This window comes from Terrapene carolina, unplaced genomic scaffold (genome assembly GCF_002925995.2).
Source record: "Terrapene carolina triunguis isolate 2854851 unplaced genomic scaffold, T_m_triunguis-2.0 Scaffold35098, whole genome shotgun sequence".
NCBI lineage: Eukaryota > Metazoa > Chordata > Testudines > Emydidae > Terrapene > Terrapene triunguis.
In genome coordinates, this window is record NW_020699449.1 from 9037503 (window position 1) to 9181681 (window position 144179).

The window sequence follows — 144179 nt, forward strand, 5'->3', positions numbered from 1 at the left end:
GATAATGGTGAGAACTGTCAAGCAGAAAGTTCCATCTCATTCAGCTGCTGAGCCTGTCAAGATGCTTTTGGACAAATACCGTTAATCTTCAAAGGACACTGGTTTAGCTATAAAACTGCCAGTTGGATCTGAGGGCATGTGACTCAGACTAGATGCTGCCAGCTGCTCTCTGGAGTCCACCATTTGAAATGATCTTGCTGGAAAAAAATATGAGCAGGACTGCGGGGAGCCATCACTATGAATGTGAGGAACTGCATGCTAATTGTGCATTTCCTTGACTTTTATTCCAGTCCTCTGCTCATGTTATTGCTGTGCTAGGAGTTTTCCTTATCCAGTTGTTATATTTTCCTCTTCTGCCGCTGTGCCATGAAGAAATGGACGTGCTCAAATCGAAATGTAAATGTCTTCCCATTTATCAGATGACACCTATGTACGACCTGATCCTCTAATCCTTACTCAGGCAAGTAGTCCGAGCCGTTGTCTCAGCTCCAGGTACCCCGCTTGGATAGTTCCCCTAAGGAGTCTCGATATGACTTCCAGGCAGCATACTGAGTGGCAAGAACAAGCGTCAGACATAGCCAGTAGGGCTATCTCTGGACAGATCTCCCTGGTTTTGACCATCTGTGCTATCACTCTCAGCACATCTGATCACTCTGCTTCTAAAGCTCAATCGCTTTATAAATAAGTGGGGCCTTTGTGACTTCCCTCTTTGCCTCTGTGGCCAGTTGCAAGATGTTGGCCACATACCTGTAGGCTGCACCATTCAGCAAGGCCTACCTGGTTCACTCATTGACTTGTCCTTCCCTCAGCTATTGAATGGATAAGACACTGAGACAAACATACTTGATTTGACTGTATATGCAGGCAGGAGCGGCGCCAGGGTTTTTGGCGCACTAGGCAGGGGTCCTTCCGCGCTCCCGGTCATCGTCGGCAATTCTGCAGCGGGGGGGTCCTTCCACGCTCCCGGTCTTCGGGGCACTTCGGCGGCGGGTCCCTGAGCGAGTGAAGGACCCGCCGCAGAATTGCCGCCGAAGACCCGGAGCGCGGAAGGACCCCCCGCCGCCGAATTGCCGCCACCCCAAATCCTGGTGCCCTAGGCGACCGGCTAGGTCGCCTAAATGGAAGCGCCGGCCCTGTATGCAGGTGTAATCTCTCTCTAATGGGACTATTTGACTAAGAGTTCCAGGATCAGGCTCATTTGTATGCAAGGAATCATGGATATAAAGCCATGGAGGAAGAGAGTGAGACACCTGGAGTACAGGGAGGGCAAAGGGGGGTGGCATATGAAAAGGTGTGAGGTCACTTTGTGCTAGGTGTCATTTGAGAGAACTCATATGTCATTTAGGTCAAGAACGCATATGTCATGTAGGTGCTAGCTGCAGTAAGCTTAATGATTAATGAAGAAATCTTGGAGCTGACACTTGGTTTCCAGGAAACTGGTCTGGGAGGAATTTTTGGGCAGTCACAAAGGCATTGGAGTTAGATGTACATTTGCTGAGGGGAAACATGAGACAAGTGAAGAAGTGGTGTAGTGCTTTTGGTGGGGGAGTGCTTTTGTGGGACAAATGTAGGGAAAGGCCATAGTGCAACCAAAGGGAGGGAGAAGAATATTTTTCTGCCTGAAATATCTTTATATTTAAAGAAAAAAATGACCCTATAGAGAGTCACCCTTTGCAGTCCCATCCTCTATCAGTTCAACCAGCAGAAAATCAAAATCAAATTGCTTTAGGGCCAGATTCTGCCATCTTTATTCACCCTGAGCAGTGCTTTGTGCCACAACTCATTGTTGTCAATGGGGCTATTCACAGGGTAAGACATTACTCACCATGAGTAAGGCAGGCAAAATCTAGACCATTATCTAGGGAAAATTGGCTGTGTATTAATTTAAAAATAGCATGATATGAGATACCTAGCCAGTAACAATGTGGAGCTGTTCACTGAGAAGGCCTTAAATATGTGACTGCCAAGCAGCAAGGCATGTGGAGATAAGTAGGACTCTAGATTACAAAACCGCCTGTGAGGCCACTGGAAAATGTATATGCTTTATGACTAGCCCATAAAACACATGCTGCTTTGTCCCTATTCCTCTGTCAGAAACAGACCTGTCCATCTTCCCGAAGAGAAAGTATAAAAGAAGGCACCGGGGGTTTGTTTGATTGGTTTGCTTTAGAAGGATGTGAAAAAGCCAACATAAAATTGGAAAACTCTGGTTTTTGCCTTTCATTTCAATTTTTTGAAAATGGACCAATTTTGCTGGGGAACTAGATTTCCATCCTTTTAACAAAGCAAGTCCCACCTAACAACCATTTCAACAACAAGCCTGCTTCAGTAAATGCAGCAGGGTGAGCAGCGATCTACATTTGAGCAAGGCCTGTGACTGGGAACAGAAGCCCTCTCTGGCCCTGGTAAATGAGGAGTTAATAGGAAGAGAGAGACGGTGGGTGAGGCAATCTACTACACTGCATGCAACCATGGAATTAATAGCAATTCAGGCTCACGCAGGTGCTGCAGGGAGGGGCACAAAGAAGAACCTGCCCTAGGTACAGGAAGAGGGAGCCCTCTAGCCTGTTCTCTGAACCTGGGGCTGGGTAAGGTACATAAGGTTGCCAACTTTCTAACTGCACAAAACCGAACACTGCCCCACCCCCTGCCCTATTCTTCTCCGAGGCCACGATCCCCCCTCCCTCCATCGCTTGCTCTCCCCCACCCTCACTCACTTTCACCAGGCTAGGGTAGGGAGTTGGGATGTGGGAGGGAGGGGTGAGGGCTCCAGCTGGGGGTGTGGGCTTTGGGGTGGGGCTGGGGATGAGGGATTTGGGGTGAAGGATGTGGCTGGGGAGGGGTATTGGGGGGGGGTGCGGGCTCCAGGAGGGAGTTTGGGGTGCGGGAGGGAGTTCAGACATACAAGAATGGGTGTGTTTGTGTGCACCCCCAATCTTTTCACATACCCTCATTGAGAATGTATCCTAATATTGTTGCACGTGTATCAACATTACCACCATGGGTTTGATTCTGCTCCCATTGAAGTTGATAGGTGTCATGTCATTGTTAATCCCAATCTTGTTCCCACTGAAAACACACTTAAAATAGGGCTGAGCCAACCACATTAGATAAAATCAGAACTGATACTTCACCCAAGTCTTCATCCGTCCTAACCCCAATGTCTCTATGTGTTGAAAATATTTGGTTTCCCTTTTTTCAGTCATTTTCTAGTGCCTATGCTTTTGGCTGGGACAAGAAACACAGGAACCAAAATATTGGAGAGAGTCTCTTGTGATATTTCTAGCTCATCTGAAAGCAGAAATCTCATGCAAGAGCCTGATCCAGGCGTGATGATTTAACTAAGCTTCAGGAAAGCATCTGGTCCAACTCGTCAAACTTTTTGGGGTTCCCCTATCATCAATATTTTTTAGATCCACTGATTTTTTATACACATTCAGCACAAGCCCAAGTCTTTCAAATTGGCTCCAAACATTTGGCTTTGTATCTGCTACATCCTGTAAAGTCATTTAAAATGGTTTAAAAGCGCACCTCAGAGTTTTTATTGTTATATCTTGTGCACAAAATCCTGCGGTAAGGATAACAAGGCCTGTCTCTAGACTTCTGCTAGTTAACTGCAGGGTACTTCTGTTCTTTGTTTGCATCGTACAACCTCCTTCTTGGAGTGTCTGGTTATTTGAAATTGGTGATCATGTTAGCCTACTAGACAAACTCATAACCCACAAAGGAGTAAGTAACCCCTCCTATTTGGATTAATTAAATCAAAGTAGAAAGGCCTTTAAGATGCATAATTTCTTAATCAATTTATACAAAAGCAGGGCAATGAACAGAAGACAAACTGGTAGGATATTGGTTCAGTCTTAGTAACATAGGAACACATGGTATTAGGATGGACTCTTCTGCCCTTTTGTGGGATGTACTTTCCTCTCGGCAGGTCATGATGATCAGAATTGAAGAGTGGTTATGATTAGGAAAATGACCATGGGAAAAAATATCCCTTATTTTACTCTGCTCATCTATTCCCTGAATGTCTTGGAGTCATATCTGCTTCTTTACTGACTCCTGTTAGCACAGAAGGCCTACTGCAGCGATGAGAGAATGAGCAGGAGGCTCTGCTGCCTCTTGCATCACCCACCAAATGTCCAGCTATGATCTGACTGCAGAATCTGTATTACCGGTGACGAGGTAAAACACAGAAAGAGTGGCTTGATTACTAGAGTCCAGCTGATATTGAGGGCATAGCAGCGAGAAAATAATCATCCCTTGACTTCTAAACTGAAGATGTTTGATATCAGAGTTATGAACCGCACATAGATATGGAACCTCCTCCCCGCAGCAGTGTAGCACTGACAGAGTAATTTAAGTGATCTATTCAACTCCCCTTTTTGCAACAGGAGTTACATACATTCGAGGAACAGTGGTTAGACAAAATAATTCAAAAATGAGGAGATCAAAGGGAAATGACAAAAAATTAGTCAGCTGCAAGTGTGGATTGGAATGTCTCTCCTTAAAAGTCATGCCTCATTGTTGAATGGACACTAGGACAATCAGTATAAAATCAGAGAATGATGAATATTTGTGGTGTATTTGAACTTTTAGTTGTAGATGGCCTGTTAAAATATAGGATAAAAGTTTAACCATTAGGTGGCAGTACTTCTTATTACCAATTCCTACTCTCTACATGCCTTGGCTGTATTGTACTTGAAGAGAACCTTTTATTGCAAATGAAGGCTAAGATTCTCACCTAATCACATGACTCCTGGAGCTGGGGCTTTAAGAAAAACACTAAATATCACAGGACTTGCGATAAAATTATGAGAGTTGGCAACACTGTCAGATTGAAACAGGATAGGGAGTCTTCAGTCTATCAGGAGAGGGAGCTGTGGAAGAGTGCTACTTACCCAAGCCAAGAAAAGAAGGGGGGAGTTTTCTCTCTACTTTTAGCATAGGAGGGAGAGCTGTGTTACTTTACCTCCCGCTTCCTCAAATCTCACTGAATTCCAGTGGGAGTCAGGTGCTTAAGTGCTGCTTTGAAAATCCCAACCCACTCCTTTAAGAATGGTTCAGCACCCACTTTTCTGTCGCTGGTTTTCAGATGGGTGCCTGGAGAGCTGGCTACAACTAGTTTTGCACCTAACTCCTGTTTGGGCGCACAAATGGAGGAAGAAGCTTCTCTGAGCCAGCTACACAGCCAGAGAAGGATAGTCACAATTTGGTTCTAAGTGTAGCAATATGTTGGTGAAAGCAGAGAGAAGTCCCTCATAAAACACCAGTTTATGGAGGTTCTACCTTGCTGCCTTTCGACATTATGGTATATTTTTATTTTTGGAAGTCCGTTCTAAGAACAAAGATTTTTTAAATTTGCATTTAACATTGTTATTGAAGTTGATCTTCCACTCTTTATTGCACAACATGCAATAAAGAAAATTGTGGGTGGTCCAAAAGGCCGTGCAGAGGCCAAGAGATGTCTATTGCTTTTGAAGGATCGCTTTTGACCTCTGGTTTCCTATAAAATGTAGGACTTAATTTAGAATCTGGACACCAAAGCAATAAAACAATGTAAGTTGATAAACGGTGTGGAATGTTTGTTTAATATGGAGGCTGTGGAATTATTGCTCTTTTTTGAGATTTGTTTTGGCTCAGCAAGGGCTCAATTCTCTTGCTGAGCATCTCTTGCCAAGGATCGGGCTCGATTTTGTTTTCAACTGACGATAACATTAATAGTGCTCCTTTTTTCCATGATGCCACTATTGCTTAAGAGGATCTGATTATTAGAACAAGTCAGAGAGGGACAGTCATTATATGGAGCCTGGACTAGATGTTGTCTTGAAACTCTTAGAACATTTTAAATTCCAATCTCCTGATTTTTGTGCATATCTTTTAACAAACAAAAAGAACGGCAAATCATGTCCTTTCCCTTCTCCAGCAAAAACAGAGGGCTCAACTGTATGTGTACAAATGTAAAAAATGTGCATGCAATTGTTGATCTATTTTGCACACATAGTCATCTAACTGGAGATTTGCATGCATGATGGCAGTAGCTGGTTACAGTCATGATAGTTGCTGGCAAAAATTAGGTATGAAATTGCATGTGCAATTTTGAATGAGGCATAGTCTTAATTAATAATAATAATATGAAGTGAATGTAGAGCACAAATACTATGACAGGGCTTTTGAAAGGATTATTGACTGATCTTCATTAACCCCGTCCCTGAAAAGAGCAAAGAAAGTAGTAAAGAGGCCTTTTGCATTTAAATCTATTGATTGGTTTTGATCTATCTTTCAAATGGGCTAGAGTTATGGAAGTAATTGTGTGTGTCTTTTGTTTTCTGCACAACAAGTGTAATATACAGGAACCACCTGGGTACAGAGGGGATCAAACACGTTAACTACATACTCACAACATGCAAGGCCTAGCTACATATACACATGCCTGCTCTGGCTGTTGTCTGAAACACTGAAAACCGGGAGCACCACAAGAGGGCTCACAAACTATTTAAAGGAATACTATCCTATTCCTAGAATCAGAGGGGTAGCCGTGTTAGTCTGGATCTGTGAAAAGCGACAAAGAGTCCTGTGGCACCTTATAGATTAACAGAAGCATTGGAGCATAAGCTTTCGTGGTATTCACGCACGAAAGCTTATGCTCCAATACTTCTGTTAGTCTATAAGGTGCCACAGGACTCTTTGTCGCTTTATCCTATTCCTATACACTCTTGATTTACCGTGGGGAGAAAATGTGATTGGAAACTCTATTTTGTTCTGGTTTGGGACTTTGGGACAACTTGCTGGGTGTAGGAAGTAAAAGTGTAGCCTGTGAAAATATGAAGGGTGAAATCCTGGTCCTATTGACTCTAATGGGTCCTGGATTTCACCTGAAGTGTTGTCTTTGTTTTCTTCCAAATGCCTGTAATAGCACTCACCTGGACTGAGGCAACATTAAAATAGAGTGCACGTCCTTCGCTATTGGCCATTTTTAGAATTGCATTGTTTCTTAAAGGCGTGTGTATGGAGGCATCCAGCATCCAGCTCTGTCACCCTTACACAGGTGCGCAGTCTAACTGGAGTCAGTAGAAGTACTCACCTGAGTACTCACAACAAGTCTCTGTCTAGAGGCCCATGAACCTGAAATACCCAGGAGATCACAACTCTACTTCCATGTTCTAGTCTATCTGTCCACATGCTGAGTGATGCTGCGATCTCATGCACTAGGCCACGACCCCCCACACTCAGATTTGGAAGGGGTGAGTGTAGGGACTCTTGGGCCATGGGGGTCAGGCTGTTGTGGGGAGGGGGCTGAGAGGGGAAGAGGAGGGTCAAGCAGGGGTATGCAAATCTATGCTCCATACATACCCACTTTAAATGGCGTTTGCAGGGGCCCAAACTGCAGGTGACATGGTTGGTAAACCTGGCATGCTTTAGCTTGGTCAGTACAGTCTAAAAATGGTGTGAATTGCAAGATTCCACCTTGAGAGAAGTACAGGTGTAGGCCTGTCACATGGAAAGGGTGCAGAGAGAGAGAGAGTGCACATGCACACACAAAGGTACAGCTTCATCTCTGAACCGTAACAAACTCATTTTTGAAAAGTATGTGTGATGGGGCAGCTGCCCCTCACTGGCTGGCAAAGGGTTAATAGCAGCCCTTGGAGTGGCTGTGCAGAACCCGGCCAATCAGAGAAGGGCAGAAAGGCAGCCAATCAGGGCCACACTGGGCCCTATATAAAGGCTGCAAAGCAGCGGAGACAGCAGTCTCTTCCTGACAAGCAAAGGAGAAGGACAGGCTCCCTGTAGACAGAGCACCAAGGCTAGAGCAGTGCTGGGCAGGCTCAGGGGAGCAGAGAGCGAGCTCCGGCCTGTTACCTGCCAGGCAGTGGCCCCTGACGAAAAGGGCCAAGAAGGTGCATGGGCCAACGGGAAGTGGCCCAGGGTACACAGGGAGAAGAGGGGATTGAAGGAGGGCAGTAGGAGGCTGCCACTAGAGGGTCCCTGGGTCAGGACCCAGAGTAGTGGGCAGGCCTGGGTCCTCCCCTCCCCCCTTACACCGCACCTTACCACGGAGGAGCGTGGCTGATGGACTGTGCCTTGTCCCTGAGGCAAGGGACTAGACTTTGGGGTGGCAGGTGGCCACGAAGGCAGGTGCAGACTGACTGCTGATACCCCCGGAAGGGGGGAGAATAGAGCAGGGGCACAGCCGGAGGGCTGTGTCCAGAAGAGGACGCTGCAAACCAGGGAGCAACGCGGGTCCCAGACAGCACAGCAGAGCAGGCAATGGGCAGGACACCACCCGCAGAGGGCGCTCCATGGCTAAAATTGAGCTAATTCCCAGAGCGACCGGCAGGAGGCGCTGCGGTGGTGAGTCTGTGCTGCATTACACGGGGTGGAAAATGCAGGCATACGCAGTCCCCCCGCCCCCCACCCCCGATACAAGGGGAATAGAGTAAGGACTGGGCAAACTGTATCGTGTTAGAGACTTGAGAGACCAAGGGTGGAAAAGATGGACTATTACTGGAGGGCCTGTGTGGCCCAGCTTGCTGAGCTGCAATGGGGACTGTTCCGGCTGCTGCAGGGGTGGGCACATGGACCTCATGGGAGGCCAGGCACCAAGGGCGGGAGGCCGGTGCCAAGGCAGAAGAGCTGTTTTGCCTGTGGACGACTGGGACACTGTAAAAGGGAGTGCCCCTACCGGGTTGGGGCACAGAGGCCACACCCAGACAAGGAAAGAATTGGGAGAGCGCCCCTTGTGAGGGAAATGGGGGGCCCCAGGCTTGTTGGGCCTGTAGGGAGGGCCATGGCAAAGGGAAGGCACAGGAGGTGCTTCCACTGCCACAACAAGGGCCATTTAAAAAGGCACTGCCCCCAGAGACGGAGGGGGAGGCCGGAGTAGCGGGCCCAGTCTGAGCCTGCCCAGGCTGGAGGGACAGGAAAGGCTGAGGCCCAAAAAGAGAGAGGGACTGGGGCAAAGAGGCTCCAGCTAAACTAGGGAACCCATATGGCAACTGGGGGAGCTACAGTAGGGACCGAAATGGAGAGGGAAACCCACGCGGGAGCTGAGCAGGCTTCAGTGGGGACCCAAACACTGGAAGAGGGAAGCAAGCTGCTCCAGAGAATGGATATCACAGCAGGGATGGTTCCTGCGTGACCAGCTGCAAGGGAAGCTGGGGAGGTAGACCACCCCATCCTGCTCTGGTGTGTGGTCTTAAGGGGGAAGGTGTGTGATGGGGCAGCTGCCCCTCACTGGCTGGCAAAGGGTTAATAGCAGCCCTTGGAGTGGCTGTGCAGAACCCGGCCAATCAGAGAAGGGCAGAAAGGCAGCCAATCAGGGCCACGCTGGGCCCTATATAAAGGCTGCAAAGCAGCGGAGACAGCAGTCTCTTCCTGACAAGTAAGGGGGAAGGACTGGCTCCCTGTAGACAGAGCACCTAGGCTAGAGCAGTGCTGGGCAGGCTCAGGGGAGCAGAGAGCGAGCTCCGGTCTGTTACCTGCCAGGCGGTGGCCCCTGACGAAAAGGGCCAAGAAGGTGCATGGGCCAAGGGGAAGTGGCCCAGGGTACACTGGGAGAAGAGGGGATTGAAGGAGGGCAGTGGGAGGCTGCCACTAGAGTCCCTGGGTCAGGACCCAGAGTAGTGGGCAGGCCTGGGTCCTCCCAATACACCACACCTTACCATGGAGGAGCATGGCCAATGGACTGTGCCTTGTCCCTGAGGCAGGTGCAGACTGAGGAATGCTAATACCCCCAGAAGGGGGGAGAATAGAGCAGGGGCACAGCCGGAGGACTGTGTCCAGAAGAGGACGCTGCAAGCCAGGGAGCAATGCGGGTCCCAGACCGCACAGCAGAGCAGGCAACATGAGACACCCCCTGCAGAAGGCACTCCACGGCTAGAACGGAGCTAATTCCCAGAGCAACCGGCAGGAGGTGCTGTGGTGGTGAGTCTGTGCTGCGTTACAGTATGAGTGTGAAGTTACTCTAAATTATTGTTCTTTCTTCACTTTAGATTCAGAGTGCTTATAATGATGCTACAATCCTGCTTTAGTATCCTAGTATAGTCTAAGATAGCAGACCTAAGGCAAACTTTTACATGCATGAGACGAATATGGCATCTGCTGCAACCCACATTAATTTCAGATGCCTCTGATATGTTCTGTTGGCCCATTTCATTCTTTTGTAATGTCAAATGTAGGTCCCAGTTCGCTAAAGTCTCTTCAGTAGACTATATATCTTGCTTATACGTTGTTTAGTTACTGCAGAATATCTTTAAAAATTGTTCTGTATCTTTTTGGAATTATTGGCTTACGTCTATTCTTATCTTTCAAAATCCTCTATCGCTGCAAAGAATGTTGTGTGCGCAAAAGAAAGTACAGTAGAACCCTGCTAATCTTCATGTTGTTAATTTGCATATACAATTCACATCAGAAATGATGGTTTCTCCCCATATCCCAACAAAGATTGAATAAAACAGCATTCCAGTTGGGCCTTGTATTAACAAAATGTCATTGTTTTTGTAAAATAGTCTGTGGTTTGTTTCCTACACGTTTATAGTTCATTTATATACTTTTGACTAATTTTTCAATAGTATCATAAAAATAGTTGTCAAAATAATTTAACTAAGTCTGCTCTTATGCAGCGTCCTTGATTTTCTTTATTGTGTTTATTCACTCACTAAATCACAAAATTCAGTAATTCACAGTACCGTAAATACAAATGAAGGTGGTTCTTCTATATGCTGTATGTGAAGGCTGTATCACTTGACATCTTTTCATAAGGACTTATTAGAACATGTGTAGTGTTGGAGGGAAAGATTTGTTGGTGGAGGGAGTGGTTATTTGATGTTAGAATCCACTTCTGGGGTTAAAGGCACTTCTTGTATGAACATGGTGGAAGATAGGCGACTTCATGCTCTTTGTCAGGGCCGTCCCTAGCTATTCTGGGGCCCTACGCAGCCCCCCCTGTGGGAGGAGCGGGTGGGCTGGCCCCAGGCCTCCATGCGGGGGGGAGGTGAGAAGGCCCCAGGCCTCTGTGGGGGAGTGGGGGTCTGGCTTGGGGGACAGAGGGGAACCACCCCCCAGCACTCACCAGCGGCACGCTCAGTAGAGTGGGAGTGGGGCTGGGGCGGGGAAGAGGCGGGGCAGAGGCCCTGGGGAAGAGCTGGAGCAGGGGCTGGAGCAGCATGCAGCTGTGCAGGGCACCAGGAAATTTTGCCTGGTGCCCTACGCAGCTGCGTACTTTGCGTATGGGTAAGGACGGCTCTGCTCTTCGTACTAGCTGTATTGACTCAATCCTGCAAACACTCACCAGGCATAGTGCTTACTGCCATGAGCAGTCCTGTTCTCAATAGAAGCAATCGTGATTATGAGCACTATGCCCGGTAGTAAGTGTTTGCAGGATCAGTATTCCTGGGGAGCTCCTGTGTTAAACCCTGCTGTGTTTCTGCTTAAAATTCCATCTATCTAAGATACTCGTGACCCTGGTGACTGCTGTATCTGAGCACCTTTAACCTCACAACACCCCAGTGCAATAGAGACGTGCTGTTATCCCCATTTGACAGATAGTAAACTGAGGCACAAAGAGATGGCGTGACAGACCCATGGTCACAGAGGAAGCATGTGGTAGAGCAGGGACTTGAACTCTAGTTTTCCGAGTCCCAGGCTACTGCCCTAACCATTGGACCATCCTTCCCCACAAACAGCTAAGGCCAAAGTCATCGGTGATATAACTCATTCAATTGGAATTACACCAAAGATGCATTTGACCTATTAACTTATTTTCCTAAAAGGCATCTCTCTAATGTAGTTTTAACCTAACCTATTCCACAGGGACTAACTATGCTCTGTTGTAGAGGAATTGCTTAAGCGAAGTCCTGACCTGAGCATCATGAAACAGTTGAAATGGCACATTTTTTGCAGAGTTGGCTTTCCTGTCATGTATACAACAGTTGAGAAGAGTACAGTATATTAAATTAAGCAGAACTTGGTTTTCCCCGTTCACTGGCAAGGACCCCTTAATTCCTAGACCATCTTATGAGTCCTCCAGCATCTAAAATTTCAGTCACTTACCATAATCTCCAGAAACCATTAAGAAAGCTTTTCCTCTTCCCACTTTCAAACATAACCACCAGCTGAGAGTCAAAACAGCTGGAAAAAGGAATGGGATTTCAGCATATTTCTAGATTGGCCAAAAAACATTGGGGGGAAATGCTTAAATTGAGGTATTTCTTGAATGCCAACTATTACTTTAAGATCATGTAGTTACTGTTCAAAGTGGATGGATAAAATACCAGGAGACCTCTAATCTATTATTATTGGTATTTGTATTATTCTAACGCTCCGGGGCCTCAAACAGGACCAGAGCCCCATTGTGCTTGTCCTTATCTTCCTAGGGCTCTGGAATCCCTCAGCTCAGTCACTGCAAACTGTCTCTTGCCTCTGTTCATTCCTTCAACTGCCACAGTGAGCATCCCATGGTTAAAACTTCGTCTCGGTTCTTCATGTTTTTACCATGCATTGTTTAAAATATATTTTTTAAAAAGCTTCTCCGCCTGAAGTGGTTTATAAAAACGTTCTGTGAAAAAGGACCTTCTGGCTTTGTTTTTAGAGAATGAACCTATTTTAAAGTTGGAGGCTCTTGCCAAGGATTTATTGTGCAGGCTCAAAAGTCAGCTCCTTCAGACGAGGCCTGCGTCCAACTTCCAGGAACAAATCTCTGATTCTGCGAAAGCCAGAGGAGCCTTTTGAGATTTAATGTAATGCATACAGACATGTCCCAGCCGGACTGTTCCAAAAGGAGATTAAAAGCAATCCCTCATTCTCAGGCACAAGCGCCACCATGGTATTACAGCCCCCAGTCCTGGATCGTCCCACTCACCAGGAATTTGAGCCTGACTGAGCAGGGCTGTAATCTCTGCAAGAGTCACTATCTGACACCTTTTATGTATTTAGGGTGTAATCATGAGGGAGGCAGGATGGACCTGTAGTTGAGGCACAGGGCTGAGAGTCAGGTGATCAGGGTTCCATGCTGGGCTCTTTTGGTTAGGTACGTAGGCCACCATTTTCTAATGTAGGTGTCTAAAACTAGCTGTGGACGATCAGCCTCTCTGAAAACTAGGCTATTTATTTAGATGCCTAAATATGGATTTAGGAGCCTAATTTTAGGGACCACAGTTTGAAAAATGTGGCCAAACTGGGGTGTATTAATCCCCCTCCAAACCACACAATCTGTGTGCTTTCTTTAGCCTGGGGGCTGCCTTCTCCGGAAACGCTAATCACTTCAGTAGGCAAGGTGCCTAAGTCAATGAGCTGACGATTTGACGAGGAACATTGAATGCCTTGTTCCTGTGGCTCTTTCCTTCCACTTCCCCACCAAAATGGTGTTGCCAGTAATTCTGCATCCTGGTAACTTGCAATATCACACATTTTGATGAGCTACTATGCTCTCTCCAATGTGTAATGTAATCCTATGTGATGTATACGAGCCCACAGATGCTTAGAGGTGCCTAAGTCTTCCCAACCTGGCAAATATTGTCGTTGGCCAAAATCGCTCTGATCCAAGAACAAAGCAGGAAATGAAAGCCCTCCATCTCAACAGCTCCTTGGGTTAAAGCAGTGGGAGCTAGTTGATTGCTGGGTGGCAATTCCCCTCTCTTTCACAAAATGTTCTGACAGAATGGTACTGAAGGACCCGGTAAACAATGGTCATTGAGATCCCACCTCATGACTGCTGCTTTCCTGCTGTCCTTGTTTCATTCTCCTCCCCAAAAATATGCTGTGCTGTCTTTGTGACAGTACAGTATACTGCTGTGGTTGGAGTATGCATCGTATTTTGGCACCAATGCATTTCCAATCCAAAGCTCCACGGCGTTGAACACAAGAGAATAAATGCACACTCGTGCCAAGACATCCGGCTTCCATAAACATGTTAGCACTTAATCAGCCCTTTGCTCGGTGCACCTGCATCTTTTTTCCACTGGACCTCAGCGCTTTCCATTTAACTGGTTTTGGTTTCAGCAGCTACAAATTGTGTTTTGTTTTTTTTTTTTTTTTTAGGAGAACATTACCCCCCCCCCTCTTTTCTTTTTTTTTTTTTTTTGGAGGGAAAGAGAGTACTTCTGTCCCCCCTGCCCCCCCCAACATACAATATTTTGCCTCTCTTGTCCCTTACATTTGCCACTTGGAGATGTGACTGATGGTGCTATAGACAACTGGGAGCTAATGAATGGTGGGACAGTGATGACGCAAAAAGGATTTTCTGCAGTGGATCTTGCCACTACTGAATGTGATAGTTTTTCTTCACCTCCCACATCCTCAAAGTCCAAAGGTGTCAACTCATTCTCCTCAGAATCCAAACAGGGAGTTCCTTATAATATGACTGGGAGGGGGTATGCACATATGGCCTGATCCTATATCCACTAGAGTAAATGGGTGTTTTTAGTACCCCTCAGGATCAGGCCCATCAAGAGGAGGAAAGATCCCAAATCTGCCAGTATTGTGAAAATTGCAGGTAATCAGCATGAAAGCCAATGAATCATTTCATATTTCTCCAGTTTTCTTTGTGGAAACAGAGCCACATCAGACAGAACATGAAGGTCAGACAGAGGGCCAGATTCATGAAAGGAACAGTATCTAGCAAGTGGCCCTCCAAACTGTATGGTCCAGAGCATTTCCAGGTGATCCATGGAGCTGCTGTAGTCAAAATTTTGTTAGTCTTCGAGCAGTGATGCCTTCCACTAAGTGTACCCCAGCCCTCAGACTCTTTTAGGGTTTTCAGAAGGTTTCTCTAGTGACCATTTATGCTACACTCCGCACTAGAGTGTCTGAGAGAAATGGAGAAGATTCACTACTGATAGAAGTGAAGTTGTGAACCCAGAGACAAAAGTAACCAGCACAGATAATCAGGGGTGGGAAGAGGATGGCAGCAGACGTTACCAAGCAGCCACACCCATCACATTTAAGAGAGTTATTTTAATCTTGTTTCCTTAATACTATTTGGTTATGTTAAAAAGCATATTAAATCTAGTATAATACCTGTGTGGAAGCAGGATTGGAATGGGAGATAGAACACAGACCTTGTCATGGACTAAGAAGTGACCCACAATAGCAAATGGTTTTCAGTACCACTGATCTCGTCTATATATTGTCTCACATCCCAAGGATTCCCAAAGACCTTACAAATTTAGGAATCGTTGTGCTTCCCACTGAAACATAGCCAGTGCAACCTTTGGGTGGATAGTTGCAACTATTTAACGGCACACAGCAATGTTTCAAAGCATTTTAGGAATAAAGAATAACAAATGTTAGTTGAGGCAGCAGTGGGAATTTAAATAAAATGTAATTACCTAAATTCAGATTTGGCCAGGACACTAAGACCAACATCTTTAATCTTATGAAATTGCCATAGGACTTTTAAAAAAACAAGGACTTCAGGTCTACATCTCATCTGAAAGACAGTGCCTCTAGTAACACTGTGCCACCCCCAACACACCAGGCTGGAGTGTTACTTCAGTACCGATTCAGGGGAAAGTGTCACTTACCGAATCACCAAAACTATTTCCTACAACAGGCTAATTTCTTGAAGGTCTTGCATCCAAATAGTGGCCAGACCTGGACTCTGCTTAGCTCATGAAAACAGAGGAGATCATATCCTATGGCGGCATCACTGACGTGCACTAGGTACTTATTTTGTGTTTACATAACTTTAGTGACCATAAGATGTTTCTGTTCACTGTGGACTGTATCCATCTCCCATTGAGGCCAATGGGAATCTTTTCACTGACATGAAAGGGAGTTGAATCAGGCACTAATTCTCTGACTGTACAGATAATTCTGATGATTACCACATTTCTGTTTTCATTTTAGTCCAGGTTAAGCCACAGTGTGGGGAGGGAATGAAGAACATGGCTGAACATTTCTAAGATACATCCCATTTGTTTGAACATTTATTTTGTAGGTGTGTCGTTTCCAGGCATCTGGGGATGTGCAGGTTCGAATGGTTCCCCGGTCAAATACTAACCTTTTGTGCTTGAGATGGGTTAAGCTCCAGATGCTTTCATTTCAGTGCTCAGTTAAGTACTGACATCTGTTGAGCGCATAGGACTGATAGTCAACATCTCATATAAACTACTCAAATGGGATTAATTACTAGTCAGAACTCGATCCATCAATAATGAGGGTACAACAACATTTCTCATAGCTATCCAGCATATCATTTACAGGGGTATGCCTTATTCCATGAAGAATGCCAAACAATCAATTGACTGTGGTAGGTCTAGTGAAATTTCCATTATGCTACTGTGTGTTTTTATGCCTCATTTGGACAGACAGTTGGGTAAATGGCTTTTAAATAAAGCTGTGCTGGCAAAATGCTGCTGGATAATTTAGCTGAACCCCAACTCCATCAATATGCCAGAGTAGTCGTATGGGTAAATTTACAACTGCAGACTGAGAGTCCATCACTCTTGATTCTTCCAAGAACCATCCCAGTCACATGTCAACACTTTGCTAACCTACTGTAGATAGGTATCAGAGACCCTGCACCACTGTGCCCATTTGGCTCCTGTTGACTGGTTCAATCCAGGAGAGGCCTTCCCGTCACCCAAAGGAATGACCCTGGAGTTTTTTAACAGCTGGGTGGGGGTGAACGGACTGATGATGAAAGTTGCCTGCTTGACAGCCTTAGAGGCTGAAGCCCACAGAACAGGTACAGCATGAGGAGCAACAGCTTTTCCATACCACCTTGCCAATGTGCTTTACCCATACTCTTGGCAGGGCACTGCTAGAGCTAGGAAGAAGGTGCCTCTTCAAGCCTTGGCGCCTCTGTGAAGCCCTCCAACAGGCTACCACATAATGCCATTGATGGTATAGACCTGTTCTCTAGGACTGGACTGAGACCACCTGCTCATTTCATGAAAGCCAACCCCAGAGCTACCAGATGGCAGCAGCTTTCAGTTTCTACCAGCATAGGCTGGGCTGACAACTGCCTAGCCAGGAAGGAAGTGTTCAGCCTGTGAACAGTGTTCATTCTTTCCCATCCCCCATACACCAGCACATTCCAAGACCGTGATGAACTCTGTACCATAGGCAGCAGGGAGAGGATGGTATAATGTAACTGCGTTGCTTTGACGCTGTAGCATATGAGTGCTTTTATACAGACACGTGTGGAAGACTCGAGGAAACAAGGTCCCACTTGACCATATTTCAGATGTGTGTTTTAAACACGATACATGGGAGCATGTTGTGTTTGTGCTGGGGGCACCCACTGAGATCACCTGTTGTTATCCTAGCCAGTCACTGGATGCCAGTGTTGTTCCTTACAAACGTACTATAGCTGGAAAAAAAGAGGGGGAAAGAACTGAAAAAAACCTTCCATTCATCTGCCAATGAAAGTATATGACTCTCAAGGGAAGCCAGTCCAGGAGACAGTTTCAGGGTGTTTGGATATCCAGCTTGCCAAAAATGAGTACTGTATTTGGAATTAGACAAACTGTCTGGGCCCCAGAACAAACATGTAGCCAGCAGATCTCTAATGGCAAGTCAAGAAGCTGCCAAGGAAGGTCAGCCACAGGTCACATTTATGTAACTTTACTAATAACATGCAGCAATTCATAAACTTGCATTCACTGATTGACACCTTCCTGCCTCATCGCACCTTAGATGTAAAGCTTTATCTTGCATAACTACAGACATTATAAAAATTGAGATTTAGGATGGGATTTTCTAAAGCACTCAGTGTTGGCCTAACTCCTCTGTTCCCAGTGCAGTCAGTGGTAATTAACTCTGCTCCCACTGAAGCCCATGGAAGTTTATCATTGGCTGCAATAGCAGCAGAGTTAGGCCAAATCTGAGCACTTTTTTTCAAATCCATCCTTACTGTATCCCATATGTAGGGAGAGAAGGTGGTGGTGGGAAGATAACCGCAAAATACTGCCTTACTTCTCCCTCCCCAGGAACTGTAGCACACAGCAGAGATGAATGATTTACTGATATTCTTATTTGCTCCTGACTGAGTAACACAATCTGCCTAGGTCACTAGAAAGGTTAATTCACTGTCCAAATATATTTAAAAATTTCTGGTGGCGAATCATAAACGATTAGGGTTGGAAGAGACCTCAGGAGGTCATCTAGTCCAACCCCCTGTTCAAAGCAGGACCAACCCCAACTAAATCATCCTAGTCAGGGCTTAGTCAAGCCAGGACTTAAAAACCTCTAAGGCTGGAGATTCCACCACCTCCCTTGATAACCCATTCCAGTGCTTCACCAACCTCCTTGTGAAATAGTGTTTCCTAGTATCCAACCGAGACCTTCCCCATTGCAACTTGAGACCACTGCTGCTTGTTCTGTCATCTGCCATCACTGAGAACAGCTGAGCTCCATCCCCTTTGGAACCCCCCTTCAGGTAGTTGAATTCCCCCCTCACTCATCTTTTCTGCAGACTAAACAAGCCCAGTTCTCTGTCTCTCCACATAAGTAATGTGCCCCAGCCCCCTAATCATTTTCATTGCCCTCCGCTGGATTCTCTCCAATTTGTCCACATCCCTTCTGTAGTTGGGGGCCCAAAACTGGACGCAATACTCCAGATGTGGCCTCACCATTGCTGAATAGAGGGGAATAATCACTTCCCTCGATCTGCTGGCAGTGCTCCTACTAATGCAGCCCAATATGCCATTAGCCTTCTTGGCAACAAGGGCACACTGTTGACTCATATCCAGCTTCTCATCCACTGTAATCCCCAGGTCCTTTTTTGCAGAACTGCTGCTTAGCCAGTCGGTCCCCAGCCTATAGCAGTGCATGGGATTCTTCCGTCCTGAGAGCAGGACTCTGCACTTGTCCTTGTTGAACCTCATCAGATTTCTTTTGGCCCAATCCTCCAGTTTGTCTAGGTCACTCTGGACCCTATCCCTACCCTCCAGTGTATCTACCTCTCCCCCCAGCTTAGTGTCATCCACGAACTTGCCGAGGGTGCAATCCATCCCATCGTCCAGATCATTAATTCATTATTTAGCGTGTACATTGTCGTCTAGCCAAGTGATGGCATCTTCAGTGGTGTGATGCAGTTCTTCTAGGCCACCGCTGAACCTAGTCGGCAGGCATTCAGCGACAATGTGCATCATTGTCTGTGTTGCGCCGCAGCTGCACAAAGGGCTGTCACGAAGGCCCCAGCGATACTGGTTGGCTGCACAGAGATCTTGCCTGGTCCAGAACCTGTTCAACAGGGACCACTGGCGACAGGGCAGGTCAAACCCAGGCGGGCAGATTGTGGGGTCAGCGATGAGGGACTGGTTGGGGATTATAACAGATACCCATTCCTCTCACCAGAGTGTTTCCACCCTAACATCCTGATGTGACAGATGAGACCATAATGGGTGACGTGATGGCAAACGTGCAGCTGGTGGTTTAAAAAGGTCATTGTGCAGCGGCAGGCTTGAGTTGGCACGTACTTTCTCCAGTAACTTGCCAGTGGCAACCTCTTGTCTTATATGAGGAGGAGCAATATTGCTCAGAACTGGAAGCCATGGGAGTGGAGTCGGACTCAGGGTGCCAGAGATGATACACATGGCGGCGTGTATCTGTGTATCCACCAGTTTGGTGTGTGACGATCGACTGCTGATCAACTTCCAGATTGACAATTTGGGCGTTACAGATCATTAATGAAGATGTTGAACAAAACCGGCCCCAGGACCGATCCCTGGGGTACTCCGCTTGATACCTGCTGCCAACAAGACATCGAGCCATTGATCACTACCAGTTGAGCCCGATGATCTAGCCAGCTTTCTATCCACCTTATAGTCCATTCATCCAATCCATACTTTTTTAACTTGCTGGCAAGAATACTGTGGGAGACCGTATCAAAAGCTTTGCTAAACTCAAGATATATCAAGTCCACTGCTTTCCCCATATCCACAGAGCCAGTTATCTCATCATAGAAGGCAATCAGCTTGGTCAGGCATGACTTGCCCTTGGTGAATCCATGTTGATTGTTCCTGATCACCTTCCTCTCCTCCAAGTGCTTCAAAAATGGAAAATTGCAATTATTCTTAGTAAAATTATTAGTAAAATTGCAATTTTCCAACACATCCTTGTGAAGTGGGTTATTATTATTATAACAGCTGGAGAAACTGAATGGAGGAGGAGGCTTAAGGGTTCAATCCTGCTCCCATTCCCATTATTGTAAAAACTCCCGTTGACTTCAGCCATTCATGGTCAAGCCCTTTGTGACCATAAGGTACCCTGGTGAGTCCGTGGCAGTTGGGAACAAAATCCAGGAGTCCTGACTCCTAGTTCCCCGCTGTAACTGCTAGACACACACTTTACCAATAGAGATAAGGAGGTGTTAGTACCATTATACAAGGCACTGGTGAGACCTCATCTGGAATACTGTGTGCAGTTCTGGTCTCCCATGTTTAAGAAGGATGAATTCAAACTGGAACAGGTACAGAGAAGGGCTACTAGGATGATCCGAGGAATGGAAAACCTGTCTTATGAAAGGAGTCTCAAAGAGCTTGGCTTGTTTAGCCTAACCAAAAGAAGGCTGTGGGGAGATATGATTGCTCCTTATAAATATATCAGGGAGGGAGAGGATTATTTAAGCTCAGTACCAATGTGGACACAAGAACAAATGGATATAAACTGGACATTAGGAAGTTTATACTTGAAATTAGACACAGGTTTCTAACCATTAGACGAGTGAAGTTCTGGAACAGCCTTCCAAGGGGAGTAGTGGGGTCAAAAGACATATCTGGCTTCAAGACTAAGCTTGATAAGTTTATGGAGGGGATAGTATGATGGGATAGCCTAATTTTGGCAATTAATTGATCTTTGATTTTTAGCGGTAAATATGCCCAATGGTCTGTGATGGGATGTTAGATGGGGTGGGATCTGAGTTACTACAGAGAATTCTTTCCTGGGTGTCTGACTGGTGAGTCTTGCCCACATGCTCAGGGTTTAGCTGATTGCCATTTTTGGGGTCAGGAAGGAATTTTCCTCCAGAGCAGATTGTCAGAGGCCCTGGAGGTTTTTTGACTTCTTCTGCAGCGTGGGGCATGGGTTTCTTGCTGGAGGATTCTCTGCACCTTGAAGTCTTTAAACCACGATTTGAGCACTTCAATAACTCAGACATAGGTTAGAGGTTTGATACAGGAGTGGGTGGGTGAGATTCTGTGGCCTGCGTTGTGCAGGAGGTCGGACTAGACAATCATAATGGTCCCTTCTGACCTTAAAGTCTATGAGTCTATAATAATAATTGAAATGTTGAGTTTAGAATCAATTGGAGAAGTGTTTAGAAAAAGCAGTAACTGGGAAAGTTCTGCACAGATCATGAGATCGTGTCAGCACTGTGTTAATGTACGTGTTGGAGTGTACATTCATTCTGGTCCTGGTTCTACTGAGTGCATTGGGATTACCTACTTTTTGGGGTTGGAAACTGAGCTGTGTTCCTATCCAAACAACCGACTGTGGATGAATCATGAAGTTCTGTAGCAATAAACTAGCCTGAGGGAGGTTAGAAAGCCAGCTATTTAGATTGACAGCTCCAGTGCTGGGAACTATAGGAATCATACCAGGCCATGAGCATTTGAAACTAGCCTCCTTCTCCACGGGACTGAGAGCTAACATCCAGTGACCAAATGGAAAAAACACTTTGGATAAATGCTATATTGTTCCCTTTTCTTTTGCTTCTACCTGGATGTTTTGGTGATATTTGTCAAGATTCAGTAAGAGAAAACAGAATGTTTCACCCTAAAGCCCTGATCCAGCAAAGCAGTTACACCCAGGCTTAACTTTAAGCAAATGAGCAGGCTCATTGAAGTCAGTGGGGCTACTTAAACACTCACACGTATGTAACTTTTTCTGGGTCAAAGGCTAGGAATGTAAATGTTTGTCCTATGTGCAATTACTGCTGGTGGACAGTGCTGGATTGACAGCCCTGGAGATCTATGTCCTGCATCCACAGAATAGATACAGTAAAGGCAACTGGCCTAGAGGACCTACTTCTAGGGATGAGCAAGTAGCACACCCTCCATGCTCCTTTTGTCCTTGATTTCCCTTCTAAGACCACCAGCCAGTGTTCCCGTAGTGCTGTTGCTGGGTGTGAGGTGGAAATTTGTCTGCTGGACCCTGGACTGGGCCAGCAAAACTCATTTCACATAAACCACTACAGTCATTAGATCAGGGGTTCTCAAACTGAGGGTCGGGACATGGGGGGTCGCGAGCTGTCTACCTCCACCCCAAACCCTGCTTTGCCTCCAGCATTTATAATGGTGCTAAATATATTAAAGTGTTTTTAATTTATAAGGGGGGTAGCATTCAGAGGCTTGCTATGTGAAAGGGGTCACCAGTACAAAAGTTGGAGAGCCACTGCATTAGATGGTAACAACTTTGAGTCACTAGTAAATGGTGCTGTGTTCACACCAACTAGATAGTATTGATTTCCCACTGGGAAAATCCCAGCTCTATCTTTTCATAATCCAAGAAAGGAGCAAAATCAGAGAACCGGGCAGACAAGAAGAACCAGTTGCCCCGTCAATTGAATTTAGGTCCTTCACCAAACCATCCAATTAACCCTCCAGACCAACCCAGCACAATAGACTCCTTATTCCCTAGCCTTACAAAATGTATGTCTGTATTCACTGTAATGTTATTAATATAATACCATAACCCTCCATAGTAGACAAAGGCTATTCGAATAATCCAACAATCGGGGAGTTCTGATCCAGATTTTGTATGTTACGCCAACTTGGACTTAAATAGCACCTTCCATGTATGCGTCTCCCAATAGCACGAGCCAGTGACCATCTGAGGACTTATTCCCCAAAGTCAGTTGAGTAAAATCAGAGTAATGTTGTGGTGACTCAGGTCTAGAGAACTACATTAACCTACCTGAGAATGAACTATGTGTAAATTTTTTCTCATAGTCAACATATAGTTATCCCTAATGTGTTATCAAAAATTATTTTTAAACCTGTCAAACAGATAAACCTTTTGTGCTCATTTAAAGTCTAGAATTGCATAAAAAGGCAAATTGTTTAGCAGCAACTACTTAATTCTATGGTGGCAGTCCAAGAAAAATATTTATACAAAGTCATGTGAGTCAATGTATGTTTCAGAATAAAGAGCATGCTCTTTTCGTTGACATGATTTATGTCATGCAAGTCACGGAGGGGGAAAAACGCTTGTGATCAAATTCAAAACGCTGTTGCCCTGCACACTTGGGGAGAGTTTCCAGCACCACCTTGCAAAATGGACAGGGATCCTGTTGTTTGTTTAGCACAATTTACCAGTTTGAGAGTGCCATGTACGCATAAGGGGCTTTATACTGTGAAAATAAATGGGAAGAAAAGTTAGTGTCGTATCTAGAATAGTGCCACCTAGTGACCACACATTAAACAGCAGATTTTACCTTCCCTCGAAACCTGAGAGACGTAATCATTAGAAATGTATCATTGACTTCAATGAGGCCAGCATTTCACCAGGAAAACCTATGGATATTAGGTCATCTAGTCCAGTGGTTCCCAAAGTGCTCACTAAGGCAATCCACCAACTGCATTTTGTTGCTCTTTTTTTTTTTTCTTTTTCTTTTTTTTGCCACCCACCATTTCATAAAATGCACCATATGCCCCAGCACCTCAGCTGATCCCGGACCAGTGCGGAGGGGAGGGGAGATGTTGCAGAGTGACTCCACCCCACACTCACCCCACAGCGATGACTCCCGGCCTGCAGGTCCCAGCCTGGCTCCTCACTCTGGGTTTTGTGACCACACACAGGGTCGCAGCCCCACTCGGGTTTGGCCCAGCCACTCCTCCGTCATGATGGGCCCCATTGGAGTGAGTGGCATTACGCCATGTCACGATGCCCAGCGCGAGGAGCCAGGCCAAGCCCCGCAGGACGAGCTGTGGCTGCAGGGTGACGATGGGGCAGGCTTGCTCTCTAAAACCCCTCCCTCTGCACCAGGACAGGAGTGCATGTTTGCCTAGGCCGGAGCCCACTGATGGTTTAATCTGTCGGGGACATGGGGACCCATCTGGGACCTTTCTGCAATACACTGGTGGGTCCCAACCCACCACTTGGGAAACACTGATCTAATCTGTTCCCTGCCCCTCCAGGACTGTTTGTTGCCTGGTGTGTTACTGTGGCAAATCCATGAATCATAGAACTGGAAGGGACCTCAAGAGCTCATCTAGTCCAGTCCCCTGCATTCATGGCAGGACTAAGTATTATCTAGACCATCCCTGACAGGTGTTTGTCCAACCTGCTCTTAAAAGTCTCCAATGATGGAGATTCCACAACCTCCCTAGGCAATTTATTCCAGTGCTTAACCACCCTGACAGTTAGGAAGTTTCTCCTAATGTCCAACCTAAACTGCCTTGCTGCAGTTTAAGCCCATTGCTTCTTGTCCTATTCTCAGAGGTTAAGAAAAACAATTTTTCTCCTTCCAACAACCTTTATGTACTTGACAACTGTTATCATGTCCCCCCTCAGTCTTCTCTTCTTCAGACTAAATAAACCCAATTTTTTCAATCTTCCCTTATAGGTCATGTTTTCTTGACCTTTAATCATTTTTGTTGCTCTTCTCTGGGCTTTTTCCAATTTGTCCACATCTTTCCTGAAACGTGGCACCTAGAACTGGACACAACACTCCAGTTGAAGCCTAATCAACGCAGAGTAGAGTGGAAGAATTACTTCTCATGTCTTGCTTACAATACTCCTGCTAATACATCCCAAAATGATGTTTGCTTTTTTTGCAACAGCATTACACTGTTGACTCATATTTAGCTTGTGATCCACTATGACCCCCAGATCCCTTTCTTCAGTACTCCTTCCTAGGCAGTCATTTTCCATTTTGTATGTGTGCAACTGATTGTTCCTTCCTAAGTGGAGTACTTTGCATTTGTCCTTATTGAATTTCATCCTATTTATTTCAGACCATTTCTCCAGTTTGTCCAGATCATTTACAATTTTAATCCTATCCTCCAAAGCACTTGCAACCCCTCCCAGCTTGGTATCATCTGCAAACTTTATAAGTGTACTCTCTATGCCATTATCTAAATCATTGATGAAGATATTGAACAGAACCAGACCCAGAACTGATCCCTGCAGGACCCCGCTCATTATGCCCTTCCAGCATGATTGTGAACCACTGATGATTACTCTCTGGGAACGATTTTCCAACCAGTTATGTTGGATTTCCTTATAGTAGCTCCATCTAGGTTGGATTTCCCTAGTTTGTTGATGAGAAGGTCATGTGAGACAGTATCAAAAGCCGTACTAAAGTCAAGATATACCACATCTACCGCTTCCCCCTGCATCCACAAGGCTTGTTACCCTGTCAAAGAAAGCTAACAGGTTGGTTTGATATGATTTTGTTCTTGACAAATCCATGCTGACTGTTACTTATCACCTTAACTTCTAGGTGTTTGCTCATTGATTTGCAAATCAGCCCAGTTGCACTTGAAGTGGAGCCTAGGTTCAGCTGAAAGGCTCCCACAAACCTTTTAATGAACCTGCTCTGCGCTAGTAAGGACACCCACAAGCAGGTGACTTGGCGTGGTTTCAGGTTTTGTACGGTTCTAGCCAGGAGTCTTTTCCAAATGAGGAGGAGCCATACAAACCCACTGAGAGCTGTAACTCTGTTATGCGATATGCATAGTCAGACACCACAATGAGATGGGAATTCCTGCTTCACAACCCATAACTGAATAAGAACTGAGCAGAAACCTGTCATGTAGAATGTAAACTCATTGGGGGGAGGAAACCCCTTTTTGTTGTGCGTGCATACTGACCTTGCACAATGGGATTGGGGCCTCTCGGCTTTACTGCAATACAAATAATTCATCAGAACAATAACAAACAATGAGGGACTGTAAGCAGAAGTTACTAGAATCCAAATAAACTTAGAGTTCTGGCTGCTTTTAGGCCGGGGGTAAGTATGTTTGGCATTTCATCCATGAAGAAAATGTCATGTACCTCACGTGCAGAACTTCCAGTTCCCTGATGTTCCTTCCTCACAGGGATACTGTGTCATCCTCCTGCTTTTCAGCAGGACCCTAGACGCTCCCCAGTCTTTGCTGTAACTAAAGCCTGCCTGTTCTCTAGTATCATTGCTGTGAAGTTAATATGCCTCTACATAAGAAGATAAATTTAGCCCTGAGTGAGCTCACCATCCCAGAGAGTGAATAACCCTCTTTCATTCATCCAGTGATTCTCAATTCAATGCAGTCCCACTCTTCCATGGAGTTGTTTGTTTACGTAAAAGTTTTCTCGCCTAGATAAATTCATGCACGATCGCATCACATTTACATGAGTCCTGGGGGACAGCAGATAAACATACAAAGTTGCATGCATGCTCACTTACACCCATTCAGTGCTTGCACTCATGCTGCAGGATAAATTTATTGGTCTATGAACAGTATTTGATTTACAGCACATCAGTAAAAAGACACATGGTTTTCAAATGTTTGTAAAAAAATTTTTTTTTAAATAAATGGCTCTCTGGTGCATTTTTTGTTGATTTATTCTGGCTGTTAGATGCTGATACAATGTTTGTTTACTTAGTCCTGCATTTTGGAAAGGATTACAAAATAAGGTATTAGAAACAAAAATGTACCCTCAATATAAAGTGCAACCTTTATTTCAGGTAGTACCTATGTGCTCTGGATACAGGTCGTTAGCTCCATAATTAGTGCCCTCCATTAACACTGAACTATAGTTTTCATATAAACATAATAATCCCTCTGTTCTGACATGAAATAGATCCTGTTTCAATAACTTACCCAGTATCAAAACTCCAAAGCCATGAATTTAGGAGGTGGGGTGGATAAAAAGAGTACCCCATTTCTTTTTTCCCCATGATATACCTTTATTTTATAAAATACTACACACCAGAATTACACAGGCTGTACCAGTGTGCAAAATTTGCTGTGAAATATACATTGCTGCTTGGGATGTCATTCAGAAGCATCATTCATGAAATGCATATCAGATAATTACAGGAGATTATAAAACCAGAACGTGTCCATAGCCTGTTTGGTTAATCTAAATCAGATTCTTTCTATCAGGTTTAGTCCGTGATATGTCTGAGGCACTTCTTCTTGGCCAAGATTGCATCATGTTGCTGACAAAAGACCATTAAAAAGTATGAAACCAAGCATGCAAAATGTATTTAAATTTTTTTAAAAAAATCTATAAAAATATGAATAGGTGGATTTCTGTATCCCTTGGATTTTCTGGTTTGTCACTTCACACTATATGTCCTCCGTGGTAAAGCTTCATATATGCTATGAATGTTTTTGTCAAACATGATGTGAAATCAAATCTACTTGAAATTGTACTATCCTCTTCGTGAACACTTTTAAATCCAAACAAGAAACAGCAAAACAAAAAAAAATTGCTTTCAATTTGTTTTAAACAAGAGACCACTCCCCCTTCAACCCACATTAAAAACAATTTGAGTTTAATAAGTAAATTGTTAACAGAACACTGTATATCCCTCTTAGTAGCAAACATACGCTAACAAAGCTGAAATCTCAAACAAAGAAAAAAAACGGAAATAATGCAATTTCTGTACAGCCAGCTGAAAAATATACAACAGGCGGGAATCCTCAGGATAAAAGTCACTCACGTGCACGGCACCAGCACTAGGTCTATGCACCACTTACATCCCCAAAATAGGGAATCATTTAAACGACCTAGGTACTGGTGGTCCTCAACACAAGGGTGAGTTCTACCCATATCATGGGAAGTTTTTGCATGGGAGTGGAAAAAAATCTTTTCCTAGCAAAAGGGTGGAAACATTCTTTGTTGCATTTAAAAGAACAATTGCTAACTACCATAGATTTCAGGTTCACTCTTACATTGCAAAGGCTGGAATGCTGGACAAGGACAACCAAATTCTCCTCTTGTTTGCACCGGTACATCCCTATTGACCTTAATGGGGCTGAAACAGTGTCACTGAGCGAAGGACTTGGTCGGGAAAGTGCAACAAAAAGGGGTAGTATTCCAATGAGAATCCGCTTTTTCAGTTGCAGGGTGAGGAAAGATTATAGCATGTGAGATTATGAACTTTTAACTGGGCGGGCTGGAAATATCATGAAAGCCGCATGGAAACAGCAGTCAGAGTTTCAGGACTTCCTATGCCAGGTGAGGGGAAAGGAGGAGGGGTGATCAGCTGAAGCCAGCACTGGAATCATAGAAAGAGAAAATGCAGGTTCAATCTCTCAAACTTTAAATATATTTATTTGTTTAGAGTACAGCCGCTCTGTAAATCTAAATCCGCTCTTGAGACCTTTAAGGAGGGGTGGTACCTGGGATAGATAGAGGTGCTTGTTTCACAGAGGTATTTACTTAGAAGAGAGGATACTGACTGTCACGCAGGAAGTGTATGATAGAGCCAGGGACTGAAATTAGATTACCTGAGTCCCTGTCCAGTGCCTTCACCACAAGACTGTCCTTCCTTTTTAGAGCAGGAAGGATGGTCCAGCGGGCTGGGTACCAGCCTGGGTCTCAGCAGACCTCGGCACTAGTCCCTGCTCTGCAGCAGACATCCTGTGTAACTTGGAGCAAGTCACTTAGTCTCTTTGTGGAGTCTGCGCCTCAGTTACTCTACTATAAAATAGGATTATAGCACTTCTCTAGCCTCAAATACTACGGTAATGAAGACCATGTAAGTAGCAGAGATCGTTCTTCTACTGGAGCAGCAGTTCTTGATATTATATCAGTGCCCTGACCTATGTAAGCAGTTCTCAGTCAACAGGGTGGCTGTGAGACTTCTGGGCATACACACTGCAGTGTTGGTAACTGTGTACAATTTACATGTGCCCTCGCACTCTTAACACAACATCCCGTAGCAGGGACTGCAGCTCCCTACTATGGCCAGAGGAAGCAGCTTATTTCTTTGCACTGTTTCTGGTAATGGCGGGCTCCTAGGTTGGGTGAAATAAGCAGCCGTGGTTTATAAACACTAAGCCACGCTCTTGTGGCTGTAACCAAAATGTTTTGAATGATGGTTATGTAAGAAAACATGTGACTACGTCATGAAGCAGAGCTGAAACTGCAGTTTATAAAAACCTAGAGCACTGCATTTTGCTTTTCTGCATCGCTTTCCTTATTGCTGGCTTTATTTCTGGTTATTTTCCAACTAATAAATCCCACTTTTGAGACCCCTTAGTGGCCTGACTTCTGTGGTGACTCCTAGATGAAAGCAAACAGCTTGACAAAACACAGAAGTCACGCTGGCCCATTAATTACTACTCTAGAGCTTCCATTTTGCTGGGCTGAACAATATGTCACTTCTTGATTACATATTAGATACAACTATGGGATCCTGGATTCTAAACTGGATAATTTTCCTCTCTATCTTCTCTGGGAACCAAGAGATAAAAACTGGTTCAGAAAATATTAAATTTTCCTCAGGAAAAACACCACCTGCAGGGGTTGTACTCATTCTTTTTACCAGAGAAGAAACTCTAGGGCTATGTCTATGCTAGCACTTACTGTGCTATAACGTATGTTGCTCAGGGGTGTGAAAAAGTCACCCCCATGAGCGACGTAAGTTACACCGACTAAACGCTGCCCACACCCGCGCTTATGTCTGTGGGAGAGCTTCTCCCGCCAACACAGCTACTGCCGCTTGCGGGGCTGGAGTCGTTAAGCTGACGGGAGAGAGTTCTCCCGCTGGCTTAGGGCGGCTACATTAGAGAGTTTACGGTGGTGCAGCTGCATCGGTGCTGTAAACTCTCTAGTGTCGCCATAGCCTAGGTGAGAGATGTCTGCAGGCCGGATCTGAACCGCAAATAACTGATGCAGTGTTGTCTTCCTGAGTGTGCAGACAGCCTGAAACAATAGCTGCCAAAGGTGTGAACTCCCTGGCACCCCAATTCATCTGTTGTCTCCTAGTGACACACTGCATATCAGCACTAACTATTTCCTTGCTGATAATTTTAGCACAAGGAACGTCAAAAGGGTTGGGAGTGAAGCCTACATATGGGAACTGGGATCTGCAGCAGAGAAGGAAAAATAGAGACGACACATAGACTGGGAAGAGGGAGAGAAAACAGACGGGGATGAGAAAACAAGAGGAAACAGTGGCATTGCTAAAGGAGAGGGTATTTTCTTAGAGTGATGCTGGATGTGATGAGAAGACTCTGAACCAGTAATGAATGATAAGTAAGAGTTTAGTTACTACGTTGCTACATATTACCCTTGATCTTGGTGCAATCTAAGAAGTCGGTGGGAGTTGTGCTGCGGATTGAGGAGAGTATTTAGGCCTAAACTTACACCCCAGCCCTTGAACCATAATTTAAAATTGAATGTATCCCTCTCCACAGGATGACACTCTTGCTCTATAGCTGCTTCCACTAAGGGTGAAATTCACCTCTATGCACAAGTCCTATGAATCTGGGGTGTTACTTTTTTTCCACAAGCGCTCAGCATTTGCCTAACTTCTGTCATTGTGATCAATGAGAATTGCACCATTGTTGTCAACAGGAGCAGAATCAGGCAAAAAACTGAGTGCTTGTGAAAATCCTCCCACCCCCCATTCTTGGAGATTAGATTTGAACACCATCATTTTTGATCCAAGGCATTTAAAAACGTAAGGTGAGCACCTCTAGTGTATAAGTACAGTTTTTAATCTGAGTGTAAAATTAGGAAATATCTTACTGGGAACAGGTTTAGAACCTAATCCTGCACTTTTTCTGCATGTAGAACTCATGAGCTCCTATTGAGGCGTATAAAAGTGTGACTCAGGATGAGTTTATAACTCCAAGGTTAACACTAATTATACAACCATCCAGTATGCATTGACAAAGATTGTAACATCATCAGAATAATATTTCAGCATTACTTGTGCACATAACAAAACTGAAGAGTATTTCATAAGGGCTTAACAGGGCCCACTGGGACAAAGAGTGAATAGAAAATTTCCATCCTCCACTCCCGAGTCTAACTATTGTTCTGTTTGAGCTATCATTCAAATTGCCCTTGGCAGACAATACGATGAAACAACTTGGAAGTTCGTTTTTAAACTCTTTCCTTTGCTGAGATAGCCCAGCCTGCTAAAGGGTTCATTTTGTTCCTCAGTTCAAGTGTTCATCATTGGATAAATTTTATGTGAGGCAAAATTTTGAAGGGCCAAATACTAAAGTCCTTACTGAGGGCTCACTTGAGCCTATGAGCCCTTTGTTGGAGGCTACGTAGACCCATTTTGCCCTACCTGGAGCACAAAGAGGAATTCCACCTTGGAGATGCAGCACTCCTCCCAAAGCAACCCACACGCGGGAGGAGTGTTCCCACTGCTGGATCCCTTCAGGGAAGGCAGCCTACTCTGTGTCTGGCCTGCTCCCACAGCCAGTGCATAGTGGTAGGGGAGGGACCCTACCTCGTCTTGAGGGGTTTCTTATCTAGGAGGTACAGAGGGGGGGAGCAGTCCCTGTGCTCCAGGAACTGCAGTGGTGTTGTGCTGTGCAGGGGCAGAGATTTATACCCTTCCTCACCACGCCTCACACATCCATGGAGCAGCAGGTCCAATCTGGCCCTCACTTTTTATGTTCAGCTTTACTCAGGCAAACTCTCATTGACTTCAGTGGCAGCTGTCAGTGCCCATTATGGGAGTTTACCTTCCTGTGTAGCATCATGCATTGGCCATTGCTCGGTGCAGGATGTGACAGGCTAATGGTCTGATCTTGTGCGGCAAATCTTAGAGTGTGAGAGAGAGAAGAAGGAAATTCAAGAGAAAAAACAAATGGGATAAAGAATATGATTTTTTTTTTTAAAGGGGGTGAATATGTACAAACAAATTTAAAGGAAACAAAAAAAAAAAAGGGAGATTTAAAAAAATGAGATTTGAAAGCAGAAAGGGAAGAGGAAAAGAGGGAAAAGCTAAACACGAGAGAATGGGAAGGCAGGGAAATTAAAGTCAACAGAAAGTTTTGCTTTGAGGGGAGTGTTTTGTTTGTTCCTTAGAAATCATAAACGGAAACTATTGAACTAATTTGCAGTAATAAGGACTGGACTCACTGGTTTTGAAGGGAGTCTAGGCCTTGACTCTACTGCAAATTAGTTCACTAGTTCAGAAGCTAAATCCTGTTTATAAAGACAAAATGAGAACTTGCCCCTTGATTGATGAACAAGATGCTTCTGTTCTCAGCAAAACTGCCCTCCTCTAATGTGGCCACCACTCCCAAAGTCCCATCTGGCATGTACAGTCTCTCCCCCTTACCTTTTCGGCTTAGCAGATTAAACATACTGGTCTCGACCCTGCAGCCCTCACTCAGAAAACTCCCCTTGGGTTCAGCTGGGGAGTTGTGACTGAGGAGTGGGCCAGCGGCATGGGATGAGGATGAAATGTCATACTGCAGTACGCACCTCAGACATGGATAGCAGCCACTGCCCTCTCGTATATACGCTCCAGGATGCGATGGATGCTGGCGAAACTGGGCCTGTCAGAAGGCAGCTTGCTCCAGCAAAGGCGCATCAGGTTGTAGAGCTCCAAAGGGCAGTCGTCGGGGCAAGAGAGGACGTTGCCATCTCTCACGTAGTAAATCACCTCCTCGTGAGCCATCCCATAATAGGGTTGCATGCCATAGGAGAAAATCTCCCACAGGACCACGCCGTAGGCCCACACGTCGGACTCGGTGGTGTAGCGGTTGTAGAATATGGATTCGGGGGGCATCCAGCGTATGGGAATGGCATCGTTTTCATTGGCTTTGTAATAGTCTGCTGAATAGATATTCCTGGAGAGGCCAAAGTCGGCGATTTTTACCACCCTATTCTCGCCCACCAAACAATTCCTGGTGGCCAAATCCCGATGCACAAACTTGCGCTCTGAGAGGTACGCCATGCCCGCAGCCACCTGCTTGGCAATGCCGAGCTGATTGGTGCAGCACAGAGCGAGGGGGTTGGGATTGGAGAGCCTGATCCTGGCGTCAAGGTTACTGTGGCTCAGGCTGCAGAGGTTGTGCGGTGAGCGAGTGCGCAGGTACTCATTGAGATCCCCGTAAGCCATGTATTCAAACAGCAGACACATGGGTTTCCCAACAGCACACACCCCTGAAAGCAAGAAAATACACCAAGTCAGTCTTGTCTCTTTTTTGGTATGACAAAACAGAAATAAAACTGAAGAGGAAAATTTTTAAAAAGCACAGATACAAATTATGCCCTCGAATCCCCCTGGCTTTCATTGACTTTCTTTGTGCCTTTGTTAATCTTCTAACGTTGAACTCCAAGGGGAGGGAAAAAATGTAGTGTGCTTGGCTGATTTACTCTGATACCCCAAAATAAAAAAAATTGGATGCCTTCATTTGATTAAGAACCAAATCTTGGTCAAAGTCATGTTAATAGGAGTTTCGCCATGGACCCCATTGTGCTATAGGCCCTGTACAAAGGCAAAAATAAACAGACAGTCCTTCCCCCTAAGAGCTTCCAATCTAATATAGTGGAAGTTTCCTAAACCAAGCTTCTGTGCTCCTTCCGAAAATTCTAAGTTTTCCTTGACATTTCTTTATAAAAGACTATATTTTTGCCCAACTCAGGTACACACAACCAATTTCTACTGTTTCACCAAATATCTTATGATGCGTATCCTGGAATAAAAGCAAGTTTCCCGTGTTAAGACAAATATCTGTGAAACATTTAATATCTTAATTTTGTGTTTTCCTTTGGGAGTTATAACTGTTCTTTCAAACAAATTCATAACCAGCTGAGTGAAATAGAGACAAGTATACTATCAAAATGTACTGGGTATCTTTTGTGTCTTAAAGAAAAAAGCATTGTAATTATGAGAAGAGCTAGGTGTCAGATGCAAGAAATGATCAGCAAATATTCCTTTGAATTTGAAAGGGAATTATTATTTATGGAGGGCAAGGTTTTGCTATTATTACAATAAACAGCTATTATTCTCCATGGGAACTACCGGATGCTGGGCATTTTTGAAGATCTGTCTCTAGATTCTTTATTCTGTGTTTTTGTTTTTTCAACATTCAATGAATGAACGAATTATTCAATTAATAGATTTCCAAATTATTCACACAGTTTTACTCAATAAATAACAATATTAAACCAATTTTAGAGCTGGCCAAAAAGACAAGAGCATTACCAGTATTCTGCTGCTTGCCAGCCACTGAAAACCAGTGCAACCAGCCAGTGTTCAAATCGTACACAATTTGCTTTCTTATGACTGCCATTCAGTACAGTCAATGATATGGCTTATTGTGAAATATGAAATTCTTGCCAATGACAGAGAAAGAACAGACATTTCCCAACGTGATAACATCTGGTTCTGGCGAGAAAAGCAATGTGAAAGGTTTATAGGTCAAATAGTGTTCATTTCCTCACACCCTTGCAATATAAAACCGGTTAATTCCTGTATCTTTGGCCTTTCCAAATTTATCCAATGTGTTAACAATAAACAAAAAGTTTATTCTAATTTAGGGCACTTCCTGTTCCTCTTTTCTGTTGCTCAAGTACATATGTCAGGTCAGCTTTCATGAAACCAGATTGCCTACAGAATTCCTGCACTATGGATAACTTTCCCTGAAAATGTTCCTATTGATATGAACGGAGATTTGATTACTACATGACAAAGGCCAAATCTACCTTCAGGGAGTTTACAGAAGAACCATCTGATGGCATTGGTTAATGACCTCTACCACAGCTGAAAGATGACGTTTGCAGGGATAAAATTCTTGTGGTCAGATTTCTTCATGGAAGAATGACACGGGACCCCCCATTAGCCCACCATGGAGGTGGTTCCCTCTAAGAAACTCAATAAATTTATCAAGCTATTTTCAGACAGTCTGCCAAGGGGGAGGAGGAGAGAGACACTATTCTTGTTGTTTCTATTTTTAAAGACTCAATGAGGTATTCAGGCAACACAATCATGGGAGCCATATGAGTAACAGACAATCTGTGCACTCAAAATTAGCACCCACCGTTTTGCGCCCGCAAAATGAATAGCAATTCTGAGTAAATGCATCTCTAGCCAGTTCATTTGTAGATACAGCCAAGGTGTAAGCAATCAGATTGTCACCCACATCTTTCAACTGCAGGCAGAAAAATGTGTATGTACTGGCCTGTAGTCTCCCTGTGCCCAACAGTGAGTTTCACCCTGAGTGAATTGACTCAGTGGTTTGAGTCCAGTTCTTAGCATCATATCCATATTGCAAAAATCACCATAATTTGGAACTAACTGGTGTCTGTGTTAAGAGTCTTAACAAAGAGATACAGAGACTAACGTAAGTGATGATGCTTGAACCCCACTGCAGGATTTGGGTCTTATTTAGATGGCCATATATGAAAACTAATCTGCCTCAGTGTAACAAAAATGGCATTAGAGCTAAATATTCAAACGTGTGCCAATAGAGAATGCAAAAAACATGCAATGGCATGTACCAAAAAACAAACAAAAAAACCTAGGGCCTTGCCAAAAGCAAATTTCAGTTGCCCATTGCTTAATTTGCAATTTCCATATAACTGCAAATCCTGTGCATGCAACCTTAGGTGCATGACGTTTTTGAAAATTTAGACCCAAAATGATGACCAATGGATTCCTGGAAAAATCATACCCCAAGAGCTTAGCATTTTGTTTTTGTACCTAACAGTTTGACGATATTTGGGTGATCAAATTCTGCCATGAGAGCCGCCTCCCTCTGGAAATCAGCCTGCATGTCTGCTGAAGCTTCTTCCTTTAGCATTTTCACTGCCACCATTGTGAATGGCTCAGAAGGAAGCAATCCAGGAGCCCTAGGAGAAAGAGAACATTTCTAAATAGGACGAGCGGTATTGCACTTGCGCAAATGCGCGCACAAACACACACACACACACACACACACAATGTTAGCCCCATTTCCCATTAGAAATCCCAGACCAAAAAAAGCCGGGATTGGGGAAGGGGTCTCAAAACAGTGACCCACAAGTGGAATTATTTTGCAGCCTTGTTGGGCAATCTCAGGAGAGGGCAAGGACTGAAGGAGCATGAAAATCAAACCCACCTCACCTTTAGAGGTGAGACTCCTCCTTCGCAGGAGTGTAAGACACATGGTCAGTGTGTGGGAAAGGTGGCGCTATTGCTGCCTTTGTTGTGTCTGTTCTGTGGGTCTCTGAGGACTTTAAACCCCCTTTAGTCAATCCTGCACATTTTGCCAGCTCTACCTTTTGAATATTTTTGAGAGGACAGTAGCATTTGCTGAGCTTTGCTTGCTTACAAGCCTGCCCAGGAACAGCTGTTGTAACATGCTATAAATGGAAGATTTCTACAGCTTGGGAGGCTGCATGGCTTAGGAGAAAGATCATGAGGCTGGGAGTCAGGAGAGTTGGGCTCCATTTCCAGTTCTGTCACTGACCTGCTTTGGCACTTAGGGAAAATCACTGTCTTGTCACTTAGTGCAGCATCAGTAACAATATTGTTACATAGCCCTTTTCATCTTCAGCTCTCAAAGCACTTTACAAAGGAGGCCAGTATCCCCATTTCACAGATAGAGGAAACTGAGGCACGTGGTGGTGCTGTAACTTGCCTGGCAGACTAATAGCAGAACCTGGGATTCCTGAGTCCGAGTCCAGTATCCAATCCACTAGGCTATAGGGCCTCTCATTGAGGCCTTTTTCTGAGTCGGAGCCTCTAGCCCCCACTGTGATATAAATATTTTTCTTATCCATGGGGCACTCTTCCCTTAACACTTTTAATTACAGATGCTGGGTCCTGAGCTTGCCAAAGACTTAGGGATGTCAAACCTATGGGAACGGTGTACGTTTTGTTACTCTAGGTAATTCCTACCCATGGAGATATGGAAGCCATGCCTTCAGCATTATAACACGGTTCCTGGATGTAGCCATCTAATGCCTATAAAAGGTAGCATCCATTTGCGAATTCTGTTACTACGCCTGACCTGCTGATCCTCCACTGCTTAAGTGTCAGGTTATTTTACCGTTCAGTAGCCATGAGAGGTTCTAGTTTCCAAAGCAAACTTCCAGTTTCCTTGTCACCTACTGCAGACTGATGGCATTGCAACAGATGCACTTGGCTACTGTAAATGTCACATCATTGTCAAATGTCACAGACGGGCAAAATGCCCATCTAAAAAGAAATCTCCCCAGGCAAGCCAGTATTACAGCTGAAAAGTTTGTCTGTTGCGATCCAGAACCTAGGAGCAATAAAACTGATTCTTCATTTTCTCTACAATTGCCGCCTTTAAAGCAAAATGCCATTTGTGCCGTCTGGTGGGTATCGGAACTTCTACGGTGCTATTAGGGAGAATACTCTTTTCATGTACCAGTCAGTGGCACATGTTTCGGTGCTTGAGAAAGTGATCTGTAGTTATTGATAGATAATGTGAGTGTAAGAAAGATCAGGGGGCTCACCTCTTCTGATTAGTATCCAGGGTTCATTACACCTGATCAAAAGCCTAGAAGGGTTTATAGGGAACAGAAATAAGAGGCAATACAGGTTTCACATGGTGTTCTTTTGAGTGAGAAATTCACCCCGGTGCAGAGGCTGGCAATAAGCCTAAGTACCTCTTAAATCCTGAAAGTGTAAATTAAGTGGGGCCTAAGCAGTGCATGAGCTTTGTAGGAGGATTAGGAGGAGGGATAGCTCAGTGGTTTGAGCATTGGCCTACTAAACCCAAGGTTATGAGTTCAATCCTTGAGGGGGGCCATTTGGGGGTTGGTCCTGCTTTGAGCAGTGGGTTAGACCTAGATGACCTCCTGAGGTCCCTTCCAACCCTGATATTCTATGAATTTCATGCTGAGCAAGTTCTTAGCAGACAAGTATCTATATTGCAAAAATCACCATGATTTGGAACTAATTGGTGTCTTTGTTAACCGTTTTAGCAGAGAGGTATAGCGACCGAGCCCTTTAATCCACAGAGTGCTCTTTCCAGGGCAGTATTCGGAAATGACTTGTTTTAATATTAAACAAAGGAGTTCAGTTTCCAGGGCTGAAAATTGCAGGCCTCCTAACCAATAGATTATTTCCTCCTGGGACCAGGTTGCACCATCTGATGTTTTTGCTAGTACATGTCTCTCCAGTGCTTGGATTAAATGTTATGCTGCCAGTGCACGAGAGTGTATGGGGTGGAGGAAGCTGTCTATGCCTTCTGCCCACTATGCATCTGAGCAGCACAGGATAGGATGTGGTTCATAGCTGAAGAATTTAGCTCATAGTTGACAACCAGCACAAAGAACTGACCAGTAATGGAAACAGAGTTACCCACACAGACGGACTCAGGAGCTACGTCTGCCCTTATGGTAGCAAGGTCTATTGTGCCTGAGGAGTGCAGTTGTTGACCATGGTCTTACTCCCAGAGTTTTAGATGATCTGTTAGATATGCTGGGCCATGGCCGCTGAGCTCAAACTGAAGGAGGCAGCTGCATGCTGATCTGTGTAGAATCATGTGGTTTGAGAGCTATAAGAGGAGTGTTAACGATGCATAAAATAATGCTCAAAACTACTTTTATTAGGAGGTCTTGAGCTGGCCCCAGCTTTGCTTATGTGAGCCTGGCTACTGATCTTGTTCTTAAGACAGATGTGATGGTAACTTGTTACATCCTCAATTCCCACTGCAGGAGACAGGCTGCCATTTGTATTAAGAACGTTCAGAGGGAGCCAGTAAATAACAGCCAGTCACTTCCTGTCCTGACATGCTGCTTCACCCAAGAATAAGTAAACAGTGAATCAGAATTTTAAGGAAGCCAACTGGCAAAGAGGTTATTGGCACGGTGTGTAGAATTATGTTTACAGGGATGAAATATTATTCAAGGAGAAATAAGAGGCTTACTAAATTTACTCTGAGGCATCCATTAACATACATAGGCCAGTGAATCTAATTTTCTTTCTGAGAACGGAAAGATTATTTCTCATGTGGTAGCTTGAGTGCTCCATCCTGGCAGTACTGGAAGCTAACAGAACCATCTTTTTTTTTTTTTATCCACCAACCCTGTGCAGCAATGCCAACTGCGAACCTTTGCCCAGGAAATGCTCGGCTTCTGAGGCATTCTTGATGAAGCTGCGAGGTGAGCGGATAACACCAACAATATGGAGGAAACCCATTCAGAAATCAGGATGGCTGGAGCTTCTCCATCAAGCCAAGGCCAACAGTAGTTCCCAAAGCACAGTACCTTTCTATTTTGTGTTCATACACATCACACTCTTTTCTGGTTCTCTTTAAGTATCGCTTAAAAACTTTCTATTTAAAGGAATTGCAAAATGCAGTGAAAATTACAGGTGGGAATCTGGCGGGATGAGGATTATTCTGAGGAAATTCACCATGAATAGAATTCACCCAAGTCAATAGGGCCTACGTAAAGATCTATATACCATTTAAGGCTCACTTAACACACAGCTTAAGTAGGGTTTGAATTGCCTTGTATAGGTGCCTTTCTGTTTGTGTCAGCTTCACCCCTGTGCAGAGGGATAGCCTATACCAGGGATCGGCAACCTGGCAGGCCGGGCCGGTTTGTTTACCTGCCACATCGGCAGGTTCGGCTGATCGCGGCTCCCACTGGCCGCGGTTCGCTGCTCCAGGCCAATGGGGGTTGCGGGAAGCGGCGTAGGCCGAGGGATGTGCTGGCTGCCGCTTCCTGCCACCCCCATTGGCCTGGAGCAGCGAACCGCGGCCAGTGGGAGCCGCGATCAGCCAAACCTGCCGATGTGGCAGGTAAACAAACCAGCCCGGCCTGCCAGGGGGCTTACCCTGGCGGGCCATGGGCCAAAGGTTGCCGATCCCTGGCCTATACCCTCAAAATAGAGCTCAAGTGGTCTTAAGTGGGGCATAGTCCTTGTGCTGCCTGTCTGCATAGATGTGAATTTTACCCAGTATGAAATAAAATGATGGGCTATATTCACCAGTGTGTTCCAGATGTTTGGTTTAGCTAGGCAGATACACTGCGTGTAGGGCTGCTTTGCCTCATCAGAGTGGCACTTGGCATCCGGCGCACAGTTTTTAATCTGGTCCCATGTGCTTTGTTGTTGCTTCAAACTCAACTCATCTAGTTTAGCCATCAAAGCTAACAGTCAATCATAAGCTAAGCATCTGTGATTTTGCTGCTGTGTGCCCTTTAAACTGTTATTTTTAACACTGTCTGTATAAATAAATGTGCACTTCCTTCATATCCCTTCGGGGGGGACAAAAAATGTCTCGCATCCAGTAGAAGTATTTCCTTACTCTAACAAATTTAACCGACTACATAATTCATTTCCTAATAAAGTTGTCAATGGTATAACTGACTATGTCAGTGCAAAGTATTATCATACTATTATCTTTAAAATGTCTGCTCTTGCAAGAGGACTCCTTTGACTTACCAATCAATGAGACTAGTCCCATAAGTAAGGTTTGTGGGCGCATGTCCATGCTGAGGAGCATGTACATTGTTTATGTTCATTTTGTTTCTCTCTCTCTCATACAATTCCACATATAACCTCATTAGCCAGTCATGTTCCATCCTGCAGAGGCGTCCCAAGTAACAAGCACATCACTGAAATTAACCGTGAAAAGAGGAAAGGGAGCCAAAACAAATACACACTGCAGCCTTTCCACTTCTGACTCTGACTCTCTTGGCCATGTGGACTCTGATCACTAGGCCTGACTCCTGCTCTGACCACTAGGACTGCCTATGACCCGGTTTCCTGGCAAATAGGAAAAACTGTTGTCAATTTCAGGAATAAGGACCCGCTAAGCAAATAAGGGTATTTTTGCAGGATCAGGGCCTAACTGCAAGATCACAGATAGCAGTAGGGGGGTAACTACTAGCAAATGTTGATTTTTTTTTTTTTTTTTAAATGCTGGCTACCATGTACCAACATCTTAAACAAACATGAAATCCTGGGAAAATTTGAAAAATTCACAAATGGACTAGTCGCAGTAAAAACAAGCAAAATTCTTATTTTCCTGAATGCATCATAAACTTAGCTGCCACATTCAGCTGGATTAACAGGAATAAGCAAGACACTCTGTCTAATATACAGAAGACGACTATGAACGTTTGTGACAATGTTTTACCAAATAACAATCGAAAGTGGGAAACAGGAGTAAATTAGCCTAGTTTTTATAATTAGTTTTGTCACGCTTTCACACATATATTTCATTCTGGTTAGAACAATTAATTTCTCCATGTCAGCTGGATTAAACGAACAAACGTTTTCCTGCTACCAGAACTCTAGCCAGATGTTAATGTCTTCCGGGTATCAGTATTAAGGAGCACTTGCTAGCAGGACACTTACCTTGCTTGAAAGACCCTTCCAAACGCTCCTTCTCCAATATCTCTCACGTATTCAATATTGTTTCTTGGGTATTCCAGGCTGAGTAATTTAGGATTCAGGAGAAGGGGTATGCGCTGATACATGGGGTTAGGATGAAGTCTGTCCAGTAGGAGCTCTGATGGAAGAGTGGTTAGCGCTGGTGCCTGTGACTCCCTGAAATGATGGATAAGGAAATGATCAGTGGGTTAGAGCATAGTAGGGTACTATGTCAGGAGTGAACATTTTGTTCATCTCATTTGTGGCTTGACTCTGCAAGGCTGGAAAAGGGAGGTGCAGAAAGACTGTCCACAGGGCCTCTTCACACCATACAGAGTGGCTTGCCAGCCTTGCCCAGACAGCCCACCTGCCCTGCTGCTGGAGTAGTGATTATCTATGAAAATAGCTGCCAGGCCATAGCATGCCCTGAAGACATGTTCTGCCTCTTTGCTCCCACCGTGCCAACATCCTCATTTTCAGCCCCGTATGCCCTGGTGGAACTACGTGTGGGAAGTGTCCCAGATGGGTGAGCGTGGTGCCCCTTAACACGGGGATATGTGCCTGCCTGGGCATTTTGCGACCTGCCCCCTTCTTACCAGTTGTGCGCTACTGTGTGTCTCATGACATTGTATTGTTGTTTCTGGGACATTTCCAGTTTGCCTGTTATTTCCAGGGATCTAGGCTAAGTAGGTTGGTCTGCCAGGTCGGGGGCCATTGGGTACAGGAGTAGTGCTTCCATGAGCAGTTGCAACGGAACTACCCATGTGAACCAGGATTACTCATGTGATTAAGAGTTTGCATGGCCTCAGTCAGTAATCTGGGGCAACAATATAGAGAAAGGAGATCTAACACATGAGGACCTACAGCAAAAAGTAGTGATACCCTGCAAACATTATTCTCACCCCTCAGCAGAGCACTCTGCAAAGTTACACTTTTCAAAAAACAGCGTCCTTTCCGTTTTTGACAATTGAAGGAATCTAGTGGCTGGAAAAATTCTTTTCTGGCCTGTTCCACACACAGTGCAGGCTGTTAACCACAAACAGTAGGGTTGGGGCTAAGGAATTTCCTTTAAGGGCATGAGGGTTTTAAGGAGGGAAAAAACCCACAAATATTATTTTCAACCATATTCTTGTCCAGATAACTTTTTATATTTTGACTAAAGTCTCGCCATTAAGAGTTTGTAGCATAATGCTTGGGAACAGAAGAGATTTCATTAAGAGTCTCCTTTTGTTTTGTTTTTGTTTTATTGGAAGGGGATAGGGCTGGCGTTGCTCCTTTTTAATTCCCTTTGACCATTCAATTCTTAACAATGTCTAAATATCTACTGAATACTTCACATCTAATCTCCCCAAGGAGAAAAGTTTCCTACATCTAGATTGTCTAGGAATGGCCTAGGATAGCAGCTCCTTACATTCTAAGCTAAACTTCAACTCATTCTCGAATCTGTTAATTGCCTGAGAAACCAGAACAATTGTTTGCTATTCAGAATGTTAATCGCACACACATGTTTCCAGATGTCTTTGTCAAGTGATCCCTCAGGTTACATGAGGTCCTATGTAGTTATGAACTTTGCTACTGTTCATGTGATTTTCTTAGTCGTACGGGATATAAGTCACCAGTTTCTTGGTTTAGTGTGATGAGAATTCAAAATGAAACATTGCTATCCTCAACGGGAAATGTGATGGAAAGCTGAAGCACTAGACATGCACCAACCTTTTGTCCTGATTTCTAGGTCTCATGGAAGAACATGAGAATTTTTGGCCTGCATTATTTGTTGTTATTAATGTATTAATAGTGCCCAGAGGGTCCAGTTAGGATTGGAGCCCCAGGGTGCTAAATAATGAACAGACATATAAAGACACATCCCTGTCCCAAAGAGTTTCCAATCTAATATTTCCCTTTGCCCTATCGACCTTAAGAGTTGAAACAGACATTTGAATTTAGCGAGTACTGGAATGTCCATTCCAAGCCCCATATCAAAGCTGTATTTGCTGGAACAAATCTTTATTTATAGATCTCTAGGGCTTACCTCTTTTTGTTTTTCCATTGTTTTCGCCTTCGGCAGCAAACAAGAGCAATGATAATGAGAATCACTATCAATGCAAAGCTGGAGATGATGGCAATGATGACAGTCATGGAGTAGGTAGGGGAGAAAGAAGAAGGGAGATTGGGAGTTTCTACACTTGGTTTTTTTGTTCCTGGTGGTATGGACACTGCAATGAAAACAAAAACAATGATTCCATCCCTCTTAAATTCTACAGAACTTATAAGAACGGACGTACTGGGTCAGACCAAAGGTCCATCTAGCCCAGTATCCTGTCTACCGACAGTGCCCAATGCCAGGTGCCCCAGAGGGAGTGGACCTAACAGGCAATGATCAAGTGATCTCTCTCCTGCCATCCATCTCCACCCTCTGACAAACAGAGGCTAGGGACACCATTCCTTACCCATCCTGGCTAATAGCCATTAATGGACTTAACCTCCATGAATTTATCCAGTTCTCTTTTAAACCCTGTTATAGTCCTAGCCTTCACAACCTCCTCAGGTAAGGAGTTCCACAAGTTGACTGTTTTTGTTAAAGGATACTTCTGACGTCCAGTAGTCATGGTAATTATTGTGATGTCTACAAATTCAGCAGTATGACTTCACAGCTGGATCGTACAGGAGAAGCCGTTTGGAAGGAAGAAGCCCCCTTTTTATGCCAATAACTTTGGTAAGAATCAAAGTAATAAAAGTGGTGGGAAAAAAATCTGATAGGTACAAATGTATTTAAACTTCTTTTTAGTTTAAGTATATCTTTCAAAAAGCATCATGAATATAAATATAAGCATTGGTTTAGCTCTTTCAGGGCTATGCTAGCAATCTCTTGGTTTTACATGTAATGGCCAAGACTAAAAGTAAAGCTAAGTCAGGCTGTTCCCTTCATTCCTTTTCAAGTGCAGCTATAGTGACATAGCTTTGGTTCACTAGAGCCTTACAATGCGTCTGATCTCTGCTTAGTGAAAATGGAAGTAGTGAAAATGGCCTTTGCTGAGGTATATTTTGATCAATACACTTATTTTTGTGATGGTCATTTAAAATCCGGACAGCTGTGAATAAGAGAAATGTGTGCCTGGGCACCAAACTGGGAGGCAGGAACTCCTAAATTTTAATCCTGCTTCTGACCTGGATTTCCCATGGCCCTGGGCAAGAAGTCACTTTGCTTCTTTTCTATCTTCATCTCCCCTTCTCTACCAATCAGGCTGTTATGAGAACGTGCTAGTTTGTAAAGCACTCTGAACATTAAGGCCAAATCCTGTTCCCACTGAAGTCCAACGAAACCGGCATGACTGTCAGAACTATCATGGTAACTATTGGGATATGACGGTCCTGAACAGTTTTGTGGATCAGTGTTTAATGTTCTAAAACGAACAGCTACTATGAGAAGTTGTCAGCTGCTGTCCCTTACCCTCGCCACAAAGAGGCACACTGCAGTATTCCCAGTTTACAGAATGGTCCTTTGTGTAACACCAGGGACGTTCGTTTTCCCCTCCTGGATTACGGCAAGAGTTCTCTGCATTTGACAGCTCTGGGAAAACCTGAGGGGTCCTTCTGTGCAAATGGGGTACCTGGTGGGAAGGAGTAAGTTAGCGTTAGTGTTTTTAGAGTGCACTTCTTCCTGATGTCTTTAGAAACAGCTGATGGCTGCAAGTCTGCAACAGTTTGCCAAGAAACGTGACATCTGCATCTTGCGAGGGGGCGGCCATGAGGGTGAAATGCTAACACACTTGACCTTTTTAACCACACTTTCCCTGGCTTTCTGTCTCTGAGGCCCCGATCCTCCAAGATATTTAGGCACTTAGCTCCCCTTGATTTCCATGAGAATTAAGCGTCTAAACAGGGCCTGAGTAATTTGCTGGCCATCTCGGTATTGTTTTCAATAGGTGGGATTTTATTCCAATTACTAGCACATATTACAGGAAAATAAAATTGCTTAAATAGATGGGCTCCTGTATCGTGTGTCTATTGTGCTTCTGGGGGATTCCTCCACTAAGCCTGAGGGGCCAGCCAGGGAATGATTGCCCCAGTGAAGGCAGATTCTTCAGCAGCATGCAGCTAGCTTGTGGCTTCTGTGCCACCATCCTCCCTTTCTTGATGCTGGTCGAGGGACCGAGGAAGATCTGCCCAGTTGATCTGCAACTGCCATAATACCCCTTTGGGGTCATTGGCATTTGGCACTATTTAAGCCAGTTCAGGTTGCTCTAATGCAGGGGAGATGCCTAGCACACGGCTGGCTCCTCAGATGCCATCTTTGCCCCCACCCCACTGTGGACTTGTAGACCCAAGGTAGTATACTTAGGCTGGGATTTTTAGAGGATTTACTAGAGCAGCGGCCCAACTTCCACTGAGTTGCTGTTAGACTCCTTTGGATATCCCAGCATTAGACTATAAATCCAACCCCGACTGTAGCTCTGAATAAAGTGATGCTCACCTGTTCACTCCACTTCTGGCAAGGAATGCCCGAGGTGGTGACATTGACAGAACCCTGGTAGAACCTGCCATTGCCTTTGTAGCAAGTTGCTGTGGGAAAAGGCCATTTAAACAAGTGAAGTGAGACAATGGACTGCGGCACAGTGAATCAAAAATGGAAAAACTATTTCATAAAATAGGAGTAAATGACCACACCAGCAGATTAGAAGCAAAAAAACACCCTTGAGAACATTTAAGGTGTCCAGACAGCTAGTCTGCCATCAAGAGACTATCTAGACTTCTGTTCACACCATTGAATAGATTTTGAACTCAGCTCCACAAAGGTAAATCTGGTGTAACTCCAAAGGAGCTAGTGGAGTTATTCCAGGTTTACACTATTGTGACGTGAGTTCAGATTCCAGTCTAGCCATTCTGTCCATCATCTATTCAATTCACTCCTCCTGTTACAGAAAATGCAGCACAGAACCTCTCTAAACAGCCTAAGAGTATCTTTCTAGTTGTTTCATATGCAGATCTAGTAAGCAAAGCTGCACGGAAGATAAAATTAGTTATTCCTTGTTTCCTGTAAAATTGAGAATAAAAAGAGGGACAGCTTTTAGAACTGTACAATTAAATACTATCCTGTACATCAAAAGGTTTGCCGATCTGATTAGAATGAGTTGGTTCTAAGGAACGAAGGGGAAAATTTTCAAAAATACGTAAGGGATTAAGGTGCACAAGCCCCCCTAATAGTCACTGGGACTATTCTAAATTCCAGGGCCAGATCATGCCAATCGGAGACCAAAACACAGGACCCCCTGTGGATCAGCCTCACACCCCCTTAGACAGGCAGTGACCTAGGGCAGTCTTCTCCCCTCGGGACTAGCAACAGAGGTCCCCACAAGCTCCTGGAGAGGCAAGGTGGCAGCAGAGTGTCCACTGGCTTCAGAGGGGAGAATCAGGCCCTGTGACTGTGTCCCTCTTCTCCAACCTACGTGTGGTGCTTGTCTTATGAGAGTATAAGCTCTTCAACGTATAGTGTGTGTGCACAGTGCCTAGACACTGTAGGTGGTACCTGCACACAATGATACTAAGAATAAAGAATGAATACAGTTCAGATAGATATGCAAAGCTTATTCACGCTGGAGAAAAACTGAGCAGGAAATCTTGTGAGAATAGGCTTAAGTGCAAGGTTTCCTAATCTAGCTGCTTCTGGGACGGCTGGAAGTGCCACAAGGATTACCTCTCACACTATTTCAGCACCATTTCTTCCATTGCTGGCCAGACACCAGAAGTGCCAAGAAGGGACAACATTAGGAAACAGGGTGACAAGTTACATTAACAGTTTTGAACTTCAGGAAAGATTTGTTTGGAGTTCGGGGCAAAAGGTTTGGCCTCTTATTTTGTCTGAACAGATTTTACCCATTCCTCGTCTGTAGGGTACAGACCTAGGTTGCAGGTGTAAATATTTAGGGTGGACATTTACAGTACACGTTCAAAAGAACCAATGGAAGTAGTGCTACTAGAGTAAATCAAACACATCGTAGATGATCACGTATCCCTTAATCTCTTGCATTCCACGCCTCAATTACTATAATCATTTCCTTTCTATAGTCCCTGAACACTTCATACAGGGCTCCCTGCATTACACACTTGGCAGAGGAAAGAAAACACACACCAGACCCTACAACGACAATGTCCTGGCAGCACAGAATGAATATTTTAGGAGTTTCCCTTTCAAAGGCAAGGTGAATAATATCTGAAACTTGTTTAATGACTGATCTGGCACCCAGATGCCACTAAAGCATTAGCCTGTTTCTTGACAAAAATAAAAGCCGTGCACAGTGACCCATGCTCTCTGATTTGGTACTCACACCACATGTCTGAAATAAACATCCATATAATGGCTGTGAGACACTTTCTAGTGACCTTTTGGAGTTGGAAACAATTGCCAAAAAAGTAGCCCCTGCTTTCTGTCTAAGGGTGATGAGAAACTGGGAAACAAAGATGCCACTCATATGGCAGGCCTTCCATAGGAAGGAGCAAGGAGTAACAGAGACTCTGTATTTGGGATTTAGTTAATAGTAGCTCTGTTGATTATGCGTGAGTTGGAATACAATCCAGCTCACTCTCCCATAGCTGTATGGATTGGCAATGATATTGTAATAAAAAAGCACTAAAATCTTACTTTTGTCCCGAAAGCCAGCAGATATGACTGAATGGACGGGGGGAGGGAGGGCGGGATAGCAGCTGAATAAGGTGACCTTTGGTAAAATGCCATTGATACTAGACAGAAAGGTAGCATTTTTACACAGTCTCTCTTCTGACCTGCCACAGCATTTAAAACCTCTGACCCAAAAATGATCAGGAAAGGGTTAATTCTCTCTCTCTCTCACACACACACCCTTCCTCTCTGAGCAGGGCAAGGACTACAGCTCTATGCCTTAAATGCAAGGATTTGTGTCACAGCAGCACAAGTGGAGCAGCTGTAATGAATTAAGCTATTTCTCACAGCACACTATGATAGGGAAGTGCTCTGGGGATTTGGATGGCTGCTTCTGGAAGCCAAACCTTGAGAGAAGCTGTGGGGAGAGAGAGAATATTATCTGGAAAAGCCTATTTTTGCCTCCCAAATTTTTCTTCTATTTGCATTAGGTGCCCAGCACTATAGTATCTGAGCACCTCCCAAGGGTGGAAGCAAAAGTACAAGAGATTAGGCCTCTGGGTTTTGTTTTGTTTTCTTTTATTTTCTCTCTCTCTCCCCACCCTTCTACAGCTCCTCTCTTCTCCCTTCCTCTCCTTTGCCCTTCCACATTCATTCTTCCTCCTGGCTCTGTTTAGTTTGTCTGTGGGAATGCTAAACAGTCAAAGCAGTGAGGTTAACTCGCAGTCTTTATGAAGAGCTTTTGGCATCACACTGAGGAGTCGCATACACACATTTCAACCTATGCAAAGGCCAGACCATCACAATTTATCAAATCAAAAGCTCCACAGAAGGGATGAACAGTCAAAGAGTCATCATGCTGCAAACATCTTGCCTCATCATAAAGAAAAAAGTATATTGCAAATATTTTAAACGTGAAACATCTTTGGATTTACCAACCCCCCACCAAGTGTTCAAAAACCATGAGTCAAGGCCCCCCAAAATCATGAGATTGGCTTTAAAAAAATCACAAGATTTAAAAATGAATTATTTGTTGGTTCTTTTTATTTGCCTCCTGAAGTTGAAAAGTTTGGGGATCACATTTTCTCCCCAAGTCTGAGAGCTATTTTTTTTAAATGAAAACTGAGATTTTCAGGTAATAACCTGATTCCAGTAGGTAGTTGGGGCTGAAAGAACCCCCCCCCCTCTGCTCCCAAATACCATGAGAGTTGGCAACATGGCATCTTAAACAACTAGACCAAATCAAGGACTCTAGTTCTAAACTCCAAGGGAATCTACTTACTGGTTGTATTTTCTGTCTCAAAATCTGGAGGAAAAAAAGACAAACAACAAGTAAGCAACAGATGTTCTAACTGAAATCTTTGTTCAATGGTGCAGCTACTATCAGTGCTCTCACATGTTGTGGGAAAACATTCTTTCCCAGAAGCGCTCTGGGGAGTTTCTCTGTGAATACACCAGTTCTTCAAAGTGGCAACACTATCATTAACGAAACTGGTTTTAGCAACTGGATTGGTTTTGAGACCAGTGGTTCTAAAATAAAGTGGTTGTTTTTTGGGTGGGTTGTACATTGGAATCGGACCAAATAAACAAACTGTTGTTCCTTTCGTTCTTTAATGCACCGAATTTGGCATTTCAAACACAGGGTAAAGTAGAACTAAAGATGTTACAAGGCTACAATTTACTTCAAGAGCCTCTTCCAACTACATAGACTGATACCTAGGAAGCTGATTTCCTACCAGTTCTTATTTTATTAGTAAATTTTATATTTTACAATTGTCTTCTTCCTTGTCAGAGGGCATTTGACATGACACAGTCTAATAAATACTTAAAGGTACCATGGGCCAAATCCAGTGTACCCGATGTGTCTCCAGTGATGAGTGGGATTCTTTTAGCCGGCCCCTCTCCCTTGGAGTCACACTGCCAAGGACTCCCCAGCCTCCTCCTGCCCCTGGTATCCCTCTTTAAAGGGGCTCCCCTGCAGAGAGGGTTTTCTTAGGAAAGCTATTACAGCCCCTGGGTGTATTTGGGTTTACTGCTGGGTCCAAGGGGGATGCACTCTCCCTCATCCATCCAATCCACAGATCCCCAAAACTCTGGAGAATCCACCATGGAGCCCAAGGAAAGGGGGCAGGATTGACATGTCTAATAATCCCCCTTTCCCTGGTGAAGAAGAGAGCTACATTCTTAGGGCATAATCTGGCCCACACTTTGGTCCTGATCACTCACTGGCCTCAGGCCTTCCCCTCTTCCCCAAACGCTTGCTAAGCCTTGACTCCATTTAGCACAGCAGCAAGCAGAATTCTCAGTTACCGAAATATGAAATCCTGGTGCAGGCCTTGGGGTCCTGGTGCAGGCTGGGAAGTCTGTTGCATTCAGGTAGAGCGAGCAGCATTAATCCTGGTTTGTAAATCCCTTTCTGGGAGTTCTCCTCCATTGAGAGCCATTCCTTAAAGCAGTAGAGATCCTTTACCGCAAGGCAATGCTCTCTACATTATTTTACAAAGAACAGTGAAATACACAGTCAATGGCTTGCTGACAAACACTGCATTAACAATGGTGTGCAAAAGTTATGCAGACAGATCCTTAGCTGGAAATCGGCGTGGCTCCACTGATTTCCATGGGGCCACGCTGATTTATACGAGCTGTGAATCCAGCTCATAAACTGTAACGGAAACATTGCATGAAATATAATAATTTGCTCTAGAGAAATCCTTGAAGCTGCACTCTGTTCAAAGCATGTCATTCTGTATCATGGGTTCACACCTGTGGGTCACCTTAACCTCCTCCTGTCCTGCCTCAAAACTCACCTCTCTGCCGTAATGCAGACAGAAAGCTGCAATCTGACACCAGGTGTTCAGCTGCCATTACTACTCCTGATTGGCTGAGAATTGTGCACATCCTTTTTTTTTTTTTTTTTTTAATCTTATCTCCCCGCTCTGGTCTCCTTGATTGTCTCCTCCACCTGCTATGTCTTGTCTTTTTCACTGTAATCTCTTTCGGACAGAGACCTTTTTATAGCACCTAGTCCAATGAAATGCCAACATGGATGAGATCTCTAGGTGCTAAGTCAATAGAAATGTTAAATAATAGATAAAAAGGGGACTGTCTGATGTTTTTCATCCCAGGTGACTCTTTGAAAGTGATTGATAAATTATTGAAATTCATTGACATTTTAAATAATGCTTATGGTTTTTCAGTTGTTTCAGGAATAGCATGCCGTCAGTTTGGGTTTTCTTATAAAGCAGACAGTTTTTCCTGTCATACCCAGAATATTGGGAAAGATTTGGGGGGTGGTAATTAGTTAATTATCAGCCATTCATTTTTATTTTTTTTTTGGAAACCTGGGCTGGAATACTAGCTTTGTGGTTACAAGTGGAGATGATTTTGGCAGACTCAGCCAAGTCTGTGGCACAGGCTTGCCTATTATTCAAAACCAGCACCGGCTTTGGCATCATTAGGAGTTGAGCAGTTGGCACATGATGATAGTAACTGAATCAGTCACCCCTAGAAATGTGTAACCTAAAGCACCACATTGCAATTTTATCCATTTTGTTGCCACCAGTTTCCCTACTACCCAGTGAGGATTAATGTTAATAATAGCTGGGGACATTGTGAATCTTTATAAAACGTTCTGCCCCTGTGGAGTCGCAACTGTTCAGTGATAGCACAGCTGAGGTGGAGTATATTTTACCAAGGGATGGGGCAGGTGCTCTTCTGCAGCTGCAATGAGTGCGCTATCAAAGCTCTATTTAGGGGCAGAGCTGTGTAAGAAGAATGCACAGAGCCTGCCTGCATCGTGCTTGCCTTTAGCCAGTGCTGTCTCCTTGCTAACTCCCATAAGCACCAAGTTCAGCCAGACATATCCATTTTAATTGAACAGCACATTCCACAGGAGTGAGATACGCACCCTGAACTGGGGAAGATTGATGATCTTGGGGAACTGGGCAGGGATTTGGGAGACGCAGGTTCAAGATCTGCCTCTACCACAAACCTCTCGCGTGTCCCTGAGCAAGTTGATTAAGCTCTTTGTGCCTGTGAAATGGGGATGAACATCCCTGTTGAGGGGTATTGTGAGGCTAAAATCGTTCATGTTTCTGAAGTTCTCTGATGCTATGGTGACGGGGCCATGTAAGCAGTCCTTTGTACATAACCTAATTCTGAGGAGCATGAGCTTGATGAGATCATATATAAAGATAGATGACTTCAGACCATTGTTAGAATCCTTATGTAATGTAAATGGGAGATACACAAAATCAGCAGAAGGACAGGTGGACCAGTAACCTCTTACTGACCATTTGGACTAGGGAAAACAGAACCTTATTTAAGAGAAGAAGCAGAGATGCCACCTGGTCATTCCAGATTATTTTTTAACATACAAATGTTACTTGCTGCCTGATCCACCAAGTACTAAGAGCAGCAGTATCTCAAAAGGAATTAACTCATTCTTCTCCTGCCTGAGCTACTGTCATACCCAGCCAGCAATACAGGGAGAAGGATGGAGCCAATCAATAACTACATAAGATGAGAAGTTACTTTTCCTCAAAATATGGCAATTCCCCATTTCTCCCAGTGCTTCTTATCCAGGGACTCCAGAGTCAATTGGAAAGAATGTGAGATTCCCTGTGATTCATGGTGTTCACTGGGTTTTTTTGCAACAAGTCATCCCTTTTGTAAACTACAAGTTAAGTACCTGTACCTGGTAAACAAACGTTAAACCAAGACTACCTACTTGTTCTGAACGGGTATCAGTGATGATCATATAGTCCCAAGGGAACCTAATCCTATAAAAATATACTGTATAATGGATTTGGGGTTTATGGTTTTAGAATGACCTATGAGTCAGCACAGAAGCATGACAACTGCCAACATTCATGACAAAGAGGATGACCAGAACAGTAAGGGTGAGATTTTCCAAGCAGTCTAAACGAGTCCGCTAATGCTCACCAAAAAGAGTAAAGGGAATAAGAAAGGTATTTTTAAAAAAAATTGTTAAAAAAATACTAGAGAGAAAGTGGTCTCTTAATAAAAGAGTAGGCTGGTGATATCTGTTTGAAAATGTCTGAGCTACTAAATTTCTTATTTAAAACTGGAATTTAACAAGATTTGAAAAGTGGTGAGGTCTGGCCAATTGCTATAGAAAGATAAAAAGCTGCTGATAAAGAGCAGATAATATAACTGGAAAAATTAATATATACAAATCAACAAGACCATCTGAAATGCATCCAAGGGCTCGGAACCATTGACAATTACATTTCAGAAATCAAAGACTGCAGAAGTAGTACTGGTATTGCAGTTCTGGAGAAAATCATTGTGGTACTGCTCTTTGATCTTTAAAACAGGAAGAGGGAGTAGTCTCAGGAATTGTCATTGTCTGACTTCAATCCATATTAAAATAATGGAACATATATATAAATTGCGCGTGTATCTACAGAGTGATAATGAAACCATTGGCAATAAACAGCGGGGGGGTTTAAATAGATCATTCCAGACAAATCTATTAATCTCGAATTCTCTTGCAAACCCTTAGGCCCACTGGGCCAGAGCCTCAGTTGGTGCAGGAACTAGGTTGGTTTATACAGCTTAGGCTGTGGCCCATAATTTTTCAAGCCCTCTAGGCATAGAACTTCCATTGAGTCACTAGGAGTTCTGTCCATTTAGGGCCACTTGTGAACGGTGGGGGGAGGGAACACCGTAGGTGTAATATTTAATACAGCACCTTGGAAAGCCTTGCTTGACAAATACATTGTGACTGGCTTGGATATAAATACTGTCACATAAACTGAAAATAGGCTGAGAGACTACTGTGTGGATTGGCAAATCTAGTATACAGTATATTCACCAAATTTAATGCACACTACATCATCATAATTCATACAGGGACTTCCCCTAAATGACTTGTTTTTAGAGATGCTGAGGGAGTTGCCCTGAAAGAGGTGAATGATTTTGGTAGGATGTCTCATTGACTAGGATAGTGGACCCCTATATAACAACAGCGGTAATAGTGATTAGAGAGACCACTTGACTCTGTTTGGTTTGAGTTCAGTGGATCCAGTCCTGACCTCTCTACTTGCCATTTCTGCCAATCAGAGATTTGGTTGAGGCAAGACTTCAGGATTGGCACACAGCTCTGATAAAGGTTCATTTGAACCACCTGGGAGTCATTATCACCTTTCCCCAAACAACCTATATGAACAAACAGGTACATCTGCATTAGCACGGACGCACCAATGGGCACTTATGCATGGTTATCCATCAGAGCATGCAAATACTTATGTTGGCATTTGTGTCATCATACCTGTTCTGTGTTTTGACCTTTTTCTTTTACATGGTCAAAATAATTATTTATTGTGTTTATTTTACTGGGTTGGCCAAATCCTGCAGCCCATACTCTGTCCTTACTTTGAATAATGACTTTATGATGTGACCCAATACTAATAAAATACTTAGCATTTACATAATATAGCACGATTCTTCTTCAGATCACTTTACAGACGTTAACTCATTCATTCATTAAACCTCTTGTGCACTTCAGATGGAAAACCAATGGGATATTTTTGAAAGTGCTTTTGCTCTTTAATGCTGCCTTCCCTTCATGTTACAAAGAGGTCTGGGCCTGATCCTACCCTCACTGCAGTCTAAGTAAGCTTTGTGATTGTGTTCAGTGGGGTGGGTTCGGAACCTCCATGAGCAGATGAACAAAGCTGAAACTGGGGCAAAGAAAAATGCCATACACGTATACCGTTTTAAACATTAAAAGGTAATTTTCTTGTTCTTCCTTACCATCCCCACTTCTTGTCCGGACAAACTCCCCCCGCCCTCACTGAAATCCACCCAGCTGGTCAATGTTTTTTACCTGCACACGGGCTTCGGAGCCGGTCCAACTCCTGAGGGATTGCACTCCTGGAAGATGTAGTTACACAGCAGAGACTCAGCAGCCGGGTGGCAGAATGAACTCACCGTTTTCAGTTCAGTCCAGGCAGTGTGAACAAGCAGCTCTTGGGTCTCCTCTGGGTCAGCATAGGAGGAGTTGAAGAAAACAAGAGCATCCTTCACCAAGATAGCACTACACACCTCACCTCTGTACGTGCTGCAGTAGCCTGTATCACCCTTGTACAGTTTGCTGGTGGGGGGAATGAACACAGGAGTAAGTGTACAGCGGTAATCTGTGCTGAAGTGCATAGTTTCATCAGTAAGACGGTATTTATAAGGCTAATTAGACAGTGAAGAAGCAGCAGCACAAATATAACCATTAAAACAATCAGGTGCTATCCAAACATGGAACCAGGTGCAACTTACACACGATTTCCGCTCTGTCTGGAGCATGAGTGCAATGTACTGCAGGAGACAGCTGTGCATGTGTAACCCATATGCCTAATTGGGAGATATCTCTTTAAGAGAGCCACTGGTGGGGGAGGTAGGAGTGAGTTGTGTCTGGGTCATTGTTGCTAGGGCACCTCCAATTCCAGAAGCTTCTGGATGTGGAGTGCTTAATCTGCCTAGCAACAATGACCCAGACACAACTCACTCCTACCTTCCCCCCCAATGGGTCTCAAAGAGATATCTCCCTATTAGGCACATGGGTTACACATGGAAGCCCTAGTACAGAAGTTCCAATTAGGCATGAGCAAAGTGATTTGGGTATGGTAAGAACCAATCTCAACCATAGCCCAACATTCAAACCGAACCCTGGTCCAATATTTTCTCAGGTCAGGAAAAAAATGTTTAGAGGGAACTAATTGAGCAGCTGCCAGCTAGGCTGGGATTGCTGTCCGGGACTGCAAACATGTGGAGTTTTGTTTTTACGTGAAGACATCCACACCCCCATGAGTCATCCAGTGAAGAGTGGTTACACCGCAGGAGGAGTGTATGAGCACACACCTGGGAGCGTCTGCCTTGACTTTAACCAGAGAGTGTTCAAAATGCAGAGGGATGGGGCCTGGCTGCAGCTGTCCTGGTTGCTCATTCAGTCAGTTTAACAGAGGTCAATGCGGTTCAATTCGCAACATGCAAACCATTTGGAAAAGCCAGTGGAGCTATTTGTATATTTTCCTTTTATTTCTTTCCCCTCCACAAATTACCCATTGTCAGAACAGCTTCAATTTCCTCAAGGGAAAAAAAAAAGCATGCTGACAAGGGAATAAACAAGACAAATGCATAAGCCTTTCCCAGCCCTAATTTGCTATGAAAATATAATCTGAAAATCATTGAATCTAATGACATATTCTGGCTGTGTTACATTTCTAATTGCCCAGCTTTGGGGTCAATATCAAGCTTTTAAAAACAAAAAAATATTTGCTTAAAAAAAAAAGTAAGGAAGGAATGATGACAGCACTGAACGTTGCCACCACAGCATTCCTATGCACGCTCCATGGGCTGACCAGGAGACTTCTGCTTGTGTCAGTCAGCCTCAGCCCATGAATACGCCGCCTGCTGGTAAGTTGTTGCCCATCCAAGAAAGATGTTATGGGGGGTAGGTTTCCTAACCAGCGCTGTGATGTCAGCAGCTATACTGAAGCAATGTTTGTCATAATGAGAAACATGGCAGGGTCAGCTCCTTCTTGGAGTACTTGTATTAATTTTTATAAAAAGTTATTATTTTACTGTTCGGTGGGTGAGGGATGTCCTCCACACCCTTAGCCAGAGAAAGTTGGAAGCAATAAGTGCATGCATAGGATTGCACTGGTCAGCTGTGAAACCAGCTACTATTATGGCAGGCGGCCCACAGGAATAGCTTGATAGCAACAATCAGTGCTACTATCATGTTTTCCTTGTGTTCAGAGACCTCAGAAGAATGTGTATGTGCAATCATCTTAAAACTAAAGTCAATTCTGAACAGCAAATGCTGAAAGGAACAGTTGCTGCAAAGAATTTTTGTGGAGACACGGACTAAAAGATGCACACCTAAAATCTGCGTCAAATGGCACTGAATGACAAATGCTCAAAACTGAACTCTGCTCATAGATTACTAGTGAAGAGAATACGAGGGCTGAATTCACAGAGTAAATGATCAGCTATGAATAACTTGCCCAATTCTGTGGTCAGTGACAGAGGAACCTAAATAGGTTTCAGTCAAATGCGATGAAGGAATTTAAAAAGGCTCAACCAAATATATTCAAAAAATCTTCATTCTGGAAATCAGAGGGGAAATCTCTCCTATTACTTTCTATACTCCTTGGTTTCAACTGGGATGAGTATACCACAGCAATTTCAGTCACTTTATATTAAGGTTCCATTTATGAATAGCTTATAAAGGTTTACTGAATGGTTTAACAGATGGTTTAATAACTAGATATTTTAATAAATGGTAAATTAATTGTGATAGTCCAAGAGGTCAATAGTTTGCACATAACTATAGCTTGTCATCCCCATTTTACAGATGGGGCGACTGAGACAGCATCGACATGTTAAGCGTCTTGCTCAAGATCACTAAGGCTATGCCTACACTTCACACCACTGGTGGCGGCAACATGTAGGATGCATGTAGCTGCACGTCGCCGTGTAAAGCAAGCTGCATCCACACTCCAGTGAAAGACTGTGGCAGACAGGCAAGCAGCGGGGAAAGGCTCCGGCAGTGCGAGAGCTACCAGAGCCTTTTCCCAAGGCCTCCCCCGGTCAAGGTCTTTCCCCACTGCTCGAGTCTTTCTTTAGAAGCTACTGGAGCCTTCCCCACTGTTCTTCCCTGCTGGAGCCTTTCCCTGTGTCAGCGAAAGACTCCATCAGCGGGACACTAAAATAGCAGTTTTCAGAGTAGCAGCCGTGTTAGTCTGTATCCGCAAAAAGAACAGGAGTACTTGTGGCACCTTAGAGACTAACAAATTTATTAGAGCATAAGCATCTGAAGAAGTGGGTTGTAGCCCACGAAAGCTTATGCTCTAATAAATTTGTTAGTCTCTAAGGTGCCACAAGTACTCCTGTTCTTTTTAAAATAGCAGTGTAGACAGAGGAGGACGTCTAGACAGTCATCAGGTGTGGCTTTACTCTATTCACTTATGCATGCCTCACCATCCACACTACTATTTATACCCATGCTAGAGGGGGCATGAAATGTATGTACTCTACATGCTGCCATAAGGAGTGTGCAGTGTAAACATACCCTAAGTAAGTAGGGTGACGAGATGTCCCGATTTTATAGGGACAGTCCTGATTGTTGGGTCTTTTTCTTATATAGGTTCCTATTACCCCTCCACCCCCTGTCCCGATTTTTCACACTTTCTGTCTGGACACCCTATAAGTAAGACAGTGGCAAGTCAGTACCAGCATCCAAATTTCATGAGCCACAGTGTGTAACTAAGAACAGAATTTGGTTCAGAGTATATTTGCTCTATTAGAAACAGTTTAATTTGTTTAGAAGCCAATTCCCAGTAACTACCTGTATAGTAAGAACAGTGTTACACATACGAGAACCTCTTTAAGATGCTGTTCTTACTTCTTGCTGTCGATACACTTCATCCATTAGTTTTGGTAATATATAACAAAACTCTCTTTGTTCATAATTCATCTCCTCTCCCAGCCACCTTGGCCCAAACAAACACCTCAACAGACAAGAAAACATACTTACCTCCATTCTATTGGGAAGGCACATGAGCCAGCCGCAACAGGAGCCAGGTTTGGGAGAGAAAGGGAAAAGTTTGTCAGTGACCTTTTACCCATTCTTCTTGAACGCAAAACTTAAAGGTTCATACAGGAAATGTTCTGCCATTCTCTTTTGTCATTGATTTGTATTTTCTAAGGGAGAGGGAGGCCAAGACTTTGCTTCCTGGATGTGTTTTGGGAAGAGAGGAAGGAGAATGAATTAGGAACAGGAAGGCGTTTTCTGTGAAATTCTTGCTGAAATGGATGGTGGTGATCCAAGTGCCAACGGCGCTGGTTCTAGCAGGCCAGCAGATCAGCAGTTGGTGGCCACATAATGTAGGGCCTCGAACAGAGGCGCCGACTTTCTAATTTCCTGGGGGATGCTTGACCCCTGCTCCGTCCCGGGTCCCACCCCCACTCCACCCCTTCCCCCAAGGCCCTGCCCCACCTCTTCCCACCCCCCTTCCTGCTCCCCGCTCCATCCTCGCCCCACATCTTCCCGCCCCATTCCTCCCCAAAGTGCACCATACCCTCACTCCACCCCCTCCCCCCAGCTCCTCCTGCACACCACTGAACAGCATCTGCGGCGGGTGCTGGGAGGGAGGGGGAGCACCCACTATTTTCTTCCCATGGGTGCTGCAGCCCTGGAGCACCCACGGAGTCAGCACCTATGGCCTTGAAGATTAAATTGTGGCTCACCCTACGTGCCTGTGCAGGATACCAGCACAGCATGTGGGGAAGAGTATCCACAGCTGGGCAGAGAGTTAACAGGCAGGGGTCGGGAATGACTGGAGCACTATCTTTACCCCCCACAATATGCCAGCAAGCGCAGCTGAGCTGGCAGAGAAAGAAGTAATTTGCTCCCGATAAGGGACTGACACAGATTACTTCCCTCCTGGAACCAGGGGGAACCGTGGAGTGAATTGGAACTGGCTTTTATCTTGGGCAGTACAGCTACAAACTGCCCTTTACCCAGGACTTATGGTAATTCTGCCATCAAGCCTGAAGTGTTCTCTTGTAAGAAGCTCTAGGTCTTTTGGGGGTGATGGGAAAACAAACCAACTCCTTAATAGGGGAGGGGCAAACTATCTTCTTTTGGTCACTAACTGCTAGTGCAGAAATGAATTGGGCCCTCGGTTTATCCTGCAATAATCAACAGTCCCTCCCTGCTTTATCATACCAGTTCACAGCACAGGAGGTCCCCCCACCAAAGCACAGTTCAGTTAACAAACAGAGAAGTCACCTAAGGACCAGTAGCTGCACGGCCCTGCAATCTCGCTCTGTGAGGAGGGGAACCCGTTCTGCCACCAAGCTCCATGGTTTCTTTGATATAACAAGATGCTAGTAGCTCATTGAGGTTATTTTCACTTTGCCGTTAGGTGATATTAATACTGTGACTTCCTCCACAAGGATGAGCTTACACAGCACTTCTGGGACCGAGCATGCAAGACAACAGCAAGTAAGCAGGAAATGACAGCTGTGCCAATCTCTGAAGCATAATGATATACACCGCTACCTCGATATAACGCAACCCGATATAACACAAATTTGGCTATAACGCGGTAAAGCAGTGCTCCGGGGGGGCGGGGCTGCGCACTCCGGTGGATCAAAGCAAGTTCAATATAACGTGGTTTCACCTATAACGCGGTAAGATTTTTTGGCTCCCGAGGACAGCGTTTTATCGAGGTAGAGGTGTATAAGGAAATAGCCCAGCAGGGGGTTGCACTTGTGGTCAAATTTAACCCTCTGTAAATTATTATTAAGTAGAGCCCCTCACATCCTCCAAAGCTTCTTCCCCTACTCCTTCCTCCTGACAGGAGAAAGTTAATGCTGGGTGGCAAGATGCTTAGTAAAAGCCTTTTCTTTTCAGCATACCTGACACAGTGATAGTAGCTGCAGCTTTTGCAGTGCCAAAGGTTTTGCTGTGTTTGTTGGTGGCAATGCATGTGAACAAGCCCGGCCTGGTGACGTACGCTTGCAGTCGGGAGTCGATCACTCTGTCTTTCACGCTTTCGACTATAGATCCCGCAGAAACCTAAAAGATCAAAGAACAGAACAATGGGTTGGGGGTTGGTTGAGGGGTTTTTTTAAAGACAATTTTAAAAATAAACAAACAAACAAAGCTGAACCAGGTGGATTAAAGTGACAGTGAGTTAAAGCACAGCACGGTCAGAAAAGGGACTGCATAAAAATGGCACCTTCGTAACAGCTGACTTTACGGACAAAAGCAAGTTTTAATAGTCTGGATTTTCAAATCACTGGTGATTTTGGGTGCTCCAATTTTGGGATGCCCAATGTGAGACATCTTTAATGAGTCTCTTTTTCAGAAGATGGGTGTTCCACACTTCCTAAAAACAGAGCCTAGCATGTTTTATCCCTGTTAGCAGTGCAAAGCCAACGCAGTGGGGCGTCTGATTCCTTTCTGTTTCATGCTACATCAATAACTATTAACTAAACTGCAACTTCACAGGGTAATACAGAGTTTTGTAATTGAGTTGAGGATCTGGTCCCGGATCTGTCTTTATTGGTGATGATACACGAGCCACAAAGAACATTGCATGGCTTTGAGATTGCAGGGCTCACTGGTAGGGAAAAAAATCTTGTTACTTGTAAACTGAGCAAATTTCCCTTTGAATTCACTGCATTTCATTAAATATGGCAGCCAAGGATTAGGGATGGATGGAAAATGGTTCAAATTTTAGAGATTTTGAAAATTTTCCTGTCCCAAATTAGGACAAAAAGTCAAGATCTCAAATTTTCACAAACCATTTTTACACTTTTCAGGGTAGACCCATGCTTTAAGGCAGTGTTTGAACAGAACAAGTGCTCTGGCTCCAATGTTATGAAAGGCCTGATAGACTTTTTGACTTTGCACCGCCCAGTAACATGTGAAAGAGTTCAGATTTGGTGCTTCTCTTTGCCCATTTCAGAAATCCACGAGTGAGCTGGGAGCTATGTGATTTTAGGCGGGGATCATTTTATGCTCAGTCTTTTCTTGTTGGTACAGCACTGACACTCACTGCAATTATAGATGACGGTCCATTATAGCTCCTGCAGCGTCACATCACGAAGTTAATGCTGAGCAGTTAGCCTACTCCACCACTGAGAGCCAGAGACGGTGTCAAACCATCACGAATAATTCAAGTGAGTCTCATTTCTGGATCCTAGTCGTGCTACCTGACAATGGGAATTAGGGCTAATGATCTGGAACATCTTTTCGCGGGCCCCAATTCAGCAAGGTACTTAAGCACACATCTAACATGAAAGACGGGAGTAGTCCTACTGAAGACAATGGGAAAATGCCCATGCTTAGAATAACAAGTACCACACAGTGGAATATATGCTAATAATTCCTGACTCTCAAGAGCTTGTGAATTCTAGTGTAAATGTTTATTCAAAGCTAAGTTATACTGTCTGAACACTTCTGTCTGCAAAATTATGATCCATTACCCTCAACTCCCATTGAACTTTACTCTTCAACTGGATATCCCATGAGAAGAGACTTACTTGGGAGATTCCCAATACCTCCCAATTGCAGTCAGGATGGAAACCTTGTGGGTCCCATTGAAACTATTGGGAAATTTGCCATCAACATCAATGACACCGGGATTTCTCCCATCCTTGTGCTTTGTGAGCACTTGCACGTCTAGAGTTGGCCTGACGAATTAAATGGCTCTTTAAAGGTTAAGGTGTTTGGGTTAGGATTTTGAGTTGGTGCTTATTTTATCAGAATCTGCCCACCCTCCCTAATCTGTGCTGGTTTCTGAGGTCTGTAGATCAGCACTGGATCATCAGGAAAATCCCTTCTTTACAGTTGGCATTTTGAGGCAGATTCATGATCAGGCTCCGGATACTTTGTGATACTCCAGTGCCAAAAACCAGCCATAAACTCACTTTAGCTGGGTGGTTAAGACAGGCTTATGGATTCTTTTTATTGCTTGTGGATCTAGTCTGTCAGATTTTGTACCATATTATTTTTAAATCAAGTGGAAAAATAACAAAAAACTTCAAACCGAGTTTGGATCCATTTTGATTTGTGCAGCATCCATGTTTTTAGGATTCATTGGCTAATGGCTAGTGGCTCTCAGTTTCTGGTGTATACCCATATATGCACAGGTACTGAAAGCCACTATGGGGAGGGAATCAGGAAGCAGGAAGGAGCAAGTGAGGAGGTCTCTGGAGCCAGAATCAAACTGGAGAGAGGCAACGGGGCCAGGGAAGGAGTTGGGCCATATTTAGAATGGCTACTGCCACACGGCAGGAATAATTTTTAGTATCAGTTATCCAGTGTGATGTTAGGAGTGAGATTTCTATTAACAGGAATCAGTTCTGGTTCAAGAATTCCTGTCATCCCAGTCGGAGGTCTTGCCTGTAGAAAATATCTGGCAACAGCTTTAACTAAATGTGTGTCTTCCAAATAGCACAATACTATTGAAACTCAGTTGGGTCACACATATTCAGTTTGGTTGCGCATTGTACCAGTGTTTGAAATCGGCAGAGTAGAGGACTGTGGCAGGATTTACTCACCCCCAGAGTGCAGGATGTAGCTGCTATCTTTGGCTGTAGCCCCTCCTGCTGGTCACCTGCCTCTGGCCCCAGTCTTGTGTGTCTCAGCCCTTCGTCCAAGTCACCTAAGTTCCGACCCCTTCTGGGGTGTTATAAACAAGCCCAAACGAAACTGAATAGTTCTTCTGCCCTCTTGGGCTACTCAAGTCTTCTCTACTTACAGACACCGTCTCAGGGCTTCCCTTGCTACCTGTGCTACCCCTGTACTGTGCTGCCCCTGTTGTCTCTGTCTGTGCACCCTAGCCCATGGCTTCTCTCAGTCCAAGAGACCTGTCTCATCTGCCATCTCTTCCTCCTCCCTGAATCAAACTCCTTCAGTTTATTTATTAGGGCTTTTCTCGGCCCCCTTTGGCCATGAGCCAATTAGCTGCTTACCTCCCCAGGAGCAAAGATGACTAATAAGGTGCATTGCTAGCCTTGCAGATGATGGGTGTTAAGCCCTATCACACAGATGCATACTATTATCATTATCATCTATTTTTACTGGGGTAGTGGCTAGGGGCCCAAATTCTGGACTAGGACCCCATTGTGCTAGGAGATGAACAAACACAGAACGAAAAGACATCCCCGCCCCTTACATCCATGAAGTCAACTTCGGAGGAAAGGAATGCATTCTTTCTTAAACATTTACCTTTGTTCATGATTAGGTAAGTGAGCAAAGAGAGTTTTTGTCCTGCCCCCACTTCTTTGGATACAAAACTGCAATCCATTCTTGTTGGTATGAAAAAGGAATTTCTTCAGGATTTCAACCAGGTGTAATAATAGTCGAGCTAGTATGCTAGGCTAACTGGGCTTTAATAAGTTTCTTCCTTGAAATGCTTCTCTTACATCCTTAGACCGTTCTGTTAGCTTCTCTGCAAGCATGGAGCCTGTCAGTCATTTTATTTTTCACAGAAACTCCTGATCCATGGATCACTGTCTCATATGTCTCGATATAAGCCTCCCTCCCTTCCTCTGCACTCTTCTTCCTGTGTATCCAATGGGTGCCAAAACATTAAAGGGTCTGAGTCAAGTCTGGGATCTTCTGTGTAGTTTTACTCAGCGGAATGGGCCTCAGAAAGGAAATCCGAGAACAGTGAATCAGGACTGTTCCTTCTCAGCCTGGATCACACAATGCAAAATGCTTTGCTTGCCAGGTCAGTTGATAGAACTTTCAGGAACAGGGGGAAATAATCCAATGGCCAATTTCAGCTCAAGGCCTCTTTGTGTGAAAACGATCCCTCTTTGACTTTGCTTGCAAAGTGCAAGAGCATAACGAACTGTCATTTGCATTATGTAAAACAGTCTGAGAAAGCCTGGGGTAGCTTTTGCTGTGTTGTTGTAGCCATGTTGGTCCCAGGATAGTAGAGAGACCAGGTGGGTGGAGGTAATATCTTTTATTGGACCAAAGTCTGTGGCCCAGATCTGAAGAAGCGCTCTGTGTAAGCTTGAACGCTTGACTCTCTTGCCCACAAAAGTTGGTCCAAAAAAAGATATTACCTCGCCCACCTTGGCTTTCTGATGTAGCTCTTGAACATTTCAGGTAATTGTATTTTTAGACCTTACAAATTGGCTGTTAATTTTTCTACTTGGAACCTGAGATTGTCTTCATTAAATGTATTGATTCCCTTTACTAGTTAAAGAAATTGCTTACGTTTTTCCCCCCCGTAGGATTTTCTTTAACTTTTTAAAATTCCATTTTGGAATCTAAGAAAGAAGAGGCTTTTACCATATCTTTGTGTTTAGCTTAATTCTCCCTTGCAGAGAGCTATAGTTCAGTCCCGTGATGTCTTGCAATGACTAACGAGGGGAAACAGAATTGGAACAGCATTTTTGTTTGTTCATTGGGAAGTCAAGACAGCTGTTTAGAGAAACTTTCATCTTTCTGTTCCATGGCAGTTTAATGACTACAGTACAGTCCTTTCATCCTCTTTAAACTTCAGGACAATTACAGGTCAGCATTCAGAGACTATAACAACACAGACACTGCAGGGATCACATCCTCAAATTACTCGCTGTTGCTTGCTTGCAAGTCAGTCTTTAAATACATGTGCTCGATTCCACCTGTTTCCTGGTTTAACTTTACTAGAGGCAGGCACTCATTAAAGAAAGGTCTCCTTACCATATTTAAAGCTATGTGGTCGCGAAGGCATTCCTCTTGGGACTGATTTTGCCTTGGAGGCATAGAGGCTGGAGCGGATCTGACCCCAGCCCAAACAATGCCCAGTTAAGAAATGGATTGAGTATACAAAGTTCAGCCCTTGGCTGGAGGTCAGGTGTGTTGGTCAGACCCTCCTTTCTCTGGGATAAGTTTGTAGTGACTGGATCTACACAGAACAAAGGCACTAGTAAATCACCAGGTCAAGAAAAGGAGCTGGCAGTTGAGGTGGGAGAAGATACTGAGGCCTGGTCTACACTGGGTGGGGGGGATCGATCTAAGATACGCAACTTCAGCTATGAGAATAGCGTAGCTGAAGTCAACGTATCTTAGATCGACTTATTTTGCATCCTCGCGGCACGGGATTGACGGCCGCCACTCCCCCGTTGACTCCGCTTCCGTCTCTCGCAGCGGTGGAGTTCCGGAGTCGATGGGGAGTGCGTTCAGGGATCGATGTATCGCGTCTCATCTAGACACGATACATCGATCCCCGATAGATCGATCACTACCCGCCGATCCAGCGGGTAGTGTAGACGTACCCTGATACTACAGATAACAGGCATTTAGGATCCTGTGCTGAGAGCTCCTTTGATATATTGAGGCCTATTTAGTGATAAGGGGAGGAGGGATCTTGCTTTTCAGAAGGCTTTTTCAAAGAAGGCAGAGAATTCTGTGGTTCTACTGTTTTCTCAGCTGTTCTGCCGCTCCTCCATAGGAGCGTGATCTCAGACATAAGAGCAGCAGAAAGTGGCTATGAAAGAATATAAGAACACACATTGCCCAGCACCCAGGAGAACACAACACAGAAATCTGGAGAGTGTATGTGAATGAGAGGGACTGCATGTGATTCATACTGAATGCATGACCCACAAGGCAAGCACATAGGAGTATAATGCCCCAAAGATGCCACAACTAGAAAGGTAATGTAGGAGTCATCAGTTAGTGCTGTTACACATGGTCTTGCAAGATCTTTTTCTTAGCATGTGGTCCCTGTTCAGTCTTGGACGCATTGTTGCTAGTTTTGTGATATTAGTACCTTTTGGTGGAGCGGTTGCAAGCAGCAGGAGAGTTTACTCTCTGTCTTAATCTCTGTAACTCTTGTTAATCCTTGGGACAAATTTTCTTCCTAGGAACCAGGGCTTGGCATTTGAGCTGCGATTCCTGAAAGAGGAGATTTCCTTGTCTGGTGTTTGTGACCGCCTGTTTTCAAGGGCTGTTGTATACAGTGTAAAATTAACAAGTTGCACTAAAAAATACCCAGACTCCACCTTATTGATTTCTCCTCCAACGGAAAAATGATCTGCAAGGCCCAGCATCTGCTAGCATTCCACAGAAGGACGAAGATGTTGCCTACCTTTCTAGGTCATTACACAGTGCTCACTCCCCAAGAGCTTACGCCACCAGAAAGATATACTGTTGGAAATAGGTCCCAATAACATTTGTCCCTGCAAAATGGTGTTAAAACCCAGCTATAAAAAACAGTTGTGCTATATGGTCCAAAAACTGAATACGGAAAGAGTCTGATTTTCATTAGGACCTCAAGCAAGCTTCCTTGTGTGCTATGCTCATCCACTTTGGGTACTCTAACATGTGCCCCTGCAGATGACAAAATCTGCACATACCGAACCCAAATGGATAGAGGGTATCAATAGAAAAGAATAGGAGGGTGAAAAGTAAAGTGGTCCCTAAAGATCTTCTTTCAGGGCTACTAAAGATGAATTAAAGGAATTGAGGATGTATAGAAAAGGCCATTTGACTACTGGTAAGATGATATACAAGTAGCCAACTGACAAAGCAGTTAAGGCAATATTCTGCCCTTGCATCCTTAAGCAGTGGGGTAATGGAGAGCAGAAGGTTCCTTAGCCACTCTGCCTGGGGACAGCAAGTTCAGTAGCATTCCTTGTGCATCAGAGGTCTTGGGACATCACCCATAAACCAGCAGAATATGCTTCCTGGGAGTCATGTCTAACACACAATGGAGCTGCTGGACCATGGCTTGTTTTAATTTTCACAGTAGAGGACATTGCTCCCCATGCCCTCATCCTGCTGTGTGCAGCCACTCTGGCAGGCAAAAATTTTGTCCTTAATGCAGAACATGAGTGGGGACAGTTCACAAATTCAGAGAGCATTTTAGGCAGGGTTTTTTGCAGGTTCTAGCAGTACCTGCATTAATACTGACAGATCATAAAAAGTCATCGTCAATGGGGAATCATCAAATGGGGCTGTTTCAAAAGGGATCCGTACTGGGTCTGATGCTATTCAACATTTTTATCAGTGATCTGAAATTAACTATTAAATCACTGCAGATCAAATTTGCAGATGACACAAAGATTGGTAGGGTGGTAAATAATGATGAGGACAGGGCGGTCATGCAGAATGATCTGGATTGCTTGATAAGCTGGGCCCATTCAAACAAAATGCGTTTTAATACATCCAAAGGTCATTCATCGACAGACAAAGAATGTAGGTCGTGCCTACAAAGTGGGGGACTGTGTCCTGGAAAGCAGTGACTCTAAAAAGGATTTAGGGGGTATAGTGGATAAGTAACTCAACATGTGTGATGCTATGGCAAAAGAAGGGCTGATGAGGTCCTTGGATGTATAAACAGGAGGGCCGTGAGTAGGTTTAGGGAGGTGATTTTACCTCTGTATATGGCATTGGTGAGATTGGTAATAGAATCACGTCTTCTGGTGTCCACATTTTAAAAAGTATGTTGAAAATTGCTCAGGATGCAGAGAAACAAAATGATTTGAGGGCTGGAGACAACGCCTTACAGTGAGAGACTTAGAGCTCAAACTGTTTAGTTCAGCAGAAAGAACATTGAGAGCAGACTTGATTATGGTGCATAAGTACTTTCATAGAGAGTAAATACCAGACACTAAAAGGCTTCTCAATCAATGTAGAAAGGCAGAACAAGAAACAAGGGATAGACGTTAAAATCAGACAAATTCAAATTAGAAATAAGGCACGCTTTTTTAACAGTGACGGAGATTAAGCATTGGACCATATTACCAAGGGAAGTGGTGGATTCTCCAACTCTGAATGTTTTCAGATCAAGATTGGGTGCCTTTCCGGAAGATATGCTTTAGCCAAACACAAGTTATTGGGCTTATTACAGGGGTAACTGGGTGAAATTTAAGGTCCTGTGTTATACAGGAGGTCAAATTACATGATCCAATGATTCTTTCTGGCCTTAAAGTCACTGAACCTATAAATATTCTGTGTGGGCAGATTGTTTACAGAGAGAACCATGCCATGGGACTGCTGTGAGATGTTAGTTCTTGTAGCTACAGTCTGGGGGGAGGGGATAAGCCAGGATATATTAACGCTAGATATCTTTATAACAGAGTCAGCATGTCATCTTTTCATGTATCTTTTTGCCCTATTATTATTGATATATTTGGCTACCAATCAAAGGGATCATTAAAAGGAAAGTCAGAAAAGATGGCGAGAAAAGCCCCATAAAACACTAAATCAGACATGCAGACCTGCTGTTGTAGAGCACTACTAATAATAACCATATTGCACACTTCTATAATGCTTTGTACCTAAGGATTACCAAGCACTTTGCAATCATTAACAGGTCACTCAACACAACACCTCAATGAAGCAGGTAAGCACTGTACAATTATCCACAGTTTACAGAGGAGGAAATGAGACTCAGAGAGGTTCAATGATTTGTCCAAGGTGGCACACCACATCATTTCAGACAGGAATAGAACCCAACTTCCTGGCTCCCACTTCTGCGTTTTATTCATTAGATCATGCTTCTTCCTGATGCCAGCGCTCATTAGTCAGAGGTATCAAAGGGGCACTTACAGCTTTTCCATTTTCAAGCCACGTGACAGTGGGAACGGGAATGCCCGTTGCCGTGCACCGCAGAGTCACCACAGACCCAAAGGTGACATTGTGGGATTCAGGAGCCTTCAGGATTCTGGCAAAAACTGTTAAGACGAAAAAAGGTACTAGTTAAGTGACTATTTAAAGCTGAAGCTCAGATACTCTTCCTCTTCAGTAAATCTTGAAAGAGGTGGCAGTCCAAGCCCTGCAGTGAACAAAAACATTGCATAGATTCACAAGTAAATGAGAGACCTTTTTTTCCCCAAGACTGTCATCTTTATGTACATTACACAATACTAGCTAAATTTTGCTTTCAGATTTTTGTGGGCAACTCCAACAAACTGTAGAGGCGAGTGCATGTGCAAGAATTTGGAGGACAGAGTTTGGTGTACTGTGATAAACCCACGTACAGTGCATTGATGTGGGACAAATTACAATAAATGCACAACAAGCTATGTTTCTGCACGGCATAACCTGATCGCTCATTTACAAATAGTGAAAACTATTTTAAGCTATCGCCCAAGGGACCAGCAGAAATCAGTCATGCACACCATTAACAAGGCGTGGGGGAGGTACCTTTCATTAAAGTTCAGACAGAATTGTACTGGGAACCTCCAAGATAAGGTTTTAGCACAGAAGAGCCCCCGACTCCTGAAATTCTCCACTCCCATCATATCATCCACCAAGGGAGGAGTGGCTAGCATTGCACTGAGAGGCAGAACTTGCGGAGGTCAAGGGAAAGCAGGGTCCAACCAGATGGATCCAAAGGCAGCCATGAGCTGTGTCTCTGGCCCCACACTGCTCCATACCCCGTCCACACCCAGTGCTGGCAGCATGTCAGCTAGTGGTCACAAAATAGGAATTTTTCTGCAATAATTTTTTACTTTTTTTGGCAAAAAAATCAAAACTGAAATATTTAGATTCTGAAATGCCGCCACATTGCCTCATGATCCCATTCTCCTTGATTGGCCAGGCTCCCTCGTCAGACGAGTCTCCCCTGATGCACCATGGGCACCTCTCTTGGCGAGGGGAGGCAGTGCATCATGGGAGTCCCTGAGCCTGGTGCATAATGGGAGAGGGAGAGCTGGAACGGCCAGATTGCTATTTTTAGCGCACTAGCTTGAGCCTGGCTTGTATAAGTCTAACTACCTTGGCAGGGAGACTCGCTCCCAGCTGTCGTGTAGACATACCCCAACAGTCTGGGCCTTTACTATAGAGTCATTAGTGTGTCTCCATCATCTACAAACTCTCTTCAGTGAGTGATGTAGGGGTCTTTTCTTCTGAAAGACCACATACATACAAGACTAGCATTGGCATGAAAAGAATTTCCTTATTCATTGTCTTGAGAAGGTAATTTTAACACATTATCTTCCTATATCCTTGAACCTGGTGTTTGCGCTGTATATAGAAATGAGCACTTGTACTACACAGGTTTCATCTAGTTTTACAGGACCTAAGTTAGCTATTTACATTTTGCTCTGGTTATGCAGGCTTGGCAGAATTCGATTTTTTATATATATATATATATATAATATAATTTTTATGGATAATATTGATATTTATTTTTAAGTATTTGTTAAGATTTCTGTCAATTTAAATTTTCACAGTTGTGCAAAATAATAGTTTTTAAGTACTTTTTTTACATTTTTATTGATTTAAATTTTCACAGTTGTGGGAAATTAGGAGGGGAGTGTCAGACAATTATTTAATGACAGTGTATCCACAGAGATTAAAGAAGTTAGCTTTATAATTTTTAGGACTGTCGATTAATTTCAGTTAACTCACGTGATTAACTCAAAAAAATTAATTGCAATTAATTGCAGTTTTAATCGCACTATTAAACAACAGAATACCAATTGAAATATATTAAATATTTTTGGATGTTTTTCTACATTTTCAAACATATTGATTTCAGTTACAATGCAGAATACAAAGTGTATAGTGCTCACTTTATATTACTTTGATTACAAATATTTGCATTTTTTAAATGACAAACGAAAGAAATAGTATTTTTCAATTCACCTCATACAGATACTGTACTGCAATCTTTTTATCGTGACTTTTTATCGTAACTTACAAATGTAGATTTTTTTTGGTTACATGACTGCTCTCAAAACCAAAACAATGTAAAACTTTAGCGCCTACAAGTCCACTTAGTCCTACTTCTTGTTCAGTCAATTGCTAAGACAAACAAGTTTGTTTACATTTACGGGAGAGAATGCTGCCCACTTCTTATTTCCAATGTCATCTGAAAGTGAGAAAAGGCGTTCACATGGCACTTTTGTAGCCAGCATTGCAAGGTATTTATGTGCCAGATATGCTAAACATTTATATGCCTCTTCATGCTTCGACCACCATTCCAGAGGACATGCTTCCATGCTGATGACGCTTGTTTAAAAAAATGCATTAATTAAATTGTTACTGAACTCCTTGGAGGAGAATTGTATGTCTTCTGCTCCATGGTTTTACCTGCATTCTACCATATATTTTGTGTTATGGTAGTCTAGGATGATGACCCCGCATATGTTGTCTGATTTAAGAACACTTTCACTGCAGATTTGACAAAACATAAAGATTTCTAAAGATAGCTACATCCAGGGGCGGCTCTATGTATTTTGCCGCCCCAAGCACGGCAGTCAGGCGGCTTTTGGCGGCATGCCTGCGGGAGGTCCGCCGGTCCCGCGGCTTCGGCGTGCCCGCTGCCGAAACCGCAGGACCGGCGGACCTCCCGCAGGTGCGCCGCCGAAAGCCGCCTGACTGCCGCCCCCCACGGTTTGCCGCCCCAGGCACGCGCTTGGTGCACTGGTGCCGCCCCTGGCTACATCACTCGACCCAAGGTTTAAGAAAATGAAGTGCCATCCAAAATCTGAGAGGGACGAGGTGTGGAGCATGCTTTCAGAAGTCTTAAAAGAGCAACACTCTGATGCAGAAACTACAGAACCTGAACCACCAAAAAAGAAAATCAACCTTCTGCTGGTGGGATCTGACTCAGATGATGAAAATGAGCATGCGCTGGTCTGCACTGCTTTGGATCGTTATCGAGCAGAACCCATCATCAGCATGGACGCATGTCCTTTGGAATGGTGGTTGAAGGATGAAGGGACATAAGAATCTTTAGTGCATCTGGCACGTAAATATCTTGTGATGCTGGCTACAACAATGCCATGTGAATATCTGTTCTCACTTTCAGGTGACATTATAAACAAGAAGCGGGTAGCATTATCTCCTGAAAATGTAACCAAACTCGTTTGTCTGAGTGATTGATTGAACAAGAAGTAGGACTGAATGGACTTGTAGAGCCTAAAGTTTTACATTTGTTTTTTTTGTGAATGCAGTTATATGTGTACATAATTCTCCATTTGTAAGTTCAACTTTCATGATAAAGAGATTGCACTACAGTATTTGTATTAGATGAATTGAAAAATACTATTTCTTTTGTTTTTTACAGTGCAAATATTTGTAATAAAAAATGAGTATAAAGTGAGCACTGTACACTTTGTATTCTGTGTTTAAATTGAAATCAATATATTTCAAAATGTAGAAAACATCCAAAATACTTAAATAAATGCTATTCTATTATTGTTTAACAGCGCAATTGTGTGATTAATCCTGATTAACTTTTTTAATCATGTGATTAATCACGATTAATTTTTTTAATCGCTTTACAGACCTAATAATCGTTAAAACATCACATGTCAAAATATACAGTGTAAATATCCTTAAATCAAACTTGAATAAGTTCTCAAGCAGCATTTTTCTTACTTTGCCTATCTGTAAGAGTAGATTATCATCTATGGATATATTTTTTGTCGGTTTGTGAGTGTATGGTATGAAATTGGCATTTATCGACATTGACCTATAAAAATCGAATCCTCCCAAGGCTATGGTAATTGCAGCTTTATATATCAGCAGTCTTTTTTTAGGATTCCATGGCAATCTATATGGGATACAAAAGTCTCTTCACAGTGGAGAAATTCCTTTGCACGCTGGAGCATTTAACATGCAGTCAGACATTCCACTGATGCAGTTTGTCCTACTATCCATAAATCTTGGCGCTCTCCCTAGAATACGGTTATTTTGAAAAGCTATTACCTTGCTAAGAAAAAACATGCTTTGATATTAGATTCTAGCTTAGAAGCTGAACGCTTATTCCTCTTATTCCTGTGGTTTTATCCCTTCTTCCTGCACAGAAATGGAATTGTCTGCTATTCATCTCAGAGGGATGCTGTACTGCTACTTACACCAGACTGTATCCATACACAACGCCACACATCCTGATTGACTCAGGGGGGTCCAATTTGCATAATGACAGTACAGTCAACACTACGGCAAACCCTAAATGTTCATAAACCAGGAGCCACAAAATCATGAGATCAATCTTTAAAAGTGTGAGGTTTTTAATAAAAATAATACATTTAGATTCTTTTTATTTCCTGTCTAGTTTCTGAACCTTTCAGGTGTGCTTGTGTCACATTTTCAAGCTTTGCTTTGCAACCGGGAAGGCTTACTTTAAAAAGTAAGAAACTTACTTTTTAAATAAATGAAAGCTGAGATTCTCATATATTCTCACACAGTCACTTGCCTCCAGGAGCTGAGACTGTAGGAAAAACACCAAATATCACAAGACGCATGATAAAATCGTGAGAGCTGGCAACACTGATTAATAAAACCTTATACTCTGTCTGGCTGCATGACATTATTGGTGGTGGGGTGTGTGTAAGAGAGAGAAAGATCAAGCAAATTCCATATGGAATCCATATGATTCATGTTAAATCAGAGTCCACCTCTGCTGCTGCGAGTCACTGATCACGCTTTACTGAAAAATCCATTTGGACTGTGAGTGGGATCTACTCCCCTAGTGTCAGCTGTAGAAATTGTGCTTCACTTGACTAGTTCTGGGGATTGGCATGAGATTAATGACTACATGCGTGGCAGTCGTGGTGATGCATGCCGATGCAGTATAATGTATGATGTTTATTCAGACATGGTATTTGGAGAATTATTGGGATTTCATGCAGATTAATTGGAAATGTCAGAGGGTAAAAATGTCATAGTTTTACATAGCTGACCTTTCAAGAAAAATCTAACCCCAGGTCTCATTGTCCCTGACCCGTCTTAGTTTAAATTCCTCAGAAAGAATTAATGAATGTGATAGATTGGGATCTAGATGACTGTACTTCTTATTGTCACGAAGAGTGACTGACTTTGCACAATATTTGTATGCTTTTATGAAGCATCTTGTGTGGCAAGCACAAACAAAACCAAAATCTGGAAAAGTCCTCAGTGGAAAGGAGGTGATTTCAATCTATTTATTGCACTTTGGGTATAAAAAGACTGGTGGAAAATATGTGGACATAGGCCAAGATTTTAAAAAAATCAGTGCCTAAAGTTAGGCTCCTAAATCTTTAGTTAGTCATCCAAATAAAAAGCCCCCATGTTGCCACCTCTTGTGATTTTATCCTGAGTCTCGTGATTGTTGATGTTTTTTCTTAAAGCCCCAGCTGCTGGAGTCAAGTGATTTCATAAAACTCTCAGCTTTCATTTTTTGTAAAAAAAGTAAATGTTTAGCCCTCATGGTTGCAGACTGAAACCTGAAACCAATCGAACCCTATATCAGCAAAGGGCCAGATCCTGTAGCCCTCGCTCACGCAAAACTCCAATTTGTGATAGTAGGAGCGTTCTGTTTTAAAGGACTGAGGGATCAGATGTCCCACTTGAAAACAATCAGAACTAATTAAAAGGAAAAGGAGTCACCTGCAAGGAGTTTAGTCATTCAAATTTGGGAGAATGTGTTTTAGTCATTTCATGACATAAAAAGTTTTGTGGCTGAATTAAAATCCTACTGTTCAGACTGGATGATGTTACTTCAGTCTCAGAAATGAGAGCAGCTGGCCTAAGAACAGATGTCTCCTAGTAAGCCTGCAGTGATACAGTACTTCATTTAGCAGGGCAGTAAAATAAAGGCGGACATTTATTAGGGGGCTTGGGATGAAGCTTAGTGTGCTGGCCTGGTTTATGACCGGCCAGATTTCATTTCTAGTTAATACAAGTAAGGAATTCAGTATTTTCCATTTTTTAAATAAATATGAAAAGTCCTCAAATTAGCACCCCCAGCTTGGCAAATCTCTTAATGTAGATCCCATTTCTTAGAACATGGGGTCTCAACTGGAGGTTGTGTCTTCAGTGGTGGTGGCAAACGTTTTCTTTCCTATTAGAAGACCTTTTTGGTGGAGGGAGGTGTGTGTATGCGTGTGTGCGCGAGCGAGAGGATTAACAGCCTTGGAGATTGAATTCCCCTCTATTTAACTACAGACCTGGTACAGCATGGGGACAGGCAGTGCCAGATTCTCCACCAATACAATAGGAAAAATTCATCCCAGCTGCCAACCGGGGTGCCAATAACAGTGATGTGTCCACTGTGATCTGGACTGAGAGAGATCTAAGAGTGTTCATTATTTATTACGCTAGATTTTCACAACAGCTCCCACTTAGACACCCAAGTGAAGCTGCTCTGTGCTGAGCTCTTCTTGAAAGTCTGGCTTCTTCATTTGGCTGCCTAAATGGAAGCTAAGCCCTTTGGAAAATCTGTCCTAGTCTGTGTATTTCAGTCGTGCTCAGAGACCCCAATCAGGATCAAATTTGCGCTGAAGAAATATAGACACAGCCCCCGCCCCAAGGTGCTTACAGGTTAAGAAATATAAAGATTTTCTCCCTCCTGCTTTGCTCTGGAATTAAGTCATATTCTTCTGGTTATATTCTATTATAACTCCCTAGTTTATTGCCATGGAAATAGTTTTGCTCTCACCACTGTGGGCCTTATTTTGAACTATACCTCAGGTTTCGTGCTCCCAGTTTTGTGTCTGTACATAATTAAAGGAAACGTTTTATGGTTATAAATAATTCAGGTGCATTCTTTGGCATGGAGACGTCGAGGGCAAAATTTTCACACCTGGCACCTAAATCCATACATCGGTTGAAAAATAAGTGGCCTAATTTTCAAAGGAATAATCTCCCACCCATTACAGCCCTTGAAATTAGTATGAGCTGGGTGCAGAGCACTTCTGGAAATCAGGCTACTTATTTAGATGCCTAGGTATGGATTTAGTTGCCTAACTTCAGGCACCTTCTTTTGAAAACTTGCCCATAACTACCTTGTTGCTAGAAAATGTACTTGTAAGTTTTTGCACGCACAAAATTGGAGGCAGAAAAAAAAAACCTTTGCTGAAAGAACACTAAGAGGAGAAACTATTGGGAGGGAAAATCCTTCTTTAAACAGGAATATATCTGATTTGTTCTAACAGAAATAAGGCTAGTATGAAAGATATGTAACTGTTTATGAAATGTGTTTATTTGTGGTATATTTTTAAAGCTCTCTCTATTTTGGTAGCTTGTCTTTAAGGGCCTGCTTCCCTGCCATTCCATACACAGTCAAAACTGTTACGAAAGCCAATGTAAGATTCTGGTGGAAGTTTGGGCAGAGCTAGTGCTTTGGTGAGGGTATAGATTGGGAATCAGGAGATCTGGGTTCAGTTTCCACGGACTTCACACATGATCTTAAGCAAATCACTTACTCTTTCCCTACCTCCGTTCCTCATCTGTACAATGGAAATAATACTTTCTCCTTTCCTTTCTCTGTCTTGGTTGTCTTTTTTTAAAAACATTCCCTTGCTCAAAAATAATTTATGGGTTTGATGCAGAAATTATTGGGTAAGGTTCTCTGATCTGTGTCATACAGGATGTCAGACTTGATCTTAATGGTTCCTTCTGGCCTTAAAATCTATGAATCTTGTCTATTTACATTGTGAGGTCTTTAGGGCATAGATTGCATCTTACTATGTGTTTGTACAGTGTGACAGATGTGAGTCCTGGGAAGTGTAAGGAGTTCAGAAGACTATATTGAAATGTGTCAGAGAGGCATGGAGTTTCGGGACAATAAGTGTTAAGTGGGGGGAATCCCTGAGGAACAGTTAATCCAAATTCCATAACTCTGATTATACAAAAGCACAGCCTCTTTTGTATCTAGGGCTTGAGGAGAGCGCCATGAACTGGAGCGATTGATTATCTGGCGCTGGAGACTGGAGATAAAAGGCCCAAACTGTATTAAGAAACAGCTGAACTGTCCAGTCAGGGTTCTGTTTCCTGATCTAAAAACTGACATGAACTTGTAACCAAGTGGGCAAACCCAGCTGTGGGATTGGAAAGAGTGACACCTACCACCTCTCAGTTGAAGCTGAGGTGGGCTCTGGTAAGCTTTTAGCATGCGTGTAGGCTCTTTTATTGTTTTTAATATGTTTTCTCTGTGATGCTTTTACCTTAAGACTCAATGTGCTTGCTAAGAACAAGCTGTGTGGTAACTTTTAACTGCTGCAATACACTGGTCAGAGCCCTCAGAGAGAAAGCAAGGCACTGTTGGCCTTCAATCGGACTGGCTTGCTGGGGATATCACAGTGCTAGGCAGCCTTAAAACCTGTCAGGAAGGAGAAAGACGTGGGTCTCCATACAAGAGAAGTGATGGCTGAGGAGCCAGAAACCATAAGTGGATGCCCTTCAGGGACCACAGAGGAGAAATACAAGTGCAATTACCCTGAAACTGAGACATACAATTTCTAGTACAACGGGGCAGTGCCTATAGCCACTATGCAATACAAATACATAATAATCAAATGTCATAAGAGAAGGTGAATTGGGCCTTTATAATCCTCCTCCAAAGATAAAAAATGTTTTTCCTGCACTTTAAGTCTTTTCTATCATCTCGAGTGCATTTGACCAAAGAAAGAGGATAAAGGAAGTAAAATAAGATCATTATTTTGTGAGAAAGCGCTTCTTGCCTTACTTTTGGGGTCTGATCTCTTATTGAATGTCCCTTTGGAACATAGGTAGTTCTTTTTCTTTTCGGCAACAGACAAAAAGTGAACCTGTGCAAGATACAGGTGGTATTTGTGCTGACATGATCAGTTTATTTAGCACAATACACTCCCATTAACTTTATCTGTCCTTCTGATTAAAAATTAGTTCTTCTTCTTGCCACCATCTCCCCTTTGAGAAGTGGATAATTCTTGAACGCTGCCTTTTTTTCCTAGCTGGAAGCACTTTGCAGACTATGGGAAAATAAAAGGTACAAAGGAATGAACATATGCTTGTAGTGGGTGCTGTTGATGGGATGCTATTAATTCATTGCTTAAGTACGAAATGAGCTGTAAAGGCCCAGATCAGCAGAAATACCATTCAAGCGCAGTCCCAGTGGCACACTGAAAAAATAACAGTAACGTGAGAAACACACTGAGATCCATAGTCTGGCTTTGGAAGTGAACGTGCAGCCCTGTATTGGCTTTAGTGGGAGCTATATGTGCACATTCAGAGCCAGTGTATAACCCTGTCAGTTTAGTATTTCTCTGAAGAAACTATAAAAGCAATTCTTAGCTTGGCCCACTGCAGTTTGTGGGGGATTCATAAAGGGCTGGTGTTAATGGCCTGAAATAAGGTCCAGGGCAGCAGCTGGACTTTTCTAAGCTAGTCATTATCCTTTAGAAAATGCCTTGGGCTACAACGATGATGGTTTCTCCAGTTAACGGCTGTGGCATGTACCAGCTATGTTTATAAGAAGTGCACCATGTGTGTAGCTGAACATGCCATACCTGGCCCATCCTGATACTCGCTTGTTTCCTATTTTAATAAATATCACTGTCGTACAACACTGAGGGAGGGCCTGGAGTGGGTCCGGGAGTGAAGGGATGCTCCTATCCTTTTTATTGCCATGTTTATACTTCATACATAGGGCTTGCCGAGGGGCCGAGGGAGTAGCTGTGCTGTAGGGACGGACAGCTTTCTCAACTGAAATGTATTTCAATTGTTACCTTTTAATGACTGGTGACGATTGGTCTTTCATTATGATGATGCTTGATTCACAGTTTGGTGTCTCAGGCCAGCAGGGGTTAGGAGCACTGGGTGAAGAATGTACCTTTTGGCCCAGACAACATTATCGGGACAAAGCTTCTAAGCAGCCAGAAAGGGATGACCCAGAGATTAGGGCACTAGCCTGGGATGTGGGAGACCTATGTTCACTTCCTTGCTCTACCACTGGTTTCCTGTGTGACCTTGGGCAGGTCACTTAGCCTCTCTGTGCCTCAGTCCCCCATCTGTAAAACAGGGATAATAGCAGTTCCCTGCCTCACAGGGGAGTTGTGAGGATAAACACATTAAAGATTGTGAGGTGCTCAGATACTACAGTGATGGGGCCCATATAAATATGTAAAGAAAGACAGATAGCTAGGCTAAGAACCCTGAATGAGAACCCCCAATAGAAGCCCCATCCATACTGCCTCTAGTAGAAAATTCCTCTTCCTAGTCACTATGGTCCCCACTGCTGTGTGGCACTGAAGAGAACAGAATGTAGTGATCACACAGAAACTGGGCAAAGGAAGAGTGTCATGGGCTGCACTTTATGCCCCCAATACAGACTTGCAGGTGGCCCTCTGAACCACTCCCACCTGAAAATCCTGTCATGCATTCTGCTCCTGCAACCATATTGTACACACACAATTATCTGGTTTCAGAGTAGCAGCCGTGTTAGTCTGTATCCGCAAAAAGAACAGGAGTACTTGTGGCACCTTAGAGACTAACAAATTTATTTGAGCATAAGCTTTCGTGGGCTACAGCCCACTTCTTCGGATGCATAGAATGGAACCTATATTGAGGAGATATATATACACATACAGAGAGCATGAAAAGGTGGGAGTTGTCTTACCAACTCTGAGAGGCCAATTAAGTAAGAGAAAAAACTTTTGAAGTGCTAATCAAGATAGCCCAGTACAGACAGTTTGATAAGAAGTGTGAGAATACTTACATGGGGAGATAGATTCTTATCAAATACATTGAATCTATCTTGATTATCACTTCAAAAGTTTTTTCTCATACTTAATTGGCCTCTCAGAGTTGGTAAGACAACTCCCACCTTTTCATGCTCTCTGTATGTGTATAGATATCTCCTCAATATAGGTTCCATTCTATGCATCTGAAGAAGTGGGCTGCAGCCCACGAAAGCTTATGCTCAAATAAATTTGTTAGTCTCTAAGGTGCCACAAGTACTCTTGTTCTTTTTACACAATTATCTGCACTCCCAACATGCATCTTTTTCACGCTTATTTTTGACAGTAATTTCTTGTCAGCCAATTTATCTATAATGCAAATTTGTAAACTACACAAGACTCTCAGCTTTTCTGAGGCCAGAAAGTAAAGGATGCAAACTAACATTGTTACGTGTGTCCTCAACCTGTTTGTCAAATTGAAAAGTGACTTTCTGTTGTATCTGCAAGTTCTCAGCTCCCTTGGTTAATGAAGGGGGGGAATTCTCTGCAGATATAGAAATAGCATTTTTGGGGGTTTTTTTAATCTACATTTCAGCTTCTTGCTGATCATCCTCCCTGAAGGAATGATTCGCATAGCAAGCCCTTCCTATTTTTAAGGGCAATGCAGGTCTCACAAGTGGCTTGTGGGGGAACATTTCTGTGGGCTGTGGCAGAGCACTATTTTAGTAGCTATAAATAAGCAATAAATTGCGGGCAGCAAAGGGCTTCTGTCTACAAGGGATGGAACTTTAAAACAAATATACTCCAAGTAACAGGATGTGAGGCATACTGCTCCTCCTGGTGTGTTGATCGGTTTGCCTTTTGTCATATCAAATAGCAGCAGAGCAAGAAAAGGATTAGGACCATTCTGAATTAGGGATGAATGAATCTGCTTGGATCATGTCTGAGTGGACCTGAACTTTGCCCATCCATCAAAATGAAACATTTTCAGCCTGACCGGAAATAGCCTGTTCTCATGAGATTTTCAGCCCAATCCTTCAGGATCAAAGAAATTCAGGTACACAGCTAGAGCCTGATACCTATTAATAGTATTAATTATTTGTATTATCGTAGCACCTACGAACCCAGGACCCCATTGTGCTAGATGCTGTACAAACACAGCCCCTGCCCTGAAGAGCTTTACAATCTAAGACCCAAAGTCCTACTGAAGTCTCCACTGGGTTTTCAGTCTGGCCCCTGGACCTTTGAGTGCTTGTTCCAGCTGAACCACACCTCTGATCCTAGCGAGTTCTGCTGATCACCGAGGCCTGGTCTATACTAGGAAATTAGGTCAGTATAACTACGTTGCTCAGGGGTGTGAAAAATCCACACCCCATAGCAACTCAATTGAACCAACCTAACCCTTGGTGTAGACAGTGTGAGGTCGATGGGAGAATTCTCCTGTCGACCCAGCTACTGCCTTTCAGGGAGGTGGATTACCTACACCGATGGGAGAAGCCGTCTCGTCAGCGTAGGTAGCGTCTTCACTGAAGCACTACCGTGGCGCCACTGCAGCATTTTATAAGCGTAGACAAGCCCTGATTAACACAGGCAAGCCCTCCATGTCATGCCACCATATGAACAATGGTTCTAGAACTGTAACCACAGCCCCACGTGCTCTATGGCAACCCTGAAATAATTCTGTGGCAAGGCCCCTGGATTCTGCAGCACTGTGGTCCCACAGATGGGAGATTCTGTCTGATAAATGGAAAAAAATGGAGGCTTTTATTGAATTAAATACAAATGTGAATAACAGAATCGGCACCGTGTTCCTTTTGCTATTTCATGTGATATTAAATTCCGTTTATGTGAGCTTTCCCTATAATTTTAATATTCAGTGTGTTGTACTGAAACCGCACAGCTGTGCTGTATGTGAAGGGGGAACGCTGGAGGTTTTGGCAGATAGATGTTAGACAGGTAGGGCTTTTGGCACCCGAGAAAATATGGGAAGCAGTTTCGATAAGCACGGATATGTCTTTCAGGGATTTTACACATTAATTTGTTTTCAAGGAAATACTCTCTTCACAGGCAGTGCTCAGTATATACTTTAAAAATAAATTGGCCCAATATAAAAATACAACAGCAGGTTTGATAGATCGATAGATACTTCTGTAAACAGTTACTTCAACACTGTATTGAGTCCTTAGGCTTTTGTTTTTTTCATGTTGGGAAATTGTTTTTAGAGTGAGAGAGATACAGCACAAGGGGCAGAGTACTCTTTATACCTTCTCCGTGTGTCTAAAGAGGATTTTGAATCTGTACAGAAAGCGATACTCAAAAAATTTAACTGCCGCCACACCAAATGCAAGTATGGCTGTTCTGAATGTGTAATTAGCAGACACACTAGCTAAATGGCTATATCTATCATTCTAGATTTACTTCCGTAATGCATTAGGTTCAAATTCTGCAGCTCTGTGGATGACTCATCTTTTTTAAAGATTAAAATGACCAAGAGTTGGTTTTTTTTTAATTTGTTGAATTTATTTGAACATGTGACTGCACCTTTAATTCCAGAAATATGGGACTAAAATGGCTTTGCAGCCAGGAATAGATTAAACCCAAATGAGGCCTGGATCAACTCAAATAGCCTGGCCTAAAACATCCTTGCAAAAATATAAAGAAGGTTCCTGTGGCTCTTTCTGTCTACCTCTCCCTACATTGTGTGGGACCAAGGGAGTTCTTCCTCTCCACCCATGGCCTGGGAAAGAAAAAAAGTCCAACAGCCCCTACAACTCTGTGATCCTGATCCTTTGGTCCATGCGGCATGGAACCCAGGGTGAGGGAAGGAAAAGAAGATATTCACCACCATAGCGGCCCCTGATACCCAGGGCAGATGGAGCTAGTTTGGTTTCTGGTGTAAATTAAAGCAGCCTTTGGGTTACCCAACTGTATTCTGGCTTGCTGCAATCTCTCGGGACCATTAGATCAGATGGGAATTGTTGAAATGTAGCATACTCTGACATACGTAGGATGACTATGCCACTCTGCACCAGCCGGAGATCTTCTGTGCTGCGCTGTATTGGCAGCTTTAAGGTTTCTTTTGTGGCCCCAGGGCAGAGCAAAACAATCTCATCAGAGGCCACAGTCTGTCCCTGGGTCTTTTGGGCTGAGAACCAATGATGAAAAGTCTCTGAGACACACACAGATCAGACAGAGCAGGGAGCATGAGTGGCAGCAGATCCTGTGGTCTACTGAAAGCAGAAGATGGCTGCTTAGGGATGGTCTAGACAGTATTTGGTCCTGCCATGCGGGCAGGGGACTGGACTCGATGACCTCTCGAGGTCCCTTCCAGTCCTAGAATCTATGAATCTATGGCAACAATTTAGGAGCAGGAGGCTCTGTCAAAACATGGGGCCCACATCATGTGATAAGCTGGCCCTAGCCTGAATCCACCAAAGTAACTGCACTGTTCCATTTTGGTGTTGCCACATCTGCTATTATTTACCGCAGATGTCATGTATTCTATGCATATCAACTATCAGCATCTCGTTTTAAAACATAAACAGAACATAAGGTGGAAAGTTTTTAGAGGGATTTATTTTTCATAAAAATATTTTTGCTGGCAAACTTCAATGTGTGCTTTTCATAGAAAGGGTTACATTCATCCTTGGTGGATCCCCATTGATTTCAATGGGCTTGCACCAGGCATGAATTTGGCCCATGGCTTTTAGCTGATCCTGCCTATCTAATACATTTGGTACATCCCAGCTGTGGTTAATATCATTGTTACAATCACCTTCTTAAGAACATGCATCCTGTTAAACAATGCAAAATGCATGCTCGCAAGATCAGCCTTTAGGACTGCAGAAGGTGTGTGCAGCTGTTTTCAGCTGTCTGCAACAATATGGGCCGGCAGTGTGCTCTACCATCACGTTTTTTTCTGGACCAACCCTATTAGCTGCATCAGCAAAGTAGGACTGATGCTTGGAAAAGTATCACTGCAAATATTAACAGTGCAGTCATTGAGAATACAGCACACACAGTCTGCAAATACTTCTATTGCATTTGTCACATCCAGGCTTCACAACAAGCAAAGGAAAAGGCAGATGAATGTTGCCAATTTTTTTTTTCTTTTTTTTTCTTTTTGCCTATGCAAGCTCCACATTTATGCAATTCTCAGAAAAGGGTGAAGGATTGTGTTCTTGACCAAGGTCCATGCCCTGCCCTCGATCTGCACTGATATAAATGAGAGAGCCATGCACGCAAGGACACAACGCCTGCGTATGCATGTAGAGCCCCTCAAAGTTTTGGGCTGTTTGAAACTGAGCTTCTCCTTTGGAACCATCTCTACTGTCCCTGGAATGAAACAATAAAAATAAGCTCCAGTGTGCCGTGATGTCTCTAAAGAGAGAGACAACCACATTCCATCCCCTTGCAGTGTTATTTTATTACTACTGGCCATGCTCGAATTGTAAAAATAGTTTGTGCCCTTCTAGTTACTATTTCAGCTTATCTAGCATTGTTACTTCCAACGCTCTGCTAACAAATGCTTGCCACTTGTGTTCCTTCCCCCCGGTGAAGATCAATTCCTGTATCTCCTTTGTTCAAACCCATCCACGCAGTTTTTGCTGCATTTAGATGTTTTCCTTCAAGGTGGGGGTGGGGGGGGACATTTGAATTCTGCAAGCCCTACTTTAGTGACCTGATTTGAATGCCTGTACTGAGCATTCCAGCGGTAGCCTTTGGATCTGAATGTGATCGTTCATTGTATCAGCATGAGTCACAATTAAAATCCTGCGTGTTCTTGTGGATGTACCATGCAGTTCCATGGGAATTCCATCATTGCTTATCATTAGTCAATCTCCAACTATTATGAAAGCTGCTGAATTGTGTTATGATGAACTGGATGTATGGCTATACGCTAATATTGATGGCACAACACCCACAGGAATATCAGAGCCAGTAGAATAATGTTTGTGGAATTACTTATTTGTCCAATTTCATGGTATTTTTCAAACAAATTACAGTGGACCCTCGCTAGAACGTGTGTCTATATAGCACGAATTCGCTTATAGCCCGGAACCGCGCATGGATCCCAAATTTAATTACCTTCATTGGAATCCACGGTAACGCGGGACCGCGCATGGATCCAAAACCCCACGTTCTATTTGGTTAACATTCTTCCCTCTTATTCACCCAGTTCTATAAACTAGGATAAATTTCAAATTTTGTGAAATTCTTCAAATAAAATCAGCACAATTAATTTCATCTCAAGCCAAATTCTGCTTTCAGTTGCATAAATGTAAATCTGGAATATCTCCATTTATTTCAATGGAACTAGTTTGGATTTATGCTAGTGTAAATCACTGCAGAATCTGGCCCAATGAAATAAATTGTAATCAGTGCCTGAATCAGGGTTTTCAAGCTATGTGCAGGAAATGTAACGTTATATTGTATTATATATACATTAGTTTATTCTGCTGCTGAAAGCAGTGCATTCATTATATATTGAAATATATTTATACTGTAGTCGGAGGAGTAGCAAGAGCTATTGTTAAGGTTCCATAAGCATTTCCATTCTAACGCTCTGTATTTAGTGGTTCAATAACTTAATGAAAGCTTGATCCTCGGGGGGCTTGGATTCAAAAGGCAGGTGAATTTTTTTCAAAAGTTTGAGTGAAAACTGTACAGCCAGTTTTGAAAATAAGAAAAATAAATTAAAAAAACACCGACTTTTTATCTTGTAAAAAAAAAATCTTCTTCAAACATTTTTTGAATATGTCTAGTGCTGAAATATCTGGGGGAAGAAAGCTGAGATTTGGCAGCAAGCTAGTCCTTAGAAAGTAAAAATACCTTTGTGTGTTCTAGTGAAAACTGGTTTTGACTTGCCTTTGATTTTGGGGTGGGGAGTTCTTGCAAGCACAGTGCAAATGATCTGTGTTTTTTAGTCCTTTTTATAAAAAAATATGGGTGAAATGCTGGCCCCATTGAAATGAATGGCAAAACTCCTATTGACTTCAAGAGGGAGGTATTTCACCTGCAAAATAAAAGTTGGTTGCACTGACCATGCACAGGCTACGCAGTAAGGCACAGACGGAATGAGGAAGGAACTCTACCTCATCTAGGCCCTTATCCTACTCTAGAGCTGGTTGACATTTTTCACTGAAATGTTTTGATGGAAATAGGCAAAAAAATTAACGTGGGGGGGATCATTATTTTGGGAGAGGGAGGCTGACAAAAAACTAGAAACCAAAATTGGGTCGGGGGTTGAGGTTCAGATTTTTGTCAAGAAACAGAAAAACGTCCATAGGTTATTTTAAAAAAGAAGAGTTTTTTTTTACATTTCTTGCAAAAAATGATCGGTATTTTTTGGACCAACTCTATCCTGGACTATTGCAGTCAATGAGACTTTGTCATTGTCATTCATTCCAATGGGGGCAGAATCCAGCTCTAAATTCACATCAGCTCATGCCCCCGAAGTGCAAAGAACATAGTGTTTTCAGTTAACTTTAATTCTTTAGCCATCAAGCACTAAAATTTTTCTGCCACTTTGAAAACCTGATGTTCCTTGGTGCTGATTCAGCGGGGTACTTAAGGATGTGCCTAACTTTAAGCAATGAATATTCCCATTGAATTTAATGGGCATGAGATTAATCCCTCAAGCAATTAGAAATTTATATTTTGCGAGTTGTGCCTGAAACTAATTGCAAGCCCAAGACTGAACCCATAAAATTAGAAGCTCAAGAGGAGCCTCTTTTCAAAATCAGGATCTACATGATCTATAGTTAGCATGGTATTAAGCATATTTGTATTACTTTCGGAATGTGCATTTGCTCTGGGATTAAATGTTGATAGTATTCCAATCATTCTCGGTAGCTACATTTTAATATTAATGTATAATACATAGTCCAGTAATTTCAGTGAATGGTTGTATCAAGATATCAGCTAAGAAAAACTATTTTATTTCTTTTAAGGAAAGGTAATATAGAAGAAGTATTTTCATCAGTTTTCTTACATAAGCTCCAATGGACTGTAGTGAATACACCCAAATGACCGAGTTGAGGACTGATTGCCTGCACATGCCATTTTAGATTATTATTCACCTGGAGCTATTTTAAAATTGTGACATCTGGGGAAAATACTAAAAATAGTGACAACTAGTGTGTGTGCCAGGCCATAAATCAGTCTACTGAATGCTTGAGGGGGTGTGGTCTATGCACACACAAGTCTTGTTAATGTTTGCTGGAGTTACACCCAAACACTGGAAGGAGAAACAGACTCTTATGCACTGCAGGATTTTTACTTTCAGATTTTGGAAGCTGAAAAGTAAAACAAAACTGAAGCCTGAAATAGGTTGCCAGGTGTTCGGTTTCTGACCAGAATGCCCAGTCTAAAAGGGATCCTGGTGGCCAGTGCTGACTGGGCCGGTAAAAGTCCGGTCGGCAGCGCAGCAGTACTAAGGTAGGCTCCCTGCCTACCTTGGCTCCGCGCAGCTCGCAGAAGCAGTGGCATGTCTGCCCTCTGGCTCCTATGCGTAGGGGCAGTCAGGGGGCTACGCACGCTGCCCCTGCCCCAAGCGCCAGCTCTGCAGCTCCCATTGGGTGGGAACCACAGCCACTAGGAGCTTTGGGGGTGGCGCCCGCAGACAGGGCAGAGCACAAAGCCCCCTGGACCACACCTCTCCTAGGAGCCAGAGTAGGGACATGCCGCTGCTTCCGGGAGCTGCTTGAGGTAAGTGCCGCCCGAAGCCTACACCTCTGAGGCCCTCCCGTGCCCCAATCCCTTTCTCCAGCCCTGTTCCCCCTCCTGCCCTCTGAATCCCTCAGCCCTAGACCGCCCCCTCCTGCACCCGAAACCCCTCATCCCCAGCCCCATCCCAGAGCCTGCACCCGCAGCCAGAGCCCTCACACCTCCCGTGCCCTTCCCCAGCCCTGATCCCCCTCACGGACCCTGAACCCCTCAGTCCCAGCCCAGAGCACTCTCCTGCACGCCAAAGCTCTCATCCTCAGCTCTACCCCAGAGCCCACACCCCCAGCCGGAGCCTCCACCCCCTGCCCCAGCCCTGATCCCCCTCCCGCCCTCCAAACCCCTTGGTCCCAGCCCGGAGCCCCCTCCTGCACCCCAAATCCCTCATTCTCGGCCCCACACCAGAGCCCACATCCCCAGCCAGAGCGCTCACACCCCTGCCCCAGCCCAGAGCCCCCTCCTGCACTCTGAACCCCTCAGCCCCAGCCCCTCCTGCACCCCAAATCCCTCATTCCCAGCCCCACCCCAGAGGCCACACATCCCCAACCAGAGCCCTCACTCCCCCCACACACACACACACCCCAAACCCCTGCCACAGCCCGGTGAGAATGAGCAAGTGAATGAGGGTGGGGAGAGTGAGTGACTGGCGGGGGGGACGGAGTGAGCAGGGGCGTGGTCTTGGAGAAGAGGCGGGGCAGGGGCAGGACCTCAGAGGAGGGGCGAGGCACGGGTGTTTGGTTTTGTCTGAGTAGTAAGCTGGCAACCCTGGACTGAAATATTATATGGGTACCTAGTCAGAAGAACCAAAGCAAAAATAGTGAAAAGCATTACTTTGCTTAGTATAACATACATTAATGGAATATGAAGGAATAGTTTGTGCATGAGCACTGAGCTTTCATTAATTAATTAAGCACTCATTTTTCTTGTTTTAGAGAATGGATGCATGCAGAGTTCTTTGCAATGTGATTTTGCTGATTAATTCTCCACTGGTTGAATTAACAGGCACAAAACAAACTACAAATCCAAGCCCCCCAAATTTTGGTGCAGTTCCAACCCAGATTCAGACTCTGCAGTTGGCTCCTACGGTCCTGGAGCTTTAAAATTTAAAACAGTCTGGTCCTGCCCTGTAGGGGAAGTTCCACTGAATGGCACTGTGTTCCTGGAATCAATTAATTCTTCATAGAACCTCATAGACTTTATCTCTACAATGGGCGCAAACCAAACAGACCCAAACACTAGAGAAATTTAGACCTAGACCCAAACATGTTGGGTGGCCACATGTCTGTAATGTATCCGAGGGCTAGCCGTGTTAGTCTGGATCTGTAAAAAGCAACAGAGAGTCCTGAGGCACCTTTAAGACTAACAGATGTATTGGAGCGTAAGCTTTCGTGGGTGAATACCCATTTCGTCAGACGCATGTCTGTAGTGGTTTCAGACCAAAACCCCAGATGTGAACCCTGCAGCAGTCTGGATCTCTAGTTATAACAAAACACTTTTATCTCTGATTCTGTGTACTGCGTCATCTTCTGATATACAAGCAACTTGTCCGGTGAAATATTAAAGGGACTGAAAAATCACGATATTGCAAATGTGTTTGCTAAGCAAACAACAAACCTACATTAACTTGTAATTCAGTGCAATGGACCACATCCTGCTCCCAATGAAGTCCGTGGGAGTTTGGGAGTAGGATTGCACCCTATATATGGAAAAATGTCATCATAAGGCTAAATATAGCCTGCCCTGATGAAAACCATGATATAGCCTGCACTGATCAAAGCCATGCAGCACCAAAACTAGAGTTACTGGGCAAATGGACAGCCCCTTTGCAGCATGGGGGTTCCATTCAGAATGGGAAATGCAGATTGGCTCATCCATTGGATTAATCCTTCCTCCACCACTGACTACCATAGAGCACTGCTTGACCTAACTTTCGTTATAGTATCCAAGAAATCAGAATGTTTGCTCTCGGCACACTGAAATTGGTGATAATTTATACCAGAGGGAAAACACCCTGTATATGAGTAACTAAACACCACAAACAAAATCAATCCGGTGTCCAATTGAGCAGGAGGAAAATATACAAAGAACTGTTCCTTGAAGAGAACTGTTCTGTATTCCTGAAGACTCGACCAATTCAAATAAAAAACAGGAGAAAAGGATGGAAATGGCAGTAATAATAATCATGCTGCAATCCTTTATAGTAAGTTCAGAAGCAATGCTGCAACATTTTGAACTGACGACAGCTCTGAGTGAGCACTTTCCAGCAGCCTGCTTTCTGGAATCAATCTGGAGCTCCAACATTCCCCACCCTGGCCAAGCTCGAAAGATATAGGGTAGAACCACGGTGAGGCTTTACAAACCAACACATGGGAATGGCTAGACAAAGAGAAGGGAGATGCATCAATTACTTATTTCTCTGTAAGGCAAATCCTGTAGTCTTTACATAGCCAAAATTCCCACTGAAGTCAAAGGGTTTGCAGGAGTCGGCCCTCATAAATCATCACTTTCACCATCAGCAAGCAACGGAAAAACATACTTGCTGGTTTGCGTTTCCTTTGCTTTTCCTTCACTCATGGACACAGATCCAATGCTCTCAACCTGAGTTTTTCTTTGCTTGCCCTTCTGTAGGCTTTTGCACCTCCTTTAACATACGCTTTTGAATAACATGTAGGTCCCATTTATTTAACCAGAAATTGGATCGTGTATGTCTGAAAGATCTTTAAATGCTGATAGTCTGGGTCTGAGGGTCACTCACCTTCCACATCCATTGTGACAGGTTTCGAATAGGCTGCGCCCAGGCTGTTCTTGGCTACACAGCGATAATGTCCTGCATCTTCTCTTTGAACATTATGGATCCTTAGACTCCCTGATTCCAGAACAGCAATCCGAGCATTTTCCTGCCAGAGATGGGAAGGTGGGAGTTGGGAAATGGAAAAATGAATATACTTTAACTTGTTGCGTCAAACAATTAGAAACTTTTATTTACAAACGTGGAACCTCCTACAGGATTTGTTAAGTGAATTCCAAAATACCTTTTAACGGTGCTAGAAGTAAATGTTCACCTTTGAACAAGACTTATTTGTACAGTCCTATGAATTAAGGAATTTAGAGCTGGAGCCTCCAGTCCAATACGTTCCGTTCGTACTGTTCAACCCATTCACGCACCCAATTTTTTACAAATAAGTGAATAATAACTTCAAAAGCCTTGTGAATGAATATCTGCAAAGCAGATCAGTATGTTTTATTCACAATTAGATTCACAAACTCGTTTTGGGCTATATTAGTTCAGATCTACTATTAATTAAAAAACGAGAGAGAGAAATTCAGAAAAAAAAATTCTATACCAGTAGAATTACCCCTAAACAAAAATCTTGTTTTGACATTTTCTACATGACCTCTGTGTCTCTTTAAATGCTTCTCTGATAGAATTTACAAATACTTGGACTGATTATGTCATCATATTTTTAGCATGCAAGTGATATTTTAATTTCATTCTCTACTCACCTTTAGAACAGTTTCTCCCTTGATCCAAGAGACAGAAGGTTTGGGATTCCCCATTGTAGTGCAAGGAAGAACAGCCTTTAATCCTTCTATTATTTTTACATTTACAGGAAGACGAGTTATTTTAGGTTCTAAAACAAAAAAAGGCCAAAATTAAATCTGAACAGCAGACAAGAGACACAGTTCAGATACATTCAATACTATTCTTTATAATCAAAAATCCCCTGTCTGCATCTCTGTACAAATAGTCTGTATTGCTGTCACCAAGGCCCAGGCCTCAAAGGTATTTAGATGCTTAAAGTCTTGGAAGATCTGGGCCTAAATGACAGAAGAACCAAGAGAGTTCTTGATAAGCCATGTTATTCCATTGAAAGAAATAATTATAAACTATATCTACACCCTAAATTGTTAAATTCAGGTAAAGGACACCAAATCATTTTCAGTAAGAGTGAAATTTGACACTGATCTGAATTAGTCGGATCTTGGGCAGAGATCTAGATAACAATCTCTCCCATGCTCAAGAATATTTGTCTTCAGGGTTTTTGCTTTGTCCATTGTAAAGAGAGCATTTACTGTGAAAGTTTGGATCTAGATTCAGACTTCCTCAGTGAGTCCAAATGCAGTTTTAGATCCGGTCCATCTGTAATCCAAGAAGGAAGGGTGTGTGACAGGAGTATTAACATTGGGATAATCTGAGCAGGCCCACCGATGGGGGGGGGGCTGATCCCGGAAGCAGCCGGAACGGCCCTATAGCCCCTGGAGTGGGCAGGGGGTCTCTGTTGCGCTGCCCCCGCCCTGAGCGCCGACTCCGCTGCTCACATTGGCCAGGAACTGCGGCTAATGGGAGCTGCGGGGGCGGTGCCTGCGGACAGCAGCGTGTGGAGACCCCATGGGCCCCCTGCCTAGGAGCCGCTGTCAGAGGCGTGTACCGGTCACTTTCGGGAGTCGCCTGAGGTAAGCACCCTCACCCCCCCACACCCAAACTCCCTCCCAGATCCTACACCCCCTCCCATACCCGAACTCCCTCCCAGAGCCCAACCCCTCACCCCCCACACACACCAAAACTCCCTCCCAGAGCCCGCACCCCCTCCTGCACCCAAACTCCCTCCCTGGTTTGCATCTAACCAACATATTTTTTTCAAAAATAAAAGATAGTGACTTTGACTGAAACTCCTTTGGGCAATATTCGATACATATTTCAAGGCCTCCAAACCTTGTTTGGTCGGTTTGGCTGTATTCTGCTTAGAAAAGTCACCAAATTCATCTAACTTGGGGACTGGAATAGTTCCTGGTGGTGGACATGACTAACTGTAGCAAGACTCTATGATCTCACAGCAAACACTGCCTCATGCATACAGACTCTTCCTTCCAATCTCTTTTCTCCTCTAAGCTGCCGGTTTCCCACCCCAACTCTCAAATAGACTCTTCCTCTCTACTTCCCCTTGACACTAGCTGAAGATTTGGTCCATGACTTTTTTAATCTGATATTGTCCCTTCAGACTAGAACATTGCAGGCACAATCTTTCCATGAGTACACTATATTTCAGGTATTTACTGTAATAAGCTGCTTCAGGTTTTTTTGTCAATGGGATGTGGCAAAATGTGAATTCACATGCCAGTATGAAGGGAAATGATAAACAAGGCCCAGCCTATTGATTAACACAAAAGTTGCTGAAATGGGGGCAGCTGCTTGGATTTCTTTGAAGTCAGTTTTTAAAAAAATCTAACCTGCCGCCGTGGGGGCTGGGGAATGGTGGGTTACGCCATTCAGTGTGGAATAGGGGCACTCCTGTCCCCATCTGTAGTGGGTGGAAGGACTGTCATCACATGGCTGTTGTGTTGGGGAGATGCACCAAAGTGGTAGGGGCATCATTCCCTCCACTGGGGATGGATCTTAAGACTAATAGTCCTCTGCAAGTTCCTAGATGAGCTCCACAGTGAAAATGTCAGCCGGGGGGAACAGCCTTTTAGATCTGTGAAACAGTAGAACAGTCTTCCATGGTTGTCAGTCTGGAAAGATAAACCTACCCTACCTCACGGTTCTGAGAGTCACAGGGAACATAGCATGGAAATTTCCTTTGGTGCATGAAGCTTGAGCAGCTAATTGTTTTTCTCTCACATTTTCTGTCCAGATTTATTTTATTTTCTGTCAAGAAATAGCTGGGGAACTCATTAGGGATTGGATGGTCAGAACAAAGAACATGGTCAACTCATATGCATAAGCAAAGACCCAAACGTGGTCACTTGTATGCAAGAAACACTGACGACATTTGCCAGACGTAGAAGCCCCTTGCAAAACCAGAGGTGTGCGTACAGATATGCAAAAATAGAAAGGGCATCATGTGTAAATTGTCTGCCTTGTGCAAAGAAAAGTTTGTTTGTTTTTCAAATAGCAGCAGAATGGAGGCTTAAGTGTCTGCTAGATTCATTCAAAAGGAGAGATCAGCTTTTATCATCCACTCAGTTTAATTGCTTTGAAAGGGCTCCTCCCACTTACTCATTTTCACCTGTAAAGCCCCACAGCTTCTTGCAGGCACTCCAACTCCATTGTCAGCTGAGCAGCAGTATACTCCATCATCGCTGTCCTCTACGCTGCGAATGGTCAGAAGCTGCCCGTTTTCTTGTATGCTGTATCGTGTATCAAACAGCCTGCAGGGTACAGTGACATGCTGGTAAGAGCACAAGGTGTACAGTATAAATCTGAACTCATTCTAAGTCATCAAACCCACTTCAAGTTTAGCTTTGTCTCGTGGTTCCTAAAATGGTGAAACTTCTAAATGTAATGATACCAATTTAGTGGCAGTTCTGAACACTCTTCTGTCTAATCTGTGGTATTTATATAACATCAATCACTGTGAAATACAGGTGTTGAGTATCTAGGACTATTATCCTGAAAAGGGATATACAAGCACAGAACCTTGCATCCCCCTGAATCTCCAGTAGTCTTCACCAAACGGAGACATATTTTGAGTGCAGTTGAGGTGCATTTGACTTCGATGAGGATTTGTCTGTATAAGACCTACACCTGGTTGAAAATTTTTCATCACACCTTTTTTGGACAAACAATGTCTTTTCAAATAAATGGACATTTTTGTGAAAAGATGTTTGTTTTTTATCAAAAATGTTCAGGTTTTGAGCAAGAAAAAGCCAAGCAACCAAACTGTTTCTGGCATCCAAAACAGTTTTTATTTTGTTTTGAACCAGAAAAAAAAAATTGATAGTTTTTCATGAGAAATTTTTTTTACCATCCATCTCTAATAAGGACTACAATACCTGAATGTGGTTATAACTTAAATGACAGCAGGATCTGGCCCACCGACCTAAGAGAAGGAAAGAAAATTCCTAAGGCCACCACAAAGCTGTGAAGATTTCCATGTTTTGGAAGGACAAAGTGGCCTGCTAGATTAAGTATTGTGTAGCAATGAAAAATTCCTAGGGGAGAGGAAGGGGCTGTTTTGTGGTTTTCTTTGCAAAACTGGAAAATGTAACAAACTTTGCAGTCATTTTCATGGTGCAAGATTTCTCCGGCTTGCATCCAATATCCCATATCCATCAGTTTGAGTTTTACATCTTTCTGTGACCTTTTACAACTGCATTAAAGAAAATAGCCTTTTGCTTCTGACAAATGTTACTGAAATGAGGAGTTCTTCTGCCAAGCAGGTCCAAACCCCCAAAGCCTTATTTGCCCTGTTTTCTTTTAGTGGTAAAACATTTTGCATCATGTCTAAATTCACCATTTATGATTCTATAGGCTCAGCTTTCCAAAGTGAAGTTAGATACCTCTAAACCAGGGATTGGCAAACTACGGCCCGTGGGCCGGATCCAGCCCCTCAGGGTTTTGGATCTGGCCTGCAGGATTCCCTGCACCCCTCCTGCACCCCAACCCCTGCCCTGAGCCCCCTCGTACACCCCGCACCCCTCCTGCACCCCAACCCCCTGCCCTGAGCCCCCTGCCGCACCCCGCAACCCTCCTGCCCCGATCCCTTGCCCTGAGCCGCTTCCTGCACACCGCACCTCCTCCCACACCCCAACCTCCTGCCCCGCCCCTGCATACAATTTCCCCACCCAGATGTGGCCCTCGGCCCAAAAAGTTTGCCCACCCCTGCTCTAAACCCACCTTTATGCATAAGGAGCCATATCTGCTCTCAGTTGCACCTGTGTAAATCCAGACTAACTCTGTTGAAGTGAATGAAGCCCAGGAGTGAACTTTGGACCCCACTGAAGGCAGTGGGAGCTTTACTATAGATTTCAAAGGGATCAAGATTTGATCCTCAGTTTGTAGCTGTGTAAGAGCCTGATCTTACTGATGTCACTGTAAGCTTTGCCATTTATTTCAATAGGTTCAGGATAAGAATCTAAATGGGAGCAAAATATAAACCAAGATTACCAGTAGCATGCAGGAGACACAATTGGGGTGGTTGTCACTGCATATATAATATAATATAATTATAATTAATTAATTAGGGCTGTCAAGCAACTAAAAAAATTAAACACTATTAGTCGTGCGATTTAAAAAATTAATCGTGATTAATCGCACTGTTAAACAATAATAGAATACCATTTATTTAGATATTTTTGGATGTTTTCTACATTTTCAAATATATTTATTTCAGTTACAACACAGAATACAAAGTGTACAGTGCTCACTTTATATTTATTTTTATTACAAATATTTGCACTGTAAAAAACAAAAGAAATAGAATATTTCAATTCACCTAATACGAGCACTGTAGTGCAATCTCTTTATCATGAAAGTTGAACTTACAAATGTAGAATTATGTACAAAAAATAACTGCATTCAAAATAAAACAATGTAAAACTTTAGAACCTACAAGTCCACTCTGTCCTACTTCAGCCAATCGCTCAGACAAACAAGTTTGGTTACAATTTGCAGGAGATAATGCTGCCCACGTCTTGTTTACAATGTCACTTGAAAGTGAGAACAGGCATTCGCATGGCACTGTTGTAGCCGGCGTCAGAAGATATTTACGTGCCAGATGTGCTAAAGATTCATATGTCACTTTATGCTTCAACCACCATTCCAAAATATATGCGTCCGTGCTGATGATGGGTTCTGCTCGATAATGAGCCAAAGCAGAGCGGACCAACGCATATTCATTTTCATCATCTGAGTCAGATGCCACCAGCAGAAGGTTGATTTTCTTTTTTGGTGGTTCATGTTCTGCAGTTTCCGCATCAGAGTGTTGCTCTTTTAAGACATCCGAAAGACACCTTGTCCCTCTCAGATTTTGGAAGGCACTTCAGATTCTTAAACCTTGAGTCGAGTGCTGTAGCTATCTTTAGAAATCTCACATTGGTACTTTCTTTGTGTTTTATCAAATCTGCAGTGAAAGTGTTCTTAAAACGAACATGTGTTGGGTCATCATCTGAGACTGCTATAACATGAAATATATGCAGAATTTGCTTAAAACTGAACAGGAGACATACAATCCTCCCCCAAGGAGTTCAGTCACAAATTTAATTAACGCATCAACATAGAAGCATGTCCTCTGGAATGGTGGCTGAAGCACGAAGGGGCAAATGAATGTTTAGCACATCTGGCACGTAAATACCTTGCAACGCCGGCTACAAAAGTGCCATGCGAATGCCTGTTCTCACTTTCAGGTGACATTGTAAATAAGCAGTCAGCAGTATCTCCCATAAATGTAAACAAATTTGTTTGTCTTAGCAATTGACTGAACAAGAAGTAGGACTGAGTGGACTTGTAGGCTCTAAAGTTTTACATTGTTTTGTTTTCGAGTGCAGTTATGTAACAAAAAAATCTACATTTGTAAGTTACACTTCCACGATAAAGAGATGGCACTACAGTACTTGTATGAGGTGAATTGAAAAATACTCTTTCTTTTGTTTATCATTTTTACAGTGCAAATATTTGTAATAAAAACAATAATATAAAGTGAGCACTGTACACTTTGTAGTCTGTGTTGTAATAGAAATAAATATATTTGAAAATGTAGAAAAACATCCAAAAATATTTAATAAATGTCAATTGGTGTTCTATTGTTTAACAGTGCGATTAATCGCGATTAATTTTTAATTACAGTTAATTTTTTTGAGTTAATCACGTGAGTTAACTGCAATTAATCAACAGCCCTAAATATAATATAATATATAGTATTATATGAATAAATAATATATGAATAATTTATTTTTGATAATTTTTCCTTTTACTGCATTCCTTATCGCTGTCACAGAACAATGGTACATCACAGATTTTTTTACTTTATTTTTATTAATCACTCACACAGTGCCATTAGTTCACATGATGCAGTACACGTGCTGTATTGAGCAAGTAATCAAAACCTTATCGCGAGGGCTTAAAATCAGTGGGCACAAGCTGCCCCCGTATGGGATGGTACAATACAAAGCAGAAAAAGAACAGAGTCTGATGCAGTCAATACAGATGCATTGTAGAATAGGTGTGTGATTTAGTGTATATGTTTTGGAGACTGTGCCAGCCATAGTGGAAGATGTTGTTAGACTAAAGCAGTATTTTTCAAGGATAGCAATTTCAATACTAAGCTTTGCAGTATGATCTGTATGCTGGCCAGACACATGTCATGAGTAGCTACACTTCAGTGGGTTTACTGAGAATTAGACGTGTTACTAGAACTGCCCTGGCAGCGTTATAAAACTATCTTGGCTGTCTGAGTACTAGGAAAGCTTCCACACTGCTGCTTAGGTTGGACAATGAAGCAGGAGGAGCGCAAATGGAAAGTTTTTATGCTCAGCTGTTCTGTGTAACCACAATTTAAATAAACCCATCTAGCACACGCTGACATGTCATAACTGCCAATACATGGTCTCAGGATGTCGATTAGTTGCCTTTCCTAGTTCTCCCTAGGAAAATGTAGGAGTTTACGAAGTAGGGTGAAACCCTAAATGGTGCTCAGGAAGGATGGTTTTATGGCTAAAGCACGGGAATAAGAGTCAAGAGATCTGGTTCTGTATGCCAGTTACTGACTTCCTATGTGACTTTAGCAGGGCCGGCTCTAGGTTTTTTGCCGCCCGAAGCAAAAAAATTTTTGGCTGCCCCCCACCCCAACCCTGGGCTCTCCACCCCCCCACCAGTGCCCTCCCCCACCCGCACTCCCTGCCGCCCCAGCCCTGGGCTCCCCCCCCAAACGTGACCACCTCGTTCACCACAGCAATCCCCGTTTACACTTGCCGTGGGGATCAAACCGTTTCTCTTTTTATTTCACTTTAGTATAAATCTCGCCCCCACCCGTCCCCCGCAACCCCATCTTTAGTGCTCTAAATGCACATGGAAGGCATAGGGACTTACCCCCTCTCCTCCTTCACCCTCCTCCGTGAGTACATCACACCCAGCTTCTCTGCCAGTGTAGAGCCCCCAAGCACCCCCACACCCACTCCTCTGCCTGACCCCTCTTTACTAGATCCCCATCCCTTTCCGGGTACAAGGTTTGAGGGTTATCAGGAGGGTTGCGGGAGAAGAGGTGCAGGGGCAGGGGGAGGTGTGGGAGGAGAGGGCTGGGGGAGAGTACAAGGGGAAGGGGTGGAGTGATGGGGGGAGGTACAAGTGAAGAGGCTGCGAGCGGGATGGGGGGTGCAAGGGCTGAGAGCTGACAGCTGCTTCCCCAGCCCCGTGCAGGCAGAGCCGAGAGGATGGACACTGACCTCCAGGTGTCCAAGCCGCGGGGTTCCCCCGGCGGGGCAGTATCCCCCGCTCGGAGCCGGGCTCTCCCTGCCCCTGGCGCTGTGGGGGCCCGGGGCAAGCAGCGCAGGGCTGAGGCGGGGGAGGTGCGCGGCGGGCTGGATCCGGGGACAGGAGGGGGCAGCCCAGCCACTCGCCCTATCAGCGCGCGAGCCGGGATCCGCACCCCCTGCCCAGCCTGGTGGCACCCTGCACAACCCACTCAGACGGGAAAACGCCGCGCCGCCCTGGGGAGACTCAGAGCAGCAGCAGTGGCGGCAGCAGGACCCCTCCTCCCTCCTCGCATCCCGGGCCCCGCTTCCCTCCCTCCTCACATCCCGGGCCCCGCTTCCCTCCCTCCCCGGCTCCTCACACACTTCGAGAGCCCCTCTCAACGCCGCAGCCCGGGCTCGGCTCCAGGGGAAGATGCTCTGGCTCTCCAGCAGCAGGGCTCTGGCCAGGGCCGGCTCCCGGCTTTTTGCCACCCCAAGCAAAAAAAAAAAAAGAGGGCCAGAATGCCGCCCCTTGGAAAGTGCCGCCCCAAGCACATGCTTGGAGTGCTGGTGCCCAGAGCCGGCCCTGGACTTTAGCCTCTGATAATTAAGGCAATGTCTTTCGAAAACTTAACCTTACCAGCTCAGTGCTTCACCTTCCTTACGTATAGAAAGGAAATAATGCCACTTCCTTACCTCACGGGGTTCTTGTGAGACTTAATTCAGTGCAGTTTGTAAAGCACATCCTGATTCTTGGAGTGAAAGTGCTCTAGAAGCCCGGGGCATAGCTCTCCGCTGCTTTGCACCTTGTATCAGCATTTACACATGAGCAAGGGGAGCGGGAAAATACTACAAAATCAGAATGGGAGCATTCTGCACTCACGCAGGTGTAAACAACCACACGGGGTGCAAAGCAGTGGATTCCTGTTATTCAGGATTCCAACCTATGACCTAGTCTGTGGAGTTTTCTGTTGGAAATGATACCCCAAGTAATGTTGAAGTTGATACTGCAGGTCCTAAAGCAAACATTTGTGGCTTTACACTGTGCTTTACAAATGTATTAGCTACCTTGAGTTAATCGGCCAGCAGCTAACTAAAGGTAGAAAACTCTACTATATATGTCATACATTCGGTGACCCTAGAAAACAAGGAATACATAAGGAGCTGCATGCAATCTAATCTCATCAGTCCTTATTCTGGCATTGTTCCCGTTGAATTCAATTGTTTACATATTGTTTTGTTTTGAAGTTATCTGTGTCTCTAGTGTCCTTGAGCCCTGGCAAGGGAAGAAGTTTTCAAAAATAAAATAATTAATATTTATTGCCTGTGCCAATTAGACTCTGTGACATTTGATTTTTTTTAAATCCATTGATTTGGTTCTTTTCCATTTAGCAAATATTTCTCCCTCCATGTGTTTGGAATCTAGTTGAAATAGTTTCAGTTTATATAATGCCCTGTCTTCATGCCAAAACTTTGTATCCACAAGCACCGACCATGAATGTCAGGACTGCTCTGGGGAAAGCTATTTTGTTTCTGCTGCAGAAACACCATGAGAAGAACAAAGCAACCGATGTGCTTGGTCCCACAAAAATAGGCTTTTAGAGGTTTTTTTGGCAGTGGTGTAAAACAGGCATGCTCTGTCTAATGGGGAGCTAATATTTAATATCAAAGTGATACACCTTTTGGGAAGGTGATTTGGGTTATTGGAGAAGGAGATAGTGTACCACTTAGTGGGCTTGAAATGGGTCTGCTTTTCTGCATACTCTCAGAGAAGGCATGTGGACCTGTAAGGATTGGGGGTGATGTGACCCCAGTCCTGATGTATAAATGGCATCCCCCAGGCTGTTTCTCCCTTCAATGCTAGTTTTATTGATGGAGAAGGAACTAGAAGACAGGTGGTTTGATCTGGAGATTCCATCCATGAGGGTTTAGGCCCTTGTTCTGCAAGCTGCTTGGCACAGAGTTTGGGGGCTTTAATACAGTTCTTGCAGGATTGAGATTTGGGCTAAAGAGGACAGTTCTCCTACAGTCACTGAAGCATGAATTCTAAAATCTTTTGTGTGGATATACATACGAAGTTTTAAACAAATTGATGGGGCTTTTATTTAATATTCTAAAATGGTCGCAGTAGTAGTCAAATCTGCCTGCAGTAATGACCTGTCTGGAGTCTCATGAGTGTTTCTCAGAAGTCATCCTCAAGCAGACCCTGAGTAATGTACAAATCACACAATTAAAACAGGTCTCACTTGTTATACACAGATTCTTTTTAAACAAAATGAATTTTCCCATCGCTGAAAGAGAAGCAAGGGAGGATCAAGAATGTGAAACAGAGAATGTAAAGGAATTTGCCTGATCCAAGGTTAAAAGTGGATGAACTATTTTTTACCTTTGCAAGAGATTGTCTGCAAAATGTAACCGTAGCAACAACAGTAATATTCCCTACCCTCCTGAAATGAACAGTTTCCAAAGCACAGCACAGCAGTACTTCTTTAGATGATGCTTTGGCAGGTAGTGAATAATGTGTGACAGTGTACAATACAAAGAAACCTTGTTTTAATCTATTGCTGTTCACAAGGCAAGAATAATAATACTTTGCTATTACAGGACATTTTCCATGCAAGGTTCACAAAGTACTTTGCAAAATGCAAATGAATAAAGTCTTGCAACACTCACTTTCATCAGAGAAATGTCATCCCTGTTCTGTAAATGGGTTTGATTCTAGATTAATCTGCATCCCCTTGAGCTGTTGTAGTATTTCATACTTACCTGATGGGAATGTTGTTACGTGTCCAGGTAATCTCTGGCTCGGGGTAGGAGTCCACTACACACATGAATTTAGCAACCTCTTCTACTAATGCGTCCACGGTTTCCAGAGGAGTGTTGATAAGGGGAGCTACAGAAAGAAGGGGAGAAAATATGCGATTTCAATCCTGGGTTTCTTCTGAGCAATGACTGCTAATTCATCAAACCACCTGTTGACTTCACAGGCACAAACCAATGGGACACTGCTGTGAAGGGCCAATGTAAGTGGGGTCACCTCCCGACCCCTTCCCTGGAATTCAGTAATTCTCCGACACGGAACTAGGCCACTCATAACCGGCCGGTGGGGTTGGCAATTCTCTGCACCCCCAGCACTCGCAAGTCTGCACACTCTTCCAATACACACTGGGCCTCCTGCACTAGCACAGTTGAACTGAGGTTCCCGTAGGCATTTATTTCCTAGTTTCTTTGTCATGTTTTTTTCTTAAACTCTCTAAGGGATAGACAGTGAAGTTACCCCAAATCTGGTGTGATTCAGAGAGTCACGGTTCAGTCCCTGCTTCCCCCTCCATGCCCGCTCAGCAGCAGTGGTTGGCATGTTGGGGGGCGGGGTCAGATCCTAGGCTTTGCCCACTACCTGCCTACACAAGGGGACCTAGTCGCTCCAGCAGCAACTGCTCATCTTTGCATGGACCAGCAATGCTGGATCTATCCGTGGGAATAAGAGGGCTCCTTGACACCCCGTGTGAGTGTGATGCGCCACTGATGCCAAAAAATGTGAGCTTCAGGAATCCTTGTCATTAATGCAGACTGTTTCAGTTCTACTGTATTTCTTTATTTTTTAAAAAATGTGTAATACTATTACTGGCATAGGTTAGGGATAATTTATAAATGCCTGTAGCGGGGTGGTTACCCTGCTCCTGCCCGGAGAGGTTAAAAACAGCCTGGGAGAGGGCTGTGGCAAGCAGCTCCGAGGCTGACTGGGGAGGCAGCCTCAGCTGGGGCCACGCCCCAATCAGGGCCCAGCTGGCCCTTATAAGAGGGCAGTGGGCTAGGAGCAGAGTCAGTCTCTCTCTGCCTGTAGAGAGGGAAGGACCTGGTTGCTTAGGAGCTCACAGGGTACCTAGAGTGGAGCAGGGCTGGGGGAAGGCCAGAGGAGCTGGGGAGCTCTGGCCTGGAAAGCCCCCAGGCTGCAGGCCTTGTTAAAGGCCCAGGAGGGTACTGGGGTTGCAGAGGGCAGCCCAGGGGTAGGCTGAGGCAGCAGATCCAAACCCCTCCTTGCCAATGATGAGTGGCCTTTACAGACTGCAGTCTGCCCCAGTGAACAGGGGCTAGATGGTGACTGGCAGTAGCCACTGAGGCGAGGTGGGGATAGGGGGTTGGAGGTTCCCCTGAGTGGGGGTTGCTGCAGTGGGCAGAACCCCTGGGTAAAGGGCACTGGGGTCCGGGAGGGACACGGAGGCCAGCAGCAAGCGGGACACCGGCTTGCAGAGGGTGCTCTGGAGCTGGAAAAAGAGCTAATTCCCAGGAAACCAGCAGGAGGCGCCGCAGGGGTAAGTCTCGCCCCGTTACAATGCCCGTGAGGTACGGCAATACCACAGCCTGACTGACACACAACCTCTTGCTTCTTTTTCCTTAATAAGCTAGTGCCCAGTGTGATGCAGATAATAAATAACTATACCTTACATTTATTATCGGGCACTCATCATCAACTGAAATGCTGCTTTATCTTTGGAAAGGTATTTTCCAAGCCCCGTGGTAAAAGCTGAAGCATAGTCGGTAGAGATCAAAAGGCACCTCTCATAATTATTTTCCCTCCCCATGGTGATCCCAGCAACCAAAGATACACAACCGGTAACTCTTAATGTATGACTGGTAGAGACACACATCCAGTACTTGGTACACTGGATTTCATTGACAGCTGTGCATACATTTGAACTAGCCGTCTGCTTCTCTGTGAAATACTGCAGTGAACATGAAGAAGCAACAAAAGAAATCCCAGTGACCTTTAAAGAGTACAAAGAAAATTATCTTGCCCGTACATAAATTACTAAATAGACATACTGTGTTTACTGCAGAGATGTCTGGTACATTTTGATGTCTCTTGGTGGAAAAAAATCTTGTCTGCATCCTCTCTAGCCAATACAATCAATCTTAAATTTTCCTGAGCACTAAAATGCACCAAAAACATATGGCAATGTGAGGCACTCCAGTATAAATGAGACAGACTATTTAGATGGTATAGTACAGAATTTGTGCCCGATTCTTTTCTCACTTATCTGGGTGTAACTTAGGCCTCCATTGGCGTTATGGAGTCCAACTGGAGTAAAATTGAGGCGAATCAGGCCCTTCATGCTAACTATACCTTTCAAGTTCACGTTATTGTACAGTATTTTTGAAAATTGCTACCAAAACATGTTTATGCTAATAAAATTTCTTTTCAATACGACTGCAAACTGCTCATAGTGATCAGTAATTACAGTTATGTGAAAAACAAATCATAATTCTGCAGCTAAAAGAAACAAGATAGCTGCATCAGGTTATCACTGCTTTAAAGGATGCAGGGTGTTTTTTTATTACTGCGTAAGAAGTCTCTTCCTCATTGTTCGCAAGTGTTACAGCTGGGGTAAAATCCTGGCCCCATTGAGGTCAATGGGAGTTTTATCACTGACTTCAGTGAAGCCAGGATTTCACTCCAGGTCCTATTGAAAAAGACATCAAGAAAATAATTGTATTGAAATGTTAGAAAACATACACCCAGAGGCACTTGTTGAAGTCCTTTACTGTTGCTAGTACGTTTTCTGCCCTAAATCTGTTCATTTTAAAGAGGACTTAATTATTTTGTGAATCATATTTTTATGGCTGGGTTCTATTATGGGATGGATTGGTTGGAATGGCTTTCTTGTGTGTGATATTTTAAATATCGGCATGCCTAGAACTGTGGAAAGGTGCATTTTGATCTCGAGCTACTTTAATTAACGAATTAGCTAAAATGCATTCTGTATACTGCATACTGATTGTATTCATGAGATAAATGTAGCTATGTTGAGGGAGAATGCAGTAACAGCTGATATACTGGATGTATTACTGATAGTACTTTGCTCATCAGGCAAAACAAGATCCCCTAAGAGTTAGGTAGTAAACAGATAGAATGGACACAATTAAAGAGTTTTATTTTACCTTTTTACTGGTAGATAAGTTACCATTGGCACTAGCACTATTCTGCTTTATGGGCCTAATCCAGCTCCCATTCAAATTAATGGCATAACTCTCAGGGCAAGATTAGCCACTATATGTATAGGGAATGGCCTCCAAACAACTAATATTTTACCTATCAGAAAAACAGTTAAAAGAAAACTTGTTAACAGTGCCCTCTGTTGCTTTCTAAGCCTTTATAACAATAATGTTAATAACTGGGGATATCCTGAACTTACCTTCCTATCTTTTTATTTTCCCATATTAACATTTAATATTGGGATAATAGAGAAGATTGAGAAAGTATTATTTTACTAGGATGAGAGAAAAGAAGGACACAGGTCTAAGCAGTACTTGGTGTGTTTGTGTGACACAGTAATTTGTGGGCTGTGCCACCATTTTGTTTCTGTCCAGGGAGAGATCCCCAAAATGGCAGTGACCGATGCTTATTTAGAGATTGACATCAAAAAACTCCTGGTGTCGATGAGAACCAGTGCTTTCCCAGCTAGAAAATCACATCAAATCAAATGGTGTCCATATTGCCAATGTTTAAATTAATTGAGAAAAATGCACATGCCTAGGTTTGAGAAACCGGCCAAGACTTTTGCGTGCTGCAGCACACAGGACAGTCAGGACTATGCCTCTGACATTTTTAGATATCATTATAACTTTAAATAGCATCATAAGACATATAACTTCTCCATCCTTAAGGCCATTCAGGTGCCATTTTCCTGGGCATCAACTGTAAGTTTAGGAAGTAGTAAAAGGATTCACGGTCAATATTAAAAGTTTCTAGTGTTCATTACTTACAGTGAGAAGATAGTGGACCCTGTTCTAAGTTCAGTCCATCAGTGAGTACTGGGTTGTTTTTTATTTTGAAATTAACCTTTTTTAAGTGAACAAATGAAACAGACAAATAACATTTACCCCCATTCCAGCATTGTAGACTCTTGGAAATAGTGAAACTTCTGTAACTATGACCTGCTCTTGTGTGCATTTCTGACCATTGCTGGTCCAGCTTTGCTGCAAAACCTATCAAAGATATTATTTTGTGGTCTTTTCAGCACACTTGGTTGCATTCACATGTTCAGACTCGCTCATGAAACACGCCAATTGACATGAACATGACGTTTAGCTTTCTTAAAAAGAAAATCCAGTGCAAATGTTTCATGAAAGGGCAGACGTCTCTTCATTGCATGATGGTATCAGAAAAATCATTTCTATCTCGTTTTGTTTTCTTGTCTCCACAGTCTTGCTACTATCTACCTTGCTCTTCCCAAGCCTTATCTAGTGTTGCTGCCTTAATACAAAACCTTGGGGCCAATTTCCATGTCAACAAATTTGGAAAGCAAACAAAACAGTCTGATCACTGGTTATAGGTATTCATCTTGACTTGGGCAGAGCTATTGGCATAATAGGTGACTAGCAGCTTCCTCTTGGGTTAAATGTCTTTTTCCAGAGACAGTGTAGTTTATGGTATATTTTGATCCGGTCCAAATAATCAATATGAAAAAATAAAAATGTTACATTCGCCTAGCTGACAGTTGGGTTCCCTTATGGTTAATCTTCAGTTCCCATTTCAATAAAGTTGCATTTGCATCTCTCAGAATTTTCTGAACCGATTTTTAGAATCTCATATTGGCTACTTATTGTGGTGTGTGTGTGTGTGTAGGCATTTTATATATACACATGTATATGTATTATATATACAAATATGATTTATACATCTACATACATAGACGCACCAGAATATCATAAATCTTTTGATCCTAACACATAGTATACCCATCAGCAGTTAAGTCTTAGTAGCTTCCTTTGACATGACAAACACCCATCCTATGCAAACTGGACCCAAAGAACATCCTTGACCTTTACAGTGACACTAAGTGCTATCTGTAAATAAACACCCTTCAGCTTTAGGTAGAAATGCAGGATCATTTCATCATTATCCTCTAAAGACAATAAAGAAATGACCAGACTAGTGAAACTGAAAGCAGTGCATTTATACAGTTTTCAGTAATGACACCAGGGTCCCGACTTACAAGCCTCGCCTGTCCTTATAAAAACTCCTTAACCAGTCACAAAAGCTAAGAGAAGATGAAGGCTGTTTAAACAAACCTTTTGGAAGTTTTTCAGCTAAACTGAAGGCCGCCAGGGTGAAGATATGTACGAGTGGAATGTTCATTAAGTCTTTCATGGTTAATCCAGAATCATACAACGCTCCTTTAGGCAAAGTGCACTGAGTTCCCTGCCGGTTTCATTTTAAACCATGGTTTGTTACAAAGTGCCTCAGTTAATGACCGTCTCTGCTGCGGAGTGTATGGGATCTAACTATAATCAGGAATTCTCAGACGTGGCTGCAGTGATGGACAGGGCCAGCTGGTGTGCGTCCACTTAGGTCAGTACGAAAATGTGGGGCTCATGAAACAAGAGAAAGCAAATCCCTTTAGAATTCCTTTTGAGCAAAGAGAGTGGAATACAATGGCTGAATGCCTTTCCAAAACAATAACCTGACCCAGTACAGCACAAATTGCCAGGCCTTTACCCCAGCCCAAGGTAAATACACTAGTAATACATATGTTTGTCATTGACACTGGATTTTCTTTCAATTTGGTCCTCTTTCTTTTTCTCAGTCTCTCTCTCTCTCTCTTTTGTCATAATCCCTGGTGAGTAGCTGAAATATACCACCTGTTCTACTTCAGAGAGCACTTTTCTTTTGCTTAGTATGTACATCTGCTAGAGCACGAGATGTTTGAACCTGTGAACTGAAAGCTGGTCTTGTTTATCAAGGAGACTGTCAGTTCTCCAGATTGGTTGCTGCAAACTGAGAAAGCAGTGTCATATCCTGCAAATAGACTCTTGAACCCATACAAGCTTTGGGAAAGTGAAAGATTAATAGCTATCAGGGGAAGCTGCTCAATTTGTGCTCTGGAGGACCAAGTGTATTTCATTATAATCTCAGCAACAGCATGGTCAATTCAGGCAACAGTTGATGTATTCATTTTATGAAATATACATGTTAAATCTAGGCATGATTATCTCAGTGATTTCTTATTATTAGCCAAATCTATATTGAAAAACAAAGCACATTTTCAAGGGAACCTCAATACAACACCTACATATGCACCCAATTTTTATGTATTGTATATTTTTGTGTGTGTGCAGATGCCCAGCATTTGCATGTGTCCCAGCCATGCCAGCAGTGCAGATTGGAAAGTTAGTCTCCAAATTTTCAAAAGTGGTCACTAATTTTAGCTGCCTCCCTTTTTTTTAATTTACTTCATTGTATCTTCACTTCCTGAAGATGGGCCCTGAAAAATTGAGGACCCCAAGATTAGTGAAAACTTTTGAAAGTATAGGCCTAAAGAACTATTTGAATTACAACTACCGAATATCTGGGCTTTTCCCACATCCCCCACCTTGTGTGCCTGCTGTAGACAAGGAGTCACTTATAGTGAATGTGCTAAAGCGCTGGTCAAGGAAGGAAGAGAAGTCCTACCTATCCACGGAGAACTAGCAGGGGCAGTAGCAGTCCTGAAACACGCCTGAAACATCTTATAGAGTGAAGAGCTCAAAGGGGCTAGAGGGAGGAGTAGGGGTGAGAAGAGGGATACATGAGGCTTGGATTCAGAGCACAGATCCTGGAAAAACCTGAGCAAAAGCAGGGAACCGCCTTTTTGTTGTGATTGTACTGCCCCTAGCCCAATGGGGTCCTGGTCCATGACCGGGGCTCCTTTGATGCTACTGTGGCAATAATAATAATATAGAATAAAGAATGGGAAAATCTGAAGGGAGGGAAACAGAGCACTAGGGTTCTAGACAAATTGCTCTAAGAATTATAGCTGTCAATGCGTCTGACGAAGTGGGTATTCACCAACGAAAGCTTATGCTCCAATACGTCTGTTAGTCTATAAGGTGCCATAGGACTCTATCACTTTTTACAGATCCAGACTAACACAGCTACCCCTCTGAGATTTCAATAGTGAATGTGGTACTTTTTATACATGTTTTTAGCCATCCTATTAAATATTTTTAAACTCTAAGTATGGTTTGAAAACCTATAGAAAGGTCACTGTTTTCTTGTTAGTTCTATAGCATTTTACCATAAAGGTAGACAGTAGGGGGTAAGGGTGAAACCTAAGGCATAGGAGAAAGCAGAGGTAAAGGGAAGGAAGAGAGAAACAAGGGGAAATTTGGGGGAGGATGCAGGATCGCAGGAAAGGACAAGAAAGGTCTTTATGAGGAGTCAGGATTGCAATGTATACAAATAGAGTAGTATCCCTTTAAATAGTTTGTGAGACATCTAGTGGTGCTCACTGTGTTCTTTAGTTTTGGAGCTAGCAGAAGCCAGACAGAGCAGAAGTGTGTAAGTGTGTGTGTAAATAAAAAAAAAAAAAACATGGTTATTTAGGAGCCACTGTGCCTCAAGTAGGGTTGGCATCTCCAAGATTGTCCTGGAGTCTCCAGGAATTAAAGATTAATCTCTAAGTAAAGAATATGTCGTGCTGAAACTTCCAGGAATACATCCATCCAAAACTGGCAACCCTATGAGTCTGTGTAGTTTCTTCATATTGTTTTTGTTGCAAAAAAGCAAAAGACACAACTGGGAGGCTCAGGAACTTGGCGAGGAGAAGAAAGGTGTTGAGGGGAGACAAAGACACAGAAGAATTAGATTCAGAAGGGGAAAATGCCCCCGGAAGATAAATGAGTAAAGGAAGACGAGAGGAATCTTCCTTTTCCAGGCCACCACGCATTCCTTAGGAGAGGCAATAATTATGTTTTCTTATTTAAAAAAAAAAAGGGGGGGGTGTTGTTCTGCATGTGAGTTTTGTGGTCCGTAGTCAGTAAAACAGGGCAACAGCACCACACGCTTACTGCTGCCACCTTTACTCCAGGAGCTTTCAGTCACCAAGGATTCTACTGTAGACTATCACAGTAGCACCACAATGTTTGGTTAGTTTTCCCTCACAGATCACTAAGAAGCCGGGGAGCAGCCAAGGGATGTGCAATAATATTGGGTCTAAGTTAATGTTGGGCGGAGATCTTTGGAATTTCCAGGCTTTTGCATACTTGGTTTCTCAACTTCAGTTATGCATTGACAGTAGTTCTTGCAATAAACATATGGAATTCAGTGGAATTTTCCCAGACAGGGAAGTGGAGTTAAAGCGGCCAGAACTTCGTACGTGTGTTTGTGAGAGACAGAAAGAGATACAAGATGGTGTGTGGTATTACAACAATGTTGTTGGCACTTGTTTGGCGTTGCAACATTACTTAGGAGTGAAATTCTTCAGATGAAGCACTTTTTTTAAGTGGGGGTTAAAGTTGAAAGTACATATCAGTGAACTGAATATTAAAGTTATTTAAACTAAAACAAACCTTGGGGAACTAAGAAATTCAGAGTTAAGGCAGAATTTACAAAAAAACCCCACAAATGCCCGGAGAGTCCGCATCACTATATACATCACTGACGTCCTACTCCAGCTCTATTTTGAGGACTTTAGGGTTGCACCTTTATGTTAACCCAGGACTGAATTTCATCCTCAGGACCTGCTCAATCAGTTGAGTTTGGTTTTGTAGCCAAGATTTTTATAGGGGCTTGAAGTCCACTGGTATAGGCTGCAGAAATGTGTTATTTGGTGAAGCCTTTATATTTTTAGAGTGACCATATTACTCCTAATCTCTCGTGTGACCCTTCTTTTTTTTTTTTTTTTTTTGATTGAGGCTTTTAACTTTTCCTTAAAATGAAAGAAGATAATATATTTGTTAAATTTGAATGGAAAGTAGTGCACATGTGAACCAAAGACTATTGGCTTTACAGATTTTTCCAGACACATAGATCAGATTACTATTATTGTTTTACAATTGTACCTAGAGGTCCCAGCCAAGATTGGGATCCCATTGTACTAGATATTATACACAAACATAGTAGACAGTCCCTGTTCTGAGGAACTTACAGTTCCAATAAAGACTTAGTGGAAGTCAGTTGGAGTACTTACAGTGCACTAAGTTAAGCATATGCAGAATCTTTTGCAGAATCGGTGCCTATAAAAACAAGATTAGGAAAGGGTTGGCGAGGATACTTCATCACTACTGGAGCATGCTGAATTAGACATTGGCTATAATAATTTAACCCTTTTTTTCTATTCATGAATCATTTACAAATTGATTTCTGTAAAGAAATTCGCTAGACAAATATCGACTTTGTCAGGAGCCTAGAGGAAGAATCTAAGACTTCCATTATTCTTGTAACACACACTCGCTATATATTGTACTGGATTTTTTAAGTTACAGGATCTGCCATAGTGGATGTGGTCATTGACCAATCTAATCCAGTATTTTATCTTTGACCGTGGTCATTACCTGACACCTTAATGAAATATGCAACCCCCTTGTAAGGAATCTAGCTAGCTACTATGATGTGTGCAGGGGGCAGAGTAAAGCATGAGATTTAGTTGCCCTTATAGTCTTAACTCATACAGCTACAAATGTTTTTAATGATCATAAAATTATCCAACTTTTAAATGCAGCCCCATGGTATTACTATTAAGGTTCAACAACCTCCTGCAGCACTGAATTCCACTCTCAGCTGTGTAAACAAGTATTTCCATTAAATTTATTCTAAACTTGCTTCCCTTTAGTTCAATCAAGCATCCCACTTGTTCTTTAATGACATGAAGGGATGAAAAGGAGTGATAAATTCATTTTCACTCTGCCATTCATAATGCTGAATAATTCTGTCAAGTCCTTCTTAATCTTCTCATTTTGAGACTACATTATCTCAGACTTTGAATTATTTCATTATATTTAGTGGTACCATAGTTCAGGGGCCTCAGGCCCCCAGTCTCTCTTGTGGCCTGGGCTGTCTGGCCAGACTACATCTCCCATGCTATAATGCAGTCTCCCCTCTGACTGGCATGTGGTGGCTCATTGGAGTCCCAATTGGGGGTGTATCATTGGAGTTGTAGCCCAGCCAGAGAGACTGGCCCATATGGGAAAATAGGGGCATCAGTCACCCAAACTACAACCGCCCAATCTCGTTCCTCCTATTGTGGAAGTGCCGAGAAAGGAGCAGCTATTTCAGCCCTATGGCCTGCATGTGGCTTGTGGGGGGGGGGGGCGGAGAGGGAATGTTCCCTACACAAAAGTCCAATAACTTAGGCTTTACACGTATATGGTGAGTCTTGGTCTCAGAGAATGCAATTCTGCTGTAAGAGAATCCCTTCAAAGCTAAAGACAGTTCAGTCCCTACAGAGCCCCCTACCCTGACACATTTCCCCTTAATGGGTATAATTTGGGAGAGAGATCCATCTTTCATTTACTTCCACACTTTCTCCATCCCCTACGTTCACACAGACATGCAAGCTGACACCGAGCCATGCACTGCCTTCTGTTACACAGGTCACTGGAGTTACAGGATGTAACTGAGTTTGCAGAGGGATATCTGAGGGAAGAAGATTCACACATTACATTTGAGTTTTGCTAGCAGTGCCCTTTTTCTACAAAGAAGACAGCTAAGATAGTCATGTGGCTATCTTTGTTCCCTAGCAGATCACTACAGATTAATCCTTTACTATACATGGACCTCCCTCAACTGGGAGACCTCACATTTCTTCTCCGTGAAGTACCAGCTTGCCAGTGCTTAACCTCACTCTGCTGAAAATCTTACAGCCTAGTTATCCTCAGCAACAGTGCCACAAGAAAGCTGTTGCTGTGTTTCTGAGCCAGCTGGTGGTGGTTTTGATTTCTCTACAGAATGACACTCCAAGCAGGTGCATAAAGTCTTGGTGTTCACTGTTCTCTAGTTTCAGCCCTTCTGACTCTAAATGTAGTAAGAGGACTGTAAACTCCTGGGCCACTACGCCCATTGATTTATGAAACCCTCACTCTATCACATGGTGCAACAGCTCAATGAGTGAGAAATCAGAGACACATTTAGAAACATTTAGCAGAGCCTGCATGGAAATCAGATAAGTACCCCTTTCACTTTTGGTGGGGATAGAGAACTTCCCAGTACATTCCCATTTGGCAACATTGGCCGTTATACAGAAATGCAGTTACATGGTCCCTTACAAAGCGATGTAGAGTGCATTTTATTATACGGAATCTTAGACTAGAAGATGGAATCTGATGCATGTGATTCCAAGGCATAAAAAGAAAATCACTTATTAAAGCTTGAAGTAAGATTGAAAATTCACATAAAATCTGTCATTGTAAAGCAGAATGCTCTTGTGTCTAAAGCATCGTATGGGAAGACAGACCATCTAGATTCCATTCCCAGCTCCACTACAGACTTCCCCTGTGACTTAGGCCAAACGTCTCAAATTTGGGTGCCTAAAGTTGGATACCCAAATCTACTTTTAGCTATTTAAACAGGGGATCTGATTTTTCAGATGTGCTGAATGCTCGCAGGTTCCATAGACTTCAATGGTAATTGGGGGTGATCTATGCAAAATGTAATAAAGACTATGATGGGGTGTTTAATGGACTGGGATTCATTAAGGCTATACATCATGTTGAGATAGATCCCAGTGTAGTGCCAAAATACATGCACCATGTAGCATTGAGAAATAAAGTAAACCTGAACTTAACCAAATGGTGACGGTAGATGTTATTGAGTGAATACCGCACCAACAGACAGCAGCCAGGAAATAAAGTTCCATTGTCTCTTCCCAGAACTCCTGAGTCACTGTTTAATTACTCTCAGCACCTCTGATAATTCCCCCCACTCTTACGTAGGTGCCTCAGTATGGATTCATGTGTCTAACATTAGGCAGCAAGTTTAAAATGTTGCTCTGTTTCAGTTACTATTTTTAATAGACCTTATTTGTATTGTGGTAGTGCCTGGGGACCCCACAGCGCTAGGCATTGTGTGAACAAATAAGTGCCTCAGTTTCATATGTGTTTGAACGGCACATAGCATAGAGGATCCTGGCCTATGATAGTGGTCCTTAGGCACTATTGCAACACGAAAATAATAGTAATTAGTTTCCTCGCTAGTCAGTATTCAGAAACATATTCGCCTTTCAGCAGGAAAGCACCCAGAAACACAGATGTGTCATCACTGAAATATTGTAATATCACTATGGAATCAAATGGGACCTGGGAGCTGTTGCAACATTTTAACATCATGTGAGGAAACTCTATAGCTTGAAAAGTACGATCACCAATATGGCAGTTTCCTGCTCTATCTGGCTGCAGGTGAAGGGTAATGGAAATGGAACAAGAAATGCTACACCTGAATTGTGGCTGCCCTGTGCTATCATGCTGTCACCTTTGCCATGTTACGTCTATCAGGTTGCAGGTGACATATCTCAAACCCAAATCGGGGGTATCCCCTCTCCCTCTTTTCACTTCACCGATATGGATGTAAATTGCCACACAATGCTACAGCTGTAAGGCATTCTGCTAGTGACGGTAAGCACGCCTTGATGGCACCCCAGCACAGGAGCAACAGTGCAGTCCTTCTGGGCTATGCGTGGCATTTTTAAAAAACGTCAGCAGAGCTAAGGATACTTGAATTAAATAGGCTTTTTCATGGAAAGTTTTGACAATGAAATTGTCTTTTCTGTAAATTTTCCATGGAAAACATCTGTTTGCTAAAAATTTCATATAGCCAAAAAAAAAAAAAACCACCCAGCTGAAAACCAAAATATTTTGGCCAAAAAGCAATAATATTTTGATTTGGAAAAACTGCTATGGTGCCTCGGGGAGTTGTAGTTCAGATGCCTGATGCTCCTGTTCTGCCAGATAGGCCGGACTTCCTGGTCGGCCTATGTCCCATGAGACACCATAATCTCCCCTCTTGGAGTGGGGAGGCAGTTTATCATGGGAATCCCTGGCCATGTGCATCATGGCAGATGTAGTCTGTCACAAGAGCCTAGCCCATAGAAGAAAATGGAGACACAAGGCAACTGAACTACAACTCCCATGAGACACTGCAACTGCATGTCCAAATTGAAATATTTCCGTTTTCAGATGTTTGTGGGGGAGGGGAGGTTTGACAAAAAAAATCTAAATTTTCTGTTGAAAGCAGACACTTTTCACGAACATTTTAGTTTAACTGAAATCACAGTTTTGATGGCAAATTTTCAACTAGCCCTAGTAAACTATATAATAAAAGCAAAACATAGCTCCTTTTGTATTTACTGTACTGTTTTGCATGTCAAATTTAGCTCCAGCACAGGAAAATGCAACTGACCTGAATGGGCTGAGTTTCGCCCTGAAAGTTTGTCCTGTTTGATGTATTGATAGTGTGAATGACAGCAACCAGAACTGTGCAAAATATTCACAGCTCAGCATGAAAGCTCGTATAAGTCACAGGTTTCAGGGTTTGCTACAACCTGTAAATCCAGACCAGGTTTTTCAAAAAGTTACCTGACGCACACATGGCTAGTTTTTTTTAATGTATTTTGGTGCCTAAAGAGGCAGATAGGTGTAGTGGGATTTTCTAAAGTGCCAACCTCCCACAATGAGAGTTAGGCAACTAAGCACTTTTTTGTAAACTCCCTTAGGCATCTATCTGCATATTTATGAGCCAAGTATCTTAAAAATCTGGCCCTTTGGAGGAAGTTTGTGCACAGTTTTGAGAGAACATGGGCTGATTTATGGGGGTGCATCAAAATCTGGTGAAATTTGCAAGTTTCTCGAGGTGAAATGCTCTAATTTTGACTGAGTTTCACTTTGAGATTTTGAGTTAATCCAAACTCAAACCAAAACATGGGCTATGTGAATCCTCAAGGAACAAAACCAGAGGAAAAAAATGGACACAGACCCCTGTAAAGGGAAACCACCAGGATTTGCACAGCTTTGCTGTTAGTGTGTATAATGATATTTTTCAGTGTGTAGCCAAGAGCTTTTTCTTGTCTAAATTATGTTTATTCTTGGAGATTAAGTAGTAATGCCACACTCTCAATAACAGAAAGTGAAGTACAAATATGAAAGCATTGCTGTGACTTGAAAAGGAGAGCTCTCTTTGTAGGAGTCCTTCCTGAACAATGTGGTAAGGGTCGGCAGACTTCTAGACTCGCCCACTATGGCTAACAGATGTTTCTCGCTTCTGTAGCAACTCTTCTGTAGCAACGCTTCAAAGGGAGTCAGGGACTGAGGCGCAGGTATTGTTAATCCAGAGGAGAGTGCTTGTAGCTAACAGGCTGGTGGTGTTAAGGAGCTAACCAGGGCTGGCTCCAGCTTTTTTGCCGCCCCAAGCGGCGGGGGAAAAAAAGACAGAAAAAAGAAAAACCCGATTGAGGTGCCGCCGAAGAGGAAGAGAGGGACTGAAGGACCCACCGCCGAATTGCCGCCGCAGACTCGGATGTGCCGCCCCTTTCTATTGGCCTCCCCGGTCACCTGCTTCCTTCGCTGGTGCCTGGAGCTGGCCCTGGAGCTAACATCTAGTTACCACCAACAAAACTCCCTCATGCTGGAGGCAGGGGGTAACAAGGTGACTTACTAACTAGGTACCCCAAGACCCATCAAACAGACCAACGCCTTTAAGCAAAATGAACCTTCTTGAGGAGCCATGTAACAACCCACATATCTTTGTGATGACAAGGGCAGCAGCACCTTGTCCCAGCAGCCACATGATGAGTGAGTAATGCTGGGTTTCATTTCCCAAAATAGTTTAATATGAACTCGTAGTAAACTGTGCTGCTAAGCGATTCTCCTGCTGCAAGCCTTCGGCTGAGGATTTATCATAATATTTGCCTCTTCTGTGACAGCTTTGCAGTGTCTTGGCATATAAAAAAGCATTGGGCCAAATTCATCCCTGGTATAACTCCATTGACTCCAGTGGAATTACACCAGGGTTGAGTTTTTTCCCCCTCCAGCTTTTAATATGCTCCAGCTGGTGAGCGTGGTGCGTGCATGTGTGTATGTAGCAGGAGGAGGATTTCCTAGTAGCAGATTGATGATTTATATGTCCTCTGGCGCATAAGCCACTTCTGTCAAACTGAAATCTCATGTGTCCCTTGCTGGACATCTGTTATCTGTAAGCATGCGGCCCAGCCTCTGAGAGAGGCCCTTCCAGGGAGCGTGCAACCGAGGGCCAAGTCAGCTATGGTGACATTTTGGTGAACAGTGATGGGATCAGTGAGATTTTCTGCATGAGCATTGAGGAATCCTACCAGTCAGTAATAGCCATCAATGTAGGAATGACTCGTATAGGTCTTAAGGAACCATGGATTCCACTTGAACAGCACAGTCGCTATCACAACGTAACAAGAATAAATCTCACGGCTAGCAAAAGGTTCTGTTCTTATTCAGTGGACGAGGCTATACAAAAGGGTGCACTTGAGTAAAAGACAACCGTTCTCTCAATCTGTAAATGAATTTCTGGGTTGAAATCCTGGCCACATTGAAGTCAATGGCAAAACTCTCAGTGACTTCAGTGGGGCCAGGATTTCACCTGTGTAATGTCTGACAGCTCAAGAAAACATGCAGGTAACAGGCGCATACAAGGTGTAAGGGACATCTTCTTTCATTTCATGCTCCGTGGAGGTCTTTGAATGTCAAGGCTGAGACCTTGAACTGTACTCTGGATTCAGCAGGGCACATACATCTGAGCACTAGGGTGATAGGTTTGCGATGACCTGGGAGGGGCTGCTGCAAGTTGTAGTAGCTGGAGCCCTTTCAGGGGGTGTGGCCTCTGTCCTAGATCTAATGAGCGGTAATGATCAAGGCTGGAGGCTGTGAGTACATGAATCGCTATAGCTAGATCTAGTTTCCAATAGGTGGGGAGGGGGGAAATTCTTGGCCATTCAAAGATAGTAGTGGGACTTTTTGGATATCCACTAGCATACAGGAGTCCAGAAAGACCCAAAAGCTGTGAACTATGAGAGCAGATCTCTTTCAGAGTTTCTAATTAGTAACCTGATTTAGGTACTCAGTCTGGATTTAGCTGCCAGAGTTAAGACACCCAAATTTGAAAATGTTGATCTGTGTTAAAGATCGAAGATGTAGATGATGACCAAATTCACTTTAAGCAAAAATTAAAATTTGATGCAGGTATCTCAGAAGACGTAACTATTGCTATAGCCGCTCTTCCAACAGGAGTCTCCTCTGAACAGGATGAGCTGGGGGATGTGATTTCTCTAAGGGTTTATCTACATGGGGAAGGTATTGTGAAATGAGCCAGGGTGTCAGTTTCCAAGCGCAATAGCTATTCTGCACTAACTCCCTGTATGGGCACTCTTATTCCACACTGAGTGCCTTGGTGTGGCTTAGCTTAATCCACTTCCAAAGTACTGGATAGCTATTCCAGGATATTTCCCCATGGAGACAAGCCTTAAATCATGACAGCAATATATTTCTTCCAAACTCCTTGAATATGTTTCATGCAGGGCCGGCTCTAGGTTTTTTGCCGCCCCAAGCAAAAAAAATTTTTGGCTGCCCCCCATCCCAGCCCTGGGTTCCTCGCCGCACGCCCCTGCTGCCCCAGCCCTGGGCTCTCCCCACCCACACCCCCTGCCGCCCCAGCTCTGGGCTCCCTCATTCCCCCCCCCACCTCCTGCCGCCCCAGCCCTGGGCTCTCTCCTCCCCTCCCCCACCTGCACCCTCCTTCTGCCGCAGCCCTGGGTCACTGGTAACTCACTCCCACGGCAGGGGAGAAGGCGGGGTTAGATGGGTTGGGGTTTCTGTGGGGGGCAGTCGGAGGGGGTGGATGGTGGCAGGGTGAGGCTACCCTCCCTCCCTGTGGAGTATCCTATTTTTGAATGTTAAAATATGGTATCCCTACCCTTCACAGTGCAGCTCTCCATTCATAGCAGGCTGCAGCATGAGGTCTCAGCTACCTCACTCCCTTCCCCTTTTTCCTGTTGGTAGTGGCCAAGGGAATGCTGGGAAATGTAGTTCTTTCCCTGCTCCAGGGCTGACTCTATAGGCAGGGAGCTAACCAAGGAACTACAGCTCCCAGGGCCCCCTGTTGGTTCTCAGCTCCCATGCTGGATCCCTGCCGCCCCTGCAAATGGGCTGCCCCAAGCACCTGCTTGCTTTGTTGGTGCCTAGAGCCGCCCCTGGTTTCATGGGGGGAAAGGAAAGAGATGCAGATGGTTGGAAATCTAATCAGCCAGTACCTCTAAATACCTAGCAGCTAAGAAGGCCTCATACCAAGATATTAGACGTATCCTGGATCAAGAGCAATGGAACAAAACTATAAAACTTATTATATCCAGTTAAAGCTACAACTGATTGACATTAAAAACATGTGTGAAGGAAGCTGTAAATGAAATCACTGTTCACTTTTGAGATTCATATCACTGAGGCTAAGTACTCCTTCAGGGGACCTTCAGTGCATATATTGACCTCACCATAAGCAGACTACAAACTGTGGGCCAAATTCTGCCCTTGCTGTGTATTTGAAGCTCTCACTGAAGTCAGGAATCATTGAAATGCAACCATCTCGAAGGTGCAATGTGACAACTGTTTTAACCGCTCCTAGTCATGTAGGACAGAATGAGAGGCAGAATATAACGTGCCACTGAAATCACAAGGGGGGGTCTACTATGGCCAGAACAACATAGCACTTGAGCTTTTCAAAAAGCCCCTGGGATGCAACAGGTCACAAGTGGTCATGCTCCTTTCCTGCATGTCTAGCCCCCAGAGCTGGTCTGCTCATTCATTACAAACTCTATCCAGCAAATGAGTGTCAAATCCTATTCTACACCCAGCAGAGACGGGGGACTATCAGGCAACTGGGTTCAGTTCCCTGATTCTCTTCACAGCTCCACCCTAGCCCGAGCCCTGGGGCTACTCCAGCCTATGTCAGTTGAGTAGGTAGAGGGCCACAGGATACTTCCCCCTCCCCCGCATGCTCTATGTCCCATTGTTGTCTCCTTCTCCCTCTCTCCACCCATGTTCTGTGTCCCCCAGTGGACCCCTCCAGCACTGTGTCCCCTCCCCGCATGGCAGCATCAAGGCTAGGGTGAATGTGGGAGACAGAATTGTTTGTTGCATGGGGCCATAGAATGGAGATCTCCAGTAGGAGGATGTTATGCTTACAGAGAGACTTTCTTTCCTTCCCAGCCACGAGGCAAGCAAATTATTGTGTGTGAGGAGGGGAAGGAGGGAATGAATGTTCCCTCCCTTTTCCCCCTCTTCCCTCCACCATGGTTGTGCCCATGATCCCAGACACTGGGAAAGGAAACATTATTTCTCTAATAGCTGTATTGCAACCTAACCAAGGACACTTCATAGAAAACTCGTTAAAACTGACCTTTCTAGCAGTGTGTTTTCTTGTGAAAGAGTGATGTTTTGAAACCAAAAAAGCACTTTAGGAAATGTGTTCATTAAGAAACTTCGCCTGATGGGTGACTCAGGCTTTTTGGGGGGGGGGGGGAGGAGTGGTTGTTTTGGGAATATAAGAAGACACTGTATGACACATTAGAGAAGAAATCCCTGAATTAAGCAATGGCACCAGTCCTAAAAAACTAATCTAGAAACTGAAATAAATTTTTAACTAACTAAATACATTTTTTGAGCATTCTTGGTCAAAATGTATGGTTAACCACAGTATTACTAACCCCAAATATTCAAACATCGCAAGCCAGGCCTTGGAAAAAATACAATAAGTTGAGGTCTTTTTATTTTCCTTCTGGTGTTTGAGCCTTTAAGGTCGCATTTTCAAGCTTTTCTCCACAACCATAAGGGCTAGAAACTTATTTAATTATATTTTAAGTAAAGCTGAGATGCCCTCCTAATCACATAGCTCCAGGAGCTGGGGCATTAAGCAAAACACCAAATATCACAAGACTCACAATGAAATCACAAGAGTTGGCAACACTCCTGCAATCCTCATTCACACAAGTGGTCATTACTCATGTTAGTCATCTCATTAATTTCAGTGGAGGAACTTGTGTGATTAATTATTGCAGGATAGTGATCTTAGGTGGTGGATTCACTTAAAATTACCTAGCAACTGATCGCCAGGTCCAATCACTGGAACAACTTCCCTTGAATTTAATGGGAATTTGATATAACTCTACAATGAAAAAGTTAACACAACTTAAGGGACAGATTTTCAAAAGTGCCTAAGGGGTTTAGGAGCATGAGTTCAATTGGTGTTCAAAGGAACTTGTGCTCCTAAATCTCTTAGGCATGTCATTCCCTTCAGATGGTCATGTTATGATATTTATGTGTGGGGTGACAGTCAGATTAGTCATGTGTGTGTATATATGGAAACAACTTGGCTTTTAACGTAACAAAATTCATTATATAAGTAAGAGAAGGGGCCAGTTGTCCTGTTTCTGATACTGCCACTAATCGTTACAGCCACTAGTACTATCCCTGGTGTGGATTTGAGCTACTACTACCTCCAGCTAATTGACACGGAGGTCTTCTGGGGCTCAGTGATTTAACTTTCAGGTCCGCTTCTCTAACCACAGTGCTGAACTTGAGAGGGCTCCTGGAGGCCATAGAATCTCCCCACCAGAGTGAAGAGAGGGTTATGATGAGTTCCTAGCCTTTGAGGGAGTCACCCCCTCTCTAGATACTGATAAATTATCCAGCCTGAGACCAGCTTTCGTCATTGAAGCTCATACACAGACTTCTAATGAGCAAATGGTTTAGCCTCTGGGAAGCGCCGGATCGCACCAAGTATCACGTCCTCCCAAAGTATTTTCCTGGGGAAGGATAAATATGCATGATCCCCTGCAAAATCTCCTCTCCCCACACGCCAGGTTAGACACCACAAGTTGCACACCACACCACACCACGCTGTCAATATATACAGTGCGTTTTTCAGAAAGCAAGCATCAACATTTCCAGCAAGTGCACTTCATAGTGGTTTCTTTGCCAAGTGGTGCTGCTTCTAGCCTGGGATATATTATGGGAAAGAGTGAATAGATTCCAGATTCCTTCAACATTCCAGATTGTTTTTGACCCCCCTTTTAATGAAATATTGGTAGACCCTCACTGTAGAGCCTGTGTCCAATGTTGTCATCTAAGAGCTTATATGTGTGACAGAATGTACCCGTGTTCACACCCTAGAGGCTGTTGTAATTTTTGTACAAGGCATGTCTTGTAAATTATCCTTTGAAAACTCATAATTTGTTGGTCAGTATCGTCCTGATAAAATATGTGGCAACATCATAACATTTCCCTCCCACAGCCCTACCCAAACTGAGGTTGGCAAATAAAGAAATGTGTGCTCTGCTTAAATTGCATTTAAGCAATAAACAGAGTAATCAAGCAGGAAGGGAAACAAAGGAAACTCAAACAGGTGAGAAAAGCCGGCAGGGAACATTCTTCCACACAGACTCTTTGTCTCCTAGTGCCCAGCTGGCAATGTTTTTCAAGGGAGGGACTGAAACTATAAAAAGGAGGGACAAACACCCCACAGCACCCGTCTCTCTCTCGCTCTCTCGTTACCCATTGCATTCACTGTACCTGAAGTGACAAAGGAAGCATGCGTTGGACTCTGGGGGAGGGGTCCTGACCTACAGGTTTGGTCAGTAAGACTGCTGAAAACATGTGGTGAGAAACTTGGCTTGAATCTGATATCATTCGTTAAATTAGGCACTAGCAAACGTCTTATCTTTATTTTTCCTGTAACCATTTCTGAATTTTATGCCTCATTACTTGTACTCACTTAAAATCTCTCTCTTTGTAGTTAATTAACTTGTTTTGCTGTTTTATCTAATCCAGTGTGTTTAAATTGAAGTATTTGAATAACTATTTGAAATGATTAGCTGGCATATTATTCCTTTAAAGAAATAACAGACTTAAAATATTTTGTGCTGTCCAAGAGAGATCGGGGCAGTACAGGACATACATTTCTGGGGGGAAATCTGGGACTGGAGGAGTGCTGGGGTCACCCTGCAGTATAACCAAGGCTGGTGAGAACCAGAGTGTAAGCCAAGTGTGGCTGGCAGGTTGCCGTTACACACAGATACTCAGGGTTGACTTGCATGTTGGAAGGTTGTTTGTGAGTGGGCCAGGTGGGAGCTACTTCAGCAAGGCATTGTAAGGCACCCAAGGTTGCAGGTCAGGGGTGACACAGCTGCTCATTAGTCTGGATTATACCCTGATATGTCACAATATGAAATTGTATTAGCCTTGAGTGCTGGCTGAGCGAGATGTTAGGATTTTACACCCAGGGGCCTACACTTGCCGGGTAAGCACAGCCATGAGTGATGTCTGGTGTAGAGCTGCACTGCCCCAGCAGGGAGCTTGGGGAGGGATTGTGCCACTTCAATCTGAAGGAGGGTTGCATGCAGCACCATCTTCCCTGTGTTCCCAGTCTGCTCTGGAGGGCTGATATACAGGTGGGCAGAGCTTTGGCCCTACATATTCTCTTTGGGGAGCCTGATGGCAGTACTTCCTGTGCGCTCTCAAGGCCAGAGACTGCCACCGTGGCTGATCCTAGTGTGAGGTAACAAGGTGGGAAAGACTTCTTGTATCCATCCTACCTTGCACCCATGCAAGGGCCAGTCACAATCTGGCATCAAATTAGTGTTCAAATGAGGACCGGATAGCTCCTGGGTTTGGGAGGATGTTACACTATCTTTTGTCATTACTCCACGCATTCTAATCCAGCCCAGATTGGTAGTCACCAGAAGCTGGTGACAGACATATTGTCTGTCCAGTGCCCTGTGTGAAAAGAATTAGCTGTTTCTCAGTCCTATTCCTTCTGGTAAAATGGTCAGAGGAAGTTGGAGATACCTACTCTTTTCATGTAATAAAGATGTGGTTTGAAAGGCAGAGGAGCTGGAATGAATTGATCAATTAGGGTCTTAGAACTGTAATTTGACTTTTCTACAATTACAGCCAAGAGGTTTCCTAATGTAGATTTAAAGTCCATGTAAGGCTGTTTAATTTTTAATCTACAAAGTTGTATCAGTCAGTAATCAAATCTTGCAAAATGATTTGATCCAAAGTGTACGAATTGTATGGTTTTTTTTTTTTTTTTTTTAAGCAGATGTTCCATAAATTTTGCTGCAAGTAGACATGTTAGCTCAGGGGTGGGCAAACTTTTTGGCCCGAGGGCCACATCGGCAATGCGAAACTGTATGGAGGGCAGGGTAGGAAAGGCTCTGCCTCCCCAAACAGCCTGGCCCTCGCCCCCATTCAACCCCCTCCTACGTCCCACCCCCTGACTGCCCCCTCAGAACTCCTGACCCATCCAACGCCCCCTGCTCCTTGTCCCCTGACTGCCCCCTCCTGGGACTCCCCCCGCCCCTAACCGTCCCCTGGGACCCACCCCCCGTTCCCTGACTGCCCCGACCCCTATCCACACCCCTGCCCCTAACCGCATCCTGGGACCCTACCCCCTATCCAATCCCCCCTGCTCCTTATCCCCTGACTGCCCCGACCCCTATCCACATCCCTGCCCCCTGCCAGCCACCCCCCCCGGAATTCCCACGCCTATCCAACGCCCCCTGTCCCCTGACTGCCCCCCAGAACCTCCTGCCCCTTATCCAACACATACACACCCCGCCGCCGCCCCCCTTACCATGCTGCTCAGAGCAGCAGGAGCTCGCCACCCAGCTGGAGCCAGCCACACCGCCTGCGCTGCCCGGCAGGAGCAGCGGGCCAGAGTGCTGGTGGCGTGACACGCTGAGGCTGTGGGGGAGGGGGCACAGCGGGGAAGGGGCCGGGGGTAGCCTCCTCGGCTGGGAGCTCAAGGGCCGGGCAGGACGGTCCTGCAGGCCAGATGTGGCTCGTGGGCCGTAGTTTACCCACCTCTGTGTTAGTACTAGATGGATAGAGTACATAGCATAAGTGATATGGTCAAGCAAATCTGACTGGTTTTGGCATTCAAACACTGGAGTATATCAATGTATGTCTCTGTGCTGTGTAATTTAACAACACAGGCATGCATAGTAACACAAGCAGTGGCATGTTAATTTATGGACCGTATGGCCCAAGACCCAAAGCAACAGTAACTGAGAGGGAACATCCATCCGCTAAAACAGAGTGTTTGCCCCAGTGTTCTTGCCCAAAATTTCCCTATTGCGCAGTAGGCGGTGCAAGAGTTCATTGTCACCCTCCACTCCAGAGGTAGCTGCATTTCAGTGATGCTGTGCCTATAGTTTGTACTGTAGTTTGGCCTTCTAAGATGTAATGTATTGTTATTAATGGCACACAAGGAACCACGTGTCACACATTCAAATCCACAGCAAATGAAATGTGAAAAGAAAAGCCCAGAACATGGTATAAACCTCGCTGCTTTGAAAAAGAAGAGGGATGCACCGAAATAGTTTCCTTAGGCACTTTTTTCACATCTCTGACGCTGTCTCCCATTTAGATCTTGAGCAAAGAGGAAGGAGAAAACTACAAAAATTGAAATGCAGTCACCATCTGGAAGCTCCTACAATGCTTTTGCATTTACAGATTTCTTTGGGATGACTGAATGGTTTTAAATTTGCCAGTATGATTCCAAGATCTCCATATAGTCAGATAGATTGGTTCCACAGCTTTCAGTTATTACATGTGTGAAAATGTGTTTTAAAAATAAAGCAACAGTTGAGTGATAAAATGCCCGAAAGGGTCACTTATTCAAGAGTGGTCTCTAAGGTCCTGATCCAAAGCCCATAGAAGTCAATGCAAAAACTCCCATTCACCTTGGTGGGCTCTGGATCAATCCCAAAAGTTTTGGGAACGCTTTTCTGTGTGCAAGTTTTTGTGCATGCAAAATACAGTGCACCTCGGACTCCTGAAACAAGAAAATGCAAGCATCATGGACAGAAATGCAGGCAAGCCTCTTCTGGTTCCTGGTTTCAGTTCAAACTCAATCCTAAAATGATTTTGAATACTTTTGTGGTTCAAGTTGAATAGTTCACAGACAATTAGGAATCATATATTGAAGAGCAATGGGGATTTTCAGGCTAAATATTAGAGAAACTTGCCTAAAAGATTAGAAAAATATTCAGAGACCTAAAGAAAAGAAATCATACTAAGGGACATAAAAATCTTATATACTAAAAAGCCCCAGAGGCATTTTTGGTGTACACAGCAGCAATATATATTTATCTATAGTTTCACTCTCTGGGGTGTCTAATATGGATAATCTTCATTTATGATTTAATCCAAGTCTGACTGATTTCAAATTACTAATATGAGCTAAAAATAGCCTTGACTTTATTTAATGGTTTTAGAACACCCTCTAAGAGAACACAACAAAATGGTAACTGCACATACAAAATGTGCATTGTGATGGTCAGAATTCTGTGGTGTGTCTTTCACTTTGCTGACATGAGTGCCACTGGTACATGCCACAAAATACTGCAGCCCTCCTGGCTTTGTTTTGAAATGTAACTGTAGACGTCCGGGGTGGGGCTCGTCCCTCGCAGGGACGAGCCGGTAGCCAAGTCGCCTCACGGCACGAGGCTGGGCAACAGTTCAGTCTCACAAGTCCAAGCCCTCGGTCGGGGTGGGGCAGCAAGCAACCAGTAGTTCAGGGCTCAGGCCCTCAGGCAGGGGCTGAGCAAGCAAACAGTACTTCAGGGCTCCTACACCGGAGCGTTGGCGTGAAGGCGGGGGTGGGGGGGAAGACTGCCACCCGGGGTGGGGTGGCAGGGCGGGACACAGGCCCACCCACTCCACTGTGTCCCAGCCCGGGGCCCTAACAGCAGCAGTTCGTCTGCTGCTGGGTCAGTGGGGATCCTGACCGCAACACACTGACATGGGCTCGGGGTCTGCTATCCCTGGGCCACCTCCAATCTCCCCCTCCATGGGTATCTGCACGCCCTCAGCCTCCTCCACCGTGTCCCAGACCATGGGCTCCTCAGGGCACCGAGCGCTGGGTAGGTTGGGTGGCTCCTCCGGACCCTCGGCGAGGGGAGGCTCAGGCCGCTCCTCAGGATGCCGGGCTCGGGGCCGGCTCGGCCAGCCCTCCTCAGGATACCGGGCTCGGGGCCGGCTCGGCCAGCCCTCCTCAGGATACCGGGCTCGGGGCCGGCTCGGCCAGGATACCGGGCTCGGGGCAGGCTCGGCCCAACAGGAGCTCGGGCACCAGCGTCTGTCCTCTCCCGGGACTGGCGCCCAACTGAACGCTGGGGCTGGGCCTTTATACTTCCTGTCCCGCCCCTTGGCTTCTGGGGGGCGGGGTCAGGCGGCGGTGACTCTGCCCACTCTGGCGGCTGTTCTGGCTCGTCCCTCTCAGGGACGGCTGGTAGCCAAGTCGCCTCATTACAGTAACCTTATGGTGATAGTAAGTGTGAGTCGACAGTGCAGCACTACTTCACTGGCTTTATTGTGACATGAGACATTTTCACACACATCTGGAATGATCCATCAGAGAATATATCCGATTATCCCATGGAGGCCCTGCTTTTTCATCACAGCTATAACGGTACTTCAGACAATGGAATTGCAGCTTGCAGAGAGATGGGCAGGGTTGGCACCCGAGGCAGATGAGAGAGTGAATCCAGGTCAATACATTGGAGAAGTACAAGGCATATTGTATCGAAAACATAAAGGCAAGCCGAGAGGGGTTGACGGGAGGCAGGGGCATTGTATAAGGGAAAAGAAGGTGAGAACACTAGTCGTGCTGGTTGGACTGCAGAAAAATCCTCCCACAGCTGCATATACAGCATCTGCTCTCCCCCAGCCACCTCATTCAGAAACGTGTCCAGAAAAGGCCAGGATACAGTATATAACTCTCCCCCACCCTAACAACAGACAGAGATACTGCAAAATGTTTCCCTTGTGCCCTCAAAAAGACAAGATTAGGGCCCTGGTAATTACATTGTTAATAAACAGACTAACTCCCGGCCACAGGAACATCTCTTCTCTGACTGGAGGCCCTTCACAGGGACAGGCAGTTGGAGTTGGCTCTGCAGGCCACGTCTTTAATCCGGTGACGGATGTAGCTTCCTGATCCAATGGGTGCACTTGGCAGCACCCTGTGCCCCAGTACCAAAACCTGGGAGGGGGAGGCCACCCCAGTGGGGGGGTGGGGGTGGACTGGAGAGCGGGCTTGCCACACACTCACCCCGCAGTGGCGGCTCCTGTCCCACAGGTGTGGGCTCAGCTCCCAGCTCCAGGCTTTGTGACCTGATGCGCAGGGTCACAGCACCTCCTAGGTTTGGCCCGGCCACTCCTCTATCATGACAGAGGGGTGACTGGGCCAAACCTGAGTGGCACTGCAACCCCTTGCACCAGGGCCTGGAGCAGAGAGCTGGGCCCCACGGAACAGGAGCTGCTGTGGGTGCAATTGTGCCCATGAAACCCTACTGAACCCCTTCCCTCTCCCCCCCCCCGCCCCCCGCTTTATTCTTTAGTATTCGTCATGGTTGCATAACTCAAGTTTTTGTATTGACTTCTGATAGCTGGTTTCCATTCCTGTAAAGGCTTCAGCAATTGTTGCTGACTTTACCTTTGGCAAGACTCTTAGAATGATGATCTCATCCTTTTCCTTTTTAATGCAGCATTGAAATATTTTTTTCTAATTTTCTCTGAGATCTCAGCAAAGCCAAACACATTATGGTCATATTCATTTTGCAGAGTTCTGTGCTTGCGGTGTTTCTAGCTGGGTATATGTCTAACGAATTAGAGATTAGGTCTAGAGAGGTGCTGAGATACTATTGCACAAGTGCCAGAGAAGTGCCTATAAGGAAATGATACAAACACAACTTTATCTGTATCTATAAATATTATTAGGGTCAGGATTGTGACCTGGCTATACAACGCTGCACAGCGGAGGTGCTCCCTTACTCCATTGTGTGGGATAGCAACAGTGAGTCACAGAACAGGGTATATCTTCACTGTAGAGTTAACTCGAGTGAGAGCAGCTACACTGTGAAATGAACTCAAGCTGCGGTGTCCACACTGCACTCATTCCTGTCTGACACTTAGTTGTCTGGGGGCCAAGCCTATGGCTCTTTGCACTGCGCTGAGCTGAGCGACTGTATGAATTCTCTCCCAGTGAATTGTGGGAGACCTTGCCTGTCCTTTCTGGGGACATGGGGGGAAGGCACTGGAGGACTAGTAGCATGGACACAGGCTAACTGCATTTTAATGCTACAAGTGGCCGCGTTAGCAGCTGAGGAGTTGTACTAACTCAAGCTGTAGCCTAGACCCCCTGACAGGCCAGCCAACGTGAGCGAAAAGCACTGCCACACTTGAGTTAAAGGCTTTTGTTGGACAGGACTCTAGTTAAGGACAACACTCAAGTTAACTTTGCTGTGAACACAAGACTACCGAGTGGGAAGCAGCCCCTGAGACCGTGCCAGTACACTTCCCTATGAAGGAGAGCACAGAATGGAAGGGTAATGGGTGGGGCATTGGCTCTTCAACCCTTCCTTCCCCCCTCTTTCCCCCCCCCCTTCACTGCACTGGCCAGCACAGCTGAGCTGGTTTGGGGAGGGTAGGGGGGATGTAACCTGCTACTGGTATAGACGAATAGCTCATTACTTTTCATTTGGAGCCAGGAGGAACCAGGGAATTTAATTGTGACTCTCTGAGTCACATTTTATTCTCTGCTCCGCTCCTAGGGCAATATGCCCACACCTTGCCCTGTATAGAAGGCAGATTGTAATGTCACCGCATGGCCCTGTAACAGAGTGGCTTTCCCCCATGGGCCACCCTGCTTATAGAATGAGCCCCACCTGAGGGGAACCAGGCACTTCCCCAGAGAGAGCCAGGCTAAAGTGGTGATAAAGCCCAGCTGGGAAGGAGATAGAGTTGGCAGGTGGGAAAGTTCTCTAGGCAGGGAGGCCTAGGAGAGATCCTGAATAAGCAGGAACGTTACTGGAAGACCAAAGGGCTGGGAATATAAGGAGAGGTAGCAAGCGCCCTGGGAAAAACAAAGCCAAAGTAAAGGAGTAGGGCTAGCTGCTTGGTGTAGGGCTCTAGGCCAGAGCCTAGAGTTGAGGGTGGGACTGGGTTCCTCTACCTGCCCCAAGGAAGGGGGCCTACAAGCCCACTGTAAGGGTTCTGAAGCCTAGCAAGGGGACTGTAGGCTAAGCCAAAGGCAGGCTGAGGAAGAGCCCCAGAGAGGGTGGTGGAATTTCTTTTCTGTTAAAGACATCTTTGGACTCTTAGTTTGGACAATTGTGACCCTTGAAGGGGTGGAGGACTGACAGAAAAAGCAAGTGAGCACCTGTGGGCAGGCGACTCTCGCCTAATGAGAGAATTGTGATGCCACAAGGGGTCACGTAGTGGTTCACTCTGTTACAAGCCCTAAGTTATTGATCAATCTGGAAGGTGTTTTAAAATAGTGTTTTAATCGTATAGTTTGTGTTGTCAACAAGCTTATCAATTACATGTAGCATCTAAGGTTTTTGCTGTACAGCTGAATTACTGTAATTAATCGTTACCATTGTAAAACTTCATCAAAAATCAGTTTTGTCTGGGACAATCTCTCTGTCAGGATATGTCCTGTTTTAATTGACTCACTGAATTATTATAAATGCTCTGGTTTGAAACTACACAAAAATCCATCTGCATTCTGATTGGAAAAATATGTTCTTCCCAGGGGTAAGAGAGAACCTTCCTTGGTGAGGTTCAGTATCACTAGCAGTGGTGCACTTTTGAGTATTGGATTGTAAAAAATAATTAGGTGCTTAGGCACCCAATTCTCTTTGTGCCCCTGGTCCCCAACTCTAACCACTAGACAATACTGCATCTCATAGGAAAATAAAGGGGCTGATCCTCAGCGGGTATAATTAATTTTGGTGGCATTATGTTGATTTATACCACATGAGGTTCTGATCCAAAAAGCCTTTTGTTTTCTGTAAGTCCTGTTTTCTAAATGAAGGACTAAGGGGAAAGGACTGTCTTTTACAGTGCCTAGCACACTGGGACCCAAATTTGACCCAGACACCCCTCCGTCATGGAAGGGTGGCACCTGGCTGCTAGGGGCAGCTAAGCCAAACCCGAGTGTCACTGCGATTCGATATTCCAGGTCGCAATGAGGTGCTGCTGGAATAATAAGTTTGCATGTACCACAGCAAGAATTTTTTGCAAATTGATTTGAAAGTCTGGTATAATTCTGACTTTCTTCACTGGACATCCTGACATCTCACGTGCAAAGATAGGGAAAAAATCCATTTTGTTTTCTAAACAGAGAAGGGTCTGCTTATATTGGTAAACTAGCCATGTTTATTTCCCTGCAGTGTTTGTTTTACGGCAACTTAACAAAACCTGTAAACGTTGTTGAGCCAGAGCCATTAGCGATGGAAATAATTACTACTACTTCAATGGCCTTTTTCTATGCAATGTTGCCAGCACGCTGTCTCGTGAGTCATAGTGACCGGATGGAAATTAATTTTGTGTCCTTGCTGTAGGTCTTTTTTTTTCTTAATATAATCCAGTTTTCCTTTTTTTACATTTATCTCCTCAAGTGTCTGCAGCGTAATAAGCCAGAGTCACATTTGAAAATTCTCCTATATGCCTTTCCTGTGACCAACCTATTTGGATGTACAGTGTAACGCAAATTAGTGTGCTAACAGAATGAAACAGAAATATACAAACTGAGGGCCTGATCCAAAGCCCATTGCAGTCAATGGAAAGATTTCCATAGACTTGAGTCGGCTTTGGAAGAGGTATAGTGCTTGTAGTGAAATTCATCTCTGCACAATGCTATCAAAAGGCCTTTGTGAGTTCCATTAAGCACTATTTTGAGGACTTCATAATGCATAAATCTTGTGCTGGTCCTCTGCCCAGGGATGAATTTCTTTCTGTAGGTAAAAGAAAACTCTTGGGTGTGTGATTAGTGAAAAGATGAAACTGCTGCTTTTTAGATAAGGTAGTTTGACAGTGTGGCCTAGTGGACTTGGGTGATCTGGGCTCTATCACAGGACTTGGGTGATCTGGGCTCTATTCCCAGCTATGCCACTGGCCAGCTGGGTGACTGTGGGCAAGTCACTCTGCTGCTCTGTGCCTCAGTTTCTCCATCTGCAAAGTGGGGGAAATGATACCTCCTTTGTAAAGTGCTTTGAGATTGGCTCATGAAAAGTACTGTATGAGAGCTAGGTATTATTACGACTTTCTCTGGCATTGCTGAAGGAGCAGCATTAAGGTTGGAAGTTCAGTTAACCCACCCAAACATAGTTTCCAATGTGTGAGTGTCTTGTAAAAAATGGATTTCTTAGTTATGTAATGGGTTTTTTCCAATAAATATAAACTAGAATGTTCTTTTAAGGGTTTTTACTCTTAAACTACCACCATGTACTTCTAGCCCTAGCCTCTACTTAACACTCTTCATCTGGAAATCTGCTTTCATTTTTACACCTGCAAGTCCCCTTAAGATGAAGGCAGAATTTGGCCTGTTGTATTTTTTCCATGCTCCTATTGCCCTCACTTGTTGCTCAAATTGTGATTTTCATCATGGCTGTGAATGAGCCCAACCCATCATGCGATGCATCCAAAAATCCATAAATTCCAGCTACAGACAGTTGGTGATACCACTGTTAATCCTAAAACAGCTCAGAGATCTGCATTTTTCAGTGGTGCATATTAAAGTCAGCCAGCCCCAAATCTAACGTACATCTTCTGACAATTTCCTGCCCTGGCTTGTGAGACTACTTTTCACGCTCTTTCACAACAGGGATAACTAGCAGAGCTAATCACAAGCTTTTCATATATATATCTGAGAGAGAGATTTCAAAGCTGTTCCCATTTTGCATGGCTTGCAATGGGCTCATTTTCCACTTATGAAATCAATTTCTTTAGATAAGACCTGCCAAACCATGATTGAAATAATTATCAAAATGTTTCATTTACTGAAACCTGGGATTTTGGTAAACAAAAAGTTGATGATTACACCTCTACCTCGATATAACGCTGTCCTTGGGAGCCAAAAAATCTTACCGCGTTATAGGTGAAACCGTGTTATATTGAACTTGCTTTGATCCGCCAGAGTGCGCAGCCCCGCCCCCCTGGAGCACTGCTTTACTGCGTTATATCCGAATTCGTGTTATATTGGGCTGCGTTATATCGAGGTAGAGGTGTATTTTGATGTTTGTAACATTTTTTGATGGAAATTTCTGTAAATTTTTTGAGTCTCTCACACACACACACACACACACACACACACACACACACACATCCTCTTTGAAAGTCAATTTTTTGTGTGTGAAATGTTTCATTTTTTAAAAAGGCCATTTTCAACTTTTTTTTTTTAATTTTAAAAAAAGTCAGCAAGCTCTAATAGTTAGGTCAAAGGACGCCTTACTGAATGTAAGGGAATCTACCCAAACGTACGGGAATCTAACTTGCACCATGCAGGGCTGTCCAGGGGGGGACAAGTGAGGCAATTTGCCCCAGGCCCGGCCCCGGCCAAGAATCCTTTCCCTGGCTACTCACCTGGCGGCAGTCCAGGTCTTCGGCGGCACTTTGGCAGCGGGCCCTTCAGTGCTGCCGAAGACGCGGAGCGAGTGAAGGACCCGCCGCCGTAGACTCGGCACGCCGCCCGGTGAGTACAAGCGCCGCAGCAGGTGGTGCCTTTTTTTATGTCCGCTCCCCTGCTTTGCCCCAGGGCCCCTGAATCCTCTGGGCGGCCCTGGCACCATGAGGACAACTCTGCTGCATCAGAGCCTGGTCCTTCTCCTTTGAAGTCAATGGGAGTCTTGCCATGGATTTTAAGGGAACAGGACTGGGGCCTCTGTGCACTGGATCATCTGATCCCTTCAGACTGGCTTCAAACTATTTAAACCCGGGGAAGGGGGGGTGGAGTGCATCTGAGAAGACTGAATAAGCCAGAAGCTTTTTTTCATTGCTCAGACCACAACTTAATGTGCAAATGCATCATGCCAGGATGTAGCACATTGCTGAAGCGCCTGGGTAGAGGAAATGACAATGAGTTATACCCCTCTGCATTTTTAGGGGAAATTTTAGCTCTTGAAATTAGACCCTACCGTGTGACCATGTGCGAAGGGCTTCATAGGAGCCTGATGCATATTCTGTAAGTAATTTCTTCCTAACCCATTCAATACCCCCTCACAACACTGTTAAAGTGACACCATTCTACATATCTATCTTTGAAAGTCTGGCTTTAATTAAGCACTGCTGTAATACAAACACCTAAGACCCTTTAATGTACTGCACTCTTAACAATATTGAGTTGGGTAGGACAGTAAAACTTTCTTATTACCAGATGAAGCAATTTCAGCAGAGATGGGCCCAAGCATAATGTGGGCTGGAACACACTGAAAATTTGAGGGTGTTTGCAGCTGGGTTTATGGTTTGGCCCACTGCAAAGATGATAGCTACCAACTTCAGGACCCTGTCTGAGCTTCCCTGAAGACTGAGGATGTTTGGGTCTGGGGTTTTGGTTCAGGTTCATTGCTGCTCTTAGATATCACCAATAAAACAATGATAGTTTTTGTTTTTCTAGACAATCACACACGTGGAGCAGTGTGTATCCCACTTTCCCTAGCCAGGAGAACAGTTCCATGATCCCACTGTCAATGTACATCCCACGGCAGTTACATTGGCCACTAGCACATGGTGGGACCACAGGCAATATTTATAAGATACAGATCTGGTCAATCAGATGCCAACCATGAAAAGTAGACTTGAAAATAGCATGTTTTCATAAGCCTTTAGCTGAGTATATTTGAAGTATTGAATGCCACAATTTTGAACAATGTTTATATTTTATTTACATATTATATAAAAATAAAGGAAGCAACCAAAGCTGATCCAATGGATATTTCATATGCCTTGGCATGTGGACACGTGTATGCACTCAAATAGTCCAGTGGTAGAGGCCATGTAAGTACCTGCTCAGGTGGATGTGCTCATATACATAAGAGCCAAATTCTGTCCTCAGATCTATATATGATTTTGACTATAACTTGTCTGTGAATTGCAAGTACACATCTAAAGGCAGGGTTTGGCCCTAAAGAAATGCACCAAGGAACATAAACTACATACTGTGCTTCCTGCCTCTGCCAGACCCACAGGAAGTTTCTCATTAATAAAGATACAAGCAAGGAATTCCAAACACTTGGAGTCCTAGAGAATTCCTGAAGCCTTCCTTGCTAATGACTTCACTCTGGCTCGCACTTGGATGCTTGCTTGCATTCCAAACAATAAGTGCTTATTGAATTGAGTAGGAAAAGCTTTCTGGGAGTTGATCCTACCCCATACAAGTTAATGGGAAATTGCCCATACACTGGAATAGGAGCAGGACCAAGCCTTGGCTGCCTAACTTGTTCTGATCACTACCAAATCTGCTTGCAACTTGTGAGATTTGTTGAATTGACAACTTTGAAAAATAGAGTACAGTCTGTGCAAGTAGCAGAGGGGTAGCCGTGTTAGTCTGGATCTGTAAAAAGCTACAAAGAGTCCTGTGGCACCTTATAGACTAACAGACGTATTGGAGCATAAGCTTTCGTGGGTGAATACCCACTTCGTCAGATGCATGCACGAAAGCTTATGCTCCAATACGTCTGTTAGTCTATAAGGTGCCACAGGACTCTTTGTAGCTTTTTACAGCCTGTGCAAGTTTCCCAAACTGCCCCATCAGTGTGCCTGTACCCTGACCTCAAGGGGCAATCTCTAGGGGTAAGAGAACAGTTCATTCTCCATTAACACCTTGGCATCATTGCTGACACTGTCCATGAAGATGCCAGTTCTTGAGCTGGTTTATGTGCTGGGGACATCAGTCCACTAGCAAGAGAACTGAGATCACTAATGCAGGAAGGCCACAAATCAGCTGTCAAATGCTAACAACTTTCAGTCATAAAACTTAGGCCAGATCAGAGCCAGGGACCTAGGAGTGAAAAGCATCAGATCTCATCATTATCCAGTCTGTCTTTTGGCTTGTCATAAATATTTTCATACAGTCATTTGAATGGATGTTTGCTCTAATACTGAACTGATTGTTTATTTGGAAAATGCAGCAGTAATTTTGGCCTTATCCATAGAGTAAAACACAGATGCAGGAGTCCTCCCAGTGTTATCCCCAGCAAACACTGAACTATTTTAATTCTTCAGCAAACTTTTCCTTGCTATGTCAAGTAACAGGCACATGTGATGTCATCCAATGTATTAGCCTCTAAGGCAGGGGTTCTCAAACTTTTGTACTGGTGACCCCTTTCACACAGCAAGCCTCTGAGTGCGACCCCCCCTTATAAATTAAAAACACTTTTTTATATATTTAACACCATTATAAATGCTGGAGGCAAAGCAGGGTTTGAGGTGGAGGCTGACAGCTTGTGACCCCCTCCCATGTAATAACCTTGTGACCCCCTGAGGGGTCCCGACCCCCAGTTTGAGAACCCCTGTTCTAAGGTAAGGCTAAATGTCTTAGTGTGTCATCTGCTCTGTTTTTAAAAACTCCAGCACTGTTGTTTGTGTCAACACTGACATCTTCTGGTTGCATATGAAACTTTACTGAAGAAATATTTTTTCTTAAACAAGGCCAGTATCCCAGATGTAGAAGACAACATAATTTTGAATAGTAAGAAACTATAATTATATAAGCCTTCCAGTGTCCCAGTGTCTCGTGTTATTCCAGGAAAATAGAGCTTTGAGTTGAAGAGATTAGTTGGTTTGAAATACTTTATTCACTGCTCAAAAGATATTCTCTAGATTTTTAAGGCCCGAGGGGACCATTTAGGATCATCTAGTCTGACCACCTGTATAACGCAGGCCACAAAACTTCACCAGTTACCCCTGTATTGACCTCAGTAACTTGTCTGACTAAAGCATGTCATCTAGAAAGACATGTTCATACCACAAGCATTTCCACAGAATATGATAAAACAGGCCTGGTAGTAGAGCTGGGCAGAGGATGGAAATTCACTTTGCAAAGGGAGTTGGGGATTTTAAAAATTTTGACTTCATTTCAAATTGGAACAAAACCTGAAAATTTTAGAATTCTCCCAGATGGAAAACTCAAATTGTTTTGATTTTTAACTTTTTAATGCTATTATACTATATTACAAAATAAAAACCATTCAAAATGAAACATCACTTCCAAATGAAAAATTGAAACATTTTTTCATTCTGAAAATGTCAACACAGGAGGCTTTGTCATTGTCAGGATTTTTTTTTTTTCCTTTCTCCAAAACTGAATTTCTGAGAAACTGACCAATTTCGAGAAGCATGTCAATTTCAATGGAACTGTCCCTTTTCTGCCAGAAAATAGTTCCATCCAGGTTTTTTCTGAGCAGCTCTACCTAGCTACTTCATAATACTCAATATATTTAGCTGAGATCTTGCTCACAGATCAGTCTGTGTCTTGTAGCAAAATGAAGCTCAGGACTAAAACTTCAAAAAAGAAATAGTTCAGGAAGAAGCTACAGGTTTCTAGAGTTACACAAGAACACACAACTGGAGAGGAGACATGGGTAGCCATTGGAGAAGGGGTTCTGTCAGAAAATAGAAGGGGGGAAAATTACTCTGTTCACACCCGGCATTTATAATATATTGCAGCTTGACACACTTAGAGACATGTCAGCCCCTCCTGTGTTCTTACTCCCATCTAGTTACTGTAGAGCAGTGCCCACACATGGGAGGGATTGGCAGGTCACCAGGCCACCCACAGCTCAGATGGCCTCATTGGGTGGGCTCTTTTGATCTGGATGATGGGGAGCAGACGACGAGATGTGCTGAGAGGGGTGGAAGCAATGCAGGCAAACTTCAAATGCTGCTGTCAACAGCTCTGGCTGTAAAGAAACATTGTGGGGAGAGGATTGATAATGCTGCATCGAGGATATGCTGCCAAATTTGATCTTTTCAGACTTCGAAAGTGGGCGTTTGGGATTCTGAACTCTCTTCCCGCTCGGTAATATAGCCTATAATCATTCCTTTCACTGTAGCATCTTATCTTCATGGAGTATAGCTACAATAAATTACTGTCTTTGCTTTGTTTGAAACCACAAAGTTCATGCAAAGGTGAAACGAAGTCTCTCAAATATTTTAGGTAGCACAAAATTAGGGCTTGATCTAAAGCCTATCAAAGTAAATGGAAATGTTCCCATCAACTTCAGTGGGCTTTAGATTGACTCTCTAAAGAGCAAGGAGGATCAGGATAGAAATCCTATAGCACTGTTCTCTTTGAAAGCGACTTGTTTCTTAATTTAAAAAAAAATGTTCAAACTGGGTGCCACAAGTTAGGCTCCAAACTTCCGATTTAGATGCTTGAAAAGTGACCTGATTTTCTAACGCACTGAGCAGCAACCAGTGACTTCGGTGAGAGCTGCTTAATGCTTTTGAAAATCAGGTCATTTATTTAGGCACCTAAGTTGGAAAATCTTATCCAGTATAGACAGACTAGTATTTTCTTTTTTCTGAACCATCACTCCTCCAGAAACCATGTTACAGCCTACCCCTTAGCAAGTCTAGAGCAGTTTCTTACCACCATTGTAGGACATACATTCCTTGCCCACCCTAAACTTCCACTGCCATCAATGGCAATTATGGACATGCAAGGAATGCAGGATTGGGGCGCACGCACTTCTGTGCACGGCTGCATACGGTGCTAAAACTGGCTTGTAACTGTTTTCAGTCATTGTTACAACCATACTGTGAATATGGCCTAAAGTCATCATCATCATTTTATGAATTAATACACTCTGTGCAAATGCTAATTCATTGAACATTGCAACAAGTTGTAACGCGATTATAGTAACACTGCTACTCCTTCCCATCACCAACTCCCCTTCAGAGCACACTTATTGGGAGCAACAAGTGACTCATGCTTTGGATGTACACTACCCGTTGCCGGTACATTAGCACTTTGAATTGCCATAGTAATGATAGCTTGTAAAGTCTCTCTAGCTGCGCCCCAAGTTACCAGGCAGTCTTTCAGTAAAGAATGAAGAAAATTGACGTTTGTCACTCAACAATATTTATAGTGTGAACAAAACAAGATATGACATAATAAATAAAACTCTTACCTTACCAGAATGAGGTATGCAGCCTGAGAGAGATTAACATAGAGAACACACCCCAGTCAAACAAGTTCATTGCAGCAATGGATTCACTAAGTGGTACAAAGCTTACACCAGGCTACAAATTATTTACTGAGGCCCCAATCCACCAAAACACTGATGCTTAAAGTTAAGCACCTGCTTCTGAATAGGCCCCTAGGAATCAGTTAAGCACATACTTAAGTGCTTTGCTGGATCAAGCCTCTAACTTACAGCAAAGGATGGAATTTCCAAAGAAGCCTATGGGAGTTGGGAGCCTAACTCCCTTATTTTCCTTTTGAAAAGCCCAGTCCCGATTATTTTTGCACATTGCAGGGAAATGTGTTTATCTTCTCTCTTAAAACCACACCACGTGAATGGGCATACAGACTAAACCTTTTTTCTGTTCTTAGACTCATGACTTGCAACATTCCATATCGCATGGGCTGAGACCGGTAGTTCTTTAAGGAGGGGTATTTTAATATAGGAATGCATTAGCTATTCAATGTAGGGTTCTTGGGTTTTGGTTTTTCAAGCCTACTAGCATGCTTATGTGGAGTATCGACAGCTTCTGTGTCTTGAGCTTGTACTTCTCTGGCCAGATGCTGACCTCTGTTACACCAGTGTAAATCCAGAATAGGTCCACTTAAGACAATGTAGGTATCCTGGATTTACACCAGTGTAAATGAAGTGAAAATCTGGCCCCTCATTCTTAAATCTCAGAGGCTGGGCCTTCACTAAGAGGAAAAAGTGTGCTCTTAACGCGAGTTAACTAATTCAAGGCAGAAACCCTAGTGAAGACAAAGCAGTTTGAGGTAGAGACTATAGGGAACCATGTTAACACATGTGAAAATTACCTTGTCTTCGCTAGGATTTTACCTTAAGTTAGCTAACTGGAGTTAAAGACACACCTTTTTTCTTTCCTCGCCTAGTGAAGACAAGGCCTAAGGGCTGGTCTACACTTAAGTTTTCTGGCATAACTGTATTAGGCTGTGTCTACACATCTCACCTTACAATGGCGCAGCTGTGCCGCTGTAGCCGCTCCATTGTAAGGCGCGCAGTGTAGTCGCTCTTTGTTGCCGGGAGAGAGCTCTCCAGCAACAAAATAAAACCAACCCCTACGAGGGGCAGTAGCTTCATCGACGGAAGAGCAGCTCCTGCCAATGGAGCGCTGTCCGCACCGGCTCTTTTAGTCATTAAAATGTTTGTCGTTCGGGGGGGAGGGGGGGGGAGGGTGTTTCCACACCCCTCAGCGACAAAAGTTTTAACAGTGAAAGTACAGTGTAGACAATCCTTAGTTAGGATGTGTGGGTTTGGTTTGGCTTATTTTTGTCTGTTGTTTTTCCTGACAAAGCTATAGTGGTAAAAGCCCTACTGTAGACACAGTTATACTGGTGTTCATTATGTGGAATAAGCTATGAGCACTCTGATACTGGTGTGACTGCATCCACAATAGGGTTGTTGTAATTGTGTTGGTTCCAGGATATTAGAGAGACAAGGCGGGTGAGGTAATATCTTTTATTGGTCCAATAAAAGATATTACCTCACCCATCTTGTCTCTCCACAATAGGGGACTTTTTGCTGCTTCACTACATGGGTATAGTTAAAGCTGCACTACTTTTTATAAGATAAGCCTTAGGTGTTTCAACAGTAGATAACAGTGTTGCATATAAATGAGTTTCTCTTTTCTCTTCCTAACGTGGATTTTAAAAATCCATTAGCTCTTACACAACAGACCAGCATAGCACTTAAACAAGCCATCAGGGTTTAGTGTTAGTTGTGATACATGTTGATATCTTCCCTCTCTAACTACCCTTTAGAAACAAAATGCCTAGAGCAGATAAACACAAGTAAGTGTTTACCTGTCACCTGAGTGACACAAGCTGACAGATAAAGGTTGTCACTTACAGCTGAGATTTTTTCAAAGCCTCATACAGGATTTGGTGGCTCAGGCCCCATTAATTTTAATGGGAGTTGGTTGTTGAAATTTCTTAGACTGAGATATTCAGACTGTGTTGCTGTTTGAATAGCTCTTGTCTGCTAAGCTTACCATAACCACCTCTGACTTCTCTAGTTTTCAGCTTGTTTCCTTTGTACGTTTTGATAATACATGGTGTATAGTCAAGGGCTGTGCTGTGGGGAGGATAGGGAAAGCCAGGGCATCTGTGAGGCGGACACAGTCAGATTCGGCCTCGTGTCCCTCCCTTCAAGGCTCCTGACAACTATGCCCTTCTCTACTTATCTACCCATGTCGCTTACTGCATCATGCCCTGAATTCTCAGCTCTATCAGTGCTGCTAACCTTGAATGCCCACTTGTCTGCTTTTTCCACAGCTGTTTCCACACACACTTCCACTTTCTGGGGATGCCACCCCAAAACTCCTCTATAAAGCCACTCCATCAAACGTCGCTTCTGGTGCAAGTGGTCAACCACCTAATGATGGCCAGACTGAGGAGCAGTCAGAAGTAGGTGACATTGGTTCATGTATCTTTGAAATGACTCAGAGCCATCTAGTTATGCACGTTGCCTTCCTATGTGACAACTTGGTTGATTACCATCTCCTCTTCTCCTGTTGTCACACTGTCTCTTGCTGCATCTTGTTTCAGATAAGCTTGCAAACTCTTTGGGGCACAATCTACAGTGCCAACCAAAGTTGGGCCCTGTCACTGACCAGGGCCAGCTCTAGGCACCAGCAAAACAAGCTGGTGCTTGGGGCAGCACATTTTTAGGGGCGGCATGGCCGGCGCCAGAATGCCGCCCCTAAAAATGTGCCGCGGCCGCCCTAGCTCACCTCCGCTGCTGCTGCTGCTGCTGCCTGGGAGGGAGGGGGAGATCCCGAGCGGCCGCGGCGCGCGCCGCTGCTCCCCCTCCCTCCCTCCCTCCCTCCCAGACTTGAGAGCCTGGGAGGGAAGGGGAGAAGCGGCGCCCGCGCCGCGGCCACTCGGAGTCTCCCCCTCCCTCCCACTCTCCCTCCCAGGCTCTCAAACCTGGGAGGGAGGGGGAGATCCTGAGCGGCCGCGGCGCGCGAAACAGCTGTTTCGCGCGCCGCTGCTCCCCCTCCCTCCCAGGCTTGAGAGCCTGGGGGGAGGAGGCAGGGCTGGGGATTTGGGGAAGGGGCGGAGTTGAGGCGGGGCCGGGGGTGGGGTAATTAAAAAACGGGGGGGGGGCAGCCAAAATTGTTTTTGCTTAGGGCGGCAAAAATCCTAGAGCCGGCCCTGTCACTGACTGGAACCTCTGGGCACTACTTCAGTACAAGTGATATATAATAATTACAGGAGAGTTATGCTGCACAAATACCCACTAGCCACCCCATTTTCATGACCCCGACTCACTTGCATCCATTATCTGTGGGGGATCTGTAGCACACACAGGGTGTTGAGTCTACCTAGTGGAAGCTCTCTGCTGCTTGGTCTTGATGCAGCAGAAAGCAGCATTTCCACTGCACATTGAGTGTTGGACACCTGCAGAGCATAACCCAGGTTTGCCCCCTTACTTTTGAACAATCCCAGAATGCAGTGTGCTTAAAACGAACAGTTCTTCACTGGATATAGAGGGGTAACTCCATGAAGACTGAGGGGGGAAAACCTCACAGTGAAATGTGCTTCTGGCTTGCAATAATATGTATTTTAAGAGAATGACCGTCGTTGGAAAGTGCTTATAAGAGTGTGCTTGTGCTTATTTTGGGCTTTCTTATGAGTGCCAACAGTTTGTTGTTCATGTGCTCATTTTCCAAAGGAAACTCCTGCAGTTATACCAAAGCACCACTGGAGGGTAGCAAGAATCAGCGTTCTCATTCACATTGGTCAGTTGCTGCAGCTTTTATTGTGCCTAAACATGATAGGTCCAATTCAGATGTCCTTAGGGGGAGGAAATGGACTCTAATGCTTCATAGGAGATATTGGTCTCTTGAATCAATAAATGACCTTTGAGTCTTTACTCATTCAAAATTCCTGTTAAGATAGTTTTTTCAGTCCCCCTATCAGCACAACCTTTAGCTCTTCAAACATCTCGCTAGTGTTTGGGACAGGCCCTGCATTTCAGAGTTCAAACTGCTGGATCATCTACCCGATGGCATGTATTACCATATTTGCAGTAGCAATTGTTGTTAATCTATTTGATTTTCTGTGGGTGCCAAAGCTATGAAAATAATACGAAGAAAATATCTGGGTATGATTCTCCACTGCCATGTATTTTGGAGTCACCTCCGTGCAAAGTGGGAGGTAAAAGGTTGCAATCTTGGCATTTTACAGCCATTTTGTACTCACATTGTTCAATGTGCAAGGCTGTGGAGTATAGGAAAGAGATGCAGAACTTCCCAGAAAGCCAGATCAGTTTCCAGAGGCATTGGTCATGGTACATACATGCACATACAGATAATCCATCTACCTATCTTAGTTACTGTGGTAACTGGGGCTATATAAATATTTGAATGCCTCACAAGTTTTAACATATTTATCCTCACAACATTCCTGTGAGGTAGGGGAGTGCTAAATCCCTATTTTAAAGATGGGGAAACTCCGGCACAAAGAGAATACACAGAAAATCGGTGTGTAGCAGGAAATTGAATCCAGGTCTCCCAATTCCCAAGCTCTAAACCTCTAGATATCCCAGCAATAGTTGATCCATAAAAAGATAGACACAGACCCTTCTGCGCTGAGGCACAGTTGCTTCAGCAACCATGGAGCCTCACTGCTTCCCAAACTAGGGCAAAGCTACCAGCGGTAACATTCTTCTAATCTTTCTACAGATTCTTTCTGTACATCTGGTCACTTTTCCACCCTCCTGCAGAGTCAGAACATTAAAGGAGCCCAAAAATCTCTTCACCACAGAGCCAGTAATATGAGTCCCCTCCAAGCAGTGACTTTTGTTTGGTTTCTTTTGTAGCAGCCATTCTCAAATTGTGCTCCGGAGAGCATTGGGTGCTGACCCCACCTTTACTGCTGATTTGACAGGCTTAGAGTCTGAAGAAGCCGTGTATGCGAGGAGAGGAGCAACTTTAGGAGAGATAGAAAGATGGTCTTGCAGTGCCAACACTGGATTGGGTCTTGTGAGGTCTGGGATTGATTCCTGGCTGTGTCACACTTCCTGTGTGCCCTTAGTCTGCTCCAGCTTCCTCCCCTATCAGAAAAGGGAAGAATAGTTCCCTGCCCCCACAGGAATGTTGTGAGGATGAATTCATGAATGTCTGAGGCACTTGGATAGCACAGTGATAGGGACCACACAAATAATTGGATAGCATTCACTAGGTGATGCTGCAGCCATATAAGGTAGAGGAGCCCATAACTGCCAGCAGGAACAGACTAGGGGTTGGGCATTACTGCAGAAGTATTACCCCAACCCCCCTGATCACACAAAAAAACCCTCCAACCCTGGCTTGAGGGTGCTCTGAGCCTGGGTTAGCTGGCAGGGTTGAGGGTATAGGCTTGAGCCTGGGTTTCCTTCAGGCTTATCAAGCCAAAGTGCTGTTAGTCCTTCAAACTTATCCCATATTTCTTGCTGGGCTGTACTTTCTAGCCTGCCTCCTCCCTTCTGCTCTTTTTGCTGCACTTCCACACCATTTGAACAAAGATGCTGCCCAAGAAATCTTTCTATGCTGCCAGTTGGCCAGAAGCTGACACCAGCCTTGTGGTAAAGCTGTGGTGTGACAACAATAAAACCCATAATGACACCTTTATGTTTAGTGGCCAGGAAAGAAACGGAGAGGCAGGAGTCAGCTGGGTGCGCTACAAATTACTCTGTGGCTGGCAGACTGAATGCTTTCATGACATTCTCATTAAAAGTTCTTGCTGCCAAA

At 44.0% G+C, this 144179-nt stretch overlaps 1 protein-coding gene across 6 annotated transcripts; it reads right to left on the minus strand.

Moving 5' to 3' along the window:
• Positions 1–27038: 27038 nt before the first annotated feature.
• LOC112117247 (muscle, skeletal receptor tyrosine protein kinase) lies at positions 27039–106821 on the minus strand. Of its 6 annotated transcripts, XM_026646485.1 has the most exons (18): positions 106704–106821; positions 101397–101523; positions 93460–93611; positions 90966–91093; positions 90217–90358; positions 68911–69035; positions 60264–60423; positions 58375–58381; positions 54670–54936; positions 50127–50302; positions 49099–49122; positions 45675–45763; positions 44652–44811; positions 43233–43416; positions 41189–41380; positions 35567–35715; positions 32341–33024; positions 27039–28156 (listed from the first exon to the last, which is right to left on the minus strand). In XM_026646485.1, exons 1-17 carry the CDS (start codon positions 106780–106782, stop codon positions 32342–32344), a joined length of 2844 nt encoding a protein of 947 aa, XP_026502270.1. In that variant the 5' UTR covers positions 106783–106821; the 3' UTR covers positions 27039–28156; position 32341. The 6 variants fall into 6 exon arrangements, 5 of the variants coding, with proteins under 5 accessions (XP_026502270.1, XP_029770202.1, XP_029770201.1 ...); XR_003899997.1 differs by lacking the exons at positions 54670–54936; positions 58375–58381; positions 60264–60423; ... (4 more) ...; positions 101397–101523; positions 106704–106821 and adding an exon at positions 31593–31671 and having other exon boundaries at positions 50127–51045; XM_029914342.1 differs by lacking the exons at positions 58375–58381; positions 60264–60423; positions 68911–69035; ... (3 more) ...; positions 101397–101523; positions 106704–106821 and having other exon boundaries at positions 50127–50262; positions 54774–54848.
• Positions 106822–144179: the final 37358 nt, after the last annotated feature.

What these genes read in the sequence shown, in the direction of transcription:
- LOC112117247 (XM_026646485.1), bottom strand. Translation starts at nt 106,782, where the DNA reads ATGAAAGACTTAATGAACATTCCACTCGTACATATCTTCACCCTGGCG. An exon ending in AGGGAGAAACTGTTCTAAAG is followed by an intron (nt 90,359 to 90,965) that starts GTGAGTAGAGAA and finishes CATCTCTGGCAG; the next exon opens with GAAAATGCTCGGATTGCTGT. An exon ending in GCCAGAAGTGGAGTGAACAG is followed by an intron (nt 44,812 to 45,674) that starts GTGAGCATCACT and finishes CCTTCCCACCAG; the next exon opens with GTACCCCATTTGCACAGAAG.